Source organism: Monodelphis domestica, chromosome 4 (assembly GCF_027887165.1).
Source record: "Monodelphis domestica isolate mMonDom1 chromosome 4, mMonDom1.pri, whole genome shotgun sequence".
NCBI lineage: Eukaryota > Metazoa > Chordata > Mammalia > Didelphimorphia > Didelphidae > Monodelphis > Monodelphis domestica.
This window is the reverse complement of record NC_077230.1, coordinates 265574389-265696284: the sequence shown is the minus strand read 5'-3', so window position 1 is coordinate 265696284 and position 121896 is coordinate 265574389. Positions and strand designations below refer to the sequence as shown.

At 38.1% G+C, this 121896-nt stretch overlaps 2 protein-coding genes, 1 long non-coding RNA gene and 1 pseudogene across 7 annotated transcripts; 2 read left to right on the top strand and 2 right to left on the bottom strand.

Annotated features, from left to right (window-relative positions):
* The first annotated feature begins 2024 nt into the window (after positions 1–2024).
* PANX1 (pannexin 1) lies at positions 2025–70579 on the top strand. Its single transcript, XM_001368573.4, has 5 exons — positions 2025–2940; positions 41386–41525; positions 60499–60725; positions 62084–62742; positions 64237–70579. Exons 1-5 carry the CDS (start codon positions 2760–2762, stop codon positions 64323–64325), a joined length of 1296 nt encoding a protein of 431 aa, XP_001368610.1. The 5' UTR covers positions 2025–2759; the 3' UTR covers positions 64326–70579.
* LOC130453782 (uncharacterized) lies at positions 38930–62314 on the bottom strand. 5 transcript variants are annotated; one of them, XR_008911333.1, is made up of 4 exons: positions 61270–61697; positions 60204–60402; positions 56037–56247; positions 47587–48143 (listed from the first exon to the last, which is right to left on the bottom strand). It is a non-coding gene; the product is annotated as an uncharacterized LOC130453782 (long non-coding RNA). The 5 variants fall into 5 exon arrangements; XR_008911331.1 differs by lacking the exons at positions 47587–48143; positions 56037–56247 and adding an exon at positions 38930–39069 and having other exon boundaries at positions 61270–61690; XR_008911330.1 differs by lacking the exons at positions 56037–56247; positions 61270–61697 and adding an exon at positions 62178–62314.
* Positions 70580–94422: 23843 nt separating the features above from the next.
* On the bottom strand, positions 94423–103760 carry LOC100014222 (dynein regulatory complex subunit 2-like). The gene is given in 2 exon segments (XM_056826122.1): positions 94423–94639; positions 102556–103760. Coding segments are annotated over 2 exon segments (1422 nt in total).
* A 9236-nt stretch (positions 103761–112996) lies between these two features.
* On the top strand, positions 112997–114521 carry LOC100012280 (ribosome maturation protein SBDS-like; annotated as a pseudogene).
* The last annotated feature ends 7375 nt before the right edge of the window (positions 114522–121896 follow it).

Genomic DNA, 121896 nt, shown 5'->3' with positions numbered 1-121896 from the left:
CATTTTATAGCAAGTTTCTCTGATAAAGATCTCATTTCTCAAATATATAAAGAACTGAGCCAAATTTATAAGAATACAAATCATTTCCCAATTGATAAATGATCAAAGGATATAAATAAGCAATTTTCAGATAAAGAAATCAAGACTATATATAAGCACATAAAAATGCTCTAAAGCACTCTTGATTAGAGAAATGTAAATTAAAGCAACTCTGAGGTACCATCTCATACCTATCAAATTGGATAATATGACAGAAAAGGAAAATAATAAATGTTGGAGGGGCAAAATTGGAAAACTAATGCACTGTTGGTGGAGTTCTGAACTGATCCAACCATTCTGGATAGCTATTCAGAACTATGCACAAATAATTTTAAAACTGTGCATACCCTTTGATCCAGCAATACCACTACTAGGACTGAATCCCAAAGATATTTTTAAGAAAGAGGGAAAGGACCTATTTGCACAAAAATATTTATAGTAGCTCTTCTTGTAGTAGCAAAGAATTGGAAACTGAGGGGATATATATCCATTGGGGAATAGCTGAAAAAGTTGTGGTATATGATTGTAAAGGAATATCATTGTGCTCCATGAAATGATGTGAAGGATGATTTAAGAAGAGCCTGGAAAGACCTACATAAACTGATGCAAAGTGAAGTGAGCAAAACTAGGAGAACATTGTACCCAGTGTCAGCAATATTATATGATGAACATTTATGAATTACTTAGCTATTTGTAGCACAATACAGTGATCCAAGAAAATCCTCAAGGACTCATGATGAAAAATGTCATCTACCTACAGAGAAAGAATTGGTCAAGACTGAACACAGACTGTCATACTATATTTCACTTTATTTCATTTGTTTGGTTCTCTTTCATAAAATGACTAATATAGAAAAATGTTTTATACTATGACATATAAAATCTATATCAGATTTCTTGCTCTTTTGGGGAGTGGGGACCAAAGGGAGAGGAGAGAATTTGGCTCAAACTTAAAAAAATGAAAGTTAAAAATTGTTTTCTCATGTAATCTGGGGAAAAATAAAACATGAATCAATAATTAAAAAACAAACAGTAACCTAGCCAATTTGATGAGAATATAAAGTGTATGAAGAGGCACGGCTAGGTAGCACAGTGAATAGAACACCAGGCCTGGAGTCACTAGAACCTAGGTTCAAATCTGTTCTCAGATACTTCTTATCTGTGTGACTCTGGGCAAGTCACCTACCCTCTCCCTCTCACTCCCTTCCCCCTCCCACCCCCCCAGTTAGCTCTTGATGCTCTTCTGACTTAGAATTGACACTGACAGAAGGTGAGGGTTTAGGGGAAAAAAGTATATGAAGAAGAGGTGTGTAGTAAGTCTGGTATGGTAGAGTACGAGGGATTTTAAATGCTGAATAGAGAAATTTTAATTTAACACTTGGGGAAATGGTGCACTATTGGATCTTATTTAGCCGGGAATGACATCATCAGACCTGTTCTTTAAGGTATATCCCTTTGGTACCTTATGGGGAATAGAGATTTGAGGCAGAGAAACCAATAGTGACAGGATGGTGACTGTGTAAATGGAGAGAAAGGGAGAAATGTGAGAGATGTGAAAGTAGAATCAACAAGAAAGCTCCGTTTTCTTGAAATCATCTGTGGAGAGAAAGGGAGAAATGTGAGAGATGTGAAAGTAGAATCAAAAAGAAAGCTCCGTTTTCTTGAAATCATCTGACATCTCTTTCCTGGACATATTTATTTTGCAAGCCCTTTCTAAAAGGTTTATTTCGAGGCACAGAATTTAAACAAGTCACTTGTGGCAGGTCGGAGCGAGGAGCATTAGCAACGTGGTTTCCTTGGGGTTACAATGTTTGCAAAGCTTTTTCAGACTGTTGATGCTAAGTGTGAAAGATGCTACTTTTTACCCACCTACTATATTGATCTCCTTCCGCTCATTCATTGTAATCACACCCTCCTTTGTTGTGCTCTTCCCAGGAGATGATTCTGATGAGAGAAAAGCGGGGTGTAAACTAACAGAACACTTCAAGAACCTGGAGTAGGAACCCTGGCACCACCTGTCATGCTGGAGCTTCGTCTTTCTCGCAACCCGCGGCACCTACAGAGCAGTTTGGGGAGGTGCCTAGGGAGGGGCTCCAGCTTGCTTTGTTCTCTGAACTTTCGGCTAAACCAATGAGCAGGGCGCCAGGTGGCGAAATCTCTCAGAAGCCTAGTGTGAGCTCGGAGCACTGGGCCGGAGGCGCGCGCACGCGCGCGCGCAGTTCTGGGGTTTGGGCAGGGGCGCAGAGGTCCATGGGGAAGTATTGCGCGCGAGGTTCGGGAAGACTACTACGCTCAGCGTGGAGCGGGAGCTGCCCCGGGTGCTAGGCGGAGCGCTAGTCTGCCGTCGGCCCGTAACCTGAATCAGGGAGCTCGCGGGAGCCAGCCAGCCAATAGTAGGGTCTGAACCTCGCCAAGAGCTTCTAGGCTGTGGCAGCTGCAACCACAACAACTGCAGTACCGGGAGTAGCCGAGCCTTCCCGCCCGAAGCGCGTGCTCAGACACTGACTAGGAACAAAAGAAGTTGGGATGAGACTGGGGAGTTTGCAAAAGGAAAGTGAAAGCCGGAATAGGCGACTCGAAGCTGTGGCTGGGTGAGAAACTAAGCGACAGTTCCCCAGACGCGGCTGAGCGTCATGAGCCCAGGAGTGCGGAATTCTGCACTAGATCCCCAAGGCTAGCTTTCCCGGGCCGCCGTCCTCGTGGGGGCCAGCTCCGCAGTCATGGCCATAGCCCACTTGGCTACGGAGTATGTGTTCTCGGATTTCCTGCTCAAGGAGCCCTCTGAGCCCAAATTCAAGGGGTTGCGCCTGGAGCTGGCTGTGGATAAGATGGTCACTTGTATCGCCGTGGGGCTCCCCCTGCTCCTCATCTCGCTGGCCTTCGCACAGGAGATCTCCATTGGTAAAGATGCCCGGGGAGAGAGGTGGGGCCTGGGGATGAGGGTGGGATTGGGCAGGATTGAGCAGAGGAAGGGAGGAGCCCGAAGTGCTAGTTTGGCCTTATCTGGGCAGGTTTAAGGTCTGAAGTCTTTCTTGGCCTTATGAGTTTTACCACGCCTTAGGGTCGATCTGTATGCTCTTGGCAATTCTTTGTAGTTGTGGTTTGGGAGTGCTTTGGTTTGTTTAAAGATTTAATGTACGTTTTGTTGAAATAACTTCACTTTGCCAAATTGCATCTTAAATGTATTATAATGCCTAAGGGAATCATTAACCAACCTTGCTGGATCAAAAACAATGCTAGGGTTCTAGCTAAAGAAAAACAAAAGGCAGTCAAATCTTACTCTCAGGGAGCTTACATTCTACCAAGAGGATATAATATGTTCACACACATATATATATATAAATAAAAGATATACACAAAATAAAAAGTGTTGGAGAGGTACTGACTTAGATTGAAGCCTATGTCACAGAGTCAGCTGCAGGATATTTCTAACCCTGAGGAGGACTATGCATTTCTTCATTTCCTCACAACATACACACTTATATAGTACATCGCTCATCAAAAACCTGTGAAGGGAATAAGTGTAAGTGTTGTCTCGGTTTTAGAGCTAAAGAAATTGAAGTTAAGGAGCTTTATCAGTAGCAAAGAACAGCAGCAGAGTCAGAATTTGAACTTAGGTCTTTAAGTTACAGTATTCTTAGGGTTACACAATGGCTCTAGGATAGTTATAATATTTTTAATTCAAGTTGCAGCATTGCCCAAAGTGTTTTTCCAGAATTCAGTATAGTAATGCAAAATGAATTTGATAAGTTTCCTTGAAAGAGATTTTTAATAGGGCAATGTTAATCAATATTAATACTTTTTTTAATAACAAGCTCTCATTCATGAATACTAGAGGATTAGAGGACATGAAATTTACTTTTTTTTTAACCTTTACCTTCTGTTTTAGACTCAGTACTAAGTCTCAAAGCAGTAAGAGCTGGGCATTTGGGGTTGAGTGACTTGTCCAGGGTCACACAGCTAGGACGTGACAGAACATATTTGAACTCAGGACTTCCCTTCTCCAGGCCTGGCTCTGTATCCCCTGAGCTACCTCTTGAAAGACTATTTAAAAGACAGTGAGCGGTGATGCTCAATCAGCAAGCATTTATAATGTGTCTACGTGCAGGGGGCATTGGTTTGGAAGTCAGAGGATTCACTTTCTGGTGCTTATTACCTGAATGAGATCTAGCTTCCACATTAAAAAAAATGAGGTTTGAACTTAGTGGACACAATGAGCCCAAGATATTCCTTCTGGCTCTGAATCTGTGAGTCCAAGATATTAATTTTTTAGGAGGAAATTGAAACATTGAGAGGTCAGATCACTTTTCTAAGTGAGGAGTGTTAAGGCTCCCACTGTAAATGTAAAAAATAAAAGAAAGCCTTTTCCATCATGACAGACTGTGAATTGAACCCCACACTGCTGATCCAATAAGATCCTGTATTGAGTAATGGATAGAACTCTGGACTTGACATCATTAAGACTTGGGTTCAAATTCCACCTCAGATATTTACTGGGTGTGTAACCGTGGAGCAAATTACTTTAACCTTGTAGAACCCCAGACAACTCTCAAAAACTTCCCAGAATTGGAGAGGTAGAAGTAGGAATACAGCGAGAAGGAACTGATTGGTGCTAGTGGGTAGGTGGGGGCAAGGAGGGCGAAGAGAGGATGAAAAAAGAGGTAAATGAGCCTTGAGAACTTGGTCAGTGGGTTTACCTCTTGACAGAAATTTTAGCCAAGTCCTTCCCTGCTTCTCTTCCTATAGAAATGGGTCCTTTTTTCTTTTTCTTCCCAGTTCTATAGAACTTGAAATCTGTGAGAAAAGCACATCAGCACAGTGAAGGGAAAGTTTGCCAAGTTGTGCTCTATTCCAGTCAAGGCAGGGCCTAGAACATTTGCTTGGTCTTGCCCAGATGTAGGGCCAGCCCTGTTAATAATAAGCATCAGGAATAGAAATGTCCTTGGGTTACCAGGTAACTGACAAGATAGTTATTTTAGCTTTTGAATTGGGACTGGAAGGATTTTTTTTTTTTGTATAGTCAGATTAAGTTTTTGGAATATGTGAAGCAACAAAAAGTAATATCTTTGGTGAGTGGATTTAATTACTCACACTTTACCCTTCTGGTAAATTTGTCAGTTAGGTACCATACACCTGGTATGGTAATGTGGGACAAAGAGACTTATTGAGGATAGCAGGGACAAAGAATGTAGAAGTTGGATTTTTTTCTCCCCCAACTAAATTGGAAGTTCCTTGAAGGCAGGGGCAGGTGGCTAGAGAGAGCATTTATTAAGTGTTTACTATGTTCTGTGTACTGTGCACAAATATGAAATAGTTACGGAGTGGTATGAGATTTAAATACTTAGGCACCAAATTTTGTTATTGCCATCAATTGGTTTTAGGAATCCAGTAATGAACATTCAGGTTTACATATAGCACTCTAAGCTTTACAAAAATCCTTTCCCCACAGGAAGCCCATGAAGTTGGCTGTACAAGTATGATACTTCAAAAGCAGCTAGGGGACTTAGTGGATAGAGAGCCAGGTGTGGAGTTAGGAGGACCTGAGTTCATCTCTGGCCTCAGAAACTTCCTACCTGTGTGACCCTAGGCAAGTCACTTAATCCCAGGTACTTAGTTTTTAACCATTCTTCTGCCTTAGAATTGATGTTTAGTAATCAATTTTAAGACAGAAGGTGAGAGTTAAAGAAAAAAGTACTACATTTCAGGTCTCCAGTAGATCTGTGATCTCTTATATGGGCACTGCTGGAAATGTTTGCTGGAATCTGCTCTCATGGAGACCTGATTATTAAATTTTCAGTGTAAGCATTTACATCTCAGAAGTACAGATAAGGGCTTAATTTATTGTTTTGTTGATTGTCTAGATTTAGAAAGTAATGGAGAAAAGGTTTATAATGCAAATTAATCTTTTAAGTATGTCCTGCATGTTTTAGAGAACTAAAAGGTAAAGTTTTTACCAAAAAAAACTTTGGTCCAATACTCACTCCAATAATGCAGATTACATCCAATCCATGCCTGCCCATGCTGTAGAATTCTTATCCATGGCCTCCATAAAGGAGCTTCCTATTATTGGTGAAGCCCTTCCTGAAGGTATTTTAATGGGTACTTTTGTTTATCATAACTGTCCTTTTGTGATTCCCTCATTCTCCTTGCATGAATGGTCCACTTTTCTTTTTTTCTTTTTTTTTTAATGCTTTCAGCCTTAGTAACAATTTCAAGGTAGGGCCAGGGCCAGGCAAATGGAAGTCTGATTTGAACCAAGGTCCTCTCAACTCCAGACCTGGTGCTCTATGCACTGTGCTGAGCTGCCCCCCTCACTTTTCTTTTCTTTTCTTTTCTTTCCTTTTCTTTTCTTTCCTTTTCTTTTCTTTTCTTTTCTTTTCTTTTCTTTTCTTTTCTTTTCTTTTCTTTTCTTTTCTTTTCTTTTCTCTTCTCTTCTCTTCTCTTCTTTTCTCTTCTTTTCTTTTCTTAACAAAAGAAAGTTTAATAATAGCATAGAAAGGATATTCAGCAGGAATATAGCACTTAGGTTTGCTGGCTATATTTTTTTGAATTTGTATATTTCTTGAATATTTTTTATGCTACCTTTTGCTCACATAAATATGTTATAACCTGCTTATGCCCAAGGAACAGATAGGTGGAATAATAAATAAAGAAATGAGTCTGGTGTCACAAAAGACCCATCTTCCTGAATTCAAATGTGGCCTCAGACACTTCCCAGCTGTGTGATCCTGGGAAAGTCACTTAATCTTATTTGCTTCAGTTTCTTCATCTATAAAATGAACCAGAAAAGGAAATGGCAATTTGCTCCAGTATCTTTGCCAAGAAAACCCCAAGTGGGGTCCCGAAGAGTAGGACATGATTGTATAACAGCAGCTTTTGCCTATCATTTCTCTCTTGTCTTTTGGGTCTCTTGCAATTTTGATTATTTGGAGATTGTTGTGTTACATAATTTGCAGCCATATAGCATCCCCAGGGACATATTGATGTTAAAAATAGGTTTTTGTTTCAATAAATAGTTTGGAGTTATTGAAAGCATTAAATAATTTCTAAGTTATAATATAGTTTACTCTTTTATTCCTCATTAACATAGATCTAATTCATTTTCTGCTTGCAATGCTTGTCCAAGATACTGTGAAGGGTTAAATTTTGGGGTAGGAGTTTGAACAAATGTCAGAGCAGTTTGGTAAAGGACAAACCAATTAGTTTATTTTGAGGAAAGTTCAGATAGGAAATAGAAAGGAGGGAAGTGAGAGAACTCTTATACCTATACCTAAGATCCCATTCCTTACCAAATTTTCATAAAAAATCTCCTAAATCTGTCTGCCTTCAAGGGCAGCGTCTTCTACCAGGGCAGGCCTGGCCCATTTACCTACTTTGTCTATCCAATAATATACCCGCTATCTAATTACCTATCTAAGTTAGTCAATAAGCATTAATCACCTTCCACCTCCTTAAATCTGTTTCTCTTTACCCACTGTCAGTTATTTTTCCAACTGTGAGTTTTTCTCAGAGACACAGACAGACACTTCTGATCTCCAGGGAACCCAGAGACAAAAGCCCCTTTCAAACTGCCAGCAACTCGCCTACCAGCTCTCAGCCACGCCCTCCTAACTGTCATCAACTGACAGCCTGCACAGCAGGGGGGCTCTTACTCAGAAATATTTTTGCTCCCTTGCCTTTTAAAGAGAAAATGGGAGAGATTAAGAAAACTCTTAACATATTTCCCCTGAGATCTGTTGGGAGACCAGTCTCCGCAATGGATCTTTCAAACAAAACTATCCTATACTCTATATTAGTAACAAGAAGAAGTGAAGAGAGAGAGAGAAAGAAAGCAAAGCAAATCTTGCAACATGCAAGTCTCAAATAATATACAATTACAAATATTTACAGTTACAGAATCACACAATTCTTACCATAGTCTACAGAAATAAAAACCTATTCTTATTATACTCTACAGAAATAAAAACCTAAAGTTATTAATACAAATTTACCTCATAGTTATTATGTACAAAAAAATACAAGAAACTTATATATACATTACATACATTATATACCTATAATATCCCCCCTGAGGTGGATATAATATGCCCCCCCCCAAAGTGGGTGTTGATCAACACTTACAACATTTTATAACACTTTACCATTTATGTATCATTTAGTTAATTTTAACTTTTTCTATAAAAGTATATTATATCTATAACTTTTTTATAATCTTAAAAAAGTATGTTAATAATAATTATTTCTACATAGAAATCCTAAATCCTATAATATAGCATAAAATATCATCATAAATTATACTTACTATTGAATATTACTATTCTATTTTAAAATTAAACCTTTATAAGAAAGTCAAACCTTTTTATTGAATAGTAAAATATAAGTTCAGCAGTTCAATGTCTGAAAATAATGTGTAGTTGTCTTTGTAGTCTTCTTCTTGATGCATGCAATGAATCTTCTTTGATGACAGGTACTCTTTTCACATGGGAACAATGGATCCATGATGCCCCTTTTCCTTTCTTGGTTGCTGTAGGGGTTGTTAAAGGTACTTAGAATGGACCTTCCCAAGCCAGTTGGGTTGCTCCTGTTTGCTGAAAGCTCTTTATATAAACTGTATCTCCAGGATTCAAATCCTGAAGAGAAAAGTCTATAGGTCCAGCTTGCACTTGCTCCTGACTCATGAAGTTCTTTTATCTTGTTTTGTAGATCTTTTATATATGTAGCAATAGTTGTATCTCTTCCTAACAATGATGTGTATACAGGGTTAAATGGTTTTGCATGAATAGGAGGATGAACAAATAGCATCTCAAATGGTGAGATATGTAGATCTCCCCTTGATCTACTTTGCAAGTAGAATAATGCTAACTGTAGAGCATCTGGCCATTTCAAATGAGTCTCAGTACATAATTTGCCTATCATTGCGTTTAATTCCCTATTCATTCTCTCTATTTGTCCTGAGCTCTGTGAGTAGTATGGCACATGAAATTTTGGTGTCATACCTAGGCATGAATATATTTGTGCTAAAACTGAATCTGAAAAATGTGTTCCTCTGTCTGAATCAATTCTTGCTGGTAACCCAAATCGAGGCATTATTTCTTTTAATAATATTTTGGCTACAAACGCTGATGTGGCTCTTTCAGTTAGAAATACTTCCAGCCATCTTGTTAGATGGTTTACTATAACTAAACAAAATTTGTCATTTCCAGCTTTAGGCATTGCTATAAAGTCAATTTGGAGATATTCAAATGGTGTGTAGGCTAAAGGACATCCCCCAAATGCTTTTCCTTGGAAGCTGTGTTGGTTAAAGGCTTAGCAAGTTGCACAAGCTGCACATACTTTTGAGGAGATATTTGTTATGCCAGGGAATATCTATACTTTCTTTATTGAATCTACAATGCTTGGTGTTCCAAAATGACCATTTTTATGAATAGATTGGCAAATTTGTTGATAAAAAGTTCTAGGAAGTATTGGTTTTCCTTTTGATGCCACCTATACACCATTAATTTGTTTAACCTTAAATTTTTGTTTCCCCCTTTTAACCTCTTTTTCATTGTATACCAGGGATAGATCTGATTCATTAATGATTGTTGAATTTAAAATCAATTCAGGGCCTTCTATAGCAGTGAGTTTTGCAACAACATCTGCTCAGTGGTTTCCTTTCTAAATAAAGGCAGTCCCTCCTGTGTGTTCAGAGCAATATACGACAGTCAGTGTTTCAGGTAGTTGTAGAGCTGCAAGAACTTCATTTATAATTTTTGCACTCGCAATGATTTTGTCAGCTGATGTTAAGAAACTTCTTTGAAGCCAAAGGGTACCCATAGCATGACATAGTCCCATGGCATTTTTTGAATCAGTATATATTGTTGCCTTTTTGTTTCTTGCAATTACACAGGCTGATTTTAAGCTTTTAATTCTGTACATTGAGCACTGAAATATGTGGATATTATTGATGGTTGGTGTTGATAATGGTAAGATACCAAGATTTAGTTGGTTCCTTGGTACCCCACAGGGAAGGGGCCTGTAACACTCTTCACAGGGCCAGTGAGCTGCTCAAACTCTCAAAGCAAGACAGGAGTTTTTTTAAAAACATGGTAAGATAGAGGGAAGGATTAAGGAATTTGGATACCCTAAAACTAAGGGGTCTAGCTAATTTCCCACCTTCTACAACCCTCACAAGGGGATTTCTTTTGTTTTTCTTCCAAGCTCCTTAAATCCCTACTCTGTCAGTCTAAATTTCCTGGCTATCTGACTACCTGACTCTATTAATCCTCCCAGATAATTTTTGGTAAGTTAAACAGGTCCTCAGAGTAGTTTCTGGGTGAATTCTTTATGTTAGAGTTCACCCCAAGTAGGGTTAGGCCTAAGCTGGCTTTGGCCTTCCTATTATAGACAGTTTTATTGGCTTGTTGGTCATAGATCTTCAGAGCAGCTGGGAACACTTTCTCAGTAGGTGGGAAACACTGTTGGATATCAAGGGATGAAGGATTTCTCCAGACAGGAACACCAGAGTTGTTCAAGTGATAGGAAACCAAAACTTCCTCAGTTTACAGAGATAGAGGAAGTTCCAGCTCAAGGAGACAGCCCTAGTCCCTGCTGATGCTCATTTTTATCTGTTCCCTACATTCCAGAATTCAACTTCATCAATTCTATAGCACGCAGTCCCGTCCAGCACACTTCTCTCTTTGCAAAATCTTCTCTGTTACCTGTTTGCACCCCATTTCTCTCCTTCCCTCATTACAACACTTAGATTTGATGGAAGTGAAGGTGACCACAGAGTTTCAAATGCTGTGACTATAGTTGCTCCAGTGTAATGTATACCATCTCTCATTAAAGGAAGCAAAATTAGATCTGCATTTACTAATGGAGGGTCTGGGAGATTTTCATGAGGTTTTTCTGCCATAGACACTAATGATTTGCAACTATGCAATGGTTCTCTTATGATTGATAAATCTGGAAGCAATGTAGCAGGGTTGAGTGTTGTGAAGCATTTTAAAGTGATGTTTATTGCCTAATAAAGTTATTTCATATCTTGTAAGCCTTTGGCCTGAGAATGCCTGTGTTCTATATCTTAGCAGTAATGCTTCTACTTCATGTGGGCATTATTGTTAGTGGACATCCCAACACCAAGTCTGCAGATTTTGTTACTAGCAGAGCTAATGCAGGACACCTCTGAGGCATGGTGGTACTCCGGAAGCTATTGGGTTTAATTGAGCTGAATAATATGCAATAGGAAGCTGACCAGGCCCTAAAGCTTGTGTTAACACACATGAGGCTGCTCTTCTTCATTCATGTAAGTGCAGAGTGAATGTTTTTTTGTAATCTGTGATGCCTAGAGCAAGGGCAGATAAAATTGCCTGCTTTAATTTAGTAAGTGCTTCTAGGTGTTCTGCATCCAACTTAAGTGGTTCAGTGACTACATCCTTCATTAGTACTATAAGAAGTTTGGCGATTTCTTCATAGCAAGGAATCCATTGCCTGCAAAACCCTGTAGTTCCCAAAATTGCTCTTAGTTGTCTTTTAGTGGATGGAGCACTCAGTTTTTTGATATCTCCATTATGTTTAGGAGAAATAAATGCAAACCTTCAGATAAAACAAATCCTAAGTATTCCATTTTGGGGAGATACCATTGAACCTTTGCTTTTGAGATTTTGTGTCCTCTTTTATATAACTAACAGGAGATATTTACTATCTTCTTGGCATGCTTTAGCATTTGGTGAGGCCAAGAGCAAATCATCCACAAAAAGATATTAAACAGCTCTCCTTAAACTCAATATTTGCCAAATCTTGTGTCAAAATTTGGGAAAATAAAGTTGGACTTTCTATGTAACCTCAAGGCAGATGGCACTATATATATTGACACCATTTCCATGTGAATACAATATGTTTTGGGAATCTTCATGGATGGGAATTGAAAAAAAGACAGAGCACAGATCTATTACTGTGAAATATTTAGCAGTACTAGGAATAGAAGAAATAATAGTTGATGGACTTGGAACAACAGGATGTCTTTTGATGATGTGATTATTAATATCCCTTAAATCTTGGGCAAATTGATAGACCAGTTTTCCATTTTCATATAATTTTGATTTTTTAGTAGGCAAGATAGATGTATTTTATTCAGATTTGCAGGGGATTATTATTTTCTGTTTGATAAAAGAATTTATCACTGGAGTAATTTCCTCAATTGCTTCTTTTGATAATGGATTTTGCAGAATAGATGGAGGTGGACCACCTCTCATTCTAATTTGAACTGAAACCGCTGATTTAAGTAGGCCTACATTGGTAGAAGATGTAGCCCAGAGAGATTTGGGTATATCTGTTGGTATTTTTGAAGGTTGGAGTTTTATCCATCTCCTGATTATTTAAAAAGAGTACTGGGAACAAATTTAGAAATTCTTCAAGTAGTTCTAATGTAATATCACCATTTTGAGTACATATCATCGTGGCTTTTAATTTGCACAACAGATCTCTCCCTAATAAATTCATAAGGGAGTTAGGCATTAAAAGGAACGAATGCTCCGTAGATAAAGGTCCCACAGACACCATTTGTGGTAAAAGCTTTTGGACTTCCAAAGATGTTCTGGACACTCCAGCAATACTAATAGAGCTAATGGAATTACAATTAGGATCAGGTGTACTCATTAGCACAGATCTTGATGCCCCAGTATCTAGAAGACAATTATATAATGTATTACCTATTTTCAGTGTCACATGTGTTCATTATTATCTAGGGGAGAATTGATTGGGATGACTGGGGAAATTATATCTGTATCTGGGAAATCAAATGTTTCACTATTTGATTCCAGAGTCCTTTCTCCCCTTGGCAAACCTTCATAAAGGTCCATGTGCACCCCTCTGAGATTCCTCTAGTTGAGGAGGATTTACATTTTGGCTAGGACATGGATGTGCCTCATTAAGGATATATTGTAACAAGTCATTTGCCTCATTTTGGTTACTGTTTCTATCATTCCCATAGTTTCTAAAATTGTTATCTCAGAAATTGTTTTTATTGTTATTATTTCTAAAATTGTTTTTGTTCCTAGAATAGTTATTCCTAAAGTTCCCACAATTATTCCTAAAATTCCTGAATATTTGATTCCAGCATCTGCAATTTATCATTGGGTATCCCCTTTTTCTGTATAAGTAACAAGTTGGTCTCTGGTTTGTATATTCTCTTTGGGTTGTATATTCTCGAACTGGAGCCATAGCTAACTCAAAATTTGCATCTCCTATTTCAAGCCTTTAAATTTTTTTCCTTTAAAACTTTTATCTCCTTTCTAAATACATCCATCAAATCACTATCATTGGCATCTTTCATTTCATGCCCATTATAAACATAAACTGCCACTCTCCTTAATTCATCAAGGTCCATATTCATCCAGTTAGGGCAACCAGTTTTGAAATAGTAAATGACTACTTTGCAACAATTTTTTACAAACTGCCTTTTCAATTGTCTAATGTCTCTTTTTCTGTTCAATTCTATGTCTATGTATCTTCCTCCTAGTTCTATAAGTTTGTGCATGAACTGGGAGGGATTTTCTCCTGTCTCTAGCGTTAGCTTTTCAAAATTTGTCCAAGTACCAGGTCTATCTGAACAAGCTCTCATTGCATTAAGAACTGCCTCCCTAGCTTGGCACAATATTGCATAGTCCCTTTCATTTTTAAAGTCCAAATGAGGGTCATTCTCAGGCCAGTGAACTGCGCTCCACTCCTCATTAGTAAGCCGGATAACTTTATCCTTTTCCTTTTTAGTTAGTAACTCATCTAGAAGATATTCAAATTCAACCCAGGTTGGATCAAATTGATGGCATATAGTTTCTAGCTTTTAAAAAAAATCACAGCTATGGGCTCTTCCTCAAAAGAAGGAATGCTGTGCTTAAATGGCTTCATATCCTGATGGGTAAATAGTCTGTGGTGCCTAGTAGTTACTAACTCTTTTTTATCTGCCTTGGAGAATTAGAAACAGTAAGAGAGGTAGGTAGGGTCATTTTGTTGCATTATAATTTTAGCCATTTGAGAGATAGTATCTTTAAGTTGAACAACTTAAGAGATAGTTTTATTTTGTTGGCCAATAGTTTTAGTCAATTGAGAGATATTATCTTTAATTTTAGAGATAATTTCATTTTGGTGTGCAACAGTTTTAGTTAATCCTCAAGATATACAACTCTAATCTCCATTAATCTCTCTTTTAGTTGTTTCCTTTTCTTAGTAAGGATTAAACTAAATACTTGATACAATAGATACCCTTGAAACAATGAGGACAGCACAAATATTCCCATAAGTGGTACTAACCGGAGACAATAAAAAACAGTGAGAGTTAAGGTCCCAGGAACTGGGAGTTGTCTGTGGTAACTTGGAGCCACCCCCTTTACTACCTGTAGGATGATATCTAGCACCATGATTACACCTTTACTTGTTCCTATTATTGATAAGGAATAGAAAATTAATAGATTAATCAAACTCCTAGCTGACTCACCAGGGTGTGAAGGGTTAAATTTTGGGGTAGGAGTTTGAAAAAAAGTCAAGAGAACAGTTTGGTAAAACATAAAACAATTAGTTTATTTTGAGGAAAGTTCAGGTAGGAAATAGAAAGGAGGGAAGTGAGAGGACTCTTATACCTATACCTAAGATCCTAATCCTAACTAAAATTTTCTAAAAAAAAAAAACCCTATATCTATCTGCCTTTGAGGGCAGTGTCTTCTACCAGGGCAGGTCCAGCCTATCTACCTACTTTGTCTATCTAATAATATACCCACTATCTAACTACCAATCTAAGTTAATCAATAAACATTAGCCACCCTCTACCTCCTTAAATCCTTTTCTCTTTTTCCACTGTCAGTTATTTTTCCAGCTGCCAGTTTTTTTCAGAGACACAGACAGACACCTCTGATCTCCAGGGGACCCAGAGACAAAAGCCCCTTTCAACTGCCTGCAATTTACCTACCAATTCTTAGCCACACCCTCCTAACTGTCACCAACTGACAGTCTGCACAGCAGGGGGGCTCCTACTCAGAAATATTTTTGCTCCCTTGCCTCTTAAAGAGAAAAAGGAAGAAATTAAGAAAACTCTTAACAATACAGGACAGTTAATTAAATGGACTGCCCACCCAGCTGCGTTCTTCATCAATATTTTTTTTTACCTGTATATATTGATATATTCAATGAGTCAATGGGTAAAGGGAAAAATACTTAGTATGTGCTACATGCACTTTGCTAAGCAGTAGGGATGCAAATACAAACATACAGCACAGTCTTTGTCCTCCAGGAGCTTATATTCAAAGAAGAGAGCAGATAGATAATGAGGTGTGGTAGCCAGACAGGAGAGTTATTAAAAGGAAAGTAAGTGTAAATTATAATTCAAATCATAGGTCAATTGACTGGCTTGTCCTTACTGGGAAAAGTAATGATGTGAGAGAGTTGGACAGGTGGCTGTTAAGGTCCCTTCCTACTCTAAAACTAGGATTCTGTGATCCATAAGGCTCCTTCCTAGTCTGAAATTAGGATCCCATAGTTAGGTAAGGCCATTCTAGGTTGGATATTACACACACACACACACACACACACACACACGTAAATATTGTGTAATATATAACAGAACATATTGCATACCTCTGTATACATATATGTATATAATACACACAAACATATACATATATTCTATATGTATATTAGTTCCCTTTGTAAGATTTAAAATTAATATCCAATACTCCAAAGTATTATATTTTTATAAGACTTATTAATAATCACTTGAAGTAGAGGAAAGTAAAACCATTAGTAAAGAGCAGTCTATCCAGACCACCAAAGCTGGAGGAAAGCAAGAGAGGGTATAGTTACAGAAACTTATCTTCAAAATGTAAGGATATAATGTGAGGATGAAAGAGGAATGCTGGGAAATGTAGTTTAAGGGTACAAAATTCCAATTAAACACCTTCGTGCATATACTATGTATATGAAGAGTAAGATGTTATGTTATCTGTTGACGTATTGGGGGGAGAGAGAGAGAGAGAGAGAGAGAGAGAGAGAGAGAGAGAGAGAGAGAGAGAGAGAGAGAGAGAGACCGAGAGAGAGACCGAGAGAGAGACCGAGAGAGACCGAGAGTGTCTTGGGGAGATGAGAGTTGGACTTTAGGAATAGCTTACACTAGATTGCTTGACTAGAGCAAAGGGGACTAATGTAAATTAAAGTTGACAAGATAGCTTGAATCAAGATTGGAGAGGTCTTAAAATTTTAGGAGAAGGAATCATGTAGAAAGTCCCTGAAGACATTTGACCAGAGAATGATTTGGGCTGCTCTCTGCCTTAGGAAGATTCTTATGGCAGCCAGCCTTATGAAGATGAATTGAAAGCAGAGAGTCCTGCTAGGATCCTAGAATGATAAGGTTTAGAACTGGAAGGGATCTTATGACAATCTGTTCCAATTCCATTCCCCTCATTTTTGTAATCAGTCAATCAGCATGCATTCATTAAAAACCTATTATACAAGTGGCATTATGCTAGGTATTGGTAATACCTACACAAAAGTGAAACAGTCCCTGCCTTTAAAAAAGCTCAGATTCCGTTGGGGTGTATGGAGTCAACAGTTGCTCAAGGCCCATAAAAGAGTTTCTGTCACAACAAAATCCTTGGCACTGTCAAATGGTTCAGCATGAGAGATGGATATGATTTTCCTCCTAGTGGAAAACACATTAAAGATGACCACTTGCTTTGCTATTGCACAGTAAGGACTACAGGGCTCTTCTCTCCCAATTCACATGGGTTATTTCCTACTGTTAGAATATTAGCTTAGGAGAGCAGGGGATGTTTTGCTTTGCTATTTGTAACCAATTGTTTAATAAATGCTTGCTAATTTGTTGACTTAATAAATTCCTATTCATTCATTCACTCAAGTACAAGTAACACTAGAATGTAACAAGTTAAGTTCAGGGACTGGGGTGGTTTTTTTTCTTTGTAACCCTCAGGTGTAGCACATTGCGTGGTATATAGTAAGCACTCAAGGGTGTTGACTTTCTGACTTTTTACATTTTTTTCATTCATTTATATACATATAGGTTTATATGAAATAGATGTATGGTGATTGGGAGAGGGTGAGCACTAGTAGAAAGGAAGAAAAAAAGGAGCATTTATTAAACAGTTTACAAATATCATCTCATTTGATCTTTACAACAATCTTTTGAGATAGGTGCTATTATCCTCATTTCACATTTGAAGAGACTAAAGCAAACAGAGGTGCTAAACTAAGTGCACAGGGATCACATAGCTAGTAAATGTTTAAAAGCAGGTTCTACTCATGTTTTCCTTACTCCAGGCCCACATCTAGCACTCTATCCACCAAACTGCTGCTAGAGACTGGGAGAATTAGGAAAGGCCTGAAACTGAAGGTGGCTGGGATGTGAAGGGGAAGCATTTCATGCTAGTGCAAAAGCCTAGAGAAGGGAAATGGAGTATCATGTTTGAGCAATAGTAAGAATGCCAGTTTGACTGCACTGTAGAGTTCAGGAAGGGGTATAATTCTATAATAAGGCTAAAAAGTTGGATTTGAACCAAATTGTAAAGGACTTTAATATACCAGACAAAGAAAACTCAGGCCCAGAGAGCCTAATATCTTGCTAAATGTGAATGAATTGATGGGATTTAGAACAAGCACTGACTATCTTGTGACTCAGTACTGGAATTAACTTAGTTTCTATTCAGTTATGGATCTAGTCCAATTGTGAGAAAAGTTCATTTAGTTGCAGAAATTGAGGGAAAATAATCATTGTGGGGGTTTTTTTGTTATTTTTTTTAAACCTAGTCCTTTGTGGCTGGGAAGCTTAGACTACCTCTCCCTGCTGCCTAGAGACTCATAAACCCACATCCAAACCAAAGATCGATGCAAGGAGTTTTTTCACAATTCTACATCTCAGACAACCCTTGTGTCTTATCTGAAAACTGGCCCCATAATCAATCAGTTGTGTTTCCATGTTCTTTTGATTGAGATTGGTTTTGAGAGGAGTGAGATACATAATTTCCTGATTTTAGGGAAATGTACCTGTTTACCCTTTTCCTTTAATCTTTCCTCCAATTAAAAATCATATTAATTAATTTTGTATCTGGTTAATTGTTTCATTTTAATTAATTGCTCTTCTTTGATTAATTATTTTTAATGTATAAAAATCTTCTCTCCCTCCATATTTGGGGACCAGCCCAAGCTGAGGTGATCTGGTCCCAATTTGTCATGCAAATGTCATGCATTGCTTAATAAATTGATATGTTTGGAAGACCAAACTTTTGGTTACTTAGTCATTTCAACTTTCAAACACCACTAAATGTCATATAGATAATTGTAGAGTAAGAACTCAAATGCAGGTCTCCTGGCCGTAAATCCAAGGATCTTTCCACTGCATTACTCAGCTAGCTCAGAAAGTAGTTAGATGAGCATAGTTGTTAGGTGTTCTAGGAAAGTATGCCAAAAACACTAGAAAAGGAACATTATTGCCTCAAATTTCCATTTTCTGAAATTGTGTTGTTTGGGTTTTTATACTTTTAATTTAGCTAGTGAAGGTTTTTTTGAGGAAAATAAAACTAGAACTTTGTGTTAGGTAGGCAAAAAGTGAAAAAAGAAGATGTCCATGACTAGCTTGGCTCAGGCAAGTTGGGGTAGAAATAGAATCCTAGAGCCTTGCTCTTATTTTGGAAAAGATCATGTAATCGATGAATCATAATTTTTTTTTAAACAAAGGAAATCAGTTACATTGAAATACAGTTACCAAAATATTTTTTAAAAGAAGTTTATGGACCCTAGGTTAAAGAGTTCTGTTCTAGCATGACCTAGTTCTAGCTCTAACCCCTATGCCTGTTCTGCATCCCCTTACCTTGATAGAGACCCAACTACTATGTCTGCCTTCTCATATATGGTTATCAGAAAGTTTGTTGAGTCTGGCTACTCCTGAATGTTCAGTCTCAGGTAGTGTGCCATCTTCTGGTTCAGACTAGGGCAGAAAATCAGTTTCATATCTTCTTACCAATCTTGCTGGATAGAGGCAGAAGTGAGACTCATGAGGCTTTATCCTTTCCTTCTTTCTTAGAATTGATAACTAAGTATTGGTTCCAAAGCAGAAGAGCAATAAGGGGAAAGCAGTTGCTGTCAAGGGACTTGCCCAGGGTCACACAGTTGGAAGTGGCTGAAACCAGATTTGAACCCAGGTCCTTCTGATTTCCAGACTTGGCTCTCTATCCACTGAGCTACCTCATGGCCCCTGAATCATAAACTCTTAGGATTAACTAGCCCAACTCTCAACCAGAAACACTAATCCTCTCTACTATAACTTGATCATTCATAAATTTGATAATTCTCTGTTTGAGACACTCCTTTCCCACAGCGGAACCCAAGAATCTCTAAGAAAACCAGTTCCTTGTGATGCAGCCTGTTCTATTTTGGCCTAACTCCAATTGTTATTTGTGTCAAATTTATGTCAAAAATTATTGTGTTAAATATTTCCCTATTAGATTTTAATCTGGTTCTAATTCCAATCTCAGTGCTGCATGTTTAATACTTCTGCTCTAGTCAACTCTCAAACAGTACAAGTTGCAAAGAACTTGCTTTGGTAAAGAAAATTCCCTCATCTCATCCTGGAGTTCTCTATACTAATAAAATGATATGTTCAGGATATCCCAAGCATATAAGTATTATGTGTATATGCACACATATACATAAGCATGTGTGCATACACATATGTGAATGTGTATTACCTGTGTATGTACATACACCTGAGTAACTTTCTCTCCCCTCCTCTTCTACTTTCTGGAATAAAGCAGACCAAATCTAATTCTCCTTTTACATAATAACCCTTTAGACATCTGAAGATTAAATTTTTCCTGAATCTTCTGCTTCCAGAGGTCTGAGTGACCAGGCAAGGACAGGCCACTGAAGAAAAAGAGGTTACAAGTCTAGTAATTCTTGGGTGCGGCTTCTTTTTTTTTATTTTCCCTGATGAAGCAATCAGCATTTATTGAGGCAAATCTAGTTCTTTGTCATTTACAATCCTTATCTAAACGTTCACTAACCATACATTTAGTGATATACTTTGGAAGTTTACCAGGAATTATAATAGATTTCAGGGCCAGTAATTTGCAGACTCTCTTCAGTTCATTGAAAATCAAGACATTTGCCCTTCCCCAATCCTCCATGCCTCTTCCATTCACCAACAGCATCAATGGTGACTTTACAATCTCATCTGCTCATTCCTTGTTTTCTCTCAAATTCTTTCAGTTTTTTCAATTACATATAAAAAAAAACTGTTTCTATAATTTTAAAGTTCCAAATTCTCTCCCTCCGTCCCTCCCCACCTTTACCAGAAGGTAAAGCAATTTGATAAAGATTATACATATACAGTCATGCAAAACATATCCATATCGCTGTGTTGCAAAAGAAAACACAGATAAAAACCCCAAGAAAAATAAAGTTTTAAGAAGTATTCATTTCTCTGCTTTCATATTCTATCTGTTCTTTCTCTGGAGGTGAATAGTATTTTTCATCATAAGTCCTTTGGAATTGTCTTGGATTGTTGTATTCCTGAGGATAGCTAAGTCATTCACAATTGATCATTGTACAATAGTGATGTGGTCTCTTAAAAAAAAGGACAAAGTGCTTCAGTTGTTTGTGAGTTTGTGGTCTGGCTATGAGTACTGGTCTTTTGCTGTCTTGGGGTGTTTCTTAACAAGGGAATTACCACTTTTAGGAAGTAGAGAAAAATTAGTAGAGATAGGATAGTTTTTAGCAGAGTTCAACCAGTGTACTGGTAAAATCATGGCACTTGAATTCAGAAGAGAAATGGATTAAAATCCTGCCTTTGTTATTTATTAACTCTATGACCATGGACTTATCACATGACTTCTCTGTGCCTCAGTTTTTTTACATGTTAAAGAAACATTATGATACCTATAGTTTTTACCTTCCAGGTTGATTATGAGGATACAATGAAATAGTATATGAAAAGCATATTGCAAAGTTCAGTGCACTCTGTAAATGACAGTTGTTAATACCTCCAGTGATTTGCCTTTCCTATGGGATATTAAGAAAATAGCCCAGTCAACTGAGAAGTACATTGTTGTGAGTAATACTGTATCAAAGGATAGAGGTGGATGAGAGGGATAAAAGGAACCTCAGTTTCTAGTTTCTTTGATTCTCTGTTCAAGAACAAGATTCAAAATTTAGGGTACCAAATTTCTGCTAGTGCCTATAGTTTCAACTCAGCAATAGAAGAGAATCTGAAACCTGAGGGGAAATAGCACACTTCTTGGATCAAGTCAAATGATCAGGCATTTATTTCCTTGAAGTCCCAGCGTAAATCCTATTTTACTGGACATCTTCCTCAACCCAAACTCTTAATTCTAGTGCCTTCCCTGTATTAATTGTTTCCTGTTTATCCTGTATACAGCTTGCCTTATATATATTTATTTACATGTTGTTTCCCCAATTAAATTATAAGTATCTTGAGGCCTGATACTGACTCTTTTGCATCTTTGTATCTTTACCTCTTAGCAGAGTGCTTGGCATAAAGGAGGTATTTAATAAAGTATAATAAATATTAATAATAATAAATTCTAATAAAATAAATTATTGATTGATGAAGTGCTTATGTGCCAGGCATAGTGCATTGGAAATATGAAGAATGGTGAAAGGATCTCACAGTATAGTGGGAAGTCAACATTTAAACAATTATGTACAGATAAGATACAAGATAAATTGAATGTAATCTCATCTAGAAGACACTAACATGAAGGGAGAATTGGAAGAGTTTTGCAGAAGGTGGGATTTTAGCTAAGACTTGAAGGAGACTGATGGATGAATGAATTTATAAGCTTATTACCTTTTCAGAGAAAGGGAGAACAATTACTATATTCCTACTATGTATAAGACATATGTATATGTATACAAATCATATGTATACAAAATGAAACAAACCCTATCCTCAGAGAACTTATGTTCTTCCTGGTGTGGTAAAATTTGTTGGTAGAAAAATACAAGGTCATTTAAAGATGAAGAAACCACTAATGGTTTCAGGACAACTAACAACTTTACAGTGGAAGGGTCACCTGCATGAAACTTTGATAGAGCATAAAGTTTCTGAAAGGTGGAGGTGAGGAGAGTGCATTTTAGCCACTGGGGATAGCTTGGACAATTGAATGGAGGCAAAAGAAGGAATGTCAGTATGGGAAACAGAGACTTAGCAGACTCTCCAGTTATTTTGGCTGTAATAATAGTTTTAAAGGGAAGTAATGCGAAATGAGCCAGGAACTTAGGTTAGAGCCAGACTTTAGGTTCTAGAGGATCGTTGTTTAAAGAATTGGCAATGGGCCTTAGATTCTGTCTCCATTCTATTTCATCAGTTCTAGCAGTGAGGAGCCCATCTTTCAATACCTTGTTACCTGCCTCTTCAAATATTTATGTTTAAAGCTCCTGGAGCCAAAAACTTTTCTTCACTTCTCACAGTTTTTAAAGAGACAGTACCTTGGAAAAAGCAAATGGATTTTTTTCATTCCTTCTTCCTTTTTTCCTTCCTCAAGATCTTGAGTAAACACCTTAATTTTTAAAAGCATGCTTCCCTCAGTCTGTGATTAATGTTTGTTTTATGTCTATATCTGTGTCTGTGTTACAAGTCTTGTCTCATTTTCCAAATTGGGCATTCACAAATTATGTTCAGAGTCCTTCACGAAAGGAGATAATTAATTTTGGCCTCTAGACTTGACAGACTGTTCCATAAATCTTCTTTTTCCTTATCTTGGAGGAGCCCATTGAAGAGAAGAAAAAAGATTGATTTGGAAAATACAAAGGGAAATTTTATTCCAATTTGGTTATTATTCTCTTAGGTTTGATATTAAAGATTTATAAATGTAACCTTGGAAAATTGCTAATTAGTCTGAAAATATACTATGATACAGTGTAATTTTATGGTGATAATTATGTATCAGTTAAAGGTAATATGTTAGCTACATTTAATTCTGCACAATGCCTATAGCCAGACATCTGTTCATTATCACTAGGATTGATTAGAGATAATGATTTCAGTAAGTTTCAGAACTGTTTGAATGTAATTAATATCCAGCTTGACACCAAGAGGGAATTTTTTCTTTTCAAAAGGCAAAACACCATACTGGATTCTCTATCACAAAGGAGTCTTTAAAAAAATTAATACTTCCAGTATTAACATTAAAAATAAATTTAATAAATGTCAGTATGTCAATGTACTTATTAATTAAATGGTCATAAGATATATGGAAATTCAGTGGTTGAGAAGACACAAAACAATTTGGGTCTTTACCAATAAATACTAGACCTTTTGCATTATTTTCTACGAGAAACATTTTTTTTAAGCATTATTTTATTTGGTCATTTCCAAACATTATTCATTGGAAACAAAGATCATTTTCTTTTCCTCCCCCCCCCACCTCTCCCATAGCCGACACATGATTCCAGTGGATATCACATGTGTTCTTGACTCGAACCTATTTCCGTGTTGTTGGTATTTGCACTAGAGTGTTCATTTAGAGTCTCTACTCAGTCATATCCCCTCCACCCCTGTAGTCAAGCAGTTGCTTTTCTTCGGTGTTTTTACTCTCACAGTTTATCCTCTGCTTGTGGATAGTGTTTTATAGATCCCTGCAGATTGTTCAGGGACATTGCATTGTCCCTAATGGAGAAGTCCATTACCTTCGATTGTACCACAGTGTATCAGTCTCTGTGTATAATGATTTCCTGGTTCTGCTCCTTTCGCTCTGCATCACTTCCTGGAGGTAGTTCCAGACTCCATGGAACTCCTCCACTTTATTATTCCTTTGAGCACAATAGTATTCCATCACCAACATATACCACAATTTGTTCAGCCATTCCCCAATTGAAGGGCATCCCCTCATTTTCCAATTTTTGGCCACCACAAAGAGTGCAGCTATGAATATTCTTGTACAAGTTTTTTTCCTTATTATTTCTTTGCGGTACAAACCCAGCAGTGCTATGGCTGGATCAAAGGGCAGACAGTCTTTTATCGCCCTTTGGGCATAGTTCCAAATTGCCCTCCAGAATGGTTGGATCAATTCACAACTCCACCAGCAATGAATTAATGTCCCTACTTTGCCACATCCCCTCCAGCATTCATTACTTTCCTTTGCTGCTATGTTAGCCAGTCTGCTAGGTGTGAGTTGTTTTGATTTGCATCTCTCTGATTATAAGAGATTTAGAACACTTCTTCATGTGCTTATTAATAGTTTTGATTTCTTTAACTGAAAATTGCCTGTTCATGTCCCTTGCCCATTTATCAATTGGAGAATGGCTTAATTTTTTGTACAATTGATTTAGCTCTTTGTAAATTTGAGTAATTAAACCTTTGTCAGAGGTTTTTATGAAGATTGCTTCCTAATTTGTTGCTTTCCTTCGGATTTTAGTTACATTGGTTTTGTTTGTACAAAAACTTTTTAATTTGATGTATTCCAACTTATTTATTTTGCATTTTGTGACTCTTTCTAAGTCTTGCTTGGTTTTAAAATCTTTCCCTTCCCAAAGGTCTGACACGTATACTATTCTGTGTTCGCCTAAATTTCTTATAGTTTCCTTCTTTATGTTCAAGTCATTCACCCATTTTGAATTTATCTTGGTGTAGGGTGTGAGGTGTTGATCTAAACCCAATCTTTCCCACGCTGTCCTATAATTATCCCAGCAGTTTTTATGAAATAGTGTATTTTTATCCCAAAAGCTGGGTTCTCTGGGTTTGTCGTATACTGTTCTGCTGAGGTCACTTACCCCGAGTCTATTCCACTGATCCTCCTTTCTGTTTCTTAGCCAGTACCAAATTGTTTTGATGACTGCTGCTTTATAATATAGTCTGAGCTCTGGGACTGCAAGGCCCCCTTCCTTTGTATTTTTTTTTCATTGTTTCCCTGGATATCCTTGATCCTTTGTTCTTCCAAATGAACTTTGTTATGGTTTTTTCTAAATCAGTAAAGAAATATTTTGGAAGTTCCATGGGTATGGCACTAAATAGATAGATGCAGTTTGGGTAGGATGGTCATTTTTATTATATTGGCTCATCCTACCCATGAGCAGTTAATGTTCTTCCAATTGTTCAAGTCTAGTGTTAGTTGTGTGGAGAGTGTTTTGTAGTTGTGTTCATATAGTTCCTGTGTTTGTTTCGGGAGATAGATTCCTAAGTATTTTATTTTGTCTAAGGTGATTTTGAATGGGATTTCTCTTTCTAGTTCTTGCTGCTGAGCTGTGTTGGAAATATATAGAAATGTTGATGACTTATGTGGGTTTATTTTGTGTCCTGCAAATTTGCTAAAGTTGTTGATTATTTCGATTAGCTTTTTGGTTGAATCTCTAGGATTCTTTAAGTAGACCATCATGTCATCCACAAAGAGTGATAACTTGGTCTCCTCCTTGCCTATTTTAATGCCTTCAATTTCTTTTTCTTCTCGAATTGCTACTGCTAGTGCTTCTAGTACAATGTCAAATAATAGAGGTGATAATGGGCATCCTTGTTTCACTCCTGATCATATTGGGAAGGCGTCTAGTTTATCCCCATTGCAGATGATGTTTGTTGATGATTTTAGATAGATACTGTTGTTTATTATTTTTAGGAAAGACCCTTCTATTCCTTTGCTTTCTAATGTTTTTAATGGGAATGGGTGTTGTATTTGTATTTAAACATGAAGCTATAATTTGCCTCCCTATAGGAATACAGACAACTTTGTAAAATTTCTAGAGACATTTATACAGTATTGCAGTGATAATATACCTGATGTGAGAAAATTGAACTCTTTGCTGAAATAGGGCTTGGTTCTTATACCCGAGATTCTCTTAGTTCTATTTTTTTTGTTCATTTGTCCCCCCCCCATTCTAGTATTTACTTCTATTTTATATTCATTACTTGGGGCTTCTCTCCCACCCCCAATATACTACTGCTGCTTTTAGTTCTTTCCTAGTCAGACTTGGTTACAGGGTCACAGAATTTCATAACTGGGAGGGATCTTGGTGGCTATCCAGTCCAACCCAGATATGACAGGAATTTCTTAATTGCCATAGCCAGTAAGTGGTCATCCAGGCTGTGTTTGATGTCCAATGAGATGGGATTGAAAAACTCTCAAAGCCACCCTTTGGCCTTTTGGATTGCTCTCAGATTGTTGGGAAGTGTTTCCTGACATGAAACCCAAATTCACTTTTTTTAACCTCTTCCCATTAATGGCTCTTGGTTCTGTCCTCTGGGATCAAACAAAGCAAGCCAAATCTTTTTTCCACATGATAACACTTCATGTGTGTGAAGTCGGTGTGTTCCCCAATCTTTTTCTTCACCGGGTTCAGTAGCTTTTTTCAACACATCTTAATTAGACTTTAAAATTTTCAAAGGATGTATTACTAGTAATCAAAGGAAAGAAGATAAACTAAAACATCTGGTGTTCAAGATTTTTAAGTTACAGAGTATGTAAACCTCATCTTAAACTACCTCTAATTTAGATAAACTTGTATAAACTCCCAGGGCTAAGTAGTTCTTGTTCCTTTTTGGTTTGAATCCAAGCTTGGCTTTCACAGTTATCCAGGCAAGATATCTTTGCTTAGCCTTTAATAAATTGCTTGTTAATGTGACTCAGAAGCAAAACCAGTATCTTTTTTTCTCAACAAAAACTTTCTAACTCCTCCTGCCAAATCTTCGATTTCTTTATCTAGCTTTCTATTATTCTATCTCTCCTTCTATCTCACCTTCTAAACATGTTCTGTCTAGTTACTGTAGTCTCTCTAGTCCTTCCATCATTCAGTAGTCTCTAAGACCATCACCGATAATTTCACTCTTCTCCCTTTCCAGTCTGAATCCATAGCTCACCATGATAACTACATAGTCTTTACTCTTGAATCTCTTACTACCTTTTTCTTTTGATGGTGAGACCTTGTCAAACTCTAATACCTCCATCAGACTCTTCCACTTCTATTTATGTGCTACTGAACAGAGCTAGAAGAAAGCACATAACTGAGGCTAACTATATCTAAACAAATTCATTAACTTTTGACCATTTCTAAAAATATATGTCTCAGGGCAGCTAAATTGCTCAGTAGTTAGATCTCCAGGCCTAGAGTTTGGAGGACCTGAATTCAAATCTAGCCTCAGATGCTTCCTTTGGGCAAGTCACTTAACTCTCTTTGTCTAGCTCTTCTGTCTTAGAGTTGTTACAAAGACAGAAAATAAGAGATTAAAAAAATGTTATGTCCAATCTATATCATGAGTCCCTCATCTCTTGGTCAAGTGGAAGTAACATGCTTCATAATGGTTCTCTAGAATCATGGTTAGCCATTGCATTAGTTCTGGCCTTTCAAAGTTGTCTGTCTTTACAGTTTTGTTGTTATTGTATAAATTATTCTCTTTTTTTCTGCTTACTTCTCTTTGTATCAGTTCAAACGTATCTTCCTAGGTTTCTCTGAAAGAATTCCATTTATTATTACTTTTTTCTTTATTAATAGAGTTTACAAGTATATCAATCCTCCCCTCCCCTCCCTATACACACACACACACACACATATATATATAGATTATGTCTTTCATATTTTCATTTTTTACTTCTTTCTCTGGAGGTGTCATTCACAAGTTATTCTTCAAGTATTCATTCTGTAGGTGTATATAATGTTCTCTTGGTTCTTCTCATTTTGCTGTTCATTATCCCATGTATTCTTTCCAAGTTTTTAAAAAATTAGTCTGCTTATCATTTTTTGGAACAATATTAATCCATCACAATCATATACCATAATTTATTTAGCCATTCCCCAATTGATAGGCATCCCTTCAATTTCCAGATCTTTGCCACCACAAAGAGAGCTGCTTTAAGTATTTTGAAATGTATAGTTTCTTTTCCTTTTCCCCGATCTCCTTTGGAAACAGATACAGTAATATTAAGGGTATACACTATTTTTTAATTCTCTGGGTGTAATTCCAAATTGCTCTCCACAATGGCTGGATTAGTTTACAGTTCCACCAATAGTGAATAGTGTCCCCATTTTTCCATATTTTCTTTCAATATTTTTCATTTTAACTTTTTGTCATTTTAGTCAATCCAATGATTGTGAGATATCTCAGAAATGTTTCAGTTTGCATTCTGTAATCAGTAATGATTTGGAATATTTTCCCACATAACTATATATGGCTTTTCTTCAGATGATTTCTTCATCTGAAAATTGTCTTAATATTTTTGGTCATTTATCAGTTGGGGGATAGCTCTTATTCTTATACAGTTGAAAAAGTTCTTTACATATTTTAGATATAAGAACTCTCAGGGAAAGACTATCTATACTTTTTACTATTTAAGATGCAATAATATTCCATGCCGTCTGTATACTATCATTTCTTCAGCCATTCCCTAGTTTTTGGACAAACCCTTGGTTTTCCAGCTTTTTGCCACTATAAAAGAATCATTATAATTATTTTTGTACATGCAAGCCCTTTTCCTTTTCTTTGACTTCCTTGAGGTATAAGTCCAGTATTATTGAGTGTTACTGACTTGAGGCCCAGCACTCTATCCATTGTGCCACTCCAGGAATAATCCCTTTATCTTCAATCATAATTTAACATTTCAAGGTTCCAAGGTTTCAAACATCTCTGTGGGTAAACCCTACCAACAATGAAGAACATCTTCCAGCCATACTTTAGAAGAGGATTTTACATTTTGCCAAAGCCCCAAAAGTCATCATGGCCAGTTTTCATGAGCATTAAGAGGGAAAATGACATAGCAGATAGGGTACTAGCTTTGGAATCAAAAAAATTTGGGTTCAGATATTGCCTCTTACTAGCTATATGACTCTAGGCCAGTCATAACCTCTCTGGTCCTCCATTTCTTCATCTTTAAAATAAAGGAGGAAATTGGATTCACTGGCCTTTGAGCTCCTTTCTTACCCTAAATCTCTCTATAATCCTTTAATGACAGATGGCATGTTGGTGAGCCTATAGCTTTTTGTTGGAGGTAATATCTGCCAGGACTTGAGTTATGCTAGCATATTGACCTTGGTCACCTCAGTCTTATAATGTATTATCAAAATGGGACTTTAGTGAAGAATCCTAGATAATGGTCCATGAAAATCAACTTGGTTTCCATTTAAACAGATTTTTCCCCTCTACTATTTCTTAATGAGCTTTTGAGAAATTAGCTTTTTTTTTTCCTCAAAAGAGACTTGTGACTCATTTTATGTAACAGCAGAAAGGAAAGAACCTTTGGTTTCATTTTTGAGCCCTTCTCTTTCTATTTTAAGCAAAACATGATGGTAATTCTACTTATTAGAAAATATGAAAATGTCCCTTTTGAGCTTGTGAAATTGTTGACATCAATCATAGATAGGATATCAGTGCCTTAAAAATGTCTTAATGCAGTCAAACACAGTTATTCAATGAGCAAATACGTTTATTGAGCCCCTACTTGCCATTCCAGGTAAAATAGGAAAAGAGAGCTTGCCTGAGTTGGTGTTAGAGAATCCCAAAATGTGAGCATTAGAAGGAACCTGGGTGGCCATCTAGTCCAGTTCATCCACAGAAGAATATTCACTATAATATATTCAATTAGTTATAATCCAGTTCTTCCAGAGAGGGGGAACCCATCAGTTCTCTAGACAACCCATTCTACTCATTGTTGGGGAATTTTTTCAAACATTGACTTCTTACCCTCATTGTGGCTGGTTTTGCCCTTTGGATCCAAATGGAACCAATGGGAGCCAGGTGGCACAGTAGATAGAGGGAGAGGTGGGAGGAAATAAATATTTATATATGTGTTGGCACTGGTCTGGGTGCTAGCTAGCCTTGGAGTCAGAAAAACCCAATATTAAATCTAATCCAAGATACTTGTTAGCTGAGTGAACCCGGGCAACTCATTTAACCTTTGCCTGCCTCAGTTTCTTTAACTGTAAATTGGGGATAATACTAGCACCTACCTCCCAGGGTTATTGTGAGAATCAAATGAGCTAATATTTGTAAAGATTAGCACAGTGCCTGGCACATAGTAGGTGCTTAATAAATGCTGGTTTAAAATAAAGAGGATCTGAGGCAATAGTGGAGAGAGAGACAGACCTGGATATACAAGCTCTTGGCTTCAAGTTTGACCTTAGACACTTCTTAGTTGTGTGTTTCTGGGCACATCACTTATCTCCAGTTGCTTAGCCCTTACGCCCTTCTGTTTTGGAACCACTACTTAGTATTGATTCTAAGACAGAATGTAAGAGTTTTAAAAATAAATAATACTTTAAAAAGGGGGCCATTTGTCTATAGTTAGTGAATCAGGTTTGAGGGGTACATGCAGACTTGTTTAACTTAAGGAGTGTTAGTGCCTCTCATGGTTTATAATAAGTAGAACTTTTGTGAATTTAAGAGTGACAGTTTGATATGGCAGAGCAATGAAGTAAGAGTTAGAAGAACTGAGTTCTAATCCTGTCTCTGCCCCTACTTAACTAAGTTTCCTCTGTGGGCCTCTCTTCTTGCTCTTGCTCACATATAACATCCCATCTCTAGTCTGCATATGTTTGTACAGTTCATCCCCTAAACCTGTAATGCATTCCTGCCTCACTCCTACCTCTTTAAATTCCTATTTTTGTTCAAAGCTCAATTCATATTGTTGTTGGTCAGTCATTTTAAAGTTGTGTCCAACACTTCATGACTCCATTTGGGGTTCCCTTGGCAAAAACACTGGAATGGTTTGCCATTTCCTCCACCAGCTCATTTTACAAATGAGAAAACTGAGGCAAACAGGGTTAAGCGATTTCCCCAGGGTAACATAGCTCATGTCTGAGTCTGGATTTGAACTCAGGAAGATGAGTCTTTTCCAAGCCCAGCACTTTATGCATTGAGCCACTTTGCTGTCCATATACCCCACCCTAAATATGAGGTCTTTCTTTAATCTTTCCAGCTGAGAGTACAACCCTCCAACCCCTGCAACTACCTTATATTTTTTTACTCCATCATAACAGTCCCATTTTCTCCAATTTTCCACTTAAAAAAAAATACACATCAAGCCCTGTCTTCTGAACAAAGTTATTCCTGTTCCAGGACTATTCCTAGTGTCCTTCCTCACAAATTACTTTGTTTAACTACTTGGTGTTTATTTATATTCTCTCGGTCTCTCTCCCTTTCTCTGTTTCTCTGTCTCTTTCTGTCTCTTTCTCTCCCCCTTTCACCTCTCTCTCTCTCTCTCTCTCTCTCTCTCTCTCTCTCTCTCTCTCTCTCTCTCTCTCTCTCTCTCTCTCTCTCTCTCTCCCTCTCTCCCCCCACCCCGTCTCTTTTTATGACTTTCCTTTTCTCTCCCCATCCTCTCTCACCCCACTCTCCCTCTCCTCCACTTCTGCTTGCATATATTCCTTTTGTTAGAAACTCCTTGGGAATAGGAATTCTTTATACCTATACCATTGCCTAGCACTGTGTTTGGCACATGGTGGGTATTTAATAAGTGCTGCCTCCAATATCATACTTGCTTTTTGTCCTTACATTGTTTTCTTCTCTTTTAAAACTGGAAATTTGCCTGGGCAAGCACCAAGTTGAGCAACAATGGGTTTCCCAGTTTTGCTGGCTTTATATTTAGTATCCTTCCCAAGTCATGGTTATTTTCCATAGAACTCACTCTTCTTTTATAGACCCCAAGGGAGGTTTCCTGTATTAGACCTAAAAATAAAGTTGAAGAAGTTCAGGATTTGGAGTTAAGACGACCTAGAATTTAGTCTCAGTTCTTCCCCTGTGTGGCATTGAGCAAGCTGCTTCATCTCCTTGGGCACCTCAGTTTCTTTATCTGTAAAATAGATGCAGTTCTTATTCTTACCCACAGGGCTGCTATGAAGAAAGCAACCAAAGGATCTGGCTACACATTTAGTTTATTAGGATGCAACATGGACTCCAGGCTCAGGATTGCAAATAATCCAGGTTTATAGCATGCCACTTCCCCATCTCTCTGTACTTGGAATACTCTCTCTCCTCATCATTACCATTTAGAACTGCTAACCTTCTTCAGAGCCTAGATCAAATGCCACCTCCTCCCTGAGACTTTTCCTGTTTACTCCAGTGGCTAGAGCCTCCTTCTCATCACCACCTCATATTTATGTTATGTATACTTAGATGTGTGCATATTTACCCAGTATAATGTAGTTTCTTGAGAGCAGGAAATGCATATTTTTTTGTTCTTATATGCTAGCACAGTGCTAGACACATAATAGGTAATTTTTTTTAGTGCTGATTCATTGATTGATTTAAATGAAGTCCAAGAATAGAAAGATCGTGCCTTGTTCAAAAACATATAACAATAATAATAATTATGGTGATGATGATTTTAATGATAATGATCATAACTGGTAGGTGTCAGACACCTTAAAGTTTGCAAAGCACTCCTAGGTCATTTCATTTGATCTTCACTAAAACCCTGTAAGGTAGGTGCTATTACCGAGTCTAAGAGAAATTAAGAAAACTGCCCAGGGACCCATTACTTGTAGGTGAGTGAGGCAGAATTTGAATTTGGGTCTTTCTTATTAGGACTCAGTGCTCTATCTACTGTAGCACCAAGCTGTCTCAGAACTGTTGCTATTTAGATTGTAAGAACCCCACAACTCTAAGATGCTCAGACTCATGAAGTATCTCTGGGGTTTTTATGGTTCAGTTGGGTCCAACTCTTCATGATCCCATTTGAGGTTTCGTTGGTGAAAATATTGGTGTTGTTTGCCATTTTCTTCTCCAGTTCATTTTACACCTAGGGAATACAGGCAAACAGTTCAATGACTTGCCCAAGGTCATATAACTAGGAAGTGTCAGAGGTCAAATTTGAACCCAGGAACTCCCATCCCTGGACCTGGATCTTCATTCACTGAGCCACTTACCCCCAGAGAGCTTATTTTTCAATTCTGCAAACTCTTCCTATTATATGTCAGGCACCAAGCTAGATTCTTGGTGTCTAAAACCAAAAATGAAATAGACTCTGCCCTCAAGAAGCTTATGTTCCACAGTACTTATACCTACCTTCAATACACTACCCATTGCCTGAGCAGTATGCTGTTTTAATGAGATGGGAGATGGTGGACTTGCTTTCCAGGATGCACTAGATAGAGTTTCCATACATTATCTTTTTCTCTCTTTTTCAGTTTTATACTTTTTCTTCTTATTTCTGTGGATCATGGAGATGTTTTAGGATAAAAGTTTGTGTTTACATGAATTCTGATCTTTTTTATATGCTTACCTGAATGGAATTTCCATCATCATCATTATTATTAATTATATATCTTATGTAGCACTTTAAAGATACATATATCCTTGTTTAACCAAAAGTAAGGCAGAAAAAAATGTCAATGACATGCTCTTCTCTCTCTTCTTGACTTCAGCTCCATTTGGTATTGTTCTTGGCTCCAGGGGTAACGCCTACATCTTATCAGGCTCTATCCACCTTCCCTGTATGTGATTTCCACCTATGTTCATTACTGCCTTGATGAGTCAAATTTTAAAGCCAGAAAAGATCTTAGAAATTGGTCTAGATCAACTCTTTCGATGAAGAATAAATGAATAATGGGTCACCCATCAAGGCAGCTGCAGAACAAGTACTAGAATCTGGTTCTGCTAACTTGTCTTTCCCACTACGTTTTGCTGCCTTCTTTCTTGACTACACTAAACTAGGTATCCTTGGATATTTCTCTAAAGTGATTATGTTTAATATATTTGAAAAGTATGCATTTGCCTTCATAATGGAGCAGTTTTACACAGACATACGGATCAATAGTTCCTGAAGAAATCGCTCTATGTTTAATCAAATTATTTTCCTTGTTCTATTGAATTGCCTTTACTCCGTCCTGTAGAGATACAGTAGAAAAATATTAATTTCTCTCTCTCAAGTAGTTCAGAGCATTGTATCTCAAAATGTGGATAGTGAAAGAGACAATTTTCTGAGCTATCAGTTTATACTCTAGAGAATGAGATTTGATTGGGCCAATTGCAGTGGAACAAATGTCACTTTTCAAGAAATATCACTTTTCCATCTGTTGAGGTTAAGATCAAGTGTATTTCTGTGCCCCCTCTTATAAGCCATTTATAGTAAGCAAGCAGGAAAAGTCTGGCCTAAACGAATGTTTTTGCCTTGTACAATTCTAGCTTCCCAGTTTGAGGTACAGAGGGTACTAGTATTATTTCACAGATTTAAAAAAGTTGTTTTACTTCAGTTAGCTTTTGACTTTGGAGAGACAGCTTGAGCAGGGATTATCTGGCATATATATTCATTCATTCATTCATTTATTCATTTATTCTGATTAAGACTTGGGGATCCTAGGATTCTAGGGCCTATGAACTTCCAAGGCATCTTTGGACAGATTTCAAAGGGTCCCTGAACTTAGATGGGAAAAGAAATTACACCTTTATTTTCACTTATATTTGTTTTCTTTTGTAATCCTTATGTCTTTTCTTTTATTCATTTAAAGACATTATTCTGATACCAGGTTTATAGGCTTCACCAGATGACCAAAGGGGATCATTGTAATAGAAATGTTAATCTGTGTGACACTATTTCTTGTTACAATAACTAGAATGTACTCTGGCTTGAGACTAGAGAGAGCTGCTGCTAGTATGGGGACACACCTGAGGGTACCTAGTTACAATGGTGGAGATAGAAGTACTACAAAGATAGAGAGACACTGAGAGATGCTGCTACAGGGGAATGCACTGGGGTTTGCCTATTGATCCCTACTGATGACTAGTAGATCAATCTATTCCCTCACCTTCTCCTCCCTTCACCTCCTCCCTTTCCACCCTCTCTCACGTGCCTCCCTTCCCTTCCCCCTTGTCAGTCAGTCTCCTTTCTATGTAACTCAAAGGTGACTATGAGGTTTAGAGAAACTGCTCTTGTTCTCTTTCTCAGGTAAGGAGGTTACTTGGAAACAAACAGGATGGGAATTGAGGTGAAGGGGTTAGGGATGTCCCTAATCTATAAGGAGAATTTAGGAGGGTTATGGAAATAGTCAGTCTTGTCACAATTGTGACTCAGATGGACAGTTAGAGAGATGGAGGACAACTGTTTGAAATCTTCTCTCTTCTTCACAAAGCCACCAAGAAAAGTCTCTCCTTCAACCTGACTTTCCTCCAATTCTTGGTCAGTCAAATCTCAGAGAGAGAGGAGAGGTTTCTCCCTTAGTCAGAGAGCCCAAAGCCCAGGTTTCCCCCTCGCCAGCTTCAACTGCTTCTCCTCCTGGGAACATTCCATTTGGAACCTTCTTCTTGATTGACAGACAGGTCCCCAGCCTTGTTTCTTGCATCTTGGCTTGTCCTGCAAAACCTCTCTCTCTTCAAGTATCTATCACATCATGGCAGTTAAAAAAACAACTACAACAACAACAACAACAAAAAACCCTTAAGAACTATTCTAATCCAACCTCTTCTGGTAAAAGATGAGAAAATGGAGCCCTTAAAAAAGTTAAATGACTTGTACAGGAACACACAGTACATAAGTAGCAGAGGCAGGATTCAAATCCAGCTGCTTTAATTAAAATCCTATGCTCTTTCAGAGTCAGATTTTACATTTATTCCTCTTATTTTTAAGCCTTCTTTCACCCAAATTCTGTTGTGATGTTTTATAACAATGTAGAGGTGATGGGTTTTTGAAAGTTGTATAAATAAATTGTACTCTCTGATATATTAATCAAACTGGAGAGGCTATGTGATTTAACCTTAGTCATGTGGGTGATTGTGTGCATAAGTATATATGTATGAAAAAGTATATATATATATGTATGTTTATGCATATATTTAAAATAGAAATCGATTCATGCTATATATAATTAGTAATATAAATATATTTATAATAAAAATAAAATATATTTTTAAAAAACTTTCTTTTGGTCAGAAGATCAGTCTAGTGAGCTAAGTACAGACAAACTCTAAAGATACATCTTTAGACACAAGGTGATGAGTTTATTTTCAGTCATAACAAATCACAAAGATTTTTTTTTTACTAAGCCATAAAGGGTTAGAATTTGCATAAGTAAAAGAACTACTTACAATGATGATGTCCTTGGAAACAAATCTGGCCTTGATGACTAAGACTGCGTTGTTCCAGTTGACTGAGGACCTAGTCATTCTGTCATCCAGTGTATTAGCTATCTTTTCCAATTTCAAATCCTCTGTAAATCTGAGAAGCATTCTTTTTATGCCTTTTTGTAAACTGGGGCCAAGTCAAAGTTCAGTGAATAATCTCTCTCCAGGTTGACAATAACTTATCAACCAACACTCCTTGCAGAGAACATATCCACTAGTTATGAATCCATCTACCTGCTCGTATCTGTAAAAATGGAGATTCCTTGGTATTTCCCACAATTCTCTATAATCTCACCTGAGTCTCCACATAGTCAAGATCACAATTTGTATTTAACTGGCAGTAATGCCTCCCACAGGCTTCTTCTTTTCCTTCCTTTGCAATGATGTAGCAAGTATAGTGGTAAGCTAAGCACAGGGATTTTGAATGGGCTAATCAGCCATGGGTTTGTGGTTTTTATTTTGTATCCTTGATTTCTAATGATCCTTAATAAACCTCATAAAATATATTTTTATTATTAGAGATATATAATTTAATTTTTACATATCATTGACCCCCAAGTTTCTCAATCTTATCCCAAAGACCAAAAGACAACATATAAAGTAGGGTACAGATGTCAAACTCATGGAAAGAATACTGTAATGACTTGATTTCAAAAACAAATAGGGTGATAGTAAAGACTGCATTTAGTTGTCTTTGATAAGCTTCTCACCATCTAAACTGCATCTGAAGCTAGTAAAGTAGATAAAATTGCTGTGACACGATCGCAGGGATCATTAAAAGCTATAGAACAGGAGAGGTGCTGAAGCTGTAGGAAGGCAAATGTTTAAATAGTCAAAAAAGGGAAGAAAATAGGATCCTTAAATTGTAGGCCAATGAGCTGTGCTTTTGTGTCTAGCAAAACCATAAAAACATTTTTAAAGAGATGGCTAGTGAACACAGAGAAAAAGAAGCCACCATCACAAAGGCTCTTAATCAAGAACAGGTCATTTCAGGCTACTCTCATTTCCTTTTTTGACAGGGCTACCAGAGTAATAGAAGAAGAGAACACCAAAGGTCTGGTTTATCTAGATTTTAGTGCTGTGAGAAAGCTTTTCATGTGGTTCTCATGGTCAAGATAGAGAACAAAAGGCTTCAAAAAGTGGCTCAGTGGATAGAAAGACAGACCTGAAGTCAGGAGGACTTGGATTTAGATCTGGCCTCAAACACATTCTAGTTATGTGACCGTGGTCAAGTCATTTAACCCCAATTGCCTAGCTCTTGCTACTCTTTTGTCTTAGAATTGATTCTAAAGCAGAGGATAAGAGTTAAAGAAAATTAAACAAATGATTTTGACTGGTTAGAACACTTTGTATGGCATTTCATAAGACCACATGTAAAGCTATACATATGTAAAGCTGATTTTTGGGGAGCCTGCTGGTCTGAGATAGGAGGGTATGGCTAGATAGCAAGCAGTTCATCTGAAAGAGTGCTGATGGTTTTGAGGACTGTCAGCTCAATGCAAGCCCACAGCTGAGAAAGCTATTCCTATCTTGGGCTACATTTGGAGAGGCAGAAGCCTAGCATTTAGGACGAGGGAATTAATAATTTCTGTACGTTCCTCCTCAGTCAGAACATATGGAGTATTGTGTTCAGGGCTGGGTGCCTCATTTTGGAAAAGACATTTGTAAGCTGCAGGGCATCCAGAAGAGAATTGCTAGTATGGCAAAAGATTTCACTTGGATTTCACATTAATAGCCAACACCTTTAGAATGCTTTTTAAGGGCTGACTGCGAATCAAGGACTGCAAAGACAGGATTAACTATATTAATTTTTAATTGTATAGGACTTCGAATTTATTATCCTAGTTGATCCTCCCAACACCTGAAGCAGAGGTGATTATTATCTCCATTTTACATCTAAGGAAACTGAGGCTGAGGGGGATTTAAGTGTCTTGCTTGCAATTACACAGATACCAAGTATGTGGAATAAGATTTGAGCTTCGGTTTTCCTGAGATTCCTGTCATACTTTTTCACCCCTTTCCCCATTCTTGTCTTTGCAATGAATGGGTCTTAGAGTCACAGAGTCCTTCTGAGCAAGCTTCTCCAAAAACAGAATCAACAGTAACAACCGGCTGAGACAAAACATTGGGAAAGAGTTGGCCAAACCCAAGTCTTATCTGGACCAGACTGAGAAAGTTGTGAAGCTGTTTACAGGCTCTTGGCCATACTTTTCACCCTTCAGCAGCCCACATGGGACTTTCAGGCCCTGAGGTGGTGGGATCTGTTTTCAGTTCATTATATTACATCCCACTCTGCCAACCCTTTCAGCATAATTACAGGGCCAATTAATGGCCCAAGTGTTGCCTGGGTTTCCAGCCGGCAAAAAAAGACCAAAAGCAGCCTGGGAACACAGACTGAGGCAGAAGGAAAATTAATCTTTGGTATTCTAACTCCCTTTCTTGCCCAGAGTGGAAATGTAGGGATTAATCAAGCCAATTCCACTCTGATCTGCACAGAAGACTAACCTGCTCTATTCTTACCTGGGATGCTTCCCCTCTCCTTGGGCAGTCTGGTACCCTCTTCCCCCAAGTGGACTCATTATACTAATGAGGAAGTCCAATTTGAATAGCCCACCACCATGCAGAACTTCCAAGCTTGTGAGATCTGACAGCCTCTATCTTCCTGTAGCTATGTTGAGCAACAACTCAATATAGCTTTAAAAAGAAAACCCTTACTTCTATCTTAGAATCCACACTAAAGTACCCATTCCAAAGCGGTAAGAGCTAGGCAGTTGGGGGTCAGTGACTTCCCAGGGCCACACAGCTAGGAAGTGTCAGGCCACATTTGAACCCAGGACTTATCAATCCACAGAGCCACCAAGCTGCTTCTATTCATTCAACATATCTTGCACAGGTTCTGACCAGACCCACATAAACACATATCGCCTCCCCTTGCTGTTCAGTCATACCGGCTCAGACGCAGAATGTCACTGTTGGAAGGGAGTTCAGTTCTTGATTGAGGTCTGTGAGAGTAAAAATGAATTAATACTCCAAGTATTTTAAACATGTAGGATTTAATAACAACAAAAGTGAGAGAGAAAGGGGTTAATTCAGCCAGGTGAGCAGAGCACAAGTCTAAAGACCCACACCTGCCGCGCTTTACCAAAGCACAAGCTCAAAAAGAGCCCCACAGAGGGTCTCAGCAAAATTTCTCTCCCAAGCCTCCGTACAGAAAATGAGGACGTAACTTAAAAGGATGCTGGGTAAATGTAGTTCAGGGGCATCAGATTTTCTATTTGCACAGGTCCTTAGAACACAGTACTAAAAAAAATCAAACTTAACCCCTTTGCAAATGTACAGCATTATAAGACTATAGTAACAAGCTATAATATATACTATAGACTAGCATCAGCACACAGAGAGGTGTGCCTAGTGCTCCAAAGTGGGTATGGAAGCCGACCCAAGTACTGTACTAGGAGAGAAAAAGCAAAATGCACACGCTGTTGACAGTGGTTAAGATGGTAGGTTATCATCACTATATACACAGTATTTGAGCACTTTATTACGTGATGGTTTATATTATTTGTATAATATAAAGAAGACCAAGGACCAACAGGTACAAACTCCTCATTACCAGACCTTGATGGAGCAAAGTAAGAGTTGTAGATAGAGCTCTAGGATTATCCTCAGGAAGATCTGAGTTCAAATCCTGCCTCTTTACGCTTCCTTAGTGTGACCTTAGTTAAGCAGTTTTGCTTCTTTCAGGCTCCCTTTCCCCATTTGTAAAATGGGGGTTATAATAGCATCTGTTGCCAGAGTTGTAAAGAGAATTAGCTAAGATCATTTTTGTAAAGTGCTTTGTAAACATTAAAGCCCTATATAACTATCAGCAATTAGTATTAATTACCACTTAATTCAATTCAACCAACATGTTTGTTCAGTTTTCAGATGATTTTATATATATAGTAAGATTAAAATTAATATACAATAACTCCAAGTATTATTTTTATAAGATTTAATAAAAATAATAATGGAGTAAAGAGAAGTCAAGTGAGAGAAAGAGCGTTTTTCCAGCCTCATTAGCAAGGAAAAAAAAACCTGAGTGTGTGGTTACAGAAACTTTTAACAACAAAACATAAGCATATATGTGAGGATGCAGAGGAAAGGAATTCTGGGAAATAGTAAAAGGAATTCTGGGGAAAGTAGTCCTGGGGTACAAAATTCCAACTACACTATATATATATATATATATATATATATACATATATCGGTTAAGCGATTTACCCAGTCACCCAGCTAGTAAGTATCTGAGGCAAGATATGATTTGAACTCAGAAAGATGAGCTTACTGATGCCAGGCTCGGCACTCTATCTACTACACCAACATTAATTGAGCACCTGTTCTGTGCAAGGTATTTGTGCTAAGCCCTAGATGAGTATATTTGCAGGGGCAAAAGAAAAGCAGTTAGGTAATGTTGTAGATAGAACACTTTTTTTTTTTAAACCCTTACCTTCTGTCTTAGAACCAATATTGTGTAGGCTAGGCAATGGGGGTTAAGTGACTTGCTCAGGGTCACACAACTAGGAAGTGTCTGAAGTCAGATTTGAACCCAGGACCTCCCATCTCTGGGCCTGGCTCTCAATCCACTGAGCAACCTAGCTGCCCCCCCCCTCCCCAATAGAGCACTATTATTATGAGGCACAGACTGGGAAGTCTAATTCATCTTTCTGAATTCAAATCTGGCCTTAGACACTTACCAGCTCTGTGATCCTGGGCAAGTTACTTAACCCTGACTGCCTCAGTTTTCCCATCTGTAAAATGAGCTGGAGAAGGAAAACACAAACCAGTCCAGTATCTCTGCCAAGAAAACCCTGAACGGGATCAAGAAGAGTAGGACTCAATTGTGTCCTAGAAATACAAAGGCCAAAGGACACATTCTTTGCCCTCAGAGAATTTATATTTTCCTGAAGTGTTGGGGTAAGGAGTAAGTACTCCATAGGGAATTTAGGGACAGAAAATATGAACTGAATCCGTAGCTTGAGGAATTTCTCCTCTAGCTTTAACAGCTATGATTCTACATAGACAGGCATGCTCTGCCTTCCTAGACTAGATTGCAGTCAGATTCCTGGCAGGGTCCATGTTGTCATCATCTTGAGACTTGCTCCATAGATTTCTCTTTGTCCCCAGCCACCCCTCCCTACCGAGGAGATGCTTCATATAGTTGCCTGTTGAAGTGGATGATTTTGGGGGAAGGAATGAGTGAATGAATGGTAAGAAGGCACGTTGTAGATAGAGAGAGGTGTTTTCAGTCCTTAGTAATATTGTGCTTTGTTTCCTAGGTACACAGATAAGTTGCTTCTCTCCCACTTCCTTCTCCTGGCGCCAGGCTGCTTTTGTGGACTCCTACTGCTGGGCAGCAGTTCAGCAAAGGCATCCATTGAACAGTGATTCAGGAAACCTCCCTTTGTGTCTCCATAAGGTAGGTATAGCTTCATGACTCCAAAGTATTAGAACCTGAGAGAGAGAGTGGGGCAGCTAGGTATTGTAACAGAATCAAGAAAACCTACATTCAAATTCTGCTTCACATTCAGCTTAGTATCTGGGTGACTGAGCTAGCCGGTTAATCTCACCGATTTTCAGTTTTCTCATCTGTAAAATGGGTATAATAAGAGCACTTACTTCCCAGAGTTGTGGGGGATCAAATAAGATAATATTCGTAAAGCAAAGTGCCTGGTATGTAGTAAGCACTATATAAGTTCTTTTCCTCCTCCTTTTCCTCATTCCTCCTCTTCTTTCTTCTCTTCCTCCTCTTCTTCCTCTTCCAGATGAAAATAGAACCCACTTAAAGTTGTTGGGAAGCTCAAATAAAGTGATGTATATAAAACTCTTTACAAACCTTAAAGCACTACATAAACCAGCTCAGATGAAGTGATATATATAAAATCTTTACAAACCTTAAAGCATTACATAAACCAGCTATTATTATTATCTAATCTAACCCTACCAGAGTGGAAACTTCTTAAAGGCAAGGATTGTCTAGCTTTTATATCCCTAGTGCTTAACTCTGTGCTTGGGATATGCTAAACACTTAGTAAATGTTTTTCATTCATTCAAAACCCTTTTGTATTACAGAAGAAGGGAGTCTCAGAACTGCAAAGTGATTTGCTCATGGTCACACAGATAGTGTGACAGGGTCAGGATTTGAACACTCTTGACTAACCTGAAAAATATAATTATTAATGTAGAAACTACAGTACTTTTCAGCACCTTCGGTTTTGATTTTTAATTTTTTGGATTAAATTGAATTGTATGCAGCAGCTTTGACAGAGCTCCCCTTGGAGCTGGAGCTCAGTGTTATATGGAACACACAGGGTGATGCTTCTCTGCCTACAAGGCAGAAAATAACATTAGATAATTCTAAAGTTGATGAAGTTTGCTAGTAGTGTACCAAATGGCATTTCTCAAGAAGAAAGCTCCCTTAGTGATGAAGTGGCTCATAACTGCCTTTGATGAGTTCATGAAAGAAGAGCCCTGTTTTAGCCAGCCTTCAGTACCAGCCACCAATCCTTTTTGTCAGTCCTGAAAACAAATGGAGTAGTTGTGCATCTTTTATAATTCCCATCTGCCTAGAGGAACACAAAGATGCAGCTCTCAGCAGGCTTATCCTGTCCTGAAAAGCCAAACACTGGAGTTCACTTTGCTCTAAGTCTGCTGGGGGATACAGACACAACACTAGCATTCTCCCCCTTTTTAAAAAGAGGATTTCTGCCTGACTCACTCTAGGTCCCCTAATGTTTATTTCATTGAATTTGGCTTATTGTCAGGGCCTGACAGTTGGCACCGTTTTCCTGTTTGTGCTGGGCTTCCCCCCTTCTCTTGCCTTGATTTTTTGGATTTCAGCCCTAAGGGTAAGTAGGGTTTGTTAACTATAGACTAGTTGTCCAGGAAACAAAATAGTCCAGCAAAACACAGTTCTTGGGTGGAGTTCACAGGTGCAAATTGTCGAAGCAAAAGAAACCCAGATATGCTAGATTGCATGTTTCTGTTTACATGCTGGGAGTGGGGTGGAAAGAAGCAATATTTCTCTGCTAAAGGACTAGACTTGGACTCAGGATGATCTGAATTCAAATTCAGCCTCAGGTTACTAGCTGTGTTACCCTGGCAAATCATTTAAGCACTGTCTTTCTCAAGTCTCTCTTCCGTAAGGTGGGGATAATAATAGCACATGTCTCAGAAGGTTATAGTGGAGTTCAAATGAAATAATATATGTAAAGTAATTTTTAAACCTTGAAATACTATGAAAATGCTTATTGTTATTATTATTTTCCCCACAGTGGAGAGATTAGGCTATTGGAGGCATCCATCTAATAGAATAAAACTCCCAAGTGCCTCTTAAGCCTTCCCTTGTTTAATACCCCCAGTTTTATGGAACCTAGGATCACTCTGATTGCCTTCACCTTGCTAATTTGTCACCATTCTTCCTCTTAAAATATGGAGTCTATAAGTGAATAGGATGCTTGTGGTAAAATCTAACAAGGACAGGGTGATTGATCATTCCCTCCATATAGCTGGAAGCTCTGTTATTTCAGCCCAAAATCACATTAGCTTCTGAAACCTGTTCTTTCACATTTCACTTATATAGTGTAAGAGAAGGTTTGAAATCATGGAAGGAAAATGAACTTGGAAGAGCTGCAGAAGATTCTACAGCAGCGGGGGATGGGCAAAAAGAACACAGAACTTTGGGGAGAGAGGGAGGAGTGAGTGATCCAGGAGGTAGAAACTGACTTCTGTCTGGAAACTGACCCCAGAGAGGTTGGCTCCGGCTAATTCCCTGATCCAGTGGTGTCTTTCCTTGTGATTCCTGACCCCAGATCCTCACAAGAACGCAAGCCAAGTGGACAGGACTTTGAAAACATAAGCTGTCCACTAAGAAAGATTTCCATCAACCTCCTTGAACTTGAAATTGGGGACACTTTCTGTGCAGCCAAGAACAAGAGTCTCTTTACTGTGACCCCAAGGGGGTCAGGTGAATCAAACCTGATCTGCCTGACTTTGGGGGGAAAGGCATTAGTTAGGGACCCCTTCTCCCTCCTTCCTTCTTTAACCTCAATTCCTTATCCTCCATCTGCCCTGTTACCTTTCTGTTTCCCTCAAATAAACTCCGTTAATAAGACCCAGGAACTGCCTCAGCTGTTACTAGAGGGAAACTCTTTAACAATCTTTAAAAATCTTTAACAAGATCCTTTAAAGAACCCAGCAGTTAAGAGTTGAAGGCAGCTGGGGGTTAGGGGGTGGGGGTAGTGTCAGAGTGCTGAGGGGGAAAGACAAACCATTCTCCCTTATCTCCCTTAGCTTATCAACATCACCTCATCACTCTGTCTACCTTAAAGGGGGAAGACTCCATTCCTTTTATCACCTTTCTTCCCTTATCATAAATCTCTTCCTTTTTACTCCCTCTATTACAATAGACATTGCAGCCTACAAAACCTCCCAGATTCCTTTACAAACTACTGCCTACCCATGCTTTTCCTGTCTCATGCTTGAAAATAACAGTTTTTTTGAACCTGTGCAAGATTTTGTATTTTTACTGTTAAAATTCATTTTGTTCATTTTGTTTTATTGTTCTAGTCTGCCAGATCCTTTTGGATACTGACTTCATCATCCAGTGTGTTAGGGAAGGCATCCAGTGTTGTCTCTGCCTATCTGAGAAGGATGCCAACATGACATCTAAGACAATGATCAATAGCCAGCAAAATGTTTAATAGCACAGAGATAAGTGCACATCCCTTTGGAGATCCTCTAAGTAGACATCAGGCTATTCGTGATTGATTACCTTTTGGGTTTGGCCATTCATATGAAGGAATAGGACTTGAGTTGAACTTTAAAGGTTAGGTGAGGGGAAGATAGGTAGCATAGTGGTTAGGGTACCATGTCTGGAGTCAAAAGGACTTGGGTTCAAATCTTGAGTACTTCCTACCTGTGTGACCTTGGGCAAGTTACTTAACCCCAATTTCTTAGCCTTTGCTGATCTTCTGTCTTGAAACTGACTGATACTAAGTCAGAAGGTAAGGGTTGGTTTTTTGTTTTTTGTTTTTTTTTTTCCCAAAGAAAGATAGATGGGTTTTAGGTTTTAGCTAGAGAGCAGTGGAAAAGAACTCTAGGCAGGGGAAACAGCTTGAGCCATGAGAGACATGTATGTGGGGAAAATAAGGAGACTGACCTGACCAAAGGGTCAGTCCATATTATGAGTAGTGGGAAATACACAGTGTTGGGAACATAGTGTTTAATAAATGCCTCTTCTTTTGTTCATTCTAACATAACCAGAAGACTTGGGCATTGTACCCCCAGAAACTCAGGCAAACTATTAGGGAAATTCCTTTGCTCCCTTATGCCTCCAAACATCTGACTTTGAGGATTATCCTCCTTTGATTGTCCCATTGATTTGAAATGGTCAAAGAGACACACCTCATCCATCTGTCCTCCAAATCATGAGGTCCACCCCACCGCCATGCCTTCGGGCAAACATCCTCCCCCCAACCCCTTGTTCCAGAGTCTCCTCCTCACTGTTGTAAAGAATATAAAACCCCCAGAATTGTTGTCCTCTGGGGGACAGCTTTTCTATCCATGTTGTCTTCCCAAGGAGCAGCTTTCCACCCATGCCACTGCTAAGTATTCATCAATGCTATACTTTTTTATCTAATCCAAATAATTTAATTCAACTAATATACATAAATACCTGTTCTCTGCTAGGGATTTTGGTTATAAAGATAGATGGCACAATCTACTCTCAGAACTTAAAATCACCTGTTGGTTTTCACTCTAATATTTTAGCATTTGGATTATTTAGTAAACTGGTTTATGAACCTCTGAAGACTTTCTCCCCAGACTACAGCACCAAGCTCACACCTTCTTAGCTGTGCCCAATTCTAGGGCAGGCATTCCTTCAAACCCAAAGACCACCGTTACTTTAACCCTGAACTTTATTTAAGTCCTAAAAAACCCAAAACTCTTTTGGTAGTCACTTCTGACAAGTAATTACATCATTAAAGGAACCTTTTTTTTTTAAGTAATCAAAGATAAAATACACAAAAACAAAATAAAGGGCAAACACAGCAAACCAAGACACCCCAAACCTGGTTACAAGGGCAGAAACCCATTCTATCTGATTATGTTTTTCTTCGTTCTTAAACATTTCCCTTTGCATCCCTCTCCTATTTCTTCCCTTCCACCTCACCCCAAATCCTTTTAGTCAAGTTTACTCAAATGGATGTGTTTTGAGAGGTTTATGGAGGTGTCATCTTTCTGGAATGTGATTCTCCCAACCTCTTGGCCTGAGGGTGCAGTCAGAGTGCCTCTTTCCTAAGGTGAGTTCCTTAGTTCAGTCTGCCTTTAAGGCCTTCAAGATTAGGATTTCTTAAACCTAATTTTTCTACTTTGGTTCCCAGATAAAGAACACATCCTTCCACTCCATCCCATCATGCCTTTCTAAGCTCTTGCTTAGAAGTTCAAAATCCAGCCATCTTCTGATCTCTTCTTTGACCATGAAAGGTTCCTCATTGTCACTCTCAAGCCATCTTTCTTATCTACTTAATCATTTCTAAAAATTATTATTGCTACCTTTGGTTGTCACATCCCTATCAGTTTTAAATTTATTTCTTTTGCCCCATTCAGAAACTTTGACTATGTCACCTCTCTCAATTCAATAAACTTCAGTGACTTCTTGTAGCTTCCTGGATCAAATATAAAATCCTGTTTGGCTTTTAAATTTAAAGCCTTTTCCAACTTGCCCTCTTCCTTCTTATATTTTATTCACCTACTTGCTGTTCCTCCGACCTGGTACACTGCAAGCATTTTCACTGGCTGCAGTCAGACTTGCATTCTTGGCACTCTCTTTCTCCTCATCTCTGCCTCCTGGCTTCTTTCAGGTCTTATTAAAGTCCCACCCTCTTCAAGAAACCTTTCCCAGTCCACTTTAATCTTAGTGTTTTCCCTTGGCACTATCCTGAATTTATCCTTTGTTAATCTGGTTTGTACCAATTATTTGCCCATTGTCTTCCCCATTATACTGCAAATTCATTCAGAGCAAGAAAAGTTTTCTGCCTTTCTTCATATCTCCAGCACTTAGCACACAGTGACTGGCACATAATAGATGCTTAATAAATGCTAATTGATTGGTATATTTTTAAAAGAAAGGGGGAAATTCAGCAAAAATCTTATCTTACCCATCAGTTGTAACTAGTAAAATGTAGTCTTTGTTTCATACCCATATTTCCCTGACTCTGCAAAGCAGGAAGTACATCTCATCCCTTCTTCTGGGGCAAAGTTGGTCATTATAATCAGAGGGCATTGGAGCAGCGCAATGGAGAAAGTGCCAGGCCTAGAGTTGGAAGGACCTAGGCTGAAATATAGCCTCAGATATTTCCTAGCTGTGGGACCTTGGGAAAGTCACTTAGCCCTGTTTGCATAGTTGTTACTAAGACAAAAAGTCAGAATTTTAAAAAAAGAAAAAGAAAAAAATAACTCAATGACATTGTGTCCTTTTTGTTATTCTTTCCATTTGCATAGCTGTAGTGGTTATTCACTTTTTTTGCCACATATGGGGGATGTGTTAGATACAGTGCTGGCCTCAGAATCAGAAAGACCTGAATTCCAATCCTACTTCTGACATTTACTAGCTGTGTGATGATGAGCAAGTGATTTAAACTCTCAGCCTCAGTTTCCTAATCCATAAAATAGTACCTACTTCAAAGAATTGTTGTATCAAATGAAGTAATATATATATATATATATATATATATGTTCATGCTAATATTATTACTTGTATCAGTTAATGCATCTGACCATGATTCTCTGTATTTTTCTTATACATCATTTCTTACAGCATATTATTGCATTACATTCCTGTATTTTGGTCTTCTAGAAGTAAAAGTTTCCTAGATGAGTTGTAGCATTTGGATCTGCCCTTCATGGTTATATTGTATCCTCTATCTCCCGCTTGAGACTGGCATTAGTTTCAGGATCAGAAGTTTTCCCATTCTTCATCCTACTTTTCTGCCCATGTTATGTCCAGCCAGGGTTTTCTTCAATGTGTAAAAATCTTGAGGAAAAAAATACCTTGCTTAGAGGCAGCTATGTGTCCCAGTGGATAGAGCATTAGACATAGAATCAGAGAGACTTGAGTGCAAAGTTCAGCTTTAGACATTTAATAGCCTGTGACCCTGGGCAAGGCGTCCAACCACTATCTCAGTCTTCAACTATAAAATGGAGATAATAACAGTATCAACTTACCTCTTAAAATGAGATAATATTTGTAAAGAGCATAAGTATAGTACCTCGCTGTTTGCTTCAATTTCCCCATCTGTAGGGTTTGTAATAACATCTACGCCCTAGGGTTGTTATCAGTTTCAAATGTGATAATCATTGTAAAGCTTAGCACAGATTCTGGCACATAGTAGATGCTATATAATGCTGACTGTTATTGAAGTCTAACTTTAAATACTTTCTAGCTATGGGCAAGTCACTTAACCACTATCTCAATTTCCTCAACTATAAAATAGAGAAAATAATAGCACATATCTCCTATATTTTATGTGAGGATAAAATGGAATAATATTTTTAAAGTGCTTGGTTCAGTGCCTGGCACATAGTAGGCAGCTAATAAATCCTTATTTCCTTCCTTCTTCAAGGCAACTTTCCCATATTCGTCCATAGTTTTGAAGACTCAATTGAACACAATTATCTGGAAGGTTGTAAAATCAGAGCTGTTAGAGCTAGAAGTAACTCTAGAAATTCTAGTCCAAGGACCTCATTTTACAGAGGGAAAACCGAGGTCCCTTTCTGTACTCCTGTCCCAGGTGTCTTCTATCTGACCAGTGCTCCCACAGTTAATATGTATATCCATTGTCTTATCAGCATTCAAGCTGAATATGAAGAAACCCATAAGAACATATATTCCCCAGTATCACCTCACACCTAGCAGATTGGCTAACATAACAGCTATGGAAAGTAATGAATGCTGGAGGGGATGTGGCAAAGTGGGGACATTAATTCATTGCTGGTGGAGTTGTGAATTGATCCAACCATTTTTGGAGGGCAATTTGGAACTATGCCCAAAGGGCGATAAAAGACTGTCTGCCCTTTGATCCAGCCATAGCACTGCTGGGTCTGTACCCCAAAGAGATAATAAGGAAAAAGACTTGTACAAAAATATTCATAGCTTCGCTCTTTGTGGTGGCCAAAAACTGGAAAACAAGGGGATGCCCATCAATTGGGGAATGGCTGAACAAACTGTGGTATATGTTGGTGATGGAATACTATTGTGCTAAAAGGAATAATAAAGTGGAGGAATTCCATGGAGACTGGAACAACCTCCAGGAAGTGATGCAGAGCGAGAGGAGCAGAACCAGGAAAACATTGTACGCAGAGACTGATACACTGTGGTACAATCGAAGGTAATGGACTTCTCCATTAGGGACAATGCAATGTCCCTGAACAATCTGCAGGGATCTAAAAAATACTACCCACAAGCAGAGGATAAACTGTGGGAGTAAAAACACCGATGAAAAGCAACTGCTTGACTACAGGGTTGGAGGAGATAAGACTGAGGAGAGACTCTAAATGAACACTATAATGCAAATTCCAACAACAGGGAAATGGGTTCGAGTCAAGAACACATGTGATAACCAGTGGAATCATGCGTCGGCTATGGGAGAGGGAAAGTGGGGGGGGAGGGGAGGAAAAGAAAATGATCTTTGTTTCCAGTGAATAATGTATGAAAACAACCAAATAAAATAATGTTTAAAATTAAAAAAAAAAAACATATATTCCCCAGAAGAAATTAGTTGCAGTCTTGTTTCTGTGATTCTATGTCTATTAAAACAAGTCCAGGGGGCAGCTGGGTAGCTCAGTGGATTTAGAGCCAGGGTTCAAATTTGGCCTCAGATACTTCCTAGCTGTGTGACCCTGGGCAAGTCACTTAACTTCCATTGCCTAGCCCTTACCACTCTTACTGCTTTAGAACCAATCCATAGTGTTGATTCTAAGGTGGAAGGTAAGGGTTTTAAAAATAAAAATAAAAATAGAAAAATAAGAGTCCAGATTGCTTCGTCTTGCCTTCAATCATCTATTAGATTTGGTATTACCCTACATTTCTGGTTTATTTCTCTCAATGGCTCTTCCTGTATGAAATGCTACAGCTGATCTGAGCCATAACATGAACTCCCTCCATGCCTTGGCTTTTGTCCTTCCCTATGAATGAAACTGTGAAAGGGAATTCTTTTTGTCTATGTTGAATTAATCAACCAAAAACTTTAAAACACCCCTACTTCACACTAAATAAGGGAGTTCACAGTCACTTACTTGGAGAGCTTCACCCTTTTAACTCAGTCAGAAACTTGTGAATCTTTTGATACGAGTTTACACCTTCAGAGGACGAGGGGTGGATCCCAAACTTATGAATCCTATGATCAGAGTTGACACTTTTAGAGGTCTTTGATAAGAGTTGACACCTTCAGAGGATAAGAGGTGTGAATCCCACAGACACTGCCCACTGGGCAGTGCTAGACAGTTTGTAAACTGTGATTGGCCCCTGTGAAAAGGGGAAGAGACAAGAAGCCACCATAAAAGCAAGCCAGTCTGAAGAGATTGTCTTCTGGAGATAATCTTGATAGTCTTCAAGGAAGCTTCACTGGAGATTACAGCTTTGACTTGGAGCTCAGCTTCAATTTAGACTCTGACTCCTGGACTACTTCATTGGGTGACTAAAAGGCTGACTCCTTTCCCAGTTCCCTAAGAGACTAGCTTCCATCTTGGAGGAAGCCATGTGGTCATCACCACCAGCCTTCCTGGTTGAGAGTTAATTAATCTCTGCCTGGATTAAATAGACTGGGAGAAAAACATTTACATTTCTCTTCTTTATTGTTTCCTCTCTATTTGTAAATATTGGTAAATAAATTTCTGACTCAAGATATAATAAATATTGGTGACCACATAATTTCATAAAGTTACTGTCCAACCATTAAATTTAACCCTTACAAAACTTCTGCATTATCAACATAGACCAATTGAAATCCTGTCCATTCTTTCAGATTCAGTTCAAATGCCATGAAGGCTTCCACAAATGGTTTACTTCCCCATCCTTTTCTTGGTTTAGAGGTTGCATTGTCTTTCATTTGTAGCTCTTATAGACAGTCAGAATTTGTGTGACTTACACCACAGTGAAGCAGGCATTCCCTGCAGTGGTATGCATTGCCACCTTTCCACTCCTTTTGACACAGCCTCCTCTAAACAAGATCCAGTGCAATTTCAGGGCATCTTGTCCAAGACTAGGGCCTGTTCCTTTTCTCATTATGGGCCTTTGTGATGATGCCCTTTTTTGTGGCTTCCTGTGTATAATTCTTCTTGAAAATATGGTACCACTTATTTATATGCACCATGCCTCTCCCTATGGCCCTTTGGATGAACTGGAATTTCCAAATTTAAGAGATTGTGGTTTCACATTTACTTTGTTATATGGTTATCTGTACCTGCTTTTTCTTAAAGTCTAAGTGTCTTGTGTATAGAGGCCCTATCTTATTTTTTATCTTTGTATCTCCCATAGTCTGACTCATTGATTTGCAAATAGTAGTCATTTAATGTATTTGTTCAATCAGAGTGCTCATTCTCTCTCCCAATCCACTTTCCAGGTGTTGTCTTCTCTTGCTAGAATGTAAGCTCCTTGAGGGCAGGGATAGTTTTGATTTCTTAGATTTCTTGTATTTGTATCAAATCCTTTTAGCACCTAGTGAGAGCTTAATAAATGCCCTGTCTATCTAATAAATAAAACTACTAGCTAGTGTTTAGGTCACATTTAAAAATTAACTAAGTGCTTTACAACTGTTATCTCATTTTATCCTCACAATAACTCTGGGGTTTTAAATTAAATTAAAATCTAAAATATATATATATATATATATATATATTTAATTTTAAAGATGAGGAAACTGAAGCAAATATAGATCAAATGACTTACTTAGGGTCACACAGCTCAATTAGTGTCTGACACTGCATTTGAATTTAGGACTTCTTGATTCCAGGCCCAGTACACTACCTAATTGCTTTATCTATTAAGAATGAGCAATTTATATTAAAGGAATACAGAGTACACCCATATGGACTCCATTCTTTTTTCTTTCTTTCTCCTTCTGTCTTATTTCCTTTACTTTTTTTTTCTCCTTTTGCATAGGCAAAAGATGATTCTTAAAGAAGTCATGGATGTTGGTACTTAAAAGGAAGACTTAAATGGAGCCAGCAGATGGCAGTATAGCATTATTTATCCACAGAGGTTTGTGGGTGTACTACTACTTACCTCCTTTCCTTAACATGGAAAAACTCAAAATGTAGCTTTTTAAAAAAAAATCAGAACTTGGCAACCAAGTTTTCTTTGATCTTCAGTTTCAGAAAAACTGAAATATCAATGACATTTTTTCAGTGGTAACAAAACATAGTTGATAGAGCACTGGACTTGTAATCCTAAAGATCTGAATTCAAGTTCACCTTCAGACATACTCACTTGCTTTTTAACCCTGGGTAAGTCTTATAACCTTTACATCTTTCAATATCATCATCCGTTAAATGATGGAATTGGATGTAATCTTTGAGGTCCCTTTTTGCTCTAAATCTGGACCCCCATTGATTATCAAACATATCTAGTGATATATAAACTCCAATAATAAGCAGCTGTGGGTCCTGGTCAGGACCAAGAATAGGACACCTTTTAAGCTAGACAGCTAAAAATTATCTTCTATAACTATGTGCTTCCTTTGGGAAAGGGAGGGAGCTAACTCATTTTGAATTCCTCATGAGAAGAATAATAGTAATAATAATAATAGCTGGTGTTTAAATAATTCATTATGGTTTTCAGAGCATTTTTTATATGCAGAATCATTTCATTTCTCTGTGTCTGTCTCCTCTTCTATCAAATGAAAGGGGATAGACTAGTTGTGAGCCCTGCAGTCTTTTCTAGCTCTTAAGTCTAGGGTCTGATTATCTTACTTAATCTTCCCAACACCTCTGTAAAGTAGGCACCTTAAGTATTATTCTACCATTTTTTAAGATGCAGAAACTTAAGGCTCAAAGAGGTCATGACTTGTCCAACATCACAAAACTAGTAATAGGATTTGAACCCCAGGCCAGTTTAGATTTATCCTATATCCCACAGTGCCTCCGACAAAGTATTTAGAAAGACTGACTATAGAATCATAAGATTAGGATGGAGAAGGACTATTAAAGACAATTAATAATACCCCTTCATCATACAGTAAGGGAAACGAAGTGGAAAGATGTTGATTGTGGTTATACAAGGCAGGAAAATTTCAGAGCTCAAATTTGAACCTTGGACCTCTGACTCTAGATGCAGCCCTTATACTTCTATATTATACAGGACTTGTAAGGAATTAAAATTGAGGGTTTGATGAAATATATGAGAATTCTAAGATAACACTGTGATCACCAATTTAAAAATATTATAGCTCAAGCCAAAATGACTTTTAGTAGTTGTATTTACAAAAAGGTGGAAGGAGTGAAAGTAGAGAAATATAAAAGAGGGTAGAGAAGATGTCTAGCCTATCACCGTGAATGTTGCTCCATCCCCCAGTCAACTTGGGAGGGCTTGTTAATCCTCAGCCAGAGGACACAGTAGTGAATTGAACAGGGGTTCCACCCACAAGACCTCCTCCAAGAGGGGAAGGCCTCTCTGGAACTAATCTCTCCAGAAACCAGGAAAGGAGGGTCAGCTTTTCACTCACCCAAGCGAAGCTCCAAAGTAGAAGATCCAGGAGCAGTCTTACCAGAAGCATTCATTTTTAAATAAACTTTTAAAAAGAAAACCCCAAATCATATACCCATACAAACAAGTGATAAATCATCTGTTTTCTTCTCAATTTATGCTCCCACAGTTCTAGATGTGGATAGCATTCTTTCTCATAAGTCCCTCAGGATTGTCCTGGGTCATTGAGTTGCTTTTAGAAGCAGAGTCTATTACATTTGGTTGTCCCACATTGTTTCAGTTACGGTGTACAGTGTTCTCCTGGTTCTTCTTATTTCACTCATTATCAGTTCATGGAAGTCTTTCCTTCTTCCTATTTTATACCAAGTCAGGGTGAGTTGGAGGTAGGGAACAAAAAGGTATAAAGGATAATCTGAAAATTCTGTTTCAAACAGAAATGAAACCACTAGTGAAGGCTTCAACTCCTTGCTCATGCCCTTCTACCCCAGACAGAAGAAAACAGATGGTATTCTTTTAAATAAATCACTTAAAGCTTTCTCCCCAAATATCCTGTCAAATTTTGGTGGGACAGTTTGCAGACACATACTCAAAAGCAGTTTTCCTTTATAGTAAGATGCTTTTCTCCTTGCCCCATATTTTTAAAATTTGTATTTAAAATTCTCCCAGTAACCTTTCCCTTTCTCCCTCTCCCTGTCCCCATCTCCCCTCCCTTCACCTGTCAGAACAAATTCCCACATTAGCCATGTCTGAAAATGGAAGTCTGCTTTCTAAGTTCATCACTTCTCTGTTGGGAAATGAATAGTGTGTTTAATCTTCATTCTTTTGGACTTTTGGTTTGTGAGTGCTATGAAGTCTTTCAAAGCCAACCCCATATGTGTTTTGTGTTCTTTGTCTGAGTGAAGAGAAATATTAAAGATATAAGTGATCAATTTTCCAACTGCCTATTTTGGTGAATTAGTTTAAAAAAAAAACAACAAACCTTTATCTTCCATCTTGGAATCAAAACTGAATTTCAGTTCCAAGGTAGAAGAGTGGTAAGGGGTAGGCAATGGAGGTTAAGTGACTTGCCCAGGGTCATAGAGCTAGGAAGTGTCTAAAGACATATTTGAACCCAGGAGCTCCCATTTCCAGGCCTGTCTTTCTATCCACTGAGCCACCTAGCTGCCCCCAGTGATTTAACTACTAATCCTGTCTTCTTATAGACTCACCCAAGGGAACCTTTGCCTTTGGTCTCTTATCTTTCCAGCCTTCTTACATAATACTGCCCACTCTTCAGGACATCCACAGTGTCCTACTTACTGGTCCATGTATATAATATTTTCATTTCCTATCTCTGAACCTTTGTCCTGACTGTCTCCCATTCCTGGAATGCTTCCCTCCTCACCTCCACCTCTCACCATCCCAGGCTTCCTCCAGCAACCCTTCCCCAGTTTCCTGCCTGACCAACCCTGTCATACTGGATACTGCCTTCTCCTTAAAGGTGTCTATCTTATATCTAATAATCTACTTGTGGTTCCCCTCACTAGAATGTAAGGTCCTTGAGAGCAGGGCCTTTTCTTTGCCCTTCTTTAAGACTTCCTAGCATCATGCCTGCTCCATAGTAAAGGCTTAATAAATCCTGACAGATTGCTTGATTGGTAGGTGGAGAGAAACAAGAAACAGTCTGTGGTACAGGCAGTACTCATTCAGCCTTTCCTATGAACATGGCCTTGGTGTAAGGAAATTAAAAAAAAAAAAGTAAATACCCAGAATTTAATACATTTAAATCCCCATTTTTCTAATTTTACAATGAGCTGTGGTGAACTGTTCATTAGCACTGATTACCAGCAGGCTGGGCAGGTGGGCAAAATTACAGCACCCAAGGGGCAGCCTCTTGTTCATTCATTCACACAGTTGGAGATAATATGCTATTATTCTGCTGCCTTTGAAGCCAAGCTGGCTCAGAAATAGGTTTCTTGAGACCAAAGTGAAAATCATACTTTTCTCCTGTGGACTCTGGTAGATAATGCCAGGCTTTGGTGATTGTGAATCCTGGCTGACTTCGTTATCCTAGTAATTACATTTTACAACAAAGCAAACCCTTCAGCGTGGGCTAGGTGAAAACTTCTCTTGCTCTGTTAGCAGGATTCTTGAATGAGGAAGCCTGAGCCCTGCTGATAACCACTATTGTTGTGTGGCCAGGGGCATGGGGGAAGTGGGCTAGCAGTTTGAGAAACTTAGCTTTACCTGTGGCTCTGGGATTAGCAGGGGACTGAAGTCCCTGTAGCAGCAGGAGTACCAGGGAATGTGTATGCCTCCTCAGATTGTTCAGGGTCCCCTACGCAAGGGTCTTAAGGAATGGATCAGGCATTTTGAAGTAAGAGCAGAGCCGTCTTCCAAACCCCCAGGCAGGAGACATTCTCTTCTTTTCATGAACAAGTAGTATCTCTTTCTCCTTCTAGTGACAAATAATATTGTGGTTATTGAAGGAAGGGGTAGGGGAGACATTTATGATGGTGGTGGTGGTGTTTGTACCTTCCTGTGAACAAAGTTTTAATATCAAGGCATTTCTTTTCTTTTTTTGTTAATTAAATTCATTTATACATGTTGATAGAATTTTTAGTCATTGTTTTCTGGCATTTTTCTGTCCATGTTCTCCCCCTTTCCCAAAATGGCAGGTAATATGATACAGGTTACACATGTGCTATCATGCAATATAAATGTCCATGTTCATCATCTTGTGAAAGAAGACACATGTTGCTTTCATAAGAGAAAAAAATTCTGGAGGAAATAAAGTGAAGCATGGTGTGCTTCAATCTGCCTTCAGATTCTGCCAGTTCTTTCTATGGTAGTGGAAAACCATTTTTGTCATGAGTCCCATGGAGTTGTCCTAGATCCTTGAGCTGCTGATAGTAAAGAAACTCACAGTTTATTTTTGAACATCATAGTTCTTCCTGTGTACACCATTCTCCTGCTTCTGATCACTTTACTTTGCATCACTTCATATAAGTCTTTCCAGGTTGACATAAGGACATTTCACAAGAAAAAGTAAGCAAGCGGGGTTTATTCCAAGTGAGAGAGGGGGAAAAAAAGCAAGTTGGGGCAGTAGTGGTTCATTGTTGGCCTTCTTACCTTCAGAACTCATTCTTTATGTCAATACTTTTGTATTAGGTTATTGTGCCTCTACTCCATTGAAACTCCCATCAATTCATAGAGGTGGAAGAAATATTGGTAATCTTCCTGTCCAACCTTTTCCTTATTTTTATATATGAGGAACCTGAGACCCAAAAAGAGTAAGTAATTAGTCCAAGGCCATGGAAGACATTCCTTGTTCCTCTAGTCTAAGTAAGCCAGAGAGTTTGTTGTTGATGGTGGGGGTTGCAAAAACATTCTGTCATAAAAAAAACTAAATACCCAGTTTGGACTGTGTAGTTGAGGATTACATCATGCTTGCGAGACTGGATGTCTGTCACAAGCAAATGAGTTCAAAATGAAGAATGACCTGGGCTGTTGGGTCCCAACGCTCTGAGTTTATGCATGACCAGTCCACAAATCACACTTCTGACTCATACAGACTCATTTTTCAGGGGTTTCCCTGGGATCGTCATTTGCCTGCTTTTTGTCTCATTTTGTCTCCATCCAGGATTTCAAAGAAATCTGGCTCATCTGGGCCTCTACAGATGCTCTCATTTGAACACTCACAACAATAGCACTTACATATGGAGTATAGATAGCACCTTATTTCAGTAAGTCAGACATTAGGTAGCATTTATTAAACATTTTCTGTGTGCCAGGCACAAGGCTGGGCATATAAAGTAAGATAAAAACATATGAGGGAGATGTGGAAATAAGTATGTATATATGTGTGGAGAGAGAGAGAGAAGCTAGGAGCTAGGTAGCACAGTGAATCAGTGAGTAGATCAGTGGTCTTGGAATTATGAAGACTCATCTTCATGAGTTCAAATCCATTCATAGTCACTTACTGACAACCTAGCATTCTCTACATGGAGATATCATATTACCAAGTTGATGGGGTCTGGCCATGCACCAAATTCCCATTTCATATATAATGAAGGGTTCATTCTTGGTGTGTGTGTGTAAGCAGAGATTTTTATTCTTATTTTTGTATATATAATATTATTAATTATAAGTATGTAATAAACTCTAATAAATATGTTTATCCAAGAGAAACAAATTCTCACATTAACTAAAATCTGTCCAAAAATATCTCATTCTTTTCCCTTCTCCCTCTCCCCAGGAAGGCAAATATTATATAGGTTTTGTACATATTATCATATAATACATATTTCCCTGTCATCATGTTGTGAAGTAGAAAAAATGTTGCTTACACTAGAGAAAAATTCATGGAAGAAATAAAGTGGAGAATTGTGTTTCAATCTGCATTAGGATTCTGTTCCTTCGGTTGATTTTCATCATGGGTCTTTTGGAACTGTCCCAGATTCTTGCCTTGTTGAAAACAGTTAAGTCATTCACAGTTGATCATTATAATATTATACATTATTGTTACTGTATAGTTTCTTCTGGTTCTGCTCACTTCATTTTGCATCAGTTCATATAAGTATTTCTAAGGTTTTTGGTGATCATCTTGTTTGTCATATCTTATGGCACAATAATATTCCATTACAGTCACATACTATGACATGTTCAGCCATTCCCCAACAGATGGATCGCCATTTGATTTCCAGTTCTTTGACACTAGAAAAAGAGTTGCTATAAGTATTTTAGCACGTGTGATTTCTTTTCCTTTTTCTGTGATCATCTTAGGAAATAAACCCAATAGTGGTATTGCTAGGTCAAAATATACAGTTTTATAACTCTTGAGTATAATTCCAGATTGTTCTTCATTCCTTAACCTTGTTATCTCAGTGGTTGCATTAGCCAAAGAATTGTGTATGACTAACCTCCATTTGATGGATTCCTTGTTGTAAGTGATGTTTTGGGAGTACATTTTGCTAGTCTAGAAGGATAAGTGTTTTATTGTTATTAACCAACAATAAATACAGCAGCTGCTTTCATTCTCTGTAACCTTCAGTCAGTGATGAAACTAGATCCCAGTTCCCATTTATCCCCAGCTGTAAACCTAGAAGTGTCAATAAGGTTCCAGCACCCTTATCTTCAGAAATTCTCCCTGTGCCATCAACAGCAATCAGTCGATAATAATATATTAAGCACCTGCTGTGTGCCAGCCACACTGCTAAAATCCCAGCAAAACCCATGATTATAGGTGATCTCTCACTGTGTAGACTGAGCACCCAAGGGCAATAGGGAGAGTATTATATTATCTCCAACAGTAATGTACCAAGCCCTAATGGGAAAAACCATCCTCACACAGAATCCATTCTTCCTTCAGTCTCTGCTTATATCCTGCTCCCTAAGCTTTCATTCTTAGCTGGAAAGAGAATCTGACTTTCCCACAGAGGGTGAAGGAAGAAGACCTTCTTTTACTTTTGGCACAGGTGTAAACAGTTCAAATGCTTGCAGACTGTAACCCTGTCTCCCCTAGTCCCCCGCTGACACATGACCACACCCAATTCTCCATGTATCAGCTCTATCCAGTTCCAGAATACATCAGTCATACATCTGAACCAGTGCCATTCCTTTATAGTAACACTCAGCACATTCTATACTAGTACCCTTCAAAATGGGAGAGAAATTGGCAATTTGACCATGCAGGTTCAGTCAGCTCATTTAAAAAAATGGAGTTATTAAGGATTTCTTACATTATATTAAGGGCTAATTTGACTTTGCTGTGCCAGGAATGACCAGAGATGAAAAATGAAAAGAATCTTCATCCTCAAGAAGTTTACATTGTATTGGGTGAAAAAATACATATATACAGAAAATTCAGTATAAAGTAGTTCTGGGGGGACTCTACCAAAAATTGGGATTGAGATGTGGGAAGAGTGGGAAAGGGAGAGAGACTACATATTAGGACAGGCTTCCTGAAACACATAGCACCTGAAATGAGTCTTGATATAAATATATATTATTTATATATATATATATAAAATATATAAAAATATAAATATAAATAAGCAAGTCAGGGATTTTATGAAGTAGAGATGAAGAGAGAGTGTATTCCACACAAAAGGAAAAACTCACACAAAGGCACAAAAACAAAGAGACTGGGGAGAACGGGGAACAGCAAGCAGTCTATTTTGGCTGTAGTGGAGTTAATGTGTCCTAAACTGGAGCCTGACTGAGAAGGGCTTGAAAAGTCAAAGAGATGAGTTGATATTTTATCCTAGAAGCAAGAGAGAGCTACTGAAACCTGTGGGGTGGGGGTAGGAGGAGTCCCCTGGTCATTCTTATGCTTAAAGATTATTAACTTAGCAGCTGTGTAGAGGATGGATCAGAGAAGAAAGAGATGAGGCAAGGAGAACAGTTACGAACCTTGGCAGTGGTCCAGAATAATGGTGATGAGGGTGATGAGGGCTTGAAACAAAATGATTGGAGTAGAGAGGAGATGGAATTGCTGTGAAGGTCCACCCAAGGAATCTTGGTAACTGATTGGATCTGAGAGGTAACCAAGAGGACAGGGTTGAGGATGACTGAGATGGTGATCCTGACCGAAGGTACTACTGATAGTGTCCTGGACAGAGGGGGAAATAAAATAGAAAAATCAGAGGAAGATTCTGGTTTAGTTTAATGACTTTTCTCCCTCTCTGTCTCTGTTTTCTCCCTTTAGTTTTTCCCTTACATTTTGTTGCTGCTCGCCATCCTATTGTACTTGCCTACTTTGTTCTGGCGTTTCACTGCAGCCCCTCACCTTTGTTCAGATATGAAGTTTATTATGGAGGAACTTGACAAAGTTTACAACCGTGCCATTAAAGCTGTGAAGAGTGTCCGTGGTGTCGATGTGAGAGATGGTGCCGGCCCATTTGTGGCTTCAATGAATGAGAATATTGGGCAAAGGTAAGCATGAGCATTCTAGATGACTCTTGGTGTATAGAACCAGATCTCTCTACGACAGTCTCTTATTTCATTCCAGAGGCTGAGACCAATTTCAGCCCCTTCTGCAGAAATCTCTGTCTTTCTCACCCACCTAAAATAATGTCTGCATTTCTACTACTAGAATTAATCTTTCCTTTAGATTAAGCACTGCCCTTTACTTTTTGAAAACACAAGCTCTCTCAGGGATAATTTGTTAAGTTCTTGATGCTTCTAAAGTATGAATTGGTTTATCAAGTGGTTGCTATTTTTCTTCCTTACATATATATATATATGTATATTTTATACATATGCACATCTGCTGTGTATATCTATACACACATTACCGCATACCAATACCATATACATTCTAGCCTAATAGAAATATAGATTATGAATTCAAATAATGGAAACATTTCTCAGGATTCATTTTTCATACTATTACACTAAACAGAACCTAGCTATATTCTTACCAGCCCTTGTTATATGAAGTCCATCCTTGGCCTGCTATACCTATGTCTTTACTTACCTATTTGAGATAAAAGAATAAGACATTGCTTTACTCTTCAAACTTTGAATTTTGCCTTGAGCAAGAATGGCATTCCCTTTATTGTTGCATCCCTGCATGTCACTGGAGGTGGGAGAATCACTGATCTTGGAGTCAAAAGCCTTGGATCAGACTCTCAGCTGTCCTACAAATTCATGCACCATGTAGCCTTTCAAAAGTCATTTTATCTTTCTTTGGATATTACTTTCTTAATTTATGAAATGAACAATTGAACTTGGCATTCTTTAAGGATCTGACAAATATATGCCACAATCCTTTTAAAATAAACTATGGACTATTAGGAAACAAGATGGTAGAGTAGAGCTGAACTCTCTCCCCACATCTCTTTCAAACAACTTTAAAAGAATGCCTCAACTCTGAATGTGGCAGTGCTAACAAATTCTGAAGTGGCAAAGCTAACAAAGGGTCAGAATGAGACATTCTTTTAGCCTATGACAACTTAGAAGGTGGGAAGGAGAGATCTGTGACATGGGAGAGAGAGAATTTAGAACTCGAAGTATTAAAAAGTGATTTTTAAAGAAGTTTTAAATCTAATTGGGAAATATTTAATGAAATAAGTAAAATATATTTTAAAATAAAATAAACTCTGAAATATTTATCATAGGGTGACCATTTTGTTGACCGTACCTACCCATGCCCTTACAAAGCTACAGCTTTGGTTCATTTTATGATAGTATTGAGTATATTGAAGTAAAGACCCATCCCACTTATTCTCTGAGGTTCTAATTCCTTTTTTATTTAACCATTCTCTTTTTTCTTTCTTTTTTCTTTCAAGTCTCTGGGAAATATCTGAAAGCCATTTCAAATATCCAATAGTAGAACAGTACTTGAAGACAAAAAAGAAGTCAAAGAATTTAATAGTCAAGTACCTTATCTGCCGGGCTGTGACTTTCATGATTATACTGCTGTCCTGTGTCTACCTGGGATATTACTTCAGCCTTTCCTCCCTCTCTGATGAGTTTGTCTGTAGCATCAAGTCAGGAATCTTGAAGAACGACAGCACGGTTCCCGAGCAATTTCAGTGTAAACTCATAGCAGTTGGGATTTTCCAGCTTCTCAGCTTCATTAACTTGGTGGTTTATACTCTTTTGGTGCCTGTGGTTGTGTATACATTCTTTGTGCCCTTCAGGCAAAAGACTGATGTTCTCAAAGTCTATGAAATCCTGCCCACTTTTGACATTTTGCACTTCAAGTCAGAAGAATACAATGACTTGAGCCTCTACTATCTTTTTCTGGAAGAAAATATAAGTGAACTTAAGTCCTATAAGTGTCTTAAAGTCCTGGAGAACATTAAAAGGAACAGTCAAGGGATTGATCCCATGCTACTTCTGTCCAACCTTGGGATGATCAAGACTGATGTTGTAGATGGTAAAACTACGAAGCCTGCAGAGAAAATGGGAACAGAACCTGGGAATGATGCAACAGAGCTCAAGGGTAGGAATGCCTTTATTGTCAGAGGTGAAGGGCAACCCTCAAACTACTATTAGCTAACTTTATTTGGGTATTTCAAACCATATTCTGAGCGTTAATTTAAGTGAAGATAGTGAGAATGAAGAAGGACAGAAATGGACATTTCCTGATAGGAAGGACGAGAGGTTCAGGATCATCCCAAAGATTTCTAAAAAGGAGCCACACACACACAGAGCCCCTTTTGCTTTTCCCTCCTTTCTCCTTCCCTTTCTCTTTCTCAGCTTTTCTAATCCCTATCTCCTATATATTTACCCATATATCTTTCTATCTATAGCTATAACTATTTCTATATATATATGTATATATATATAACTGTCTTTATATAGCTTTCTCCATCAATCTCCTAATTTATTTGTATTTCATATATCTTTATCTGTATCTATATCCTACCATTATCTATATCTATTAATCTTTGTCTTTATATTTCCATCTGTCTGTATTTTATCTATCTTTGGCTATTGCTATATCTATCTATATCTGTCTTTCTATATCTTTCTCTCATCTATTTCCCATTTGTCTCCTATCGTTCTACTTGTCTATCTATTTGTCTTCCTGTCTGTCTGTCTGTTTATCTAAGCATACTCATCCCATCACAGAGTTTCTACACTCTCCCTCCTGGTTCTGAGGATCTCTCCAGACTTCAGTGAAATTATTAACTTTGACTCAGACAAGAACTGGTTCAGCTATTCTTTGCCTCTTGAAATTGAGGTATGACTTGAGGTATGGTCAAAATTGACTAAAAGGCAAAATTTAAGTTCTAAAATTAACTTAAATGTTTCGATACTTCTGGGAAAACTAAGCCAAATCAGTTGAAGTATGACTGTGAAGACATACTTATTTGTGGGTGTATCTTCTCTCTGGTGAATCTTTGTCAATGTGACAGATTCCATAATTATCCACATAGTTCTATAATGGAGGGAAGAATTCTCAGATTATAAACAAAGGGTGCAAATCATAGAGAAGTTGGCCAGCTAACTTATTGGAATTCACATAAGCTTCCTCTGCCCCAGCTAGTTCTGATTGCCTCATCAATCTACCAAATTTTTAAGCAGACTAAAAAACAAAATTTAATTCTCAAATTTGATTAAGTGCTCTGATAATGTGGGGGAAACAACTTAGGTTTTCACATTTCAAAAGTATCCTTTCTGTATTTGGTTTCCCTAATTCTGGTAGAATCTTTTAGTAATTTTTAAAAGGACATTGGATGGTGACAGTTAACTATAGACTTAAAAGGGTCAAAGTTGTCATATAATTGTTGATTTGAATGGTTGAGAGGGGGGGACTTTTAAATGATTAAAAAATTATCAAAAGTCAAAACCTATTAAAGCAAAAAGTGATTTTTTTTCAGAGTGTATTCACATCAGTTAGGAAAAAAACAGCTTCTAGAAGCTTTTACTGCTTCCCTTCAATTTATGCTGCCTTCTAAAGTGTGGTTTTCTTGTTTTATTTTGTTTTCAGTTTTGACAGATGAAGATATAAGTGATGACGCCAAAATAGATAATGAAGAGAAGAAAATTCGCCAGAGACTTCTAGAGTCATCACAATGACCTTTTCCCTCAGATTTTCAATGTTGTTACTTTTACAATGAGTAACGTCCTGTTGATGGTGCAAGCCTTGCTGACCAGAGAAATTAAGGGATTAGTCTTTCAATCACCTTGCATTGTGCCTGACTCACAACAGGTACACAGTTGGTGAGGATGGTGAAGAATGTATCATGGTGTCTGCACTGGGATGATGAACTCTAAGATTCTCAGTATTGTGAACAAGAGGCAAAATAACAGCTTTGAGAATATCTTGAATAAATTGCACAAGAGCTGAGTAGAATGCCTCAAGTACAGCTATCAAAACCATTTTAATTTGTAAATAATAAAATAGTAAAAGGTATGAAAAGAAGTGACACCAGAGCAGAGACCTAGAGAAAAGCTTTTCCATGGAAAATAATGATTTGTTCCAGATCAACAAAAAGATATGGACTTACAAAAGATAGGAATCAAGTAAGGATATCAGGGAACATTTAAGTTCCTAGCATACTTTGTAATCACTGCTGGACCATAAAGCATTCTACAAGTTAGATAAGAATGAAAATGGGTATGAAAACTGACTTCCTCCTACATGTCTTAATTTGGAAATAATTAGACTCTATTGTTAAAACTTTTGATATACATTTTAGGTTTTTTGGACTACTTAATTTAGGCAGTTTTTAAATCAGACCAGTTAGATTCCTTCAACAAAGACATGAAGTGTTTTGTTTTGTTTGCAACAAATATTGTTGTAAAATAAACATTTAAGCCATGGCATCAAAGGATAAAGAACACTAATCTGAAAGAGTCTAGTTTAGATAGACAAAAACAACTTATTAAGTGCTCATCTGGATGACTCCAAATATTGCCTTGCTTAAAAAACCTTAGCATAGAAATCCGAGCTGACAAGGTAGAACATTCAAGGAAAGACTTTTTCATATTGCAAAGGTAGCCACTTCCCAAAAGGATTTCCTACAGAATTACTTCCAACCGTGAGCTTACCTAATGCTTCTAAGATATGATTCAATTTAAGCAAAACTTGAAGGGGATGTTTCTTCAGCTGAAAATAAGTCAAATCTGTATTGGATTTCCATCAGAAAGCATTAAATAATTCCTGCCAAATATGTCTCTTTAAGAAAAAAGATTCAACGCATAGTACTAAGGCCATTTGGCCTCTTGTTTTTCAGAAATATTTTATAGACAGTTTAAAAAAATAACAAGTATAAGCATGCTGTGTGCAAGGGGGTAGATCAAGTAATTCCTAGACAGTTTTTTGTGGGGAGAATTTGAAGCCATTGTGTAGATCTTACTTCTATTTAAATATTATGATGTAAATCTTTTTAAAAGTTGCATTTGTAAATCTTCCCTTGTGATGTTAAAAGTAAACTGTATAGTTAGAAGTGAGTAGTGGTTTTTAGTTAAGCAAACCTAAATCCTCACCAGTTAGACATTGTTGTTTACCCATCTAATTGTTTATGGGACAATTGCATAAGATGACATTACAGTGTCTGCCTTTCATAGTTTTTTTAAAGGATTGATTTTTCTGTGATGAGTTCTAGAATAGCTAACGATGTGCATTAAGAAGTCAGTGTTAAAAATCTTTTTCCATTTCATGATGTTCTTTGAGGCTCTGGTATTATCATTTGGAATGTATTTATTTCTCTGTGACCTCAGACATATGGACAGCTTTGGTCTTCTGCTATATTATCATGTATGTTTTCATACCAGACTTGCTAAAGCTTAGCTCTGCTGCTGATGGGATTCTGGTTTACAGTTTAAACGTTTGTTTCAAGAACCCGATGTGTGCCCCTCATGCAGCCTATTTTAGTTTTATTTTCAAACTTTTAAATGCCAACATACTGCCTTTTTTTGATGGCTCTCGGCTCTATGGCCAGCAGGGTAAAGTGGTAACAAAGCTAAATGTTCTGGACTTGGAATCAGAAGAAAAAATGCTCACTGGACAGTCCTGAGCAAATCACTTAACCTCTTTAAGCCTCAGAATCTGTAAAATGGGTATCAAAATCTCAGTGTTAATAATAGTAGCATACAGTGCTATTGAGAGGATCAAATGAGATATGTATGTAAAGTGCTTTGTAAAGCTTAAAGCAAGAGTAGGTAAACTGTGGCAAGCATTTGGCTCTCTTGTTTTTACACAGCCCATGAGCTGAGAATGTTTCTTACATTTTCATTTTCAAATGTAAAATTATTATTTAAAAAAAAATTTTAAAGGCATACTTAACTTTTAGGTAAGGGCTTAAGGAAGGGTTGACTTGGTAGACCCTTGCCTTAAAGCACAATATTTAATTAATGTTATTATTTTATTCACTAATACTAACAAATGTTATTATGTTCTCATATCTGGTGATTTTGAAGCATCTCATCAAGGTTGCTACAATTAACTTAATTTTGTCTTCTTTCATTTCTCTCTGACTACTTTCTGACCAGAGGTATTAATGAGTAGGAGAGAGAAAGAAGCATAAGCAAAGGTTTTCTCCTCTCCTAACCTATCTCCTAGGGGATTAAATAATCCTGGGTAACTGGCTCTGTTCCATACAGGGGGAAAAAACCCATCTCCACACTGTGAAGAGACTCTTCACCAGTGGGGGATGGAAGGAGGGAGATACCACAGATAATTTATGTTCTCTCCAAAGGATTGTGCCCTGTCATGTCCCTTCCTTGATTCCTCCAGGGACCTATGTGGTTTGATTGGTTACAAAGGGCCCTATCTAGTGGTGGCTTCTTATCTCCAGTCTTTACTCATAGGTTTCTAGATAATGGGTCTGGAAAGAAACTTAAAAGTCCTAAAGTTCCTGCTCCCTCATTTTAAAATGAAGAAAACTACAGTCAGGAAAAGTTAGGTGACTTGTCTAAGGTCACCCATGAAGAGACAGAACCATAGAACTCAGGTCCTATAACACCAAGTTTAGCCCTCTTTCTTCTCTACCATAATGATACCAATTGGCAGTAGAACAATAATAATTTTTTTCCCTTAAGAAACTTGTATATTTGTGGGAGTGAAAGGGTAACCTTTGAGTAAAATCCAGTCCATAAAGTTGCCAGTCAGGGAGATGTCAGAGATGATTTTGCAAGCTGTGGCTAACTCTCTGACATTTCAATCCCAAGCTGAGGAAGCAGGTCAGCTATTGTGGCTAAAGGTTCTTTTGTCTTGCATGCCTTCCATAAGGAGGAGTCAGCCTGTATTCTCTTTTATAAAAAGGGAACAATCATTCCCTAATATTATTACCTTAAACCTTGGGTTCATAAACCTAATTTTAAAAAAATTGATAATGGGTTTGACTATAATTGGTTTCATTAGTAATCCTTTGTATTTTATTTTACATACTTAAAAAACATTTTCCAAGAAAGACACCAGACTGCCAAAGGAGTCCATAGCATAAGGAAAGGTTAAGAACCTCTGCTATAGATTTACTGATTAGTTCTAGCTCCTAATCTTTCTGCTAGCTTCATTTTTTTGGATTTTGGATTTGGATTCACAGATGCAGGCCACTAACTCTATATTGTCTTCTAAAGTTGCTCCGAACATGGAAGGGTTAAGTAACTTGCCCAGAGCCCGAGATAGCCAATATGTATTAAAAGCAGGATTTAGACCCAAATCTTCTTAATATCAAGTATGTCAACTCTGCCATGCTTCTACAAAAATCAAGCCAGATATGACATTGTTGCAGGAAAAATAGTATTTTAGCCAGATTTTTTTAACCAAAAGAATAGCCTGACACTCCTGGCAATAAACTATTCACATTATATTTTCCACACAATAGTCCTATGAGGTAATTCCTTCACTTTTACTACTCTGATCCCTATTTTACAGATCAGGAAACTGAGACTCACAGAGATGAAGTGACTTGCCCAAGTTCCAAGTCCAATACTGTTTCTGCTATAACACAGCAATTGCTTATTTTTGAACACTTACAAGAGTGTAACCACTTTCTAAGGCCAAAAATGAGATGAGTATGTGAGCAAGGTGTGGAATGATTCACTGACAAATCATAGCCTTCTATTAGCCCTATCTGCATCAACCTAAAACATGGAGGACCACCTTAGGATTTGCTGAATTAACTCTTGCCAGCCTTTGATTTAACCCTCTTAGTTCAAGTCACTGGCTATAGGTTACAGGCTTGATTGAACAAGGGAAATGTGAGAGTGAGCAGAAATGTGTTATAGCTGCAGTGTCTTGGAAGGACAATCAAAGGCCTTGACTTCCCCAAGGAAAGAAGGTTAGCCCCTTGTTTACTTAAAGGAGATACTTTTTTTTTTCTGACAAAATGATGAATTTAAGCTGAAAAGGTGAATCATTGTTCCTCATCTATCTTTCACTGAGCTTTGGGAATATGAATTTGGCAATGCTTGTAAACAGGCTTTGAGCCCCCTTTAAAGTGATGCTGCAGAAAAACTAAGTGATTTCCATTTGTTTTGAACCTTCTAATTCTATACCTTTCAAGGATGTGGAAAAATCTGTTCACTCTTCAGAGACATATCTAAAATGGACTACATGGGCCTTGCTCAAATGTGGGAAACCTTTTAGAGCTGCTGTTTCTGCCTTGTAAAAAACTGATGGAGCCATCTTTGCACAAATGGGAATCAGTTCACCCACTTTTTTACAGGAGAAATCCAACTTCTGAAATTCTAATCCTTACGTAGGTACCTTTTCATGTTGATTCTCTTTCTTTTGCTTGGCTCAAACCACAGGTGATGCCATTTGTATTACTTTAAGACTCAATTCCTTGTGAGTTGAGGCTTTGTTTTTTAATAGTCTTCAGTGATTTTTTGTATTTGGGCAAGACTCATTTAGCTATTTGCAATTCTGTGAAAACTATCAGGATTCCACATACAGGTGGTCATCATATTCTCAGTGTTAGGACACTCCTTCTGCAAGCTATCAAGGACCATTTCATGTTTACTCAGACCAACCAAGAAGCCCTGAAAGTTTGAAGACCATGGAAATTAGATGGAGAAATACCAGAAGGTTTGGAGGTCAACTGAAATCTTCAGTTTTCAGAAACTGAATTTTCACCTATGATTTCATCATTAGATTGTTTTCTCTGAATCATTCTCTTGAAAGCCGTACCCTTTCCCCACCTCAATTTTATGCAAATTCTTTTTTTTTTTTCAAAAAGCTGATGAGGATGGCATGGTATCATGACATATGATTAATAGTAATTAACTCCGAGTGATTGCTGTGTAACGTGCTTTGAACTGGATTTTTTTTTTTGCTTCTTATGTTCCCATTTCAGCTATAAAGATAATTTGCCATTTACCATGTGAGACGTGATAAAATAATTTTGTGTATGTGTGTGAGTGATGGATGTCTTTGCAAGTTTGCTATGAATGCCTTGAGCCTTTTGCTCTGTCTTTCAGGGGAAGGAACATATTTTAGGTGATTAATGGTACAGTATAACAAGTAGTCGGTACATAATATTAGACCTATGAGTGATTCTTGTGCTTTTGGCGGGGTGTTATGTTAAAATTTATCTATAGCTCTGTCAGTCTTGAAGGTTTAAAGCCCTTTTCAAAGTGAAACTCTCAATTTTTAAATTCACTGACTACTAACAGTGCTCCCAAATACTGTTCTTCAGAACCCTGGTTCTCTATTTAATGAGACTCCAGACTCCACAAGACAATGTCAAGGCTACTGATGCTTTTCCCTTTAAAATGTTAAATATGAAATTACTTCCATATCCAAAATATTAATTATCTTGTACAATGATTTTTTGAATTATGGAAAGAGGCTTAATTTCTTCTATCTTTCTGCCAAGTCTCCTTGACCTTTTTTCCCTGAGGATATTTCATAACTCTAGATGCCCAGGGCCACCCATTATGGATCCCATCAATATATTTTGAGCCTCAGAGTGTTCACTGATCAGATTAATTCAGTAAATGTTTCACTCAGCTTCTTTTAAACCCAGAAGGAAAAAATCATTTCTGCTGTGGTTCCTTTGAAAAACGTTCCCCAAGGGAACAGGGAAAGATAACAACTTGGGACCTCTTTAGTCTCTCTCAAAAAGAAAAAAGGATTCAACACCCACCCTCTTTCCTCCCAAAAAACAAGACAATGCTTAGACATTCATTGCTTATTTCCTTGAAAAGGTCAATAGCAAACTTATGAAGACTTCCATTAAAGTGTGGCAACAGGATGAAAATGAGACAGAAATAAGATATGAACAAGGCTGCTATGTTTACAGAGAAAGGTTAAGCATAATGTTGTAGTTTTGCACTGTCAAGTGTCCCCTCTCCCCCAAGTAAAAGTTTTCTGAAGAAACAAAGTGTGTATGTGTGTTTATAAATGTGTCATACTTTCTTTGCAATGGGAATCATGTTCATGGAAATTGCAGAAGGACATGTAGATGGTCCCTCAGCTGCTTGCTCTTACCTATTTAATCACATGCATCCAGAATTTTTTGAAATCTAACTGGCAATAACTAAAGAAAGTCCCCTGATTAAAGATCCCATATAATGGAATTTTTAAGGCTTAACTTGAAGGATTTTTGATTAGCAATTTTATTGCTGAGCCAGATGGGAAGAAGGTGGAGAGTATACCCCCAACTGCCAAGAATCATTCATTCATTTTTTCTCCCCAAAAGAGAGCATGGCTTTGCATAGAGTTATCACTGAACATCTTCCAATACCTCCATGTACCCTCAGAGATGATTCCACAAAACCCAAAGAGACCTCGCTTTATTTGCTCTTAGAAGTGAAACTCCAGGGGGAATGTAAGATGCCAGCTTGCACATTTCAAAGTTGCTCTTTGGCTCTTCTTTTACATTCTGTCAGATAATAAGCCCTTGCCCAACTGGACAGATTTGAGTGACTACATATTTCCAATATGAGGTTTACCAGTTTCCTACTTCTACCCCTTCTTTTGCTTCTGAATAACCATTTATCAGCTGTTGGAGTCAGAATGCAGATGAAAGCATACTATTCTTCAATTGTTTATTTGGGTCTATGTTTGGGGGGGTTTGGTTTTATAAGATTAAATTATTATAAAAGTATTATCACTTACAAAAATGAACGATATGAAAAAAACTTTCAACAAGTTTTACACACATGTTCTTTAGGAATAAGTACAAAAACTTCTGACTTTTGATTTGCATTTTTTTCCTAAATACTTTCACAAAGTGAAAGTGTTAGTCAATGTAAATAGATTGGAAAGGTAGGAACAGGCCAGCTTATAAAGGGCTCTAAGTGACAGGATTTTACATTTGATCCTGGAGGTAATAGGGAGCCACTAGAGTTTATTGAGTAGAAGCACTGGCATGATTAGGTCTGCACTGTAGGAAAGTCATTGGTAGCTGCAGAGAATATGGAATGGGTGTAAGCAGGGAGACAGTCACATTCTCTGAAGGTCAGAATCACTTTCTTTTCCTTCCAAACTTTTAGAGAGATGAGTTGGAAATACAATCAGCAGAATTCATGGAATGCTAATTACAGTCCGCAGCATAGCAGCTCTAGAGAGATCAGATCTTAACAGTGTGTATGTCAAAGGTGCCTGCAAAGATACAGGAAACGAAGGGACCCAAGGAAGTTTGTTTGGTGGCCAGAAGCCCATTATCTACACATGAGTAGTACATATTCTGGACAACAGACAATCCAAAGAGCATCATTAGAAGCAACCAAATGTATTGAGTAAGCTAAGTCCCTAAAGCTTGAGAAAGTTACTATGTACACAAATAACGGTCTTTTCATCAAGGGTATGAATGAATGGATTTAACAACTGGAAAGAAAATGCCTAGAAAACAAGTAAAAATAAGGTTATTGTCCACAAGGACCAATTCGTTCATCTGGATAACGTGAGTCAGGACACATGTTGAGTAGAAGTATGTTTCTGCTCCTTCAAAAGTTGAAAGCAATGCAAAAGCAGAAGACTCAGTCAGTTCTTGCAGATGTTAAATTTGTAAAATCCTGCAATAAAATTTCTAAATCATGTTCTCTTTACCATTTTTTCCTTCTTGTTTTGAAGCTATATTTCATGACTATCTTTAGCCATTTTCTTTATATGTTTTCTCAGTTTTTCCATTTACTATTTTAGATTTCTTTTATAATAATACAAACGGGGGCAGCTAGGTGGCTCAGTGGATTGAGAACCAGGCCTAGAGATGGGAGGTCCTAGGTTCAAATCTGGCCTCAGACTAGTGACCCAGGGCAAGTCACTTAACTCCCATTGCCTAGCCCTTACAGGTCTTCTGCCTTAGAATCAATACACAACACATTATTGGTTCTAAGGCAGAATGTAAGGGTTAAAAAAAACAACAATACAAACAAAAAAAGGAAGGCAACCTTTTTTTAAAGAGGTCATTTACTAAATTGGTATAGTAAGAACAGCTGGTACCAACTACATAAGTACTACATAAAAGTAATAAATTCAGTTTAGGATTAGCCATTGATTTGGAACTATTAGTAATTGTTCCGGTTTTGTAGTAAGAAGTCATTGCAGCCATTAATAGATTTAATAGGTGAACCAAATGAGCTTTAAAATTTGGGATTAATGGTAAACTAATCATTTGGATATAAGAATATATATCATTGGCTATTTGTCAAAATTCCCCTTCTTTCTTTCCTCTTTTGAAATTCATTTGTTACAAGTTAATTGCAGATTAACCAAGAAGATGAGAGATTTCTTACCCCACCAAGATTAGGTCCTTTTGGCTGTCAAAATCAAATAACTGAATGATAGACACGTACTCGAATCCAATACAATGTTAGAATTATCAGAAATCTCACTTTAGACATGCCCTGTGTTGTGGTGAAAATTTCACCTTTTAAGATTGTTATAATATTGAACAATGGCCGCGAAGGAATTTACTTATGAAATTCCTAAAATGAAACACTCAAGTCAGAATGGAGTTTATGGAGGTTTAATCACGATGGGAGTAGGGAAAAGGAGAGGGAGAGAAGGAGAGAGGAGAAAAGGGAAAGGGGTTACTCAACCTCTGACCAAGGCAGAGGGAGTTTAGGCCCAAAGGGCCAAGGTGGAAGGAATCAGTCCTTGACTCACATGACCGATCTGAAGGGAAGCTGTCTGCGGGCCTCCTCTCTCTTCAAGCTTCTAACACGAACTGTGGTCTAGCTCTCTCCACAGGAAGTGCGTGAATTCCAGAGGCTGTTCCCTACCTCACTTCCTGTGCCTCGCACATGCCAATGGTGGCTCTAGCTTGGCTTAGGACAGCCCAGGTGGGCAGTTAGTTATTTCTGATTTGTCCTTGATTAGCACATGCCCGTGTAGTATGGGTATGCACAATTTTTTGGGTGCTAGACCAAGATGGAGACTTAAAATTCACACCTGGATCCTCCTATGTTAGACTTAAAAATGAAATATTGCAAATCACTTATACTGGAATCCTCCTTGTACATCTACTCCTCAATTTATTTTGCTTCTCCTTTCTTTGTTGAAAGTTTGCTGGATGTAATCCCCAGCTTTGTTCTTTTTTTTTTTTTAATAAAAATCCTATTGATGCTGATAGCCCCCAGTGTCTCCGACCAAACAGGGTATGCCTGCATACCCACAGACTTTGTATGACTTGCATCTCTCATAAAAGCCAATGGATTGAAAAAACAAAGCATGGGAGAGGCAGTTGGGTAGATTGAGAGCCAGGCCCAGAGAAGGGAGGTCCTAGGTTCAAATTTGATCTCAGACCTTCCTAGCTATGTGACGCTGAGGAAGTCACTAACCCTCATTACACAGTATTGATTCTATGGTGGAAGGTAAGAATTTTTTGAAAATAAAATAAATAAAGCATGGAGACAAATTAGAAGGCTATGGCTATAGGCCATGGATGAGTCAACGATGGCCTTTATTAGGGTGTCAGGGGTATTATAAGGGAGATTATTTAGGAATGGATTGGACTAGATGACTACAGGTGCCACTTTCAACTCTGGAATTCTTTGATTCTGTGTGAGAGTTCAGTCTGTAGAAACCAAGAGAAGCAAAGTGAGATGTCTAGGACAAAGGAGAGCCCTGCTATGCTACTCAGTCTCCTTTGCTGGTACTTCATCTGTGTCCTGCCCATTAACCAGAGGTGTCCCAGTAGGTTCTGCCTGGATCCCTCTCCTCATCTCACTCCACTTCATCTTCCTTGGTGATCTCATCAACTCTTAATGGGTTTAATTATCTTCTCCAGGCAGATAACTGCCGGAATTACGTATCCAGCCCTAGTATCTCTGCTGGGCAAGCTGCTTATCACCACCTGGTTTTTGGACATTTTACATTGAATGTTTTATTGGCATCCCAAACTCAATATTTCCAAATTAGAATTCATCATCTTTCTCTTTAAATACCTTCTTATTGTCCAGGGTACTACAATCCTCCCAATCACGCAACATTGGTATCATCTCATTTCCTCACTCTTACTCAACCCATATAACGATTCCACTATCAAATCTTGTTACTATATTCACAGCATCTCTCCAGGCCCTCATTGCTTCTCATATGGATTATTGCAATAGTCTTCTAATTAGTCTCTCTGCCTCAAATCTCTCCCCACTTCAATCCAATCTCCATTCATTTGCTAAAGTAATTTTTCTTAACATGCAGGTATAACCAAACCACACCCTACCCTCATTCAGCGAACCCCAGTGATTCCCTTTCACCCACAGAGTCAAATAGGAAATCCTGTTTGGCATTTAGAGGTCTTTACAAAGTTGATGATTTAGTTACAATGCTGGTCCCCCAAGACCTAAATGTTCTCCTTCCTCACTTCTGCCTGCTAGCTTCCTTTACTCCTTTAATTCAAATCAATTCAAATACTTCATTCAAATCTCACTTTCTGCAGGCTTTTCCCAGCCCTCATCTTCCCCTACCCACCTCCCCAACAAGTGCCTTCCATTTTAGATTACCTATGCTGTATATATCCTATGTGTACATAATTATTTGTGTACTATCACCTCCTCCCCCAATAGACTGTGAGCCCCTTGAGGACAAAAACTGTTCTGCCCTTTATTTATAACCCCAGGTGTTAGTTAACAAAGTTCCTGGAACATAGTAAGTAAGCACTTAATGATTATTGACTGACTGGCGAATCCCTTTCTCATCATCCAAATTTCAGTTTTTGAATTAAAGAAAGAATTTGAGATCCCAGAAGACCCTCGTTTCCTAGAATAATAAAAACTGTCACATATACCATCTTATAATTTTCCAGAGATCTCATTTTATTCTCATAACAATCCTATGAAGTAGGAACTATATTATTCCCATTTTTGAGAAGAGGAAATGAGGTGCAAAAGTTAATGACATGTTTTTTACATTCTTAGCCTCTCCTGCTCCCAAGGGCAGGACTTGTTTCACTCTGCCATCCACTGTGCTATCTGCATTACACCTGGCCTCTGTCACCTGTAGTACACAGCTGGAATTGGGAAAAGAATTTCTTTCTTTTGATATGTCAAGCAGCAAGCAAGCATTTATTAAGCATGTACTGTGTGCCAAGCATTCTAACTAAGGAAGACAACATTAAAGAAAGCTGATAGAAACTGAAACAACAAAGAGGTGGGGAATTGGGGACAACAATGTAGGGATATAGCAAAGACTGAGAGAAGAATAACACGTAGCTGGCCTGGGCACTCTCCTTAATGGGGAAACTTAACAAAGTTATTTTGGTGTTTAATCACTTTTTTAGTAATATTCAATTCTTTGTGAATCCTTTTGGGGTTTTCTTGTCCAAGATACTGGAATGGTTTGCCACTTCCTTCTTCAGCTCATTTTCTAGATGAGAAAATGGAGGCAAATAGGGCTAAATGACTTGCCCAGGATTATACAGCTATTAAATGTCTGAGGCCAGATTTGAACTCAGTAAAATGAATTTTCTTGACTTCAGGTCCTACACACTATCCACAGCACTGCCTCACTGCCTAAGTTCTAGAGTTGTGAATTGATGTTAGACAACCCTAGAAGCCCATGATCTCCCAAAGAGGAGGATCCTTTTGACCAGGTGGAACGGTCAGGTGATTAAGAAATGTGAGAAGACTGAGTGCTCAAACCTGCGCTTAGGCATCATTCAGTGTTCTACCATTTTACAAGGTTCATTTATTTTATAGCTTTAGTGAGTATATGCTTTTCTGGCACACAGTCATTTTTCAACATACATGATCTTCTACAGATAATTAGATATGTCTCACATTAACAAATCACTTAATCAACATTCTGTGATCATTCACTATGTTGCTACAATAGAAAGGTTTGTGATGGAGATGAATGACATGGATAGGGTGATCTGGAGATTAGTTCCTCCTGACCTGTGGGATGACCAGCTAGGAGAATCATTATTGCTTTTGATCAGCTTTCACAATCAATCACAATTACTTAGGAGATAGATAACAAAACATTTTGTAGCTAGGTATGGGGTTAGAGGGTAATTTAAGACAGACAAGAATCAGGAATTTCCTCAATTTCCAAGTTACATTTTTCTTGTGTTTCATTAAGGCACCTTGGCAATGTTGCCTGGTTATTGCAAACATAGTGAACTAGTGAAGTGCATCAGTAACTTGTGTTTCTAGAGGAGTGATTGATTGTGGTGCTTGTGTGTTTGGCTAACAGTGGGTGTGGAGCCTCTGAGTGTACCTCTGCTAAGAGGGAAAATGGAGTGGTAATGGGTGATGATCTTTAGGTTTTAGTTCTGTGAATGTAATCTTTTTTGGGTAATAATCTGAGGGAATTAAAGTGGGGCATATGTGTGTTAACCCAGTAAACATGTTGTTCTCATCTATTTTTCCTGGGGCTAAGTAAGAATAATAATCATAGCAATTCCAATTATAAGGGGATGGTTAATAAGGAAAGTCACTTAGGGGGGTTTCAGTGGGTGTTTCCATCCTTCCTAGGGGCTGCTTTGCAGTCCCAGTTTCCACATGTGACCATGTCAAACAGTGTGGTCTTTGATGGTTCCTGGCAGAAGGGACTTCAGGCGTTATTCAACTTTCTCATTGTTCAGTCACACATGTATTAATATGCACACCCAGAATTTAAACACAGGTCCTTCACAAATTAATTGGGTGATGTTTCAAGAAGCAAAATATAGATATTTATGATATTAGGATTCATTTATCAGAAATTCTACTTTTGTGGATAGAGTTCAACATGAAGTAGAAATACTCAAGAGTCTTTTTTTAAAAATTCCATTACAAAATCGCATTTTGATCAGAAATTAAGGATCCAATTGAACCCAAGGTTCCATGGAAACTTCTTCATTAAAAAGAAAAGTATTCTGCCCTTAGCAGTTTGAAGTAGACCAGATACCCATAAAGATTTTAATGTGAAGCCATTTAGTTCATTTGGGGAAGTATGACAGTTGTTACAATGGAGGAGAGACTGTCAACCACAGAGGCCCCATGATGTCACCCTTGCATCTTTCAAAATACTATATAAAAAATATTATTGCCTAACTGAAGGAATCAGAGAGAACAAACAGCCTAGGAGCAGACATAGGGTAAAGCATTTCTGAGCCCTAAATGAGGCTTGACCAACATTTCAAAATGGAGTTAGTCTTTCATGTGTTACTACTGCCTGCTTGAGGTTTTGTGCCTTTGTACACATGGGACTGAATTTGTCATCAAATACCTCTGTATCAGAGATGGAAAGTTCCTAGCATGAAAAATCTGTACAGTTATGAAATGTAATATAACTCTGGGTATTATGGTTTTAGTAGCTAGCTCCTTATCTTTCTCTGTGGTGGTACAGAATGATAACTGGAGTCTAAAGGATTTAGGTTCAAATATCATCTGGCCCATCTAATTTGAAGTGACTTTGTTTAAAGTCTCACAGCAAAACCTAATTCCAAAGCTTATTCTGCTTTTGAAAATTTCTGATTAAGCCATTTCAATTCTATGGGTTCAATCCCTGATTCAAAATTTCCAGGCTTTCTCCTTGGTTGAATTAAATTAAGAAAAAAAAATTTATGGTTTTAATCTGTTAAGGATGTTTTGATAAACTCTCCAAAGGGCAGAATGAAACAGGAGTTGGGATGTTTTTTCCTTTGCCCTAGACTAAAAATGATCTGGAGCACCATTTGTGTTCTTTGGAAACAAGGCTAAGACAAGTAGTGTCATTCCTTGCTCCTACTCCTACCCTCTTACCCACCCTCAATACCCATTCTTTAATACCTGCACAGAGAAAGTTCTCTGTAAAAGTAGAGTTGAAGATGGTGACGGAACTGAGTTGCCAAGTGAAAGAAGAAAAGCTATGGCTGGTCCTGGAAAGTGATGCCCAGGGTGCAGCTGGGTAGTTCAGTGGATTGAGAGCCAGGCCCAGAGATGGGAGGTCCTAGGTTCGAATCTGGCCTCAGACACTTCCCAGCTGTGTGACCCCGGGCAAGTCACTTGACCCCCATTGCCTAGCCCTTACCACTCTTCTGCCTTGGAGCCAATGCACAGTATTGACTCCAAGATGGAAGGTAAGAGGAAAGAAAGAAAGAAAGAAAGAAAGAAAGAAAGAAAGAAAGAAAGAAAGAAAGAAAGAAAGAAAGAAAGAAAGAAAGAAAGAAAGAAAGAAAGAAAGAAAGAAAGAAAGAAAGAAAGAAAGAAAGAAAGAAAGAAAGAAAGAAAGAAAGAAAGAAAGAAAGAAAGAAAGAGATGCCCACATTCCAAATCTGAAGGGTGTAATCAAGGAGGAATGGCCAAAAGCAGAATAAAACCTGAAATTTAATGAAGATGGATCCAGGAGAGGCAGATGGAACACTCAACCAGTGGGGGAAGGGAGAATTTGAGAATTCTATTGGAAGATTCAAAGGAGGAGGAAGCTGTTGGCCAGAGCTGAGTCTGGTCACTCACACAGTCACTCACTCACTCACTCACTGACTCTGTCACCAGAGACTCTGACAAGAGCTAAGGAGGAGAGTTGCTTTCCAATACCCTTTCTACCTGGCTGAGCAGAAGAAGTTCTTGCCCACTGAAGACCTCTACTGACTTAAATTCACTGTCTCTTAGGGGGAAGTCAAACCATTTCTCTGAAGAGACTTTGTGAGAGAAGTCTTCAACAGCTGATAGGGAAAAGACATTGAGGGACCTCCCATCTCTTCCCTCTACCCCTCTCTCTCCGTATCATTCCCAAGAAATAAATTAGCCGTTTAGTAATACAGAAGACTGTGTAAGTTTTGTAAGAGGAAGGAGGATTTCAAAGTCAATGAAGAAAGTTGGGAGGGATTGACTCACTTTTGGTCAGATCCAGACTCTATTAAGATTGTCAGCCTTAGTGGAGGAAGGGTTACACAGTAATCAGTCCCCTCCAGCAGCTGGTTTCCTGTTCCTAGCATTGTAAAGCCCCTCTGGCTAGCCCACTATTACAAGAGGCAGAAGAAAACCATTCTTTTCCCTTTTGGCTTCACTTCCTACTTCAAGGCTATTCTTTTCCTAGATAGGTACAAATAAGCTACACCACCATATTCCTATGCTCCACTCTGCCTCCCCCTGCATAAAGGTCCCTCCCTATGGCTTGTGCTCCTAATTGGGAAAAGGGGAGGAACTGGGTTTACTGCTCTTGTATTCCTCACTCAGGACACAACACAGGGCAAGATTCACCAACCACAGAACTCTTTTTAATTCATTGACTCATTGACTCTCCATCTTTTATCCACATTCATGATGGGAAAGGGGTGATTCTTCCTGGCTCCTGTCATGCTCCAGGGAGCATTCAATTCATCTCCATCTGTTAACTAGAATGTAGATATTGAATTCTGAAAATATTTACTGAGTATCTCTCTTGATGAGTGTATCCTTAGTAGTAAGCCAGAAGTGACAGATAGTTCAAAGTGGAAGCATTAATTAATTAGTAACCAAATTCTTCCCCATAACTGCAGGACTTACTCTTCCACAAATGCACACTTTAACCAAGATGCTGGCATAGAGGGACACACATATGTAGGAAACACATTAATGAAGAAGCCATTCATGCCTCAACTCTTCAGGTCCACTTATGTCTTTTGGTGATGTCATCTCATTCCTCCAACTGAGTCTGCTAGTTGCGTAGTCCCTGGTAGATGATACTCTGATGGATTATGTCTGAGCAGGTGTGCAGTTTATGCTCCTGCTCAGTACTTCCAGCTTTAGGCTCAGCTTAAATCCTTGGCTATCTCTTTCTGAAGGGAAGAGGACATACTGTCATATTCTTTTAGCTTGAAAATAATAGGCTTTAAGTCTTTTAGAAAAAGGTAGAAACTTTTACCTGGGAAAGCAAAACCCCCCTGCAGTTTACCTTGTCTCTGCTCCCTCAAATTGGTGGGTACTAACTACCTCATCTCAGTAATTAGACCCAAGCATCAAGCTCATTAGAACAAAGAAGATATTCTTACCAGATAGCTAGTACACTCAGGTTGAACTTTTTAACAATCAAATGTACAGGTTCCTAGTCTGTGTGGTAAGTAAATGCAACAAAGGTAAAACCAAGGTACATACTCTGATCATAATCAGTTTGACAGTGACATAGATAACTGTCAATTTCTTAAAAATAAAACCCCAACTTTCTGTTTTAGAATCAATCCTGTGTATTGGTTCGAAGGCAGAAGAGTGGTAAGGGCTAGGCAATGGGGATTAAGTGACTTGTGTGTCATTGGAATCTGAACCTGAGAACTACAATTCCCAATACCCTACTCTCCTTCTTATGTTATATGCTGACATAGGCAGGATATAAATTTTGTGTAGTCCCTCCTCTCATTCTCTTTCTGTAATCAGCAGCTGGCTGAAGTGGGCTTTTTGGGAGAGGCAAGAAAACTATTTACATGATTTTATTTTGGTTAGATAATTACATTTTTATACTCCTATTTCCTTTTTATTCCTTTATTTCAAGTGATTATTAATAAACTTTATAAAATATAATACTTGCAGAATTGGACATTGATTTAAATCTTACATTTAGGGGGTAAAAGCCCTGCAGGGAAAACACAGGTAATTGTTACCCAAGAAAAAACAGTCAGTTTACTGCCAGTAAGATAAAACAGCTGTTTTTCATTTATTTTAAAGAGAAAGAAAAAAATTGACCTTAACGTCCTTTCCCAGATGTAGATTATAGAACCAGCTACTAAAAATTTCTGAGAGTACTCATCAAACCTCATGGTTGCCAAAAAAAAAACCAAAAACAAACAAAAAAAAACATAGGGGGCAAAATTAGTATGGTTTGACAAAATATAAGAGAATGTGGTCTCTGATATTATAACTCAAGGCAAAATGACTTTTTTTAGCAGCTTTTATTCATAAAATAGAGGGAAAGATTAAAGTTAAGAAATGTGAAAGAGGGTAGAATAAGCAGTCTAGCTAATCACCCTAAATGTTTCTCCAGTTCCTGGCTCATCTCAGGTTGGGCTAATTAGCCCTCCACCAGAGTTCCCTCAGTAGGAGGGCCATTTAGCTGGAGGACCTGTTGGTAAATAACCACATAGACTCCTCCATAATCTAATCTCTCCAGAAGCCAGGAAAGGAGTCAGCTTTTCACTCACCCAAGCAACAGCTCCAAAAGGAGAAGATTCAAGAGCAGTCTTACCAGAGTCCCTGGTCCTCCATGCTCCAGATTCAGCCCGAAGACCCAATGATAGAAAGTTTCAGCCACTTTTAAAGACTCTTCTTTATGTCATATCCTGTTTCTTCTTCCTCTTTAGGGGACCAATTGTAGTCTTTAAATTTGCTCAGGACTGCCCAGGGGCATAAAATAGAGCATACAATCAATTACATTGTAAAAATACAATAGAAATTAGAGGTAATAATACTAATTTTTAATCTTTCCACAGCTGGGGCCTTTATAAAACTACTCTCATTCATGGTATGCATTCCACATACCTTCCATTTAATCTGTGAAGGCAAAGCTATAAACCACTTTGGGGATCAGCGGTCTTTAGTTTTCAAAATCCAAGTTTCTTCCATTCTGCTAAGTAAATGAGTATGTAGCATAGAGTAAATGTCAAATCCATGGGGCAAAACAATTACCTTCTCCCATCTGCTCAGCCATACTCCTTTCTTATTAAGATGTAGCCAACAAAATCCTAAAAGGTGATGTGGCTATACCTACATTGTACAATGTAACTATTTTTTTAATGTGTCAGAAAATGTTCAAGTTTATTTCTTTAAAGAAGTAAAATAAAAAATAAAAGAAAGATTCATCTCTTTCATATTCACAGCTTTATTGAATTTTAGCCACAAGAAAACAGATATTTCATTTCATTTCCTAGCCTTTCATTGCTCTCTGAGCATGGTTAACCTTTGTATATTTCATTGTATTGAATTATAGGTTCTTTTGAAGGAATGTTTCAAATTCTTTCCATATGTTGAATACCTACTCATTTTCTTTGATGTGTAGACTCAGTTTTGCAGGATATTATTTGAGGTGTAAATGAATCTTCTCTGCCTTTCAGAATATCATATTTTAGTCCTTCCTTCTTATTTTTTATAAATAATAATCTAATAATCCTGTACTATTGTTTTGATTGTCCATGGAATGTAAAAATCCCTCCCTCCCATTGCTGGTGAGATTTGTTCGTTAATATAATACTTCCAAAGTATAACTATGATGCATCTTAGTGAGCTGCAACTTGGTTTTTTTGTTGTTGCATTGCTTTTGTTTTCTGATATCCTGAACATTTTCTCTATCTATACTTTATTGCCTACATCCAATATATTGTGATAGTTTTCCACCAAGATTCCTGATTATGTTATTCAGGTATTTTTATTTATGATGTCTTTCTCAAAGACATACTCTGTACAGTATCTCTTTGCAATTTATCTTCAAATTTATTATTCTTGGTTTGGAAAGTCATTGAGTTCTTTTGATCTTGTCTGTTATTTTTTATTAAATTAATACATTCTTTTTGCTTCTACATTTTAATGTGCAATTCCATACTTTTCATTTGCAAGGAATTTAGTATTTGTTTTAGCAAATCCCTTACTTTTTTTAAATTCTCTTATGAGGCTTACAGATATTTTCCTTGAGATCTTTAATTTCTGATCTTCTGAACAATCATGTTTCTAGAAAGAACACAAGAGATAGTTGAAATCAAGGTTCCCAACCTACAAAAACAGTTGTCTTGGGAAAGAACTTCTAGGACATCACTGAAAGTAAAGTCCCAGAAGCCTTAGCAAATGAGTCTCTTTTTCACCTTTATCTAATAACAGTCCATACATGTACATGTACTCATATATACACACACATACACACTTAAATCGAACTAGATTTAACAGTCAGGAAATATAGAAGAATTACTGATGTGGGCATCACTTCCAAATCAGCTATCTATGCTCACTCAAACCACAGACATTAGCACAAAGATCAAAATCAACAACACATTAGAAGAAATAGAGAAGTAAATTTGGCACAAAAGGGAAAGAATTTCAATCTTACCAATTTCAACAAACTTTTAATTAAAAAAAAAGGAATGTAAGAAATGTAAGAAAAAAATAAGGAATGTAAGAGACAGTGAAGGTACAGTAGAAAAATTTTTGAATTTGTAGTTGGAGAAGCTAATTTCAAATTCTGACTATAACAATAGCTGTGTGATATTAAGCAAGTCACTTAACTGAGTTTGGCATCAGTTTTTTTTTAAATCTTCAGAATGAACACATTGAAAAGATAAGTCTAAAAACCTTCTAGCTCTATATCTGTTAACTTGTGAGTCTGAGGCTTTCACTTTTCCCTAAGATTGTTTAACCTCTGTAACAGATAACCACAACAAGGGATCAACAGAAACAAGAAAATTCCTCAGTCAGCAAACACTTTGACAAAGAGTAGGGTATAGTAACCAAGGTTAAAAACACCAACATACATAGAAAGAGGGGGGAAATAAAATTATTTCCACTAAAAAGGGTGATCAATATTTAGTAATCCATGTACTTTTTCATCTCTAATAAAATCACGATAATCTACACAAATATCTGAAATATTCTTGAATGAAGGCATAAGAAGGGAAAAGGCAAGTAGGTTATGTTAACTTTATTCTGTATGGCATAAGATATTCAAAGCCATATGATAAACTTAAAGAGGTAGAGAATACATGATTTCTCAGTGCTTATTAATCTTTTTTTTTAAAGAATTGGTTTTGGTATAGTTAAATTAACTCAAACAAAAAAAAATCTCAAACAATTAATTCCCAGGTATATATTTTTAAAAGTTTATAAGATTTCATGAAAGAAGCAACAAAGATAACTTTGTTCATGTTGTTAACATCATTAATATTATCAATACATAAAATGGAAGACATCTTTGCCAATGCTATTTGTCATTATCATGGAAAATGTTCAATACATGATCTAAATGGAAGAAAAATTCCCTATGGATATTAAAGTTTTAGACAACATTCAATCAAGTCTAAGACCACTGAAAAGCCTAGACTATCTCTTTATTCACCCAGAAAAAAATTAGTATATAAGAATGTTAAAATTTTTTAATACACTTAATTTTTCCAGCCATAAAGATGGTTCATCAGCACATATATGTTGGATAGACATTGCAAATAAATAATGAGCTCTCAAAAAATAATTAGGAGAACCCAAAGACCCCAGCTTTTGGGACAAAAATCCAGTATTTGATAAAAACTGCTGGGAAAATTGGAGGACAGTGTGGGAAAGATTAGGTTTAGATCAACACCTCATACCCTACACCAAGATAAACTCAGAGTGGGCGAATGACTTGAATATAAAGAAGGAAACTATAAGTAACTTAGGTGAACACAGAATAGTATACATGTCAGACCTTTGGGAAGGGAAAGATTTTAAAACCAAGCAAGACTTAGAAAGAGTCACAAAATGAAAAATAAATAATTTTGACTACATCAAATTAAAAAATTTTTGTACAAACAAAACCAATGTAACTAAAATTAGAAGGAAAGCAACAAATTGGGAAACAATCTTCATAACAAAAACCTCTGACAAAGGTCTAATTACTCAAATCTATAAAGAGCTAAAACAGTTGTACAAAAATTCAAGCCATTCTCCAATTGAAAAATGGGCAAGGGACATGAATAGGCAATTTTCAGTTAAAGAAATCAAAACTATTAATAAGCACATGAAAAAGTGTTCTAGATCTCTTATAATCAGAGAGATGCAAATCAAAACAACTCTCAAGTATCACCTCACACCTAGCAGATTGTTCAACATGACAGCAAAGGAAAGTAATGAATGCTGGAGGGGATGTGGCAAAGTAGGGACACTAATGCATTGCTGGTGGAGTTGTGAATTGATCCAACCATTCTGGAGGGCAATTTGGAACTATGCCCAAAGGGTGATAAAAGACTGTCTGCCCTTTGATCCATCCATAGCACTGCTGGGTTTGTACCCCAAAGAGATAATAAGGAAAAAGACTTGTACAAGAATATTCATAGCTGCACTCTTTGTGGTGGCCAAAAATTGGAAAATGAGGGGATGCCCTTCAATTGGAGAATGGCTAAACAAATTGTGGTATATGCTGGTGACGGAATACTATTGTGCTAAAAGGAATAATAAAGTGGAGGAATTCCATGGAGACTGGAACAACCTCCAGGAAATGATGCAGAGTGAGAGGAGCAGAACCAGGAGAACATTGTACACAGAGACTGACTCATTGTGGTAGAAGAGAACGTAATGGACTTCTCAAGTAATGGCTTTACAATGTTCCTGAACAACCTGCAGCCATCTACGAGAAAAAAAAAACAAACCTATCCTCAAGCAGAGGACAAACTGAGGGAGTAAAAACACAGAGGAAAAGCAACTGCTTGACTGCAGAGGTTGAGGGGACATGATCGAGGAGAGACGCTAAATGAGCACCCTAATGCAAATACCAAAAACAAGGAAATGGGTTCAGAGCAAGGACACATGTGATACCCAGTCGGCTAGGGTAGGGGTGGTGGGGGGTTGGGGGGGAAGAAAAGAAAATGATCTGTTTCCAATGAACAATGTATGAAAATGACCAAATAAAATAACGTTTTAAAAACTAAAAAACAAAACAAAACAAAAAAAAAGGCAACTGGCTCACAGAAAGAAAGCCCCAAAAGTGGCCAAAGAGAAATTTTCTGTTTTTTACTTAGAGAATATAAACTATTCAACTTAAAAAAATAAGTAGGAGGAAAAGATCAAGATGTATTGAATTTGAGGAAATTTGCAGTGCTTTTAATCACTCCAAGATTCTTCCTGGAACTGTGAAATTGAACATTGATTATAAATTCTAATTGTTTACACTTAATTAGGTCAGTATAGATTTAATATTCTTCTTTCCCATGCAAGTCTAAATCCTTTACTTCTGCAAATGTACCCAGGTAATCTCAGGTCACCTGGTCCATGATTCTATTCTGTGACTTGTACCTCCACCCAGATAAATGGGTAGAGGAGAATAATTTATTCCAATGTCCATGAAGACAGCGAAAGCAAATCCTTGGACCTTAGGACTTGGTCAGATATGGTAGACACAAGTCATCCACTTCTTCCAGAGTCATTGCCAGTTGTCCTGACTTTTGTCTTGCCACTAGACTGGTACTGCCACCCTTCAGGTTCTTCGTCTCCTCTCTCTAGCCCAGTTCTCAAGTGATAGGAGTAATTCACTATCCTGAGTCCCTATTTGGCTTTCTTCTTTGCTGCCAGAAGTCACACTCTTTGAAACTTCTTCTGACCTGATATTTAGTAAGTAGGTCTCTATGGAGAATGTGTTTTCTTCAACAAAGTTGTGCCTTGAGCTTCTCTAGCTGACTCTCCAATTGTAGACAGTACTATTGAGCTGAACTGAATATTCCTGCAGAATCTTGGGGTAGGAAGGGCAGGGGAACATGAAGACACATCTCTAAGAGATGGAGAGCTCATAATCAATCAAAAACATTTTCTTGATACTATTGTGCTAAAAGGAATAATGAACTGGAGGAATTCCATGTGAACTTGAATGACATCTAGGAAGTGATACAGAGTGAGAGGAGCAGAACCAGGAGAACATTGTACACAGAGACTGATACACTGTGGTACAATTGAATGTAATGGACTTCTCTACTAGCAGCAATGCAATGATCCAGGACAATTCTGAGGGACTTATGAGAAGGAACACTATACACATTCAGAGAAAGAACTGTGAGAGTAAAGACACAGAAGAAAGACAACTGCTGGATCACATGGGTCTATAGGGTTATGATTGGAGATGTTGAATCTAAATGATCACTCTATTGCAAACATTAATAATATGGAAATAGATCTTGATCAATGATACTTGTAAAACCCAGTGGAATTGCACATTGGCTCCTGGAGGGGGAAGGGAGGAGGGGAGGGAAAGAACATGAATCATGTAACCATGGAAAAATATTCTTAATTAATTTTTTTAATTGTTTAAAAGAAAAGAAAAAAGAAAAACAGAATCCCCCCCAAAAAAGTTTTTCTTGGTCAATGTATCTTGCCTTGTGTTATGGCCTGAATGAAGACTATAAGAGAAGTAAACCCAGTTCCTTAATTCTTAAAAACTAGGAGCACAGAGTATATGAAGAGTGCTTCAAAGAAGAGGAGGAAAGAGAGTTTTAAAGCAGGGAACAGAGAATGGAACACAGGAGAATGGCAGTATAACCTCTTTGTACATCTTACTCAACTCTGTGGGTACAAAGTCCCTTCCTCTAAGATAATTAAATCTTTTTCCAGGTGGGAGGGGAGCAACCACAGATTAGATAAATGATAGAGCTTGATAAATTACTATAGACATGTATATGTCAATATAATATAAAATAAAATAAAAATATAAAATGAAACATTATGTATCTTCTACAAGGAATGCACATAGGTTGTGAGGGTGGGTTTCAGCATGCTTCCATTTACATTATAACATGGAGTTATATTATGGTAAACAGATAGGAGAAGTTCAAACCAAATAGGATAAAGGCTTTAAGAAAGGAGAAATTAAAAAAAATGTGGAGGCTTGATGATAAATATGAAAAACAGAGGTCACAAAAGAGCTTGGCTCTTCAATATCCCCTTCAAATGTAGCAATAGACATACAAATAATAGGAATGAGAGAAAGAAAAGGAAAAGCAAAGATACAAAAAAATCTCCATAAAAGAAAATTGTTTCTCAGAAAGAGAAAAAGAACAATTCAAAAAAAGATCAAACAAAAGAAAATCTCCAGCTCAATGAATAGATATAATAGATTAAAAGAAAATCAAGGGGCCAGATGGAAAATATAATGAATTAACATCAATAATATCCTATGAAAGGAAGCTAGAACTGTAATGAAAGGCATATCTATTGGTGGGGGGGAAAAAAAGAAAGAAATGAAATTTACTTTCCCCACCTCCCTGGCAAAATTAGCAGAAGATTCTAAAACTACTCAACTTGAAGAGATTACTTAAAAGTATATAAGTCAGGAAAGGCCTCATGAAAGAAATAACATGTGAGTAAGACTTTGCAAGAAAGGAAGGTTTTCAACAGGCAGAATTTGGGAGAGGAAATAATTCCAAGAATGATGTACAGAATGGGAAAAGGAAAAGAATGAGTTTGAAGAAGTGATTCTGATTTGACTGAAATGTAGAGTGTAAGAAGTGACATAGAATATGAAAAATTTGGAAAGCTGATTAGAACCAGAAGCCTTGAATGATGAAGAAGCTTTATTTATTTATTTGTACTTTTACAACCGTTAGTTATGGACACCTCATTTTAAAAAGGGCATTGATTAGTTGAAAAATCTGGAGGAGGATAATCAAGTTAGTAAAAGGTCTTAAGTTCATAATCAAATGAAGATTAGTTGAAGCAACTATTAATGTTTAACTTGGAGAAAATAAACCTCATAGAAGACAGGCTAGCTCTTTTTAAGTATTTAAAGGGCTGCCATTAGGAAAAGGGATTAGACTTGTTTTACTTGGCCCTAGAAAGCAGAGCTAAAAGCAATGATCCGTGTAAGTTGAGAAGAAAATTAGTTTTAGCAAAAGAAAAACCTACCAATTAGAGATGAGAACAATTTGTTCTAATGGCCATGAAGGTGGTAGAAGCACATGCTAAGAAGAGCTTAGAGCTTGGTCAGACATCAAAAAAGCCAAGGTCATCCACTGTATCCCAAGCCATCAGCAGTCAATTTTGACTTTTGCCACTGGACTTCAATGACTCTGGAAGAGAGAACAAGGCAGATGACTTTGTCCAACTATGCCTTGCTTAAATTTATGTGTAAGTCTAAGGCATCACCCAAGTGACATCATTTTGGTTTGCTTCCAGTGTGAATACAGCAACCCTCCAACCAAGTACAAAGAACTGTATGAAATGCTAAAGATACAAACAGAAAAGCTAGGCTCTGGAGGAGATCAAATTCTAATGGGAGGAGACAATACATATAGCAAGTTTCAATTGCAAATTGGATGCAAAGTCCCATGTTTCATAGCATGCAGTGGCCAAGAAAATATTAATGCTTCTTCTTTAATGTCATTTGCATTGATAAAATCATATCTGTTTCTGTTTGACAGGACCAAAGATTTTGGCAAGAACTGTCTTTTCTGGTACTTCAGTAACTATGGCTATAGCATCTGCGGAAGCAGTTTCCAGACTGCATCTCCACACGACTTGCCCCAAGAATGATGGCTCAGAGTGGTAGGCTAGAAGTAATGCTACTCCCAAGGTACTTGGGGTCAGAGTACTGAGTTGTTTCGATCAACCTCTGAGGAAAGATGGCGTTCAAGTTGGTGATAGTGGTTTGATTTGCCTGGCTCATGCGGCCTCTTCTCTCTCTATCAGTATGCTTCATTCCTTCAGCCAGACTGGCTCTCTAACACTGTGTGTGCTGGTTGGTTGTGAGGCAAAGAAAAGAGATCAGTCCCTATCAGTCACGTGACCAAAATGGAGAAACAGTCTCAGGGGCCTCCACCTCCAGCCTCCTTCAGAGCAAGTCCTCCTCTCAGACCTCTCCAGGAGCTCTCCCTCCAGGACCTCTCTCCTCTCAGACCTCACATCTACCAATCACTGTCCATGTCTCCCCTGTGCCAATGGCTCTAGCTTAACCCAGGACCGCCCAGAGGTCTGGTTCCTTTGCACATGTCTGTTGAAGGTCATATTCTCAAATAATTAAATCTTGATCTTTGCTGCAACCCTTCTTAAATTCTGTTACTCTGAGTAGGGTGGAGATTGTAAGTTCCAAGACCTGGCTCTGTCATTCCAAGTATCTCTATTGTATCAATTCTAAAATCAATCATGACTCAAAGAACTTCCTGTTCTATGCTTAAGCATAGGTCAAAGCCCTTTCCATTGTTTAGCAAAAGGTTTCTGTCCTAAAGTAGTCTTAAGTAGGGAGGAGAAGGATCCTCCCATGCCAAGGAGTTTCACATTCCAATAGAGTTCTTACTATCAGTAGGAAATTTTTCAAGTATGAAATTTCCCAATGGGGAAATTTCCAACATTCATAAGTCTAAGAAATTTTAAGGTTTACAGTTGACAGTTGGTAGGGATGGTTGTCCCCCTTATCCACAGGGATTGCTGGCCCAGAAGCATACTTGTAAGGGGATTATTTTTCAGAGATGGATTGAACTAGATGTAGACCATTGAACTCCCTTCCAATTCTGAAATTTTGGGAAACAAAAAAAAAGGATCAGGTCTAAAGACACAGCGTTGGGAATTGTTTCCATAGAGGTGATCAACTGAAGCCATGGGAATATACAGAATCACTCGGAGAGAATATAATAAGATAAGACTAAATTCAGAGCATCAGGAGATAGCCATATTTAAAGAGTGGAAGGAAGAGGAAGAATAAGAGAGACATTAAAGTATATGTCATAGAATTAAATTTCACTAGACTGGAAGTCCAGAGCAACAGATTCCAATCCTGGCTCTGTCACTGATTAGCTGGTTCTGTGACTTCTAACTTCTCAGTCACTTGACCTCATTGAGATTTAATTTCCTTATCTATAAAATGAAGTTGTTGGACTGGCATTAAGATCCAGTGAAAAGTTCACTGGTTTGTAGGTCTAGAACCACCTTTTGACATATACATACATACAACATACATACATACATAATACATGCCTATGCATGCATGTATTCTTGAATTCCAGTCCTTCTAGAAATATACCTACACAATGCAAATCTCAGAGGAAGAGCTAACTTTACTAGATGAGATTCAGGATTCCAGAATATCTTGGAAGGCTGAATCATCAGACCAGATTTATTAAGATGGCATTTAACAGGAATAAATGTAAAACATTAGGTGAAAAAGAAAACCAGATTCACAATCATGTGAAGAGGTAGGTATGCATGGATGTAAAGTCATTCATTGTAAAAAGACCTGAAGGTCTTTTAGTGTACTGAAGGCTCAATTATATAAGGAGATGGGCAGACAGACAGAGACAAATGGATACACAGACAGAGATGGACACAGCAGCAAGCAGGTAGATGGACAGAGAGATAGAAAGACAGACAGACAGACAGATAGATAGACAGACAGACAGACAGACAGACAGACAGACAGACTAGATAGATAGATAGATAGATAGATAGATAGATAGATAGATAGATAGATAGATAGATAGATAGATAAATAGATGGATAGAAATATAGATAGATAAATGGATAGATAGGTAGATAGGTAGATAGGCAGGCAGGCTAATAGACATATGCATACATGCCTTCCTACATATACATGCATATATATGTTTATTGAAAACTAAACCAACTTTGTTATGCTTTTATTTGCAATTATTCTCCCACTAGAATTTAAGCCCTATACAGGGACTTTGTATAGTACTGCACTGGGGAAGCTGTAGGGCTAGTGCAGAGCCAGCTTTTGGGGAGCTGCTCCATTCCCCCTCTTTCCAGCACCAAGGGACATTTTTTGCATGTCCCACCCCTCTGTGTAGTTGCCCAAAGCAAGCACTTTCCCTCAGCTCTCTCTCAGTAAGGGGGGGTGGGGGTGGGGGCATGGTCACACACAGTTTGAATTTCCCCTCTGGGCACTCAAACTCAGAGAGGGAGGATAAGGAGAGGAAGGTTCACTAACCCTGGTACAATATATTGCTCAATGTGGGTTTAAGTATGTGCTACCCAGCCCCTTTTAGTCCTTTGCTGGGGCTCAAATCTGTAGCTGATGCTTAGTACAGTTATGACCTTGGCCAAGTCACTTACCTTCCTTCCAAATCAGTTTCTTTATCTATAAAATGAGGCAGATTGAACTTGATGACCTCTACAGTCTCTTCTGGCTCTAAATTTATGATCCTATGATCGTTTATGTTCCCTTGCAATTCTAAAATGATTCTGTAAATCTGAAAGAGATGAGAGTATCAAGGAGGATATGGTGGAGTGTCAGATAATGGAAGAAGAACTCAAGGACGCTGAAGGACAGAACAGACACACTGTTCTATCTATGTGAAGAAAATGCTGCTACTGCCAAAGGAAGCAATGTGTTGGTGGGGGGTGATGCTCTATCAATATTCTTGTTCTCACTTTGCTCACCTACAAGCAGTCTCTCTGGTATGTCAGCGAGGGATTTGGGCTTCTAACCAAGATGATTCATTCATCCCTGAGCACTGATCATCTCAAGATTAATTAAAAAAAGGGCAAGGAGCCAAGGGCATCTGGTTTTCCCAGATGAGGTGCTCTCATACTATTAAGAAGCAAGCAAGAGACTTTTATGAACTCCTAAGCTGCAGGACTGCAAGAAAGGACCAGAGAATGGGAGACAAGGCAGAGATATCATTTGTCTTTCTCTTCTCATAGTCACTCTTTGGTGACCTTGGTGACATGGTTCATCCATCTATTGATAAAGGAGGTGGGATCAGATGATCTCTAAGGACCTTTACAGCTCTATGATCAAAAGGCTATATATATATATATATATATATATATATATATATATATATATATATATTTTGGTCTTATAGCCAGAAAGACTGAATTTAAACCCTTTCTCTGATACTTGCTATCTGTGATCATGAGTAAGTCAGTTTCTTCTTCTATATATTGGGGATAATAATATCTGTAAGTATAATGTGCCATTACAGTGTGAGCTATTTGAGAGCAGTGACTCTCTTTTGACTTTCTTTGTATTATCTGCACTCAGCCCAGTGCCCAGCACTGTCTGTATAAGGTGTTCAGAGAAGACTAGCACTTCTGGTATGAGGGCTTGCCAAGCCCTTTTCAGGGATATTTTCCTACTTTAATGTCCATCTTCCTCCCTTCCAATTCTCATCTGTGGCTCTGAGAAGCTATAGCCAGCATAGCAGCCATACCCTAGGAAACAATCTCTGCAGGCAGGCTAAACTAGGTTAAAGGTAACCAACAGGCTCAAATCCTCAAATCCATCAATATGTTAGGTGGTTTTCTACTCTAGGCAGGTAAAGACATCCCCTACCCAAAGGGAAGGAGGAGAACAATTTGTCTTAATAGCAGAAAGGCAGGTGTTATAATACTCATAGCTTGGTTAGACCTTGGAGAAGCTGAGGTCATGCACTGAATCTGAAGGCATCTCCAGGCATCTTGACTTTTGTCTTGCCACTGAATATGGATGACTCTGGAAGACAGTGAGTTGTATAACTCTGCCTCACTTAAATCAAATTTATACTTGAGTTAAAAGACATCACTCTGTGATGTCATTTTGATCCTCTCCTAGTATGAAGGACAACAACCAATCTGGTAGATGGGGCCATAGAGCTGAAAGTGAATTTTAACTTTCTTAACATGGAGATAGCACCTTCTGTGTTCTAGGTCAGTGATGGGCAACCTTGTGAGCTTGGTGTGTCAAAATTTGCCAAAAAAACAAGCATAACTTGGGTGGTGTGCCAATTCAAGATAAAAAGGACACCATAATTTTGTAATATTTATATTTTAAATATAAAAAATGTATAATTACAATATATAACTATATTTAATAAGAAAAATTAATTATTTAACTTACCTGCTTAGTGACTTCTTTGTTCTTCTGTCAGTCAGTTTCTTTTGTTGGTCTTAATATTTTTTAACTTGTATGGGATGCAGTGAACTAAGATAAGTGAGGGGGGGGGATTCTTTAACTAACCTGCCTATTAGTGACTCTTTTGTTGCTGAATTTTATAGCTAAATCCTCCATTGAAGGTTGGTATTTTGTACACTTCAAGCGCAAGGAAGCTCTACTAACTTCATCTGTCAATCTGTTTCTTTTGTTGGTTTTGATATTATTTAACACTGAGAATAAGGTCTCACAAAATTACCTAGAGGGAAAAATTGTGAGTAAAGCCATTGCTATACTTTTCAGGGTGCTAAAAGTGTCTAGTAATCAGTTCCAGGCATTCCTCTGTTGCAAGTGGACCAGAGCCCCGCCCAGTCTTCCATTGGCATGGCCACACCCCTTCTCCCCCTCCCCAGCTGACTGGACCAGGAGCTCCATGAGAGCAGTGGCTGTTGCCCACCTGCGATCCTTGCGCATGCTCCTCCTCCTCCTCACCCCTGTGGGAGTGCCAACCGCCTGGCATATGCTGCCCACCTCTTGCCCCCTGCCCTCACAGCCAGCACATGGAGCAGCCCTCCCCCCAGGGCTGGGCTAGGGCATGGCTACTGCCACAGCTGCAGGTGAGTGACTCCCCAGGCGGCTCCTGGGCTAGGAAGCGCACTGAGCCTACTTGTGGCCACATGTCATTGAAAATGTCTACGCATGACGCTTGTGTCATAGGTTCACCATCATGGTTCTAGGAACTGTGCTAAGTGCTTTACCATTATTATCTTATAAGATCCTCACAACAACCCTGTGAGACAGGTGCCATTATCATTCTCATTTTATAGATAGGCAAATAGGGTTAGTTGACTTACGCAGGGCCAAACAGCTAGTAAATGTCTGAAGCTAAATTTGAACTCCGGACTTCCTGACTACAGAAAAAGCATGGCACTTTCCACATTTTTTCACCTACCTAATTTGAGTTTAAAGTGTCCATTTATAACTTAGCTTTGGGGGGCAGCAGGGTAGTACTGTGGATAGAGTGCCAGGCCTGGAGTCAAGATGACCTGGATTCAAATCTGACCTCAAACACTTTCTAGTTATGTAACTGTTTGCAAGTATCTTAATCCCATTTGCTTAGCCCTTGTCTTTCTATTTTGGAGTAGTTACTAAGACAAAATGTAAGATTTATTTTTAAAAAAGCAAAACAAACGAACAAACCAAAAAAACACCTTAGTTTATTTTGCTTTGCTTTGTTTCCCCCAAAGATAAGTTGCTTAAAATGGACATTCCTGACATGGGAATAAGGAAATGATTTCTGAAATGTATGACTACCAAAAAGCAAACTTCTTCATTCTTCAATTTTCAATGCTAGTATTTAAATAAATGAGAAAACATGTGAAGCACTTTGTGAATTTTGAAGCACTTATGTAAAGGTCAGTTATTATTATGGTTCTAGTTTCATCTCCCCAGAACCTTATAGGTATCTGAACAGAAGCTCCTGAACTCTAAAGCAGATTCTTGAAATTTCATATTTTCTTTCTTCAAAGAAAACAGAACGATATTCTATTAGACATACATAGATATACACATACACAAACAGGAAGAAAATTCATAGGCTCTTTTCTTACTCAGGGAAGAGAAGATGAGGCTTTAAAAATATTAGACAGCAAAACTGAAAACAACCAAAGGATCTCAGTGTTAGGAAGGATCTGAGAGGCCAATTAGTCTTATCTATCCTTGATTGAGATGCTTCTTTACAATGTCCCCCATAAGTGGCCATCTAGATTTTGCTCATTGAGAGGGAACTCACTACTGACTGAAGAAGCAGTTCTTTCCACTTGCTGACAGTTCTAATCATTAGAAAGCTTTCTCTTGACCTCACACTTAAATCTACTTCTCTGACTTTTCCACCTATTACTCTGACTCTTCAGGATAAGCAGAATAGTACAATCGCACTTATATAAAAGACTTTTCACTTAATTGAATGATGTGGTGTTTTTTTTTTACTTCATAAGCATTTATTTTCTCTCTCCTTCTCCTCCTCCATGGAAGAAGAAATAAAAAACTCTTGCAATGAATATTTGTAGTCAAGCAAAACAAACTGGCCAAATTTGGCCATAGCGAGAAATGCATCTTGAGTCAATCTGCCTTTGTTATGAGATGGGTAGCATGCTTCATCATCCATCCACTGGAATTAGTCACTGTATGAACCTGAGTTTTTAAGTAATTCAAAAGTTTATAGTTAGTGTTGTTATAATATAAACTGTTTTCCTGAAGCAATCTGGAACTATGCCCAAAGGTCATAATACTATACATACCCTTTGACTCAACAATACCACTTCTAGGTCTGTTTCCAAAGGAGATCAGAGATAAGGGAAAAGGACCTCGTTGTACAAAAATATTTATAGCATCTCTTTTTGTAGTGGCCAGGACGCACCTGATGATAGTGAATAATTCTTGTGATAACTTGCTATAGTTTCTTTGCTAGTATTTTATTTAAGATTTTTGCATCTATATTCATTAAGGAGATTGATCTATAGTTTTCTTTCTCTGTTTGGTCTTCCTGGCTTAGGCAATCGGTACCATATTTGTGTCATTAAAAAGAATTTGGTAAGACTCCTTTGCTTATTTTGTCAAATCGTTTGTAGGGTATTGGGATTGATTGTTCTTTAAATATTTGATAGAATTCACTTGTGAATCCATCTGGCCCTGAGGATTTTTTCCTAGGGAGTTCCTTGATGGCTTGCTTAATTTCTTCTTCTGAGATGCGATTATTAAAGTATTTTATTTTCTCTTTTGTTAATCTAGGCAAATTTATATTTTTGTAAAAATATTCATCCATTTCACCTAGATTGTCATATTTATTGTCATGTAACTGGGCAAAAAAGCTCTTAATAATTGCTTTAATTTTTTTCTTCATTAGCGGTAAGATCACCTTTTTCATTTTTGATACTGTTAATTTGATTCTCTTATTTCTTTTTTTAAAATGAGATTAACTAATACTTTATCTATTTTATTTGTTTTTTTTTCAAAGAATCAACTCCTAGTCTTATTTATTAGTTAAATAATTCTTTTCAATTTTATTAATTTCTACTTTGATTTTTAGGATTTCCAATTTAGTTTTTATCTGGAATTTTAAAATTTGTTCTTTTTCTAGTTTTTTAAATTCCATGCCCAATTCATTGATCTCCTCCCTCTCTATTTTGTTGATATAGGCATTCAGAGATGTAATTTTCATCTCTGAGTACTGCTTTGGCTGTATCCCATGCATTTTTGATTTGTTGTCTCATCACTATCATTCTCTTCAATGAAATCACAAATTGTTTCTTTGATTTGTTCTTTGACCCACTGGTTTTGAAGAATTATATTGTTTATTTTCTAATTAATTTTTAATTTGCCTTTCTATAGACCCCTATTAATTATAATTTTTATTGCATTATGATGTGGAAAACTTGCATTTATTATTTCTGTTTTTCTGCATTTGTTTGCAATGTTTTATGCCCTTAACCATGGTCAATCTTTGTATATGTACAATATGCGTCAGAAAAGAAGGTATATTCCTTCTTACCCCTATTCAATTTTCTCCAGAAATCTATTAACTCTAATTTTTTCTAACATTTCATCCACTTCCCTTACTTCTTTCTATGTTTTTTGGTTTGATTTGTCTAGCTCTGATAGGGGAAGGCTGAGGTCCCCAACTTGTATGGTTTTACTATTTCCTCCTTAAATTCCTTTAGTTTCTTCTTTAAAAAACTGGATGCTGTACTATTTGATGCATATATGTTGAGTACTGATATTTATTCATTATTTATATTGCCTTTTATCAAGATATAATTACTTTCCTTATCTCTTTTAATCAAATTTATTTTTACTTTAGCTTTGTCTGAGATCATGATTGCTATTCCTGCCTTCTTTGTCTCAGTTGCAGCCCAAGAGATTCTGCTCCATTCTCTTACCTTTACCTTATGAGTGGGTACCTATCTCAAGTGTGTTACTTATAAAAAACATATGCTATCTGCTTCTGTTTTGTGGGTGATTTCATCCCATTTGCATTCACAGTTTTGATTACTGTTTGTGTATTCCCCTCCATTTTGACTTCTTCCTTTAATGCTGACCTTTCTCCTTTCATTGTTTCTTTCTCCTCCAGTGTTTTGCTTTAAATTAGTCTCTCCTTCCCTACCTCCCTTCTTATTCCCCACTTAATGTAGGGCCTTTTGATCACCCACACACACACCTTTCCCTCCCTTGTATTATCCCACTCTTTACTACCACATTTCTTATTCCCCTTCAACTTCTCTATAGGGTAAGATACAAATCTATACCCCAATGAATCTGGCTATTCTTCCCTCTGCACCAACTCTAATGAGAGTAAGGTTTAAGTGTTACCTGTTACCAATTTGTTTTAGTCCATGATCTTTTATTCCTCCTTTTCTAATTGGTCCATTCTTTTTAAGTCATTCTTTTCATCCTCTGACTTTTTTTGCCTCATTTTCCAGTTGGTCAATTCTGGTTTTTTAGAAACTGCTTTCTTTTTGAAATTCATGTGCCTCTGTTTTCAGAAGACCTATTCTGCTTTTTGAACTGTTGAGTTTTTTCCCTCATTTTCTTCTACCCTTTCTTTTTTGATTTTTTAATTCCTTTTTGAGCTCTTTCAGAGCCTGAGTTCAATTCCCTGGATTTTTTAAGGTTTTGCTTAAAGTTCCTTGGATCCCCTCAATCTCTATTGGTTCTGTTCTTTGATCTTAATCTCTGTAGAAACTTTCAATCATCGCCTCCTTTTTTTTTAACTCATTCTTCTTCCCCCCCCCCCCCTTCCTGCTCCCAGGATTATAAATGTCCTATTTGTTTACTGGAACAGGATGTTTGAGCTGCTCTGCCCTGAAGGGAATCCAGTCTTCTCTCTACTCTGCTAGTATACTGGATTAGCCTGGTTGAGCTGACTTTCCATGCTAATCTGCCCTGAGGCCAAATCTTCATAGTAGCCTGCTGGAGCAGGCCAAGGGTGCCCAAGCAGATCCTCCCCCTCCTGCTCCCCCTCAAGTTCCACCCTGCCAACTGCTGTTAGAACCTTGGACCTCCCATAGTGGATCTGAGGTGCTCTCTTGCTATTGCAGCTCCCACCTAGGAATCCCACAGTTAGTTCTTATTGATCACAGGTCTCAGCAAAGTGAGTGGGGGAGGGATGTCAGGTTTCTCCTTTATACCATGGGAATTGACTCTTTCTGTCTACCTTTCAAATTTTGCTCAGCAGGGGAATCGTGTGGCTCTATCTTGTTGTTGGGTTTGGATTTCTGTCTTTTTTGAAGCGCTTTTTAAAGATTGGTATGGAATGACAGTCATTGGCTTTTGTTGCTCCTAAGCTGCCATCTTGACTCTGGCTCTGTTGCTGTATTTTAAAATGTAAGGACCATTCTCAATTCCTTTCACAAATGCAAAGCAGTGGGTTGGATTTGGCTCTTGGACTATAATTTATTGACCTCTGGACCAGTCCACATTTTTCCATGTCTTCCTAAAGAATAAGTGAACTTATTTTGCTCAATTCTATAAATGTATCTATTCTAGAACATTCCTCTGATCCACTATCCTAGTATCACTGTCATTAGAAATAAGTATTGTTTTATTAGTTCAGGGATAAGAAGTAAAGTGGTTGGCTTGAGAAAAGAACTGGAGTTTGAAGCAGAGCTGAGAGAGGATGTTAATTTCAAATGTGACAGTTATAACCATTTTTCTATTTCAATTTCTATTTTAATTACTTTCTCTGGCAGTGGGGAGTTGGGGTCTCTGGCAATTGGCAGAGACAAACACTCTCAGAGACTCTCTCTCAGGGCTGGAGGAGGTAACATCTTTGCCTCTCTGTCTGAGGGAAAGATCTGAAGGAGCTCAGTGTTTTCCTTTCCCAACTTGGAAAACACTATTGACTATCTACTGTGGTTTTTATAGATTAACTCTGAGAAGACCAATGGAAAACCTGGTCTTTAGTTTGGACTCAGACTCAGAGTCCTAACTTGATTCTTGTTGAGACTCAACTAGCTAGCCTTTGCTATTTTATAATTTGAAGGTGAAGTTAAGATTTATAAGGATAATAGAGGTAGTTTTTATTTAGACAGTATAAATTTGGGTTAGTAAGATCAGAGAGGATTAGTGTAGCCTGTGAAACACAAGAAAAGCAGTTCCTTGCAGAACTTGGGAGTTTAATGGGTGGATTTAGAATCCCTTAGAATTAGAAATCCTTCTTTATCCTTATATATTTTAATAAATATTTTATTTTATAAAAAGTCTCTTTAGCATCCTTGTGCCTGGCCCTGAAGGGAAGTTCAAATTTGAGATTCACTTCATCACTGAAGATTCTTTTGATTACATCTATCAAAAGTATCTAAAAAGTGTCTGAACAGTTTGAAAAGTTTTGAACATATATTGGAACAGTTTTTCCATCTAAATATTTTATTTTATAACTCACCAAATTTATTTTTACACTGTCGAATAAAGGAAATGAGATCAGTATGGCTTGAGTTGTATATTCAGGAAGCCATGCTGGCTCTGAGTGGTTGCTGTTTCTTTTTCTATCTGGGTATTAACTATCCCTTTAACCAGATAGTCTATAATTTTGCCATGCATTGAAGTCAAACTCACTAGCCTAGTATTTGTAGACTCTTCCTCTTTTCAAAAATTTAGAAAAACTTTACTCTTCTTCAGTCCTACAGTACCTCCCCCATTCTCCACAATTCTTTCTGGATCACTGAGAGTGACTCAGAAATCACTCAGGTGATTTTTGGTTGTTTTTTTCCTTTTCTTTCAGTACTTAGAGTCATACAGACTTGAGTTTATCAAGTGCAACAAAGTACTCTTTTTATCTCCTCTAAGTAATACAGAAATGTAGAATGCTATCATTACATAAGTCAACATAAAAAATATTTAAAAATCATTGACTCTAAAATGGTGGCAATGACCACTAGTGGTTCAGTGGTTATCACTACTCAGCCAGAGTTGTGGTTAGACCTTAACATAATAGATTGGGATTAGGGAATTCAAGAATAAGGATTGTAAGGGTTAAAATTAAGGTTGGACTAAATGTAAAAAATGTGGTCACCTAAAATATATTACTCAAGTCAGGATGACTTTTTATGGCAATTTATTTACAAAAGGAAGAAGAGTGAATGTAAGGGTAATGAGAGAGAGTAGAGTAGATAATTACTCCAGCCAGGTTCAAACCAGGCAGGGCTTCAGAGGCCCCAGCAAAGGGGAACCCAGAGGAAAACTAAGCAAGGGTTCCAGAGATGAGGCCTTCTCCAAAACAGGGGCCTCTCTGGAGGCTTTCCTCTCCAGAATGTCAGGAAAGAAGTCAGTCTTTTCACTCACCCACATGGTAGTTCAAAGGGAAAGATTCAAGAACATTCTCACCAAATTTCAGTCTCAGGTCCACAAAGAAGATTCTTCCCCAGCCTTGAACTCAAACTCCAAAGAACCCCCTCACAGAAAGTTGCGACTGCTTTTAAAGATGCTTCTTTGCATCACTTCCTGTGCATTCCTTCTATTTTCCATGGACCAATTGTAGCTTTAGCTTTGCTTAGGACTGCTCAGGGGGCAGTCAGTTATTTCTGATTTGTCACCCACTTTAGCAGACATGGGTCCCAGACCTCCCCCACTTAAGGATAAAATGGGGTGTATACACTTCCGGTGATTAAATCTAAAAATAGGCAGGGAGGGGTTAATCACATCTTCACAGGATTATGTGTAGTATTTAGTATGCTACTACTAAAAATGATAACATTCTGGATATCTAAGCAGATCAACAACTACTTCATACAGCGTGATATAAGGAAGAGACAATGTTAAGCTCATAGGATCAGAATTTCAGCTCCACTATTTACTACCTATCTGTCAACAATAAGCACTTATTAAAGGCTAACTATTTACCATACTCTGTTCTAGAGTCTCAAGTTCTTCATCTACAAATATGAATGTATTCAACTAGGTGATCACTAAGATTCCTTTGAACTCCTAATCCTATGACCTGATTCTCAGTTTTCTCATATATAGAATGGAGCTAATAATACTTGTACTAACTGTTTTTCCAAGGCAGTTACAAGGAAAATACTTTAAATGCTACTAAAGAAACAGCTAGGTTGCTCAGTGGGCAGAGAGCCAGAACTAGAAATGGGAGGTCTTGAATTCAAATCTGTATTCAAACACCTCTTAGTTATGTGACCCTGGGTAAATCACTTAACCACAATTTTCTAGTCCTCACAACTCTTCTGCCTTTGAACCAATACTTAGTACTAATTCTATGACAGAAGGTAAGAGTTAATAAAAATGTTACCAATATGTGAAATGCTACTGGTGTGTGGCATTTTGTGTGTGTGTGTGTGTGTGTGTGTGTGTGTGCGTGTGTGTGTGTGTGTGTGTGTGTGTGTGTGTGTGTCTTCATGGAAACCTTTAATATCGAGGGAGGGGAAGCATTTGGGATTTAGGGAGAGCCTGAGGATATAGTAGAGGAGAAGGCTCTTGCAGCATGTGGACGTGGGCTCCTTTGATATGTTATAGACCTGGTCCCGCACTATGTTCTCTTTGGGGGTTGGGGGGATGTTGCTGTGGTTGTTGACAATCAGGAGTGGGTTGAGCTGGCTCATCACTTCATCGCTCACGGAGATGCTATATAGGTACTGCTTGAGCATCTGCCTCAGCTTCTTGTTGGTTTCCAGCAGCTGGGCCCGTCTTCGCTCTAGGCTTAGTTGCTCTAGCTTCACCTTGTTATATCTTTTCCAGAAATTCTCCAAATTTGTATAGTTCTCCATCAACTTAGCAAGTTCTATTGTGGGCTCCTCATGAGCATTTAACTCCACTTCCTACAGTTCCTCCTCTGTCAACATGGAGGCATAGAAGGGCAGGACTTTCTCCTCCTCTGTCTCAAACTTCCTACATATTTCAGACAGTTTGAGGATGCGCTCTCCCTTCTCAACAATTTTCTTCAGGGCTTTAAGGGTGATGTTACTCTCCCAAGTCAGCTTGGCCAGACTGTGCTGAGCCACTCCCCGGGCTTGATTCATTTGCTGTTTGAGATGCTGGAGTTGCATGTGGACCAGGTCTTTGTTTTCATGGATATGTTGGTTCTGTTCCTCATTCTCACAGGTGTACACCATGAGCTTGCTCAGTAGGATAGCGATGGAGTCCTGTATTTTCTGTATTTTTTTCATCTGTGCCTCTATCTCTTTGGAGCTCTTCTCATCCCTTAACTTCAAGGTCTCAAAGGCAAGCTTCCTGTCTTCTATGGCATCAGTATAGTTCCTGAGTGCCTCCTGGAACCTTCTCCACAGATCTTCTACTGTGGTTTCTAATTGCATTTGCAGAAAGTGCTTCTCTTCCAGGTTCTTATTTTTGAGGGCATCCCACATGCTTTGAAACTGGAGCTTAGCTTCATATTCAGTTTCTGTGAAGTTCTGCTCCATGGCCAGGAAAACATCCTGGAGGTAGCGCATTTCTTTCTCATGATGTTCAATGATCATCTTCCTCTCAGTCTCAAATTCCTTGTTGAGAGTAACGAGTTCTTCATGATAGCACTCCTCCAGGTAGGTAAGGTGGCTTCTTTGGAGTGCCAGGAGCTCATCCACATTGTACAGGTGACCCTGGAGAGGGTCAGGAAAACAGGAAACAGGAAAACATTTCTTGAAAACACAACCGTCCATAGTGGCTTAGTGATTATCTTCCCCGAAACTCTGCCTTGACAGAAATGGAGAAGGTGTCCTGTAGAAATCTGACTTCTGTGTTAAGGAATCAAATTCTCACTTGTCTACATAGATTGGTCCAGTTATGAGCCTTTTACTGTGTAGTAAAGACTCTAACGCCTGCTCTGGGTCTCCTTCCACATTCTCAGGAGTTGAGGACATGAAGAATTTCTCTTCTATCACACACAAAGAGAGAAAGAAATTCTTTGGAGTAAAGAATAGGTAATTAGGGAGGAGCCAAAAACCCATTTTGAGCCCTAACCAGATTGTCCTCCTTTGTGACGCATAACACTGAGTGATGAGCTGTTGCTAAAACCTCTTCCAAAATGGAACTGAGAAGCATGGGGGTGCAGGGTGAGAGTTGAAGTCTTATGCAACCACTTAGAGAGCTGGGAATCCCCTCCTCTGGCCTTTCTAGCTCCTCTTCCAAATATTCCATGTTGCAGGGGCCCACAAGGCCCACCAACCATCTGGCTGCTTTTCACAGGGATTCTGAGTCAAGGATATTTCCAAGATGTTTAAGGGGAATGCACAGAGTACTCTCAGCCTTTTCCATCTCCTGACTCTCATGTACCATGACAGCATTTCAAGACACACAGATTAAAGACACATAGGTTGACCCCAGAAATTCTGGGAGTTTCTGATACATATGATAAAAAATGATCTTGTCATTCTCTGGCTTCCCTCACATTGAGCATCATTCCCATCTCTCTTCCCATATGTAGAGAACTGAGGAGGACAGAAAAGCCATCTCCCACATTTTCTCCCTAGTTAAATCCTATTTGAGAGAAGCACTCACTTGTTGCAGTTGCTTAGCAGGAGATGTGAAAGGAGGTGAGTCTAACCAAAGTACTGTGTAAACCTTAAAATTTCTTAGACTTATGAATGTTGGAAATTTCACCATTGGGAAATTTCATACTTGAAAAATTTCCTACTGATAGTAAGAACTCTACTGGAATGTGAAACTCCTTGGCATGGGAGGATCCTTCTCCTCCCTACTTAAGACTACTTTAGGACAGAAACCTTTTGTTAAACAATGGAAAGGGCTTTGACCTATGCTTAAGCATAGAACAGGAAGTTCTTTAAGTCATGATTGATTTTAGAATTGATACAATAGAGATACTTGAAATAACAGAACCAGGTCTTGGAACTTATAATCTCCACCCTACTCAGAGTAACAGGATTTAGGAAGGGCTGCAGCAAAGATCAAGATTTAATTATTTGAGAATATGACCTTCAACAGACATGTGCAAAGGAACCAGACCTCTGGGCGGTCCTGGGTTAAGCAAGAGCCACCATTGGTACAGGGGAGACATCGACAGTGATTGGTAGATGTGAGAACTGAAGGGAGGGGACTTAGATGGTTTCCTTAAAGATCTGAGGACAAGGGGGAGGTTTTGCTCTGGGAGGTTTTGCTCTGAGAGGTTTTGCTCTGAAGGAGTCTGAGAGGAGAGAGGTCCTGGAAGGAGAGCTCCTGGAGAGGTCTGAGAGGAGGGCTTGCTCTGAAGGAGGCTGGAGGTTGAGGCCCCTGAGACTGTTTCTCCATTTTGGACACGTGAGTGATAGGGACTGATCTCTTTTCTTTGCCTCAGCTATCTAAGGGCTTGGGCCTTTGGCCCAGCCTAAGCAGAGGGGGTATTTAAGCCCTATTTCCTTCTCTCCCCTTTCTCTCTCTCTCTCTCTCTCTCTCTCTCTCTCTCTCTCTCTCTCTCTCTCTCTCTCTCTAATGCCTTTATTCCTCCTGTTTGTAATTAAAAACTCCATAAAAGGTTGACTGCTGACTTGAGTTTTCATTTGGGAATTACATAGCTGAATTCCTTGGCGACCTTAAATTAATATATATCAGTCTTTTAAAGTGATTTCCATGTCACATTGTGGCAACCACGAAACAATTAAAATTAGTTTCTCTGCTAAAAGTATTATATTTTTAGAGGTTTATTAAAGATTAAGAAATAAAGAAAATACAAAATAAGAAAGCACGTGCAACCTACATCTTGCCAGCTAGGTAGAGAGCCATGTGTTCCTAGAAGCAGAAGCCGAGAGAAAGAGTGCGGGTAGGTGGGTATAGTCAGTTTAAATATCCCTTTTGCTCTTGGCCCAGGTGAGGACCTCCAGCGAGATTTCAGGGAATTCTGGGAACTACCAAGGACTTCTGGGAATTGAAGTATGGGGTTCAAATCTCCATTTTACATTTCCCCATTTGATTCTTATTGGGAAAGATTTTCCTCAAAAGGATCATGAAAACATAATCAACTTAAAGAGTACAATAATTTGAGGATAAGAGGAAAAAAGAACAAAACCAATAATTGCTAGATGCATTGACAAAAAGCCAGTTGGGGGGCAGTCCCCTTTGGCATGAAAGTATACATACAAATAAATATTCAATCAACCACACCCAAAGTTCATTCTTGATCTTCTCGTGTAGCTTGTGGTCTGGCGACATCTTCATGGTGTCTTCTCCAAACAGTTCAGCTTCTGGATTCAGAGAGGTAGCATGTTTCTTAACTTACAATTCTCAAAAGGAATTTAAATTTTGCAATTTAAAATAATAATATTTTTACATTTCCCCATGAAGAGGGTGATTGAAAAACACAGGTATCACTTAGGGATGCATGGCTGAGTTATGAGGTATATGAATCTATTGGCAAGAGAAATTAAAAAGACATCAGAAGAATCCAAATAAAAAAGAAATTTTCTGGATGAAAATATAGACTATCAAAGTCTTACGTGTAAAAATTCCAAGTAAAGGAAAAGTAAATTTATAACAGGTCCTTGAATCAGGGCCCAATTAAAATGATCTAAGCAAGTAAGCATTTACCCAATCAGTAGCCAGGACTACAGAAAGTTTGCCACACTATGAAAGACATAAAAGGGACTAGATTAAAGGAGCCAAGTTTGGGATACTCTTCTGTAAGTATTTCCAGAGTGAGTGTGGATACAAGGAAGGCCTATGTCTTAACATATGTTAAGCATCGCAACCTTGGGTTTTCACACTAGGTTCAAGTCCTGTGTGCTCTTTGTGGCACTAATCAGGTTTCGCTTTGTGCTTCATAGGACCTGTGAAATGCCTCTTTTGTATATCTTGTCCTGGAATCAGACAGACTCATTAAGCAAAATCCCATAATTTTTTAAACAATTAGTGGCATCAATTTTATAGTCTCAAGCTTTTGGGGCATGCATTGACATTATAGCAAATGTATTTTAAACTTATATTACTGCAAAATCAAAAGGTTAAAGAAAATCTTAATGCTGTTGACATGTGCTTCAAATATAAAAAGGAGAGAAAAAAACTAAAATAGTATATTGCACATGCAAGAAAAATATAATAATAAAAGAGTTTTACAAATTCAAAAAATGTAGCTTATAATCATTGACACACTGTGTCAGCTAAGGAAATATAGAATACAAGGCTTTCTCACCAAAAATGAGATCCATTTCTTCTTCATATCTGGCCATGATCCACTGTGAGTACAAGCAAATGAATTTCACAAGGTAACATTTTTTTATATATATAAAGAACAGTAGTACAATTTTGTAGGAATCAGTATTCCCAAAATTCTCAATAGTTCAGTTAATTACAATAACAAACAAACCCACTATCATATTTCACACGAGTTGCTGTATGGCATTTTTAAAGCCTATGAACTGATGGATATTTGTCACAATTTTTACAAATGTAGCAAATCTTTCAACCTTGGTAAACATATTTTTAAACAAAGTAAAACTTATTTCAGGTTTTGAACATCATCAAGAATTCTAGATATCATTCTGGTGGAAGTAAAATGAGCTGAAGAGTTATAAATGAGAGATGCTCCACTTTTTGGAGTCTTCCAGGGGTTCTATATGCCCTGGGATTAACTTCCCAACTTCTGTTCACATTCTTATAAATGTAGGAGTTGGGGTTTATAATTGTATTTCACTTTAGCTACTAAAATGGGCCTTACCTCATGGTAGGGGCAGGCAAAATGACCAGAGATTGTTAAGAAAAATTCTAAAAATCATGTCTAAAGAATCCTTAAAATCAATTTGAGATATTTAGCTAATTAAATTTTCCAAAGATTGTTGTAGCAGTTTGCTGATGGAGTCCATCTATCCTCTATGTGACAATTTACAAAGTCAAAAATAGAAAAGCTGTTTTTATATGGGCTTACTCAATAGTGTTTGTTCAGTATAGTTATAGGGGGAAAGCAACAGAATTTAAAGCAACAGAATTTAATAGTAGTTAAAACCCAGTACATTAAAATGATTCAGGGTAACAGAATAGTATTGAGTGCAGTAATATATGAACTTAAAATCACAAAGTTAAACCTTAAATAAAACAATCAGTAAAATGCAATAGAATACAGAGATTTTTTTAATAAAACATTGGAGTCTGCAAAACCTTAAAAATATAACCTCCAGTCATTTTAAAGTTCCTTGGGGTTTTTTTTTTATCCATTTAGATGCCTATTGTCAGAAGGCAGAAGATTGGTAATGGTTAGGCAATGGGGGTTAAATGACCTGCCCAGAGCCATACTGCCAGGAAGTGTCTGAGGCCAGATTTTAACCCAGGACCTCCCGTCCCTAGGCCTGGCTCTCAATTCACTGAGCCACTGAACTGCTTCCCCATAGTGAGGGTGGGTTTTAGGAATCTCAAATTTGGCTAAAGAGTTGCAGGGAGCTGAATTTTCCCCCTGGCACTCAGGTGAAGTAAATAAAAGGATTAATGCAGTCAAAAGATATCCTTTTAACGTAGCCATGCTTTAAGTTCCTGTTTGGAAAAGTCTCTTACTTCTTTCCTCTTTCTCCCTCCCTGTGATCCCCTGTCCTCAGTCCACAAGGAGGCTAATCGTAGCCTAAGGAAAAATCACCCCTGTTTTTACCAGCTGGTGGAAGTGAGTCCTGGGCCTGGGGTGATGAGTGATCTGCTCCGAGGCTAGGGTCTGATGGGGCTAGGTGGGACACTAGGTGATTGAGATCTAGGTCAAACAGGTCCGGATGCTGGGACCAGGTGAGCGAGATACCAGGAGCGGCAGCCAGAGCAGAAGCAATTTGAATCAAACAGGTCCGGATAAAGAGGCTTTTCTGAAAATTCTTGGAGGAACTTGGCTTAAATAAACAACAACTAGGCACTAGCTATTAAAAGCTGAACTTAGTTACAGTAGAGAAAAGATCAGAAGATTGAAGGTATTTGGTCACAACCGACGTGGTTCACCATACCTCTCCGAATCCAGAAACTGAATTGTTTGGAGAGTACTTTTGGGGTCTGCCTTGGGAAGGATGCCATATTATAAGCAACTTATTTTATAATTGGCACATATAAACTAAACTTTTTATTTCAATAATCAAAGTATCTGTGATTTTATTTGTACAAGTATTTTTCTACTAGTGCAGATTATAATCATTCTATAATTTAGTAGATTGTCTTAGAGCTGTAGTAAAAAATTCACCAATCAGCGACAAACCCAATGGTGAACCTTGACACATTAACTAGGCTAGCTCTCATATAATTGCATATGGTTCATTCCTAGGCACCCATATTCTGACCCCTTCTAGCGTGGTATATTCTGCCAGAAAGTACACTCCCTGGACATAGTCTTTGAGAACCCAGAGTCACCCCCCACTTATGATGAGGTCTCTGAACAGAACTTCCCACTCATAGACCTGAAAGAGCCTGTTGTTCATTTGTTTTTACCAATTAGGAACTGTAGTTGATTCTTCCTTATATCCTCTAAGGATCATAGATGTAGAATTGAAAAACACCTTATGGGTAATCTCCCAAATAACTTCCTTCATAGAGAAGGGAACTCAGGTCTTAGAGAGACCAACTTCTCACAAACTGTGAGTGGCTGAGCTTCTATTCAAACTCAGTTCCCAGGACTACATATTCAGGGTCTTTCACATAACAGTGCTCCATAAATATTTCAATCAATCAGTCATTAACATTTGTTAAATTTCTACTATGTACTAACCTCTTGGGATACAAGAAAAAAAAAGACAAAAGACAATCGCCACCCACAAGAAATTTAGAATCTCCTAGATTTCATAGTTCCATTGAGGTTAGTTGATGGCACCTAGTGATGATGAATGTTGTACCCTAGCTCTACAAATACCATAGATGCCTAAATGGAGAGAAGAATGCTACTGTGTGGAGTCAAGGCATTTGACTACATGAAGAAATTCTCATACCCTTAAGCCAACCAACTAGCAGTAAGGGATGGAAGTAAGAGTGCTGCATAAAGGAGCTATTCCATAGTTAGGAATGCTAAGAAGAGTGAAATGGTGCTCTACATCCCAGGAAGCAGAGCCCTGATAATGAAGAACATGGCATGCTGCCTTGGGATTGACCACTCCCTCTATTTCAGTTGTTTATTGTCTTTTTATTTTGTTTATTGGTTTCATAGGATCCTATCTCTGGTTTTACAATGGAAATCCCAGGTGGAGAATTAGATTCATTTTGTAGTCAACCCTATTGAAAAATTCCTGCTGCAGATTTTTTTTAAAAAGTGGTGAGAGGAGAGATGGAAGGTAATAAGCATTTATTAAAAGCTTACCATGTGCCAGATACTGGGCTAAGTACTTTACAAGTAGCATCTCATTTGATGCTCACAACAATCCTGTAAACAAGGTGTTCATGTTATCTCCATTTTACAGATGGGGAAATTATCTCCATTTTATAGGTGGGGATTTTTAAAAGTGATTTATCTAGGGTCATACAGCTAATAAGTGTCTGAGGTGGGATTTGAACTTGGTTCTCCCTGAGTCTATCAATAACTCTATCCACTGAACCATCTAGCTATTTAGTAGTAGAATAAGAGAATGAGGTTCAACCAGGGATTGACAGGGTGTCTATAATTGGATGTCTTTACCACAGGTCTACAGTCTGGTCTTTACCTTTTCAAATGTGATTCCTAAAAATAAGTATCAGAAGGCAGCCCAAAATGCCAACATTCTGTTAATTCAAGTTCAATATTGGGACAAAAAGAGGTCCTCATATTTGCAAAGTTATTCAACATTTAAGAAAAGGTTTACGATGCAGCAAGGCACTGTGGAGTGCTTAGGGCGTGATGGAGCACAAAAGACAACACGGCCATCCAATGCAGCTGAGGAAGTCTCCAGGTGTAACGACTTTTCGTGCCACTGGACCCAGGCTTCCAACGCCAAGAGAGTGGGACTGTCTCTGTGCATCGACTTTTCCACTTAAATCTTCATGCACAGGTGTCTTTGTGCACAAAAACGCACAAAGACAATCGTCATCCTCGGTTCGAGAGACAACCAAACTTTACCCCAAGACAGAAAGGATATGCAAGGGTAGAGCCATGTGGTGCCCTCTCTCCACAGGGAAATATATCTGGTCAGCAAGTCAAGGTAAGGGGACTCAGGCAGGTTTCAGAAATCCTCCAAGTCCAAGGAGCCTGGGCTCCACATGGCTGGGACTTGTTATTCAGTTTGATGACCAGGAAACTCATCAGGGAAGTCTGGGAGCTGATGGTCCCAGGGGTGTTTTTGTCTTCTTTAAGGTAAAGCCACCCCATGTTGTGAGTGGGAGGGAGGAAGCAATAGAAGAACTAGTCCTATCACAACAAGGTTGTATTCAATTCTGATCATTCTCCAAAGGGACACGTCTTATTGGCTGTTCTGTCCTAAAGAACTGGGGGTGGAGGGATTTAATAGATGTGAGCTGAACCAAAGAGAATCTGAAGAGCATGAGGCAGGAATGAGTGTTAAGCAACTGTAGAAGGGGCCAGAGGAGGGTAATCTCAATGGAGCATGGATGTTTTCAGGGAGTCAGACTTGTGTAATGAAAATGATCCTAGATTTGTATTTGAACCTCAAGTCTGCTATATATTGATTAAACTTTGTCAAATTTTGTTTCTTCCTCTCAGGGTGTCAGTTGCTTCATCTGTAAAAACAAAAGAGCTAGACTAAGTGATCCATCAATTCCCTTTACTTTCTAAGTCATTCTGGTGGCAGTGGAAGGAATTGTCCAGCTACAGTAAAGTTAGAAGGAACAAGAGAGATAGAGATCCACTGAGTACCCACAGAAAGCTGCATGAAGCAAATGTCAGAAACTCTTGAAAGAATTCACCCCCTTCTCCACCAGTCATTGTGACTCTCATCTATGAATGGGAAGAGTAGAATCTGCATTATGGATGCTATTGTGAAGAGCAAGTGAAATCTTTTGTAAAATGGGCAGCTAGGTGGTAGAGAAGGGGAAGCTAGGTGGTATAGTAGATAGAATGCTGGGCTTGGAATCTAGAAGACCCATTGTCCTGAGTTCAAATCCTATGTCACTTAACCCAGCCTCCATTTTCTTATCTAGAAAGTGAGATAAAGAAGGAAATGGTAAACCATTCCAGTATCTTTGCCAAGAAAATCTCAAATGAGGTTACAAAGAGTCAGACATGACTGAAAAAAAAATGACTGAGAGGTGGTAGAGGCTAGAACTTGGAGTCAGGGAGACTTGAGTTTGAATCTTGCTTTGGACACTTACTGTTTGACTCTGGGCACATCATCTAACTTCTTTGTGCCTCAGTTTCCTCATCTGTAAAATGAGAGTAATAATAGAACCTACCTCCCAGGATTTTTGTGAGGGTAAAATGAATACTTTGTAATCTTTAAATTGTTAGCTTGCCCTCCCCCATATACTCAGCTCCTTATTATAGAACCCATTCTTTGTTTCTGAGTCCTTCCTGAGTAGGAATCTGCCAGCTATAGACTTTCTTCCTTGCCCAACCAGAAAGACATCAGTCTGTGACATAGAACTCTGTCTATAATAGCTCCCATTTCTGTAGTTCTTTAAGGTTGCAACCAATACTTTACAGATATTATTTCATTCAATACTCAAAACAGCCCTAGGAGATAGGTGCAATTATTACCCCCATATTGTAGATGAGGAAACTAAAGGAAGCAGAGATGAAATGATTTGTCCAGGGTCACTTGATTAATAAGTGCCTAAGGTAGGATTTGAACTTGGGTTTTCCTGACTCCTTGCCAAGTGCTCTTATCTACTATAATCACTTATCTGCTAATAGGTCCTAGCCCATCCTCAGGGGAGACCTGGGAGTAATTATGTATATCAAGAATAGGGGAGGGAGGGAGCGTTGGTGGCTCATCCATTTTGAGTCCTGCTCAGTGGGGAGGCCAAGCCACCCAGCGTGAGGGTCCGCAGCCCGTTAGCAGGTCCGCCCGCAGGGTGGGGACCGGTCACCTCCGCGATGGCCATCTTCACGCCCACTAACCAGTGGCCATGGTGTGCATGAAGCGCTCGGGGAAGCTCTTTGAAATCGCTTGCTACAAGAACAAGGTCGTGGGCTGGCGCAGCGGCATGGAAAAAGACCTTGATGAAGTCTTTCAGACCCACTCGGTGTTTGTAAATGTCTCTAAAGGCCAAGTTGCTAAAAAGGAAGATCTTAGTGCTTTTGGGACAGATGGCCAGACAGAAATCTGTAAACAGAGTTTAACAAAAGAAGTACAAGTGTCAGATAAAGAACGACACACACAACTGGAGCAGATGTTTAGGGATATTGCAACAATTGTGGCAGATAAATGTGTTAATCCTGAAACGAAGAGACCATACACTCACTGTCATCCTCATTGAAAGAGCAATGAAGGATATCCACTATTGGGTCAAACCCAACAAGAGTACAGAGCAGCAGGCTTTGGAAGTAATAAAACAGTTGAAGGAAAACATGAAGATTGAGCGAACCCACATGAGACTTCAATTCATCCTACCTGTGAGGGAAGGAAAAAAAAACTAAAAGAAAAACTCAAACCATTGATCAAGGTGATAGAAAGTGAAGACTTTGGTGAACAGTTAGAAATTGTATGTCTAATTGACCTGGGCTGCTTCGGAGAAATTGATGAGCTGATACAGAGAGAGACAAAAGGAAAAGGTTCTTTGGAAGTTCTTAGCTTGAAAGATGTGGAAGAAGGAGATGAGAAATTTGAATGAAAACTTTTCACTCTCTTCACTTATAAACACAACACTAAAGGTGTTCTCACTTCCCTCGGCACTGTAACTCCTGGGGTTTGGTTTTGGGGTTGTTGTTTTTTTTCCCTATCAAATACTTGTTCAGACTGCTTCCTTTGATGTTTTCATCTCAGTCTATGTGTTAACCAAACGAGTCACTTAGGTACAGAATATTCGGTATAAGGTAGAGATGTATACTGTGGGATAAAAGCATCCCAGCTATCAAGTTAGACTCTATTAAAAGAAATGAGGAACTCTCCTGCATTCTGCCTGGGTGTCTAGGATCTTTGTGTCATCTTCATTTTTTTGATACTGGCCATTCTTTGATAACTTTACATCCATGAAAGTTGTCTCAAAGTTTACACTAAAAATGCATACTTCAGAATTGTCCCTTGGCAGAAAGATACAGGCCTGCATCATTTCTTCATTAAAGAATTTGAGTCATTTTAATTTGGCCTAATATTAAGCTGGGCGTTGGGACTCCCAAAATGACACTGCTTTTACCATGTGTGTATGTATACAGTTACTGACTAGGAATCCATCAGTATTCTCATTTAATAAACATGCTGCCAAAATGTAAAAGACTATCTTTGGTTTAAAAAAAAGTCACTTCATTCATTATAATTTTTAAAATTTATAAAATATGTTAATACAGATGAAGTTATATGTAACAAATAAAACCTCTATTATTTTTATTACAATGGCCTGAGTGTTTCTAAATGATACCTTCCCATTTTTGTCAGTTTTACATTCTGTATGATCGTAGGACTGAGAAAGAAAGATGCCTTCTTTTGGACTTACAAAAGAAAATTTAATTATTTATTATGCACACCCAACTTTGTCTTAAAAAAAAAAAACTCCTAAAAGAGATTACATTACAGAAGATAAACTATAGCTTTACACAAAAGAGATATTTTAACAAAATGATATTCTTCCTTAGTAATCAAGTAAAACAAAATAAATAATTCCCGTTGTAAATAAGCCCTATGTTCAAGTTTTAGGTACTTCTTAATCACATGGGCTATGTACCCTAATCATGTACCAGATGTCCTAATTAGGTCTTTCTCAGAAGATAAAAAAAATCTCCCAAGACTAAATTATTTTATACTAAAAATGTTGTTTAGAAATGTTTATTTCAAGTTTTACATTCCTTCTAGTGGGACTCAATATTCTTACTGCTTAGTGTGAAAAGGAATATTAACGATGGTATTCAACATGCACTAAGAGTGCCCAACAAGTTGGCATCAACTTTACTGTTCTGTTCAAGATTTCTTTTTGTAATCCATTAAAGTTTGCCTATGAAACTGACAAAAAAAAAAAAGAATAGGGGAGGGAGGGCCAGCGAGATGGCTCACTGGATATAGATTGTTAAATTTTTTATGGTTTGGCCTGAATATTAAATTTATGGTCGCCAGTGATTTAATTTCTAAATCCCAAAGTGAATTACTCAAGCAAATTTATGGTATTTTATTTACAATAGAGGGAAGATATTAAGGAAGAGAGAAAAGGGGAGAGAGAGAGCTCTGGCTTCCTCTGAGCCAGGTTGAAATTCTAAGGTACCAAACAAGGGAAAAAGAGTCTCAAAATGATGGGCCTTTCTTGGAGGTTCACAGCTCCAGAAAGGGCAAGGAAACTGTCAGCCTTTTCACTCGCTATGGTAACCATCTAAAAAGAAAGCAGTCTGAGGTCTCCTGCACAAGATCCTCCAGGGATCCAGTTCCATAGCCAAGTGACTCTTCACAGCAAGTCTGAGTGTCTGTCTTCCACTCTCTCCTCAAGTGTCTGTCTTCCAGTTGTGAATTTTAAAACTATTCCACCCTAATGAGACCATTCTTTAGAAGATCTGATTTAGCTACTTCCTGATCAATAACAATGGAGATGCTTGGAATAACAGAATCAGGTCTTGGAAAACCCACATTCTCCACCCTACTCAGTTTAACAAGATTTTGAAAGGTCTGAATCAAACTCAAGTTTAATTATCTGAGGAGATGACCTTCAACAGACATGTGCAAAAGAAGGACAGACCTCTGGGCTGTCCTAAGTCAAGCTAAGTTACCTCATTGGTACAGATGAGATGCAGAAAAGTGATGTAAAAATGTCCATATAAGACACATCAGTTTCTGCCTCTCTCTCTTTCCCTGGAGAGACAGCTCTGGCTGGCAACATGCTAAGCGTTCCGACATCTTGGAGTGTTGGATGGTGAGTTTGCCCTGGAGCTGATTTCAGGTTCAAGCATCTTAGCTAAGCCTCTTTGGAGGTCAAGCTGATTCTTTCCTCCTTCACACTCAAACCCTTACTTTCTAGATCTCCTATCTTCCTGCTCAGTATTAGCCCCTTCTTTCCTCCTTCTTCTTAAAATCTTCTCTACTATATCAATTAAATCACCATAAAATTTGGCAGCTGACTTGGGTATTTTATTATTTGGGATTCAGCCTTTATACAGTCCAACTCTGAGTGACTTATCTATCTCTCAATTAAATCTTGTATGCCTCTGTTTCCTCTATTTAAAGACTTTTTTCTCTTGTGTCACTTCCCCTAAATTTTATGTCTACCAATCATAGGATTGCCCACTCAATGTATGAAATGGATGTTCACACCTTTTATAGTTAGTTAACACCTTTTTTGGTTACTTAACACCTTTTTGTAGTTAGTTAACACCTTTTTTGTTAGTTAACACCTTTTTTGGTTAGTTAACACCTTTTTGTAGTTAAAATGGGTAGATCTACTTTAAATATGGAGTTAACACTTTTGGGGATTAAGATCTAAAAATAGACAAGGGATTACAATTTAATCTTCACAATGAAGGAAGAGCTAAGTACCTTCATTGTTATAATCAGGAGATAGCCAAATCCAATCTTCACAAGATCCAAGCCTGGAGAAGGGAGTTCCTAGGTTCAAATCTAGCTCCAGAAACTTCCTAACTGTGTGACCCTGGGCAAGTCACTTATCCCCAAATGCCTAGCCCTAACCACTTTTCTGCCTTGGAAGTAATTCTTAGTATTGAGTGAATCTTAGAGAGAAGGTAAGTGTTTAAAAAAAAAAGAATGGAGAAGGAAGTATATGAGGGGGAATGGGTCTAACTGAGGAAGATCCAAGGAGTAGAAAACTAGGAACCCAGATGAGGCATCAAACCTAGTATGGAGGCAGGAAATAGAATATAATTTAGTGTAGGAAGAAATACTTATTGATTGCCAGAGACAGACAATTCACATGCCTGACTTTTCCTCTAGGCAGACTATTCTTATACACAAGTACCATCCACACCTACTAGTGCCTCAGACATCCCTGTACTGGGTAACACCTTGGGCTTAGACTAGTAAACTCAGAAAAGCAATTACATTCATTTATCTAGGGGGAATCAGGCTCTGAGGAATCAATTTATACCTTCCAAGCTCACAAGGAACTGATTCCCAAACCAGAGCACCAATTTATTAATTTACAATGAGGCATCTAATCCTTCACATCAATCACACTGACCAATAAATACCACCCCAGGCACCTCCTTTCCCTTCCATCCCTCCCTCCAAACCATTACTTTCTCTAATGAAGGATACCTGTCATTTCTAATAGACTTGGAAAAATTCAAAGGGGAGGGACCAGATTTTAATTTATTGAACTCTTTTTAGTGTTCCTCTTAAACCATTATGAAATGATCTATCATTGAACCTGGGAATGTGACCCAGTTCTGACACCACCTTGATGTGAGATCTTGGACAAGTCACTCAATAAAGCCCTGAACACGGAGTTAGACCTAGAATCAAATCCCACTGACAAGCTGTGTGATATTGTGTATGGCATTCTCCAAGACTCAGTTTCCCCATCTGCAAAATAGAGATAATAACAGCCCTTATTTTGCAAGACTTTTGGGAAACAAATGAAAATGTATTTAGCATTTTTTAAGTCAAAAGACTGTGTAATGTTGGTTACTACCATTTTCTGTAGACCTCAGTTTCCCCTTATGTACAATGAGAGGGTCAGATCTCTTCTCTAAGGTTCTGTCCGTGAGTAGAAACTAGGAATTCTTTTAATTATAAGAACTCAGTGGGGGTTGTGCCCCCTTTAAATCCTCTACCACTTTGCCTGTCTGCCTGTCTGTCCAGCTCTGGCTACTAGATTAGCACCTTCTGTTTCTCTTCTTATTTGTCTATGCCTCCACCCCCTTGGTGAGTCTCTGAAAGGGAGGATGACTCAGCCTTTGGCATCTAAAACTGTCTGTGTAGGTGCTTGCAGGGCCATCTGAACTGCTGAGCATGTCTCCTCCTCCTCAGGCAGCTTCAACTTAGACCTGGGACTCAAGGGCAAGGCTAGTGAAGACGGTTCCTGCTTTCCTCCCTCCTCTTCCCTTCTTCCTGACCCTAGATGCCCAGGCACCATAAATGAAATCAATTCATAGTTTTCACATTGTGCAATTAGCTAGCCCCCTCCATCTGAGAATAGACAAGAGCAACTTCCTAGCTATATTCAGTCATACACAGACAGAGATGTTGTATTACATCAGGTCAAACCCATTCCAGTGAATCATAGAGTCAAAGGGAGGTGGCACAATGGATCAAACTTGGACACCCAAATTCAACTGCAGTCTCTGACATTTACTAACTGTGTGACCTTGGCTGTCTGCCTCAATTTCCTCAATTGTAAAAGAGGGATAATATTAGCACCTCCCTCACAGGGAGCACAATGCCCAGCACACAGTGGGCACTCTGCAAATGCTAGCTATTATTATCATTACTATTATCTTCAGATTGTAGCTTTGAACCATATTCTCTGACAGTCCTTCAAGCAATTCAGCAGTTCTTAGTCCAGCTCTCTCCCCACTCCCACTTCTTTTTCTTTCTCTTATGTACTATAGTGGAAAGCACCTGGATCACCGAAATAGCCTATTAGTGGGTCAGCCTGCCTCAGGTCTCTTCCTCCAATGGACTCCAATCTATTCTCTATTCACCCTCTAAAGTGAATTTCCTAAAGAATAGCTTAACCCTCACCTGGCACTCAATAAACTTCAGTCACTCTCTGTTGTCTGCAGAATGAAATACCAAATGATCTATTTGGCATTCAAAGCTCTTTGTGACCTAGCCTCCTCCTACTTTTTAAGTTTTCTCACACCTTCCTCTCCCATACATACTCTTTGACTCAGTGCCACTAGACTCCTGGCTCTTCCACAAACAAGACGATCCTTTCCTTGGCTCCAGGCATCTTCACTGGTGGTATCCTATGCTTGGAACACTCTTCTTCCTCCACTTTACCTACTGACTGCCTTGGTTTCCTTCTTTTAGTCCCAATTTAAAACTTCCTCTCTACTGGAAGCCTTCCTTCCCCCCCCATCTTTATTCTTTATGCTCTCTGATAATTATTTCCTATTTATCCTATTTTTATTTTGCTTTGTATATATTTGTTTACATGTAGTCTCCTTTATTAGACTGTAAGCTCCTTGAGGATAAGGCCTGTTTTGTTTTGTTTTTTGTCTCTTTTTGAATCCATTGAACTTAAACACACTGCCTGACACATAGTTTTCTCCTAATGAATGTTGATTGATTGATTGCCTTTCCTCTTCCTCACAACTACCCTCAAGTCTACTCCTTCTCTCCACAGATGCCTTTTGAAAAGAATTTAGCAGACTTCAGTGACTGGCCTGAAAATTTTAGGAAATTACAAGCTGTTGAAATATATTACTATTACATTGAAACTTTCCTCTGATGGAGCTAGAGGAATTAAAAGAGTATTGAAAAGAGGGGGGGACAACTAGTTGATTCAGTGGATTTGAGAACCAGACCTAGAGATGGGAAGTCCTGGATTCAAAGAGGAGATTGAAGGGAGGTCAAAGGATAACTATAGCACTGTGTTATGTAAAAATTAAATTAGTCTCTAGTAATAAAAGTATTATATTTTGAAGTTTATTTAAAAGATTATTAGAAATCAAGGAATAAAGAAAATACAAATAAGAAACCACATGCCTAGGGCTGATTAGCCAATTTAGAACACCCCCCCCCTTAATTTACTCACTACATCCTTGCAAATGGAAGAGCAGGGAGTCAGTTAAATACTCATTGTGATCTTGCCCAGGTGGAGACTCAGGTGAGATTATAGGGAATCCTGGGAAATACCAAGGATTTCTGGGGATTGAAGTCTAGGGTTCAAATCTCCATTTTACATTCAGAAACAAATATTGGGATACTAGAACTAAAAAAGACCTCAAAAATCATCTAGTCCAACTCCTTTATTTTCTGTGTGTGTGATGTGTGATGACACTAAGATCAGACTTCATCTTTCCTATTTTTATACTCTTAGATCATAGTTTTTAAAAAATTCATATTTGTATATTTTCCTTCAACCAAAAAAGAATATATTAGAATAGCAACATGGGAAGAATATCATTCAAGCATTAAAACTGCTTTCCAGAGAAAGTGGAATAATTAATATTAAATTTGCAACAGAACTAAAGAAAAAAGATATAATAGGAACTCAGAAAACTAGAATTCCCCAATTCCAAGGTAGCGCAGTTGATACCTAATCAAACTCATACTCGAAAAGGAACTTTTTTGCCTTTGAAAAAAATCGTGGAAACTAAATAACCTAAACTTTAAGAATAAGTGCATTATAAAAACAATCAATAATTTCAGTAAAGATAATGACAACTGTAAGGATTTAAATTTAGGTTTTATGTTGAATATGAGAATTCTAAAGTAATATTGTGGTGGCCAATTTAAAAATATTACAAGTCAAAATGACCTTTAGCAGCAGTTTTATTTACAAAGAGGTTGAAAGAGTGAAAGTGGGAAAATGTAGAGACAGAAAGTACTGCCTAGCTCCAAAATACCCTAAATTTAATCCTAATGTCTCCAGACCACAAATGCAAATCCCAAAGTGAATCTCACCAGAATTTAAAGTCCTAATTAGGTAGCTGAAATACAAAGAACCAAGAGTCACTGAAGAATCTGCTGAGAACTTTTAGTGCACATGAGGCTAAGACCACCAAGAATCTCACCAAAACTCACACTGAAGGGAGTGTCTCATCAAAGCCCCAACTAGCACCAAAGAACCAAAGAAGGAATCATTCCACTCACCACCAGAAGCTGAGGCAGGATCCAGGGAAAGAGTCTCCAGTCTGGCTCACCAAGGCAGAGAGAATGACTGAATCCTCAAGATGGCCTTTTAAAAGCAGTTTTCTCAATGTAACTTCCTGTCACTCACCCACTTTATGGGAACCAATGGCAGTCTTTCAATTTGCCAAGCACTGCCCAGGGAGAGGGAGTCAGTGACCTTTGGAGATGTGAGCTTATTCTAGTAAGTGACTTGCAAACTCTCTTAGTGTCAGATAGGGGTACTTTAAGTTCTTGATTTGTTTAGCTAAAAAGAGACAAGGGGAGAGTTAATCCTATCTTTACACAATAATGAGACAACCAAAATTTGTAGGATATGGACAAAGCAGGACTTAGTAAAAAAAAAATTATATCTCTAATACTTACATCAATAGAAGATAAAAAGGACAGATCAGTTTTAAAATTTATGGGGGAAATTAATTAAAAATCCCCAATTAACCACCAAAATAGAAGTTCTGAAAATCAAGGAAGAAATTAATAAAATTGAAAGTAAAACAAAACAAAACAAAACAAAAACCAGACTAATAAATAAAGCTAAGAAACAGTTTTATGAAAAAATCAAGGTAAATAAACCATTGGCTAATTTGATTTTTAAAATGAAGAAAACCAAATCACCAGCATCAAAAATGAAAAGTACACAACTGTGAGTGCACAACTAATGAAGATTAAATAAAAACAATGATTAGGAACTACTTTGCCCAACTGGGAAAATATAGGTATTCAATATTATTATACCTGCCCAAATATTACACATGCCAATAAAGCTGATAATCTAAATGTTTTAGATAGATAAATATAGATATATAGACAAAAATTTAAATTGTCTAGATTAGCAGAAGAGGAAAGAGTATCTTGGGAAAAGAGATTAAATGAGTCATTAATGAGCTCCCTAAGATAAAAGATGCAGTACCATATAGATTTTACAGGTGAATTCTACCAAACATTTAAACAATTGATTCTAATACTATGTAAACTGTGAAAAAATAGGTAAAAAAAGGAGTCCTATCAAATCTGCTTTTAAACAAGGAAAGAAAACTACAATCCAATT

Bases quoted from the DNA above. Each gene is read 5' to 3' on its own strand.
- PANX1 (XM_001368573.4), top strand. From the start codon at position 2,760: ATGGCCATAGCCCACTTGGCTACGGAGTATGTGTTCTCGGATTTCCTG. The intron at 60,726-62,083 runs GTAAGCATGAGC...TTTTCTTTCAAG, and splicing joins AATGAGAATATTGGGCAAAG to TCTCTGGGAAATATCTGAAA. The intron at 62,743-64,236 runs GTAGGAATGCCT...TTTTGTTTTCAG, and splicing joins TGATGCAACAGAGCTCAAGG to TTTTGACAGATGAAGATATA.